The sequence below is a fragment of the Myotis nattereri genome, assembly GCF_964212035.1.
Source record: "Myotis nattereri genome assembly, chromosome: 4".
Classification (NCBI taxonomy): Eukaryota; Metazoa; Chordata; class Mammalia; order Chiroptera; family Vespertilionidae; genus Myotis; species Myotis nattereri.
In genome coordinates this window covers 99375308-99487872 of record NC_138079.1, presented here as the reverse complement: position 1 = coordinate 99487872, position 112565 = coordinate 99375308, and the positions used below count along the sequence as shown (strand labels likewise).

The 112565-nt window shown below is 53.0% G+C and overlaps 4 protein-coding genes across 6 annotated transcripts; 2 read left to right on the top strand and 2 right to left on the bottom strand.

Annotated features, from left to right (window-relative positions):
• Nucleotides 1-20385: 20385 nt before the first annotated feature.
• GLIS2 (GLIS family zinc finger 2) lies at nucleotides 20386-26372 on the top strand (the record flags this gene model as incomplete). Of its 3 annotated transcripts, none has more annotated exons than XM_081089864.1 (6): nucleotides 20386-20557; nucleotides 21430-21602; nucleotides 21964-22140; nucleotides 22222-22355; nucleotides 22440-22558; nucleotides 23541-26372. In XM_081089864.1, 6 exons carry the CDS (start codon nucleotides 20386-20388, stop codon nucleotides 24338-24340), a joined length of 1575 nt encoding a protein of 524 aa, XP_080945990.1. In that variant the 3' UTR covers nucleotides 24341-26372. The 3 variants fall into 3 exon arrangements, with proteins under 3 accessions (XP_080945990.1, XP_080945989.1, XP_080945988.1); XM_081089863.1 differs by having other exon boundaries at nucleotides 22437-22558; XM_081089862.1 differs by having other exon boundaries at nucleotides 21964-22355; nucleotides 22437-22558.
• Nucleotides 26373-27077: 705 nt separating this feature from the next.
• On the bottom strand, nucleotides 27078-35877 carry PAM16 (presequence translocase associated motor 16). Its single transcript, XM_081089861.1, has 5 exons — nucleotides 35787-35877; nucleotides 29105-29189; nucleotides 28140-28276; nucleotides 27660-27725; nucleotides 27078-27230 (listed from the first exon to the last, which is right to left on the bottom strand). The coding sequence occupies exons 1-5, from the start codon at nucleotides 35787-35789 to the stop codon at nucleotides 27144-27146; spliced, it is 378 nt and encodes a 125-aa protein (XP_080945987.1). The 5' UTR covers nucleotides 35790-35877; the 3' UTR covers nucleotides 27078-27143.
• A 5301-nt stretch (nucleotides 35878-41178) lies between these two features.
• Nucleotides 41179-98789, bottom strand: LOC308518239 (coronin-7). The gene is made up of 28 exons (XM_081089860.1): nucleotides 98621-98789; nucleotides 96232-96328; nucleotides 95060-95134; nucleotides 91207-91277; nucleotides 90535-90718; nucleotides 88727-88803; nucleotides 78505-78555; nucleotides 71864-71950; nucleotides 71321-71403; nucleotides 49845-49899; nucleotides 49273-49330; nucleotides 48958-49103; nucleotides 48787-48879; nucleotides 48495-48626; nucleotides 47963-48089; nucleotides 47444-47619; nucleotides 46825-46933; nucleotides 46629-46715; nucleotides 46400-46542; nucleotides 46223-46327; nucleotides 46061-46146; nucleotides 45160-45301; nucleotides 44967-45056; nucleotides 43088-43204; nucleotides 42720-42855; nucleotides 42205-42296; nucleotides 41918-42004; nucleotides 41179-41801 (listed from the first exon to the last, which is right to left on the bottom strand). Exons 1-28 carry the CDS (start codon nucleotides 98678-98680, stop codon nucleotides 41796-41798), a joined length of 2772 nt encoding a protein of 923 aa, XP_080945986.1. The 5' UTR covers nucleotides 98681-98789; the 3' UTR covers nucleotides 41179-41795.
• Nucleotides 63179-66149, top strand: VASN (vasorin; the record flags this gene model as incomplete). Its single annotated transcript, XM_081090617.1, has 1 exon — nucleotides 63179-66149. One exon carries the CDS (start codon nucleotides 63179-63181, stop codon nucleotides 65201-65203), a length of 2025 nt encoding a protein of 674 aa, XP_080946743.1. The 3' UTR covers nucleotides 65204-66149.
• Nucleotides 98790-112565: the final 13776 nt, after the last annotated feature.

Genomic DNA, 112565 nt, shown 5'->3' with positions numbered 1-112565 from the left:
ACTAAGGTTCAGAGAGATCCGATGGTTGGGCTAAGTTCAAGGGCCAGAGGTCATGGTCTGCTGCCATTCATCTATCTTAGTTCCTGTCATTTCTCCTATGTCTGCAATGTAGGGTTTTTGTTTTGTTTAAATCAGTGGTTCTCAACCTTCCTAATGCCGCGACCCTTTAATACAGTTCCTCATGTTGTGGTGAACCCCAACCATAAAATTATTTTCGTTGCTACTTCATAACTGTAATTTTGCTACTCTTATGAATCGTAATGTAAATATCTGATATGCAGGATGTATTTAGGCGACCCCTGTGAAAGGGTCGTTCGACTGCCAAAGGGGTCGCGACCCACAGGTTGAGAACCGCTGGTTTAAATTGATTTCAGAGAGAAGGAGAGGGAGAGAGAGATAGAAACGTCAATGATGAGAGAGAATCATTGTTCAGCTGTCTCCTGCATACTCCTTACTGGGGATTGAGCCTGCAACCCTGGCATGTACCCTTAACCTGAATCGAACCCGGGACCCTTCAATCCGCAGGCCGACACTCTATCTGCTGAGCCAAATGGGCTAGGGCCTGCAATGTAGTTTTTAAGGCTCACTTCTTTATGCTCACTCTCAGCTCCTTGGATAAAGGTTCTGGAAAAAGAGAAACTGCGTATACTGAGTTCCCTGATGGAACTATCATTGTGCATTAAAGAATAATGTATGTGAATAAATTAAATTAGCCACTTCCCCTCTGGGTGCTGACAGGGGGTACCGACTAGATTGAGATATCTCCTTGAAGAGATGGATGGGGTTGTCTAACCCTGGGCACACAGTAGACCCTCAATAAATGTTGTTGAATGAACACATAATAATAGCTTAATAAGCATCTGTTGAATGAATGGGAACCTAGCAGATGTTCAATAAATGTTTATTGATGAAAGATTAGGGGCCAAGATTCAGTCCCCAAAATATATCTATCTGTACTTATCTTAGTCAACTCAGGCTGCTATAACAGAATACCATAGACTGGGGAACTTAACCAACACACATTTACTTCTCACGGTCCTGGAGGTTAGGAAATCCAAGGTAAAAGTGCTGACAGATTCACTTCCTGGTGAGGGCTCCCTACTTTGCTTGCAGATGGCCACCTTGTTGTGTCCTTACATGGCAGAGAGAGAGAGAGGAAAGAGCAAGAGAGACGGAGAAAGAGAGATCTTATCTCTCTCTTTTAAAATATATATATTTTTAAAATATATTTTATTGACTTTTTACAGAGAGGAAGGGAGAGAGATAGAGAGCCAGAAACATCGATGAGAGAGAAACATCGATCAGCTGGCTCCTGCACATCTCCCACCGGGGATATGCCCGCAACCCAGGCACATGCCCTTGACCGGAACCAAACCCGGAACCCCTCAGTCCGCAGGCCGACGCTCCATCCACCGAGCCAAACCGGCTTCGGCTTTTAAAATATTTTTATTATTTTTTTAATTTTTCTTTTTTTTTTGAGGCACAACGTAGGGTTCAAGTGCGGCCAAGGGCACCCGCCGGCCGTCTCGCGGGCCCCCACAGGAGACTCGCGGACAGCCGGTGTTGTACTGGCAACCGTGGTCTCCTGCTTCCGCTCGGGCAGGAGCCCCCAGTCCAGTCCCGTTGCTGTCGCTCCCGGAGGGCGGGTCAGGACCACGTGGATGGGACCAGCCCTGGGAGCCGGGCGGGAGCCGTTAAAATATTTTTTATTGATTTCACAGAGAAAGGGAGAGAGAGAAACATCAATGATGAGAGAGAATCATCCCTACATTGGGGATTAAGCCCACAACCTGAGCATGTGCCCTTGACCAGAATCGAACCTGGGACCCTTCAGTCCACAGACTGATGCTCTATCCACTGAGCAAACTGGCTAGGGCTTATCTCTCTTTTTATCAGGGTGCTGATCCCATCATGGGGACCCCACCTCTATGACCTCATTTAAACCTAGTTACTTTCTAAAGGCTCCATGTGCAAATATAGTTACATTGGGGGTTAGGGCTTCAACCTGTGAATTTAGGGAGGGCACAAACATTCGGTTCATAACAACAATACATTTTAAAAAAACATATTTTATTGATTTTTTACAGAGAGAAAGGGAGAGGATTAGAGAGTTAGAAACATGGATGAGAAACGTCGATCAGCTGCCTTCTGCACGCCCCCTACTGGGGATGTGCCCGCAACCAACAACCAAGGCACATGCCCTTGACTGGAATCGAACCTGGGACCCTTCAGTCCCCAGGCTGACACTCTATCCACTGAGTCAAACCAGTCAGGGCCATAAGAGCAATATTTATGAAGCATTACTATATTCCAGATCCTGGGAGGAACTCTGCAGAGGGAGTGACAAAGCAAATAATGCCCGTGTATCCTACTCCTTGGGGAGCTTAGGATATAACAGGGGAGATAGTCCATTACACATGGGAGGGAACAGGTAGCAAAGAATGAGTGCTCAGAGTAAGGACTCTGGAGAGAGAAAACCCAGCATGATGTGGGGAAAGAGGACACCTCTCTCTCCTTACCTACTTTTTACTAAGAAGGAGGAAGCCAGGCCTGGACAGACTGCTATAGTAGGTGTTGCCTCCTGGAAAAGGCAACCCCGCTGAAGCCTGCTCAGAGCCTGGCCCTCTTGGATGTCACAAAACCCCATCCTGCCATCCGATGCCCCAGGGACACAGTGAATTATAACACAAGCTTTGGAATCAGACTGACTGAGATTGCAATGCCTCCTACCAGCTTCTAAGAACTGGACGAAGTTACTTAACCTCCCTGTGCCCTCAGTTTCCTCCTCTGTAAAACAGCAATAATAATAGTACCCGCCCTCAGGGTTGTTGTGGATATAGTGAAAATCAGGCAGCATTTGGTGCAAAGAACTGGGTACCGACTGACAACTCCACCAAAATTATAGCGTCCTTCACTCTTGTTGGATTTGCAGGAGCCAATTTAAGGGCTTATTTGCAGCCAAGGGGACACTAGCTGGGTCCTGGAATTGACAGGCCTTGGATCAGGCTTGACATTTGGTAGCGATCGCTAATACCGTATGTATTGAGAATGCACTTGTCTTCGAAACAACCTCAGAAAGAAGATGCTATTACTCACCATCCCAAGGTGGGAACGCCAAATCACATTTCTCATTGCAAGCAACCTGCTTGTCCATGAAAACAAGTGTATGTAGAGAAGTATAAGAAAGGCCCTAAAGCAGTGGTTCTCAACCGTCCTAATGCCGCGACCCTTTAATACAGTTCCTCATGTTGTGGTGACCCCCAACCATAAAATTATTTTTGTTGCTACGTCATAACTGTAATTTTGCTACTGTTATGAATCGTAATGTAAATATCTGATATGCAGGATGTATTTTCATTGTTATAAATTGAACATAATTAAAGCATAGAGATTAATCACAAAACAATACGTAATTATATATGTGTTTTCCGATGGTCTTAGGCGACCCCTGTGAAAGGATCGTTCAACCCCCAAAGGGGTCGCGACCCACAGGTTGAGAACCGCTGCCCTAAAGGGTGAAGGTTCCTTATAGTCAAGTCCCCTTTATGGTTCGCAGATCATTGGATTTCCCTGGTCACCGGATTCAGTTCCTGTTGGACTATAAGCTCCAGGAGAGCAAGGGCAACTGAGGTTGTCCCTCTTTACCGCACTACTGCACAGTGCCTGGCATCCTGCAAACACTCAGTAAGCATTTTCCACTGATATAAAATTAGCCCCTTGTGTACCTTTTTCATACACGTGGATTCCCCGGGGGCCTGGAGCCTAGCCTGGTAGAGATCAAACTTTATGACACCAACGGATGCAGGGCCGAGTTGCGGGCTGAATCCCCACGATCCCGGACGCCGGGAGGGGGCGCTCTGCGTCCCTCAGCCTCCGCCCTCCCCCTGCCCCCCTCCCCAACGCACCCGCTGGACCCGGTGAGTCGGCCCTTAACAGCCCTCTCCTGAAAGGCTCTAGGTAGCGAAGCTGGACTTCCCACCGGGCCCATCTGCTCGGTAATGTTTAACCCGACTTCACTCCACATTATCCGCACGAGGGAAACCCGGGTGGGGGTGGGGTCACTTCCAAGTCACTACCTTCCGGGCCTACTGGTCTTTCATCGATCACTGAACAGCTCTTGAGCACCTACTCTGTGTCTATTCACGCAGCAGTCATGAGAGCTATTACGTGTCCATTCATGCCCTACTATGTGTTTATTCTCCTAAAATGGAATGAACACATATTCTGTGTCCATTGACGAAACAGTCATGAGCACCTACTATGTGCCCAGCGCTGTGCCAGGCCCTGGGATGCTGTGTGCTTCGGCCAGACGCTCCGCAAATACGAGGATGCAGGTAGAATTAGGCCCCGAGGCAGCCGCCTCACCTATAGAAGATGCTTTTTGTCCGCTAGACGCCTCAAGGCCAGCTGCATGGTGGCAGGGCTGGCCAACAGCAGCAGGGCCCCTTTTAAACCAAGGTTTGCAGAGCAGCAAGAAGATAAGTGGGTGGGGGCTCAAGCAAAACACACCCGAGAACGCCAGTCTGGTTTCAACATCAGGAGGTAGACACAATTTAGCGGGTGCAGGTTGGGGGCTTTCTCACTCGTTCCTATCCGCTCATTCCACTTTCCAACCCGCACGGCGCTGGGCGCTGCGGGGTCACGCTCGATCAAGGACCCCTTGGCGCTCCAGCTGGAGGACACAGGTTGCCCCCAACTGCTGTGACCAAGACTGGGGCCAAGAGGACGCCCGGACCGCGCCGGGTCAGACCTGGTCCTCCTTCCATTGTGAGGGGACTGAGGCCGAGGGAAAGGCGGGGGTGGGGGAACCAGGGCGGCGTTGGACGGGCGGGAGGCGCTGAGCCCAGCCTCGAACCCCGGCGTGCGCTGCCCCGCATGCGGAGCAGGGGCCTCTGCCTGCCGGGTGCTGCCCGCGCGTTCCTGGAACTGGGCTGGGCGGAGAAATCTGGGCCGGCGGAGAGGCATTCTAGCTGCCCTCCCCGTCGCCGGGGGCTGCGGGGGGCCTGGCCAAGGTGACCCCGCGGGAGGGAGGTGATGGGCCCCGCCCCCTCCTTCATCTTCCCGGTTTTCGGGGCTTTTCCTCTGGACCCGCACGCCCCCCCTTACCCCCCACCCCCTCGGTCCACTGCGAGCCCGCCCCCTCCCCGGGCTTCCCCGAGGGCGGGACCTCCCTCCCCCCGCCACCCCCGGGCCACCTCCAGGCCGTGTCCTAGCGCTGCCCTCGGTCTGGGGGCGGGGCCGCGGGGGGGCGAGCCCGAGGATGGGGACGGAGAGGACGTTCCCGGCCCCGCGCCCCCTCCCTCCCTCCGGGTGCCGACTCCCCGCCGCCTGGCTGCCCTCGGCCCTCCCCTCCCCCGGCCCAGCGCCCGCGCGCGGCCGCCCCCTCCCCCCGACGCGCACTCCCCGCCTGGCAGCTGGCGCCCCGGGCCTGGGGCCGCGGCGGCGAGAGGGGTTTGCTGGGAGGGCTGGAGGGAAGCAGCGGGGGAGGGCGGAGGGAGGGCGGCTGCCCCCCGCGCCCCTCCTCCTCCCCTCCTCCGCAGCCCGCCGGGCCCTCCTCCCGCCGCCTCCCTCCGCCCTCCTCCCTCCCTCCGCAAGACATCCCGGCCCGGCCCGGCCGCCGCGGCCACCTTCCCCGCCGGAGCTGCAGATGTGGCGGAGCGGCCGGGTGCCGGGCGGCCGTGCCAGGGGAGCCCGCGCCGGGTGAGCCTCGCGTCCCGGCCCCCGCCCGCTCCGGCCCCTCCCCCGCTCACTCCCCGCCGCCCCCCGACCGCCGGAGCCCGCCGCCGGGAGCCTCCCGCCCCGCCGCCGAGGTAGGAAGCCCCCTGGCGTCGCATCGCGGGGACGGGGACCGGGCGGGGGTCCGGCTTGTCGTGCGGGGGCTGCAGGGCGAGAGGGTCGCCTCCCCCTGCCGCGTCCGCGCCTCGCCCCGGGCCATTGTGAGCCCTCGCCGGGGCCCCTGCGCTCGCTCCCTCGCTCGCTGGCTTGCGCGCTCCCTCTCTCGCCGGCTCCCCGACTCCGTCCTTTGGTCTCTCTTTCTCCTCCCTCTGCCCTCCGTCCGTCCGTCAGTCCTGCGGCCGGGCCGAGCCGGGGCCGGGGCCGGACCCGGGGCAGGAGCAAACTTCGGCGGGGAAGTTGGGCGGCCGCAGGGGGGGCGCGCTGCGGGGTGGGAGCCCCCCTCCCCTCAGGCCTGGGCAAGAAGTTGTCTGGGGCTGCTGGGCAGCCTCCCCTTTTCACGGCTGCGTCGGGGCTGTTTCTGAAACTGGGTTTGGAAGGTGTCTCTTCCCTGTCCCCGAAAGTCTCTGACCCTGGTTAGACCCGACCCTTCCTTGGGCAGGGGAGGGAGGCGTCCCTGAGGCTCAGGACAGGGTGCTGCCGCGTTTGGACCAGGAGCTAGAGTCCCGTCCAGCACTTGTGCCAACCCCTGCTGTCTCGGTGCAAGCAGAGGGCCTGGCAGAGTGGGGAGGGCAGGGGTCCCTAACCCTCCTGAGGGAAGGTCTGGAGGGGGCGAGGCAGGTGCATCTGGAGAGAGGGAAATGCCCGTGCCCTGCTTCCCCCTGTCCCCCTGGGATGGGGCTGGAATCCAGGCTGGCACCTGGAGGCCTTGGCACACTGCCCTGCCCAGCCGGGTACTCAGGCCACAGCAGGGCAGCATGCCGCCTGTCGCTTGTCCAGGAGGGCCTGCCTGGCCTGTCTCCTCCCCTCCTCCCCCCAGGTCCACTATGGTTGCAGCCCTGCCCAGGGGCCTGGGAAGTGGGAAGGGATCCTGGGAGGAGCCCTGGGCCCCCAGCCATCTCAGCCCAGGATCTTGGCTCTGAAGGGAATGTTTGACACTGAAGGGGCAGCCAGGCCAGCCCTGGATCTGGACCTGGACCTGGCCACGGCTTGGGCTGCTGTGATTCTTGGTCTGGACCAGGGACAGGACCGTAGCTGTGGTCGTGGGAGACAGCCATCCCAAGGGTCCTACTTGCCTGGGGAGAAGGTGGGGCTTAACAGACAGCTAGGGAAGACGCTCTGCTCCCCAGTGTTCCCTCCAGGGCTTTCTCAGCCCCCCGACTCAGGGAAGAGGAAACGGGCTCCCTCAGTCTGCCCACCCACCCATCCCTCCCCCAACCCACCAGTGCCACAGTGCCACAGCTGTTCCGGCCCAGCCCATACATCCCTCCCCATGACCTCCGCGCCTTCCCCCTCTCTGCTCCTCCTTCTCCCCTCTGGGCCACAGCTGGGCCTCCCAGCTGGTCTTGGCCTGTATTGGGGGAGGGGCTGCACCTGGGGGCCCCTTCCAGGACACCCCTTTCTGAGCTTCAGCCCAGCTCATTTCACAGCCCACTCCCCGCTCAGCTTGGCACTGTTTGTAGCCCACCAAGCAGGAGGCAGTGGCCAGGGATTTGGGCCACCATTTATGGGGGTTGAGGACCTCTTGGAAGCAGCCTGTTTTCCTCAGCCCCTTGTCCTCCCCCTCCTTTCCGGAGCTGCCATTAGTGCTGACCCTCTGACCCCCCCATGCCTGCCCACCATTCCGTCTGTGACCTTTAACCTTTGGTGTTAAATCCCTCCAGCTGGGGCTCTTCGCCCTCTGAGTGACCCTGGCACAGGCCCCCTGGGGGGCCTCTCCCTGCTCCTGGCTCTCTACACAGGGACACCTGCCAGTTCCTCCCTCACTGCTGGGGAGGGGGAACACCAGGAAGCCAGACAGTGAGTCACCCCACTTCTAGGCACCACTGCTTTTGGGGTTAGTGACTTTGGGGGATACGCCGGAGCTGGGCCACAGCCTGGAGGGTGAGTGGGAAAAGCCCCCACCTAGAAGTCTGACATCCTGGAATTTAGTCCTGGCTGGGCCACCAACTCCCAGGGGTGTTTGAGCCATGCTCCTCCCCTTTCTGGGTCTCAGTTTCCTCATCTGTCAAACCAAGGGTCAGACAAGGTGAGCTTCCTGAGCTCCAGAGTCCATGAGAAGACGTGGGGGGCGGAGGCATGTTGAGAGAGGGGTAAGGCCAACAAAAGCCAACTCTCAATTGTCCGTGGGTGGAGCCAGTATGAATAACTGGATGCCACAGACATCCAAAAACCTCATTTTAAACAATCGTGTGAACCACGTTCCCCCCAAAGCTTTTGTTGTTTCTAAAAGCCCAGCTGCGAATGGGTAGCCACAGCCATGTCTCCTCCTGCCTGGGCTCCCCTGGCTGCCTCACTGGGAGTGCCCGTGGAGGGTGACAGGCTGAAATGATTCGAAGGAGACAGAGCTCTCCAGGGCCCCTCCTAGGGCTTGTTTGGGGGGGCCTAGACTCCTCTCAGCCCCACCTTGGGGCCCCCACTTTTCTCTGCCTTCCTTCCCTGGCCTGGCCTTGGCCCTGGGCAGTGGGAGTGTCTCCTGCCACCTAATCCTCCCAGGGTCTGAGCTGTGGTATAGAAGGAAGAATGTGTTTTCCTGATATTTTCCCATGTGGGTTTTCCATCCAATTTCCCACTTAGGCAAGGGGGCGGGTACGGGTGCTGGGCAGAGTTTGGGGCAATCCCAGGATGAGGGGGGTGGGGGAAAGCTGTGGCTTTATGACCAGATGTGGGGAGTGGGGCCTGCAGTTGAGCTCCTTGGAAGGTGTTTGGGGTGGGCCCCTGATGCTGGGCAGGGGGGAGGGGCTGGACAGGGCAGGAAAGACTCCTGCTCCTACCTCTTCCCTCCAGTGGGGTGTGCTTCCCAGGTTCCTGGGACCCAGGGGAGGCCAGCGGAAGAGGCTTCTTATCCAAGTGGAAAATTCGGGGTGTAGTGGAGAGGCCTGAGCCAGGTGGAATGGGAGGATGAAGAGTGAGGTTGCCTTTTCTGAAGCTGAGAGAATCCTTCCTCTATTCAGGGCTATTATTGTCATTGTACATTTCACACAGGTGACTAAGGTCAGAGGGGTGAGCCCTGGAAGGTATTGAGGGGTCCTCCCTTCACCCAGACAAGTGCCCTTCTCAGAGGTGGGGAACACCGCTAGCTGGTGAGGGGCTCTTTGGGGCCAGCCAGAAAGATGTGGATCCCCCACCCTCTCCAGGGTCTGTGAAAGGGCCCTAGAGAGAGGCTGAGGCCAGACAGGTGTCTGAAGGTTCACCTCTCTGAGAATGCCAGCACATCCAACCTTGCCCCAGCCCTGAGTGTGGGCGACCACAGCTCCTTCAAGGCCCTGGGGACACATCTGCCCAGGATTTCGCAGGTGGATGCCTCAGCTCACACCTGGAGAATTCTAAATCAGGTGTGGCTAGGCAGGGCTCCCATGGTCAACCAGGACCTCTAGTGCTTTGCTGATAGCCAGGGTTGGGGGAACTGCTTTGATGCTAGGACAAAGAAGGACTTGCTGGGGGAGTGGGGGTCTTTTTGAGGGGCACAGCTTGGAGTAGACCCCGGTTTCTCTCCTGGCTCCCACGTAACCCCGTAAACCTCTGCTGTCTCTGCAACTAACAAAAATGCCATCTTAGGTCCCCAGGGAGTGGGTGGGGGAGAAGTGGGTCAGGGATAAAGCAGCATGGGTGGATCGCCTGGTAACAACTCCCTGAAAAAAATCAGCAGTGCCTTCCAATGGCCCCATGCACTTTGCAGGCATTGGCATCTTCACCTTGTGAGAGCGTTCCATTGATCCCTATTAGAAAAATGAGGAAACTGAAGCTCAGGATGGAAAAGGGCCCGCGGGCATCAGGGGGGTCCAAGGTCCTGGGGGTCTGCTATGGCTGCAGTGGTGGTGTCTGATGGCCAGTTTCCCAGCCTGGAGTGAAAAGGGACCCTGCTCCTGAGGGGAGCCCGAATCAGCCCCAGCAGCTGTGCACACTGGGCCCCAAGCATCTATCCTTTCCCTGCGCTGATCCTCCTGGCCTCTACTCCAGACCTGTCCATAGAAGACGTGAGGCCTGGCCCAGATCTGCCAGGGTCCCTGGCCCTTTTTTCTCTTCTAGCTCGGGTACTCCTCCAGGGGAGCTCTGGGAGTTTCCACACAGCTGGTCCCCAGGGAGCCCCAGTTGTCTGACCATCCTGACTGGGATGTTTCTACAAGCTTCCTCATGCTGGGCATAGGACAGGCCCTGGCTCTGGGCATCTTGATGGGGGGAGCACTGGCCTTCCATGCCCCCTCCAAGATGGGATGGAGGGTTCTGGTTAACTGGTGGCCAGACTGGTAGGAGCCTGGGAGCACAGAGCTGGGAAGTATAATGGGGGGGGGGGGTTCCCTATCTGTTCCAGATGCCATCTCTCTGGTGGGAGATGGTAAGGGAATGGGAATCTTCCAGGCTGTAACTGGGGGTTGGCTCGGATCTCCTCAGCCCTTGGACTTCACTGCCTAAGAAGTCACCTGACATTTGAGTGGGTTATGTGTGCACATGTACTACTGCCTTGGCAGATGGCTGCCTGGGGAGGGCACTCAGATCCAGCCTCTGGCCCCCTCTCCCCTCTTCCAGTCATGGCCAAGGGCGGTGGGGAGCCTGCAGAAGCCCCAGGAGATTGCTGAGCTGCTTGAGTCAGCCCTGGGTGCCTCAGGGAAAACAGTTCTGCCTCTGACAGAGGGTGGCCACCATTTGCACAGTGTGCTCACAGGCCAGCGCCCCACTGGGACCCTGGGAGTAAGGAGGCTGCCCGTGGGCACTGGTGGGGGGAAATGGGCTCAGAGATTTGAGGGCTTTGCCTGGGGTCACTTAGGGAGGGACAGAGAGGGGGACTGGAGCTTAGAGCTCTCTAGCCCTGGCCTCTGAAATGTCAGTTCAGCCTGGGAATCCCCCCAGCTCCACTCCTGCCCTCCTATCCACTGCATAGGCTTGACATAGGGGACAGCTGTGTCTGGATCAAGCCTCCCTCCCTTATTCCCATATCCACCTGCGTCTTGCTGGGGAGTCCCAGCCTGCCTGAGCCATTTCTCTTCTGGTCCACTTCCTCCTGCATCCAGAACCCCCCCAACCCACCCACACCCTTCCAGGCTGACTAACCCCAGCTGTGATGTCCTCCCCCCCCCCACCCCGGCTATGGAGCCCTCCATTGTTCTGCCTGTTTTAAAGTACCCCCACCCCAGTACTGCTGGCTGGCTGCCTACCAGCCCCACCCTCTTCCAGGCCGAGCCCCCAGCACCACCTCAGAACACCGAGTGGTCACCTGCATGGTCTTATGGACCCTGGGCCCCAAGGGCCTGAAGTAGGCCAGGCCTGGCATGATGTTTCCTGTTGGGCTTGGAGGCTGCCCCCTGGTTCTGGACTTGCTTTGCTGCCTGGAGTGGACAAGCAGGGGAGGGTGGGGCAGCTGGTAAGAAGGGCATGGGGTGGAGCCAGGGTTTGTGCTAGAGCCCCCGCTGGGCCTGGTCTTGTCCAGCTGTTCTGGGGTAGGCCCCCAGCCACTGCTGGGTGGGAGTGGCGGGAGATGAAGCTGGGGAAACTGGGTCCTTCTGGTCATCCCAACTGACCAGGGTGATTCTGGCTGCCCCACCCTAGCCCTGCTCCAGGGGAGGAGGAAGAATCTGTGTCCAGGCCCTGCCTCTCACCTTGACCTTGGGCAAGCTACTTCCTTCTTTGGGCTGTAAGCCCTTCCATACCTGCCCACCTCAGCTGGCTGGTGGCACCACAGATTGAGTCATTCACTCAGCAAACATGTACTGAAGACCAAGTGTCAGGGAAGGTGAAGGACAATGTGCTGTTAGGAGCATGGTCAGGATGCTTGAGCTCCAGTCCTGTTCTAGGCCAGCTCCTCTTTTCTTGGATGGGGAAACCGAGGCCCAGAGCCTGGCCCACATCACACCGGGGCAGGCCTGGTTTCTGGCTCTGAGCCCCAGCACTTGGCATCAATGCCCAGTTCATGCTGGTGGATGGAGTGGGCTGTGGGGGGGCTGTGAAAGAGGGGGCAGTGGTCTGCTCCTTGAGGCCTACTTTTCACACCCCTAGAAGGCTCAGAGCTGCCTGGGGCCCCAGAGACATCCCTGCCTGCCCTAAGCCTCCCTTCTTGGAAAGAGGCTCTGAATCCCAGGTGCAGGGAGGTGAGTACTTGAGGCTGAAGGTTGGGGGCAATGAATATGACGCCATGTGCAGGGCTGGGCACTGAGGGCATGCTCCAGCGCTGGTGGCACTGTGGCATTAGTGATCTGTTAGTGAGGACCTGGACCCAGGGTGAGTGTCACATGCAGTACAGGGCCATGGCAGGGCCAGGGATGCTGCCCTGGAGTGTGGGACAGAGCCAGGGCCTCTGCTCCGCTCTCAGGCACCTGGAAGAACAGAACAGCTCATGTACAGCTGCCAGAGGCTGCATCAGGGAAGACTTGCTGAAGTAGGGGGTCGAAGGGGAGTGGCAGCTGGAGGAGATTATGGGGACAGGGAGGGTTGTAAAACAGGAGCTGCCACTTAAGAGATGGGCCCCAAGCTCATGGAGGCAGGGAATCTTGAGAAAGGAGGTCCTGCAGGGGGGAGTCTGGGGACAAGAGATTCTGGGCTGGAAAGGATGCTGGCACTTTCTGTAGAGGATACTCCACGGCCCCCCAGTGCCCCCAGGGCCTGGCCTAGCCTCCCCTTGGAGCCTCCTCCTCTGCTGAATGATAGACAGCTTCCTTGTGGGCGAGTTGAGGCCACACTCCTGGCCTCTGCAGCATTGGACCTAGAGTGTGGGCTTCGGACCTGGAGGTGAATCCCAACTGTGCTCCTCACAGCCCTGTGACCTTGGCAGGCGACTGAACTGCCCTGAGCCGCAGTGTGTCCTCACCTGGAAGATGGGGAGAGTGGCACCTAATTGGCAGGGTGGTGAGGGTGAATGGAGATGGTGAGGGGAGGCATGCCGGCCATTGTAGCCTGCAGAACTTGTTAGGACCCAAGGCTCCCTCTTATTTACCCCATGTCCACGTGGCCAACTTGGATCCCCCCCCCCACACACACACACACTTGGCAGGAGCAACTCACCCCTAATGCTGTTTTTCTGTTGCCAGCGGTTCCCCCACTGAAGTCTGGATGCCCTTCATTCTCCGGAACGGAGTGGAGGTCCTGGTATTGGAATGCATAACTGAGTGAGGGGGTAAATGAGCTGGAGGGAAAGGCCAAAGTCCGGAGCCTGTCCTGCCCACCTCCCCTCCTGCTGGGACTTGGCAGGTGCTATTCAGTGGGCCTGGTGCCCATCCTTTGGTGATGGGAGGGGTGGGCCACAGGCCTCATCCCTGCTCACTACCATAGCCTAAGACTCTGACACTGGTTACCTGCTATGTCCTGTGTGTCTCCTATATGTGCACAGGTGTAACACATGCACGTACCTGTATGTCGCGGGGTGTTGTGGGTGCCCGTCCATGTCCTGTGGGACACTGACCAACACCTTTGCTGGCCCCAGAGAGCTCTGGAGGAGTGCCCTGCTGCCCACTGAGAATGGCGATTCTGACTGGCAGGGCCAGTGTCTAGGCCTTGCTGGGTGTGTGTTCTGTCTGTCTCCCAGTGCTGGCCCCTCCCAGGGATTTGGGCAGCCTGGGCCCAGCCCTTCCCTCCCAGCCTGCTGACCAGTGGGTGTGTGGGCGGGCTGGTGTGGGGGCTGCTTGGCGGGCTCGCCTCTGGCTGAGGCCCAGGTGCAGGCAGTGCTCATAGCCCCACATACCACCTCCCCCCCAAGCTGGGCAGACAGGAAAATACCAGACATAGTTGTGCAAAGGTGGCTGCAGGCAGGCAGGCGGCAAGGGGCGGGGGCTGCACTAGGGCGCCTAGAGCCACCAGGTCTGAGGGAGACCTCTGTGCCGGGCTGGACCCTGCAGCTGGATGGGCACACACATCTGTGTGTGTGTTCATCTGCTGGTTAGGGCCCATGTGTGAGCTGTTGCCCCCAGCCGGTGTCACCCTGCTGATGTTGGAGAAGGAAGTACATCTGGGGAGCACAAGTGTTGGGGGCGCCAGCTGCATGCCTTCCAGCTCCAGTGCTGCCTGAACTATCTGGGTGACTTTGGCAGGCCAAGTTACTGCATGGGGCACTCCAGCCTGGGGCCAGGAACAAGAATCCTCAGGGCTACCAGTTGCTGGCACCTCCTGTGTGCCAGGCACCCAGCCAGGCAAGTCCTGCAGGGTGCCCCGACTGTGCCTGTGATTGTGGTACCTGTGACGGTGGAGGGAACCAAGGCTCGGAGGGGGCTACAGGGAGCCATCTGAGGCCCCACAGCCAGGGGTGGAGGCATAGAGGACTGGAACCGGTAGCCTGGCCCTGGGTAGCACTGTCTGAACATGCCTGCGCAGGTGCTGCCCAGCTGGGCCTTTTCCGAGGCCCCCATAGCGCAGAGCAGAGCGCTTAGCCTTGGCTGGTTCACCTGGGGGTGCTCGCAGAGGATGGGGAACGCCCAGGGTCCTGGCTGAGCACCCCTGTGGTGATGGGGGAGGGGCCTGTCTTGGGAGCAAGAGGTTCCCAGGGAAGTCAAACCCCATGCTCTTCCAGGAAATGCTGCCTGCCCTGGCCCCTCTCCTGGGACCTGCTGGGCAGAGGCCTCAGGATAAGCCCCTCCCCTTCATCCTGGGAGGAGGCCTGCTCCTTCCAGGGCCGCTCAGAACCTCTCCAGGGCCTCCCAGTGTTCTTTCTTTGAAGCAGTCAGTCTCTGGAAGTGACCACGGTCTGCTGTGGCCCTTCCGCAGGACAGCAGAGGCCTGAGGCTCTCTGAGGGGCACACACTTGATCAGTTACACCCTAAACCGAAGCCCACATGCTCCCAGATGAGTGTGAGACTACAGTCCTCTCCTCAGCTGCCCGCACAACTCTAGACTGGCCAGAGGCTGGAGAACGCAGCTATGGTGACAATTTATTCCATAAGTCTGATTAAGTACCTACTATGCACCCAGTACTGTTCGAGGTGCTGAATGTCGCTTACCAATGGGAAACACTAAGTAATCATTGACTGTGCACCATTGCATTGGTTTCTCCCCCAAACCCAATGGGAGTGGGTTATTACTATTATTACCATCCCACTTGCCCTAAGTCACGTGAGTAGGAAGTGGCAGAACCATGTGGGAGACCCAGGTGGTCTACCCCATGCTTAGAGCCCAGGTATGCTCTGCTGCCCAGTCAGGAAAGGGGACCAGGAGAGGAGGAGGCCTGCCCCTGTCCCTAGCCCCTGCTGCTTGGCTGCCATGGAGGGTGGAACTCTTAGCCAGAGCAGGGTGGAGCTGCTGTGGTTCTCAGGAATGCAGGGTTGTGGGCCCTTTGCTTTGGCAGCATATCTGCCTGCAGCTCTCCAAGCTTCCCTGTGGCCACCCCCCAGCCGGCCTCTCCAGCGCCCACCCACTGCCTTCTGCCCCTCCTAGGCTCTGCACCTAACTCAGGCAAACCCCTGGGCAGGGAGAGGGTGCCAAGCTGGAGCCTTTTTGCCTGCTTCTCCCCACATCCACTGGCACAGGAGGGAGAGGCTAATGGGGAACAGTTTCTGGACTCACCTGGGCTTAAAACCCAGCTCTGCCACAGACAAGCTGTGTGACCCTGGACAGATTATTTAGTCTCCCTGAGCCTCTGTTTTTGCATCTGTAAAATGGGGACGAAAGAGCACCTGCCTGAACAGATACTAGCACGTTCCCCAACTATCAACAACTGGCTGTTGATACTGTTATCCTGTAATATTCACCCATGGCTTCCGGTCCTGGGCTTGCCACCCACTGTGTGACCTGGGGCAGTGCTCGCTCTCTCTGGGCCTCAGTTTCTCCATTTGTACGACCAGCATGTCGGCAGTGATGGTCCTGGTCACCAGACACAGGGCACCCATGGGGCACAAGGGAGGCCAGGGACTTGCTTCCTCTCTCCAGTCCAAATCAAGAAGGCCACATGGGCTTCCGAGAGTTGCATCTTGGAATTGTCCGTAAGTCCTAAGCTGGATGAGCCGTGGCTGACCAAAGGGTCGTTTCAGGGCTGCTCTGAGAATAAGGGGTGTTCCTCATGTCGCCCTTGACAACACTGGTGGTCAGGGACCTGGCTCTCCGCTGCTGTGAGGAGAGCCCCCAACTTACCGAGGGCCCCACCCTCTCTCTGCTTCTGCCAAGGAGACCTTGAGTGCTTCTAGGTGGCTGTGCAGAGCCCCCTCCACCTACACAGGCACTCCTCCCGGCTCAGGGCAGCCCACCGTCCTCCCCCGAGCAGGCAAGGAGGGGCTTCATCCAGAGCAGATTCCAACCTGCGCCTATTAGCCTGGTGACCTTGAGCCTCAGTTTCCCCATCTGTATGAGGGGAAATGACTACACCTACTCACAGTAGGGGTTTGCGAGGGCTCAGAGAATTCGTGGACTAACCGTGCATGAAGGGCAGGTATTTAGTGGACGTTGATCCCCCGTCCTGCATGCCGTCCACCCTAGGCACAGGGCCTCAGTTTCCCCATGTAGTGCTCTGCCTGTGGGGGGGAGGGGTGTTGGGGGGACCTGCCAGGTAGGCCAGGGATATGGGGCAGGGGGGTGGGTCTTGGTGGGCCCAGCAGCTGAGGCCGGTTGCTGGGCCACAGGCAACACACAATAGCAGCCATTGTCTAGGCTCAGCCGCTGGGAGGGTGCGGTGGGGCAGGGGGAGGGGCGGGGCGGCCCGAGGGCCAGCGTGGCCCACCCCCGATGACCCCTGCCCGCCCCCACCACTTCGGTGGTCCCCCACCGCCCCGCGCTCCCTCAGCTCCCTTCGCTCTAATCAGTTCCTTTCGCAGCTGGAGTCGCTGTGCAGCACCCGGCAGGCAGCATGACCACCTCTGCGTTGCCTCCCCACCCAGCACCCCGCCCACACAGAGCCCCACAACCCCGCACCAGCACCCGCAGAGCGGAGTCACATCATCAAGCCAGGTTCCCAGGGGACTCCGCGCTGCACCCGCGGGGTGCCTGCCGAGTGCCCGCACGGGGTGGAGACTCGTGGCCCCCGCCTGTTGCGGGCCCCACCACTGGTTAAGAAACTTGTCTGCACCCTCAGAACAAGACAGCTGCCCCTTTGAGCGTCTCCATCCTCCCCACCTCCCTGGTTGCGGGCATTAAATCGGGTGATGGCTGGCCGGCCTCTGCGGGTTATCACAGCGCCAGCCCCAGGGTCTCCAGCCGGGTTGTCCCCTCAGCCTCCGGGCGGGCGGGCAAAGCTGGCTCTCACCCGCCCCCTTCACCCAGCCCAGGAACAAAGAGCAGAGCTGGAGCCCAGCACTGGCCGCTGGCTGGGGGGTGGGGGATGGGGGTGAAAGAGGACACTGAGGTTGGCCAAGGAGTGGGGTCACCAACATCTTCCCCTTGGAGTGGGGCCCCCATTGGGATGGAAATTGGGGTGAGGCCAGCCTGGGGATGAGGTTGCTGGGACTGGGCTTTGGGGGCGGCTCCTTCCTCCTTTTCCAGGAGTGGAGAGGCTGGGCTCTGGCTCCCATCAGAATGAAACCCTGGGCAAAACCCAAGGGCCATAGTGGGGGGCAGGGGTACCCCCTCCCACCTTGGGCCCCACCCTGGGGGACAGGTTCCTTTTGGGGCCCTCCCTGGTTCTGGATTGAGGCAGTATCTCCTTCAGGTCTTCAGAACAAGGTGACCCAGGGCTCAGGGCTCCTCCCTGGTCCCCTCTGGTCTGGGAGGAGGGCAGTGGGGCAAGTGCCAAAGGATGTTGCTTGGACAACGACGCCAATGAGAGACAGTGTCACTTTGAATTCTCATCTCCAAACGATTCTGCCTTCATGGTCCCCTTTTCTGCAAGGTGGGGTTGGGGGTTGGGGGTGGGAAGTGGAGGCTTTGGGGAGGCCTGTGGCCCCAGGCCAGCCAAGGGCCAGGCCACCAGCCCTTCCTGGCTCCTGAATTCTTAATCAGCATAAATATTTACTTCCTTCCTCTCTTTCCAGGCTCCTAACACAGAGGAGCTTCAGGGAGGTTGGAAGGGGCCTGTGTCTAAAAATAAACAGGTGGAGGGACAGGCAGACACACAGACAAACTGACATGACTAGGGGGTGGGTTAGGCAGAGGGCAGCTCCTCCCCCATCCAGAAGAGTGGAGGGGGCCCATGGCTATCCGTCACTGTCATTCACTCACCTGCCCGCCTGGATCTGGGGCTCCTGAAGGGCAGGGAGGCAGTCTGGTCCCAGCCCCCCTTGCATGGCCGGGAGCTCCTGGCCCATGCATGGCCTGGGGGGCAAATCCAAATGGATCTGCTGGCTCTTACCTGATGGAGTTTAACAGGAACAAGTCAAATCACAGACCTGGGTCCCATGGCCAAGTGCAGCCAACGGTGCTCTGATAATGCAATACCCCCCCCCACACACACACACACACAATAGGCTTAGAGACTAATATTAGCATGTGCTGGTGGGCCTTTGTATGTGTCCCCAGTAGCTGAGGGTCCTAAGTTCTCTGTGTGCTTGGAGGGTCTTAGCAAAAGTGGAGCTTGGCCTAGCCCTGGCCGGCGTTGCTAAATGCTTAGAGGGTCAGCCCGCTCACTGAAGGATCTTGGGTTCGATTCCCAGTCAAAGGCATCTAACTGGGTTGCAGGTCCGATTCCGAATGGGTGCGTGTGGGAGGCAACCAATCGATGTGTCTCTCTCACATTAATGTTTCTCTCACTTTCCACTTCCCTCCCTTCCTTCCACTCTCTAAAAATCAAAGGGAACCCCTGGCTGGTTTGGCTCAGTGGACAGAGTGACGGCCCATTGGACTGAAGGGTCTCGGGTTCAATTCCGGTCAAGGGCACATGCCCGGGGTTGTGGGCTCGATCCCCAATGGGGGGCATGCAGAAGGCAGCCGATTGGTGATTTTTTCTCATCATTGATGTTTCTGTCTTTCCCTGTCCCTTTCTCTCCGAAATCAATAAAAATATACATTTTTAAAAATCAATGGGGAAAAAATATCCTTGGGTGAGGATTAACAACAACAAAAAAGTGGAGCTTGTCCTAGGAAACAGATGAGCCAGGGCTTGGGACTAGGTGAGGACTGTTTAAATAGCTGAGGGGCTTGACCTGGAGAAAACGAGTGGGGATGTGGGGGCTGTCCTCCCCGTCCTGCTCCGTGGAGAGAGCACCACACAGCTCTGTAGGCAACACTGGCCCCCAGGAGACACACCAAACAAAACATGCACGGTCTCTTACCACATGGTGCTGATGGGATTATTCTGTTTTAAATTTTGAAAGCCTTGCCCTGACCGGTGTGGCTCAGTGGATAGAGCGTTGGCCTGCAGACTCAAGGGTCCCAGGTTCGATTCCAGTCAGGGGCATGTATGTTGGTTGTGGGCACATCCCCAGTGGGGGGTGTGCAGGAGGCAGCTGATCGATGTTTCTCTCTCATCTGTGTTTCTAACTCTCCCTCTCCCTTTCTCTCTGTAAAAAATCAATAAAATGTATTAAAAAAAATTAAAAATATAAATTGTGAAAACCTGGATTCAGTGGATGGCAGGGAGTATCTCAGTGTTGGCTTGTTTAGTAGATAGATTTTCAGGGAGTAATCATCTCAGTTAACAAACGCAAGGAAACGCTGTGGCTGCTTCCCCGCATGCGAAAAGACTGCCTCTGTAAGAAGTTCTAATTTGGAATGAGGAGCTGACCTTGCTTTTGGGTCATTTTTATGTGAAGAAAATTATATCACTGAGACATTCTAAGAAAATGGTAAAAACTCCAGCATGAGAACTCATAATAAAAGAATGTCATCACAAAAAAAAAAAAAAAAAGATATATGCATACCTTTTAGTAACCACCAGACAAAGCTGGTCCACTTCCTTCCAACCCTGCCCCTGGCTGGCCTGGCTGGGCCACAGCCCCCGGCTGCCCCCTAGTGGCGGCCCAGAGCCCTCTGGCTCCCTGTGCCTATGGACACCTCTTCTGATCTCACCTGTGAGGCAATGCCACCTGTCTGCACCCCCGTCCCTTGGGGCCAGGCTTTTCAGCCATCTCTCAGCTTTGTTCCCTTAGAGGTGACCACAGATCCCAGTCATCCCTCAGCAGTCAGTAGCTGAGGACCTCTCATGGCACCTTGGAGAACACCTATTGCTCCTCAGGCCTGGTTTTGGGTCTTTCGGCTCAAACCAGGCATGTGCTCCAGGTATGACTTGCCACTCAGTCAGAAATGACCTTTGGGACTTGGCTGGTTATTTCTTGGGAGATCTGACCTTGAATCTGGTAGCTCTACCACTTCCTAGCTCTGTGACCTGAGGCAGGGTCTCTAAAACTCGGTTTTATGGCAAAATGGACTCTTTGAGCTTTGCCTATCAGAGAAGACTTGTGGGAAGTGGACATGGAAGAGCTGAGTAGATGGTTGGCTCTCTTCATGATACCTGCTGGCCAGGCCACTCAGAAGGTTTCCCTGCCTGGGGAGACAGCCTTCACACACCTGCACACACACTGCCTCCCTCTCCTGTGGGCTTTAATGGATGTAGCCCAAGGAGGACTTGGGATCACAGTGTCACAGCACAGCTCCTGTCCTCCCCCAGGTTCTTGCCTGAATACCAGCTTGCCACCTCCAACCCCAGCCCCCACCACTATGCACTCCTTGGACGAGCCGCTTGACCTGAAGCTGAGCATCACCAAGCTCCGGGCGGCGAGAGAAAAGCGCGAGAGGACGCTGAGTGTGGTCCGGCACCGAGCTCTGCACAGGGAGCTTGGCCTGGTGGACGACAGCCCCACCCCATGCTCCCCGGGCTCCCCGCCCTCAGGTACTGCACCGGGTCAGGCCATGGTCTCTGGGCCCTGATGGAGCTGTGGCAATAGGAAGAATGTCCAAGGTGTGCCCACCAGGACGTAACTGCCGTCCCTCACAGCTTCTGGCTTAGAGTGCTCCCCACACTCTGGCCATTCATCCTCCCAGCAGTTTACCTTTGGAGGTCACATTGTCCCCAGGAGGAAGGACGTTACCTGCCCAGTTTATAAAGCTGGGACAGCAGAGTCAGGATTCAAGTTGAGGTCTCTGGGAGGAGGTGGAGGAGCTGAGAAGGGGAAGCAGAGGTTCTGTGTGGTAACAAAAGGCCCTGAGACCCAGCTCCTGGGCTTTGAGGCAGGGTGGGTGGCCAGCAGTCAGTAGAGTTGGGGACCTGGCCCAGCAAGTGTTTCTTAGGCTGCTTCGAGCCCAGGCCTCCTGCTCTGCCTCTGGTGCTCCTGAGAACCACATCTACCCCTTCTGAGCTTGAAGGCTCTAGAAGTGACCTAGCCAAACCTCGCGTTCTGGAGGGGAGCACTGAGGCAGACAGGGCCTGGGGCAAGTTAAAAAGGTCCCTACCTGCCAATGTGATGGGAAGCTCCTAGCTTCACGTTCCTGGTCAGCTGCTCACCCTGTGTACCAGATCATTCTATCTGTAAAATGGATACTTCCCACTTTTCATGGCAACTGATGGCCGAGCTCTCATGATGGCCACGATCACATTTGTCAGTTATATAGGCTGTTGCTCAGATACCTGGGGTCCCAGGTGGCCAGGGGGTGTGGCGTGCCTGGGGTTTGCTTCCAGGGTCGTGGCTTCAGATTCAGAGGTGGGAGGGCCTAGCCCACCAGGACTCCTGACTCCAGCTCCCCTGAATTGTGCTTCTCTTTTAGGCTTCCTACTGAACCCCAAGTTCCCCGAAAAGGTGGAGGGACGCTTTTCAGCGGCCCCACTGGTAGACCTCAGCTTGTCACCATCATCAGGACTGGACTCCCCCAATGGCAGCAGCTCGCTGTCCCCCGAGCGCCAAGGCAACGGTGACCTGCCCACAGTCCCTCCTGCCCCGGTAAGGAGAGGGGTGGGTTTTGAACTACACTCCAATCTCTGTCTGTTGTCACACGCCTCTTTCCCTCTACGTGTGTCTCTATCCAAATCTCCTTCTTTCTCTTATAAGACCGGTCACTGGATTAGGACCGCCCCCCCTCCCACCCTGTCTAGACCACACTTCTAACTTGATCACATCTACAAAGATCTTATTTCAAATGAGGTCACACAGGTACCGGGGGTTAGGACTAGGACATATTGTGGGGGTTAGGACTAGGACATATTGTGGGGACAACTCAACTTGCTATAGGAGACAGAAGGGGTCTGGGCCTGCTGGCCCCACGGGGCACTGACCGCCTCTGCCCCTCGCCCTCTCCTCCCAGGATTTCCAGCCTCTGCGCTACCTGGACAGTGTCCCCAGCTCCTTCCAGTTCTTCCTGCCTCTGGGCTCGGGGGGAGCCCTGCATCTGCCTGCTTCCTCCTTCCTCACCCCCCCGAAGGACAAGTGCCTCTCGCCGGAGCTACCCCTGCCCAAGCAGCTCGTTTGTCGTTGGGCCAAGGTGAGTGTGGGCCAGGAAGAGTGGGACAGGGCCTGGGGCAGGTGGCCTCACATGAGCTCAGAACCCTCCCTGGCCCCGCAGTGTAACCAGCTCTTCGAGCTCCTGCAAGATTTGGTGGATCATGTTAACGATTACCATGTCAAGCCAGAGAAGGATGCGGGGTACTGCTGCCACTGGGAAGGCTGCGCCCGTCACGGTCGAGGCTTCAATGCCAGGTGAGGAAGGGCGAGAGCTGGCAGGAGGGAGGGGGCACAGGTGTCCACTGAGCTGAGCTGTGCTCTATGCCCTCCCTGGAGCAGGTACAAGATGCTCATCCATATCCGCACACACACCAATGAGAAGCCGCACCGCTGCCCCACCTGTAGCAAGAGCTTCTCCCGCCTGGAGAACCTGAAAATCCACAACCGGTCACATACAGGTGAGAGGGGGTGCTGGAGGGTAGCAGCTGGGCAGGCGCCTGGCTATCCACGGGCACCCAAGAGACAGGGGTGCATCCCATTGTTGACGGTCCCTTTTCGAGCTCCACTTGCTGGGGGAAGCCTCCCCTGTGGGTGAGACCCTCAATAAACCGGAGCACAGGCAGGTCTTCCCGCCACACTCGGCATTGTTGTTTGTAAGATTGTCTGACTCGTGCCACCTGCGACTGCACTCACTATGTCTGCTTTGCTCCTCACCATACGTCAGCACACAGTAGGGCCAGCACTGGCCAACAGAGCCACACACCTGATTTTAAAATTCCTAATTGCTGCATTGAAGTACAGAGAAATAGGTGAAATGAACGGTAATCATATATTTTCTGGAACCCAATTATGTCCAAAGTATTATCATTTCAAAATTAAAAATATATCAATGAGACACTGAAAATCTTCATTTCATTTGAAGTCTGCAGAATCTGGTATGTATTTTACACTCACAGCACATCTCAATTTGGAGTGGCCACACTTCAAAGGCCCATAGCCTCACGTGGCTCCATCCTGGCCAGTGAGGGAGCAGACGTTTAGTAAATCTGGAGCCATTCTGCTGCGTAAAGGCTGCATACAGGGCAGTCAGCATTCATGCAGTGCTCACTGTGGGCTTGCCTCTAGTAGGGGCTTTATGGAAGTCTGTAATCAGGTTTATCAGTTCTCTTATTGACGTGGCTGTTGTCACCTGCAATGTGAAGCACAGCACTAACGCCAAGGGCACACAGTCAGTGCACAGGGGTTCTGAGGCTGGCTGTTCAGTGGCTGTGCCTTGCTGCCTCTACCTAGAGTCACATCTCATGCCAGGTGCTGAGGACACTGCCCCTCACATGGGAGTCTGTACTTTCAAGGACATCTTGGTCTGGGGTCTGCCACATAGGTAGTAGGTGCGGGCAGGACACTGGGCTGGGAGACCTCTCACACCAGCCCCACTCGCAGGTGAGAAACCCTACGTCTGCCCATATGAGGGCTGCAACAAGCGCTACTCCAACTCCAGTGACCGCTTCAAGCACACTCGAACCCACTACGTGGACAAGCCCTACTACTGCAAGATGCCTGGCTGCCACAAGCGCTACACGGACCCCAGCTCGCTGCGCAAGCACATCAAGGCCCATGGCCACTTCGTGTCCCATGAGCAGCAGGAGCTCCTACAGCTGCGCCCACCCCCCAAACCACCACTGCCTGCCCCCGATGGCAGCCCCTATGTCAGTGGGGCCCAGATCATTATCCCCAACCCGGCTGCCCTCTTCGGAGGCCCTGGCCTGCCCGGCCTGCCCCTGCCTCTGGCCCCCGGCCCCCTTGACCTCAGTGCCCTGGCCTGTGGCAATGGTGGGGGTGGGGGGAGTGGGGCGGGCATGGGCCATGAGCTGCCAGGCCCTGTCCTGCCCCTCAATCTGGCCAAGAACCCACTGATGCCCTCACCCTTTGGGGTTGGTGGACTGGGCCTGCCTGTGGTCTCCCTCCTGGCTGGCTCCACGGGTGGCAAGGCAGAGGGGGAGAAGGGGCGTGGGGCAGTGCCAGTCAGGGCCCTTGGCCTGGAGGGCCGCAAGACCCCCCTGGAGAGGACTGAGAGTGGCCGCTCGCGGCCCAGCCCGGAAGGACTCCCCCTGCTGCCAGGCACCGTGCTGGACCTGTCCACAGGCGTCAGTTCGGCGGCCAGCAGCCCAGAGGCCCTGGCCCCTGGCTGGGTGGTCATTCCGCCGGGCTCAGTGCTGCTCAAACCAGCTGTGGTGAACTGAACTCATCCCGGGACAACGGCCTGAAGCTCCCAGCCCTGCCCCGACGAACGGAAACTTTTCTGCGAAATAGCAATAATGTCCTGCCCCCAGGGCCTGGTTGGCTGTGTTCCCCTGGCAGCCCCAGCCCCAGCCCCAGACAAGCTGGGTGGCAAGGATGGTGCTAGGCCATTGCTGGTGTCCCCGGCTCCCGAAGGAGGAACTGCCTACTCGCCAGAGAGACCTGAGCCCGAGAGCTGAGGCCTTGCTCACCTCTGGCCCTGTCCTCCACCCTGGTGCCTCCCTCACCCAGTGGCCAATCTGGACAGGTCACCCTCCCTCCCTACCTTGTCACTTGCCAGCCACATCCCAGCAGTGGGGGCAGGTGGGGTGGCATCTGCCCCCTCTGCTGGCCCAGGGCTTCCGCACCCCTTCATGTGGTAAGCTGTGACGAGGGGCCCTGGGATTGAGGCCCCTACCCATCCTGCCCGGTTTCACCAGGCTCCCGCTCGGGGCCTCCTTGGACCCCTTTCCCTCTGGCCCACCCTCCAGAGGGAGAGCAAGACAGACGCAGGCCCCTGCAAAGCCACAGGAAGAGCCACCTTATCCTTATGACAAGGTGCCTCCTGCTCAGAGAGGGAGGCCTGCTCGGCCCACTGCCCCTCATCACCTACCTACCTATCCGAAGCAGCCCTTCTCTGGTTTGGACGGTGCTCTCCAAAATGAGGGAACAGCTGACCACTCAGCTGCCTCTTTACCACTGGCCTCTCCCCTCTACCTTGTAGGGAGCCTTGGAGTGTGGGGAAGGGAGGTGCCAGGACCTCGGGCAGGCCTGGCTCAGGGAACAGGTGGGGTGGGCTTGGCCTGGGGCAGTGTCCCTCTTGCACTTGGGGCTGCAGACACCTGCAGGCCGATAGGAGGCTGGAAGCTGGCTGGGGATGACCCCAGGTTGGGACAGTTCTCATGCTGGGGGTGCCAAGTCACAGCCAGCACACAGGTAAGGGAGGGCTACAGGCCAGTGCTGGGCACAGGAGCTTCCCAGAGGCCATGGACTGAGGCCTTGGGCTTGGGAGATGGTGAAGCAGTCAAGACTGGCTATGGGAGGCCCAGCCCTTCCACCTGGGAGGGGGAAGTCGGTGGAAGCCTGGACTTAAGACATGCTGTTTCCTCTGGCTTCTTCCATCTGAGCCCCTGTCCTAGACATTTTTTTTTTAATCCCAGGGGCCAGAATAAGCCAAGGATGCTGGTGTTCCAGGTGCCCACTACCTGACCCTAGGAATGGGCTCTCCCACCAGGCCCTGGGGACGCAGCAAGTGCTTTCCCCACCCTGAACCCGCACTGTGCCGAGGCACTGGTTTAGGCACAGGAGCTTTGGCTCCAGGCCTGCCCAGTCCTTGGCATCAGTGAGCAACCCTTCCCTTTCCCTGACAGAACAAGGGAGCTGCAGGACAGCAGTGGGGTCCGTAGTAGCCCTGCAGTTCCAGAGTCCCCCTACTGTTCCTCAGCAGCTCTGCTGACCCCTCCCCTTTTCTGGACTGCCCTTCTGTCCTAGAGGGGTCACCCTGACCCAGCCCGCCCTAACAGGGCCTGGCAGCGCTGGCTCTGCCTCTCGAAGGGGCTGTGAGCAGAACAGGAAGGAGCTGGCCTCCTTCAGGCTTCATCAGGACCCAGGCATCCCCACCCCAGGGAGGGCCCCAGGCCCTTTAAGTCCCCAGTTGGGGGATGAGGGGTTTGGGTTTGCAATGGAAGCCCAGGGAGCAGAGGAGCAGGGCACTGGAAGATGACATTAGCTCAGCATGTGACTCAGTGATAGACCAGGCTCAGAAGAGCTGGTATATGTGTTGTTGTTGGTTTGTTGTTGCACATTCCAGGATATCAGTATTTTAACAGGTTCTAAGTGCCTTTCTATCGTAGCTTATGTTTTTCCTCCTCTTGGCTCCACTGCTGTTAGCATAGAGTAAAAAGAAAAAAAAAAAAAGATAAGCTAATGACTATAACAATATATTCCTCCATGTGAGAGGAAGTTTATAAAGAAACAATAAAAGTGAGTTGCAAAGATGGTTTCTGTTGTGGATGTGCCAGAGGCTGAGCCACCCAACAAGAGATCACTTCCAACTGTCCTGTGTCTGGCTCTAAGGTCACCCACTCCAGCCTGCGGCACCCAGAGGCCGTTCTGGGGTTTCCTCCTAACCCTGTGGGTGCCATCACCTCAACATTCTGCTGGGAGCTGGAAGGGTAGGAGGGGTCAGGTGCTGAGGGAGCAGGAGTGCTAGGAGCTGAAAAGCAAGATTCCAGACAAAGCGCACAGGCTTGGCTGCTTGTCCTGCAGTACCTGCTGTGGCTTAGCCCTTAGGAAGACCCAGCTCCAGGGCCTCTGGGCAATGAGAGGCTTCTCTTCCCCAGCTGTACATGGAGCATTCTGCTCCAATCACTGAGATGCTAGAGTCAAACTCAGTGTGGAGAGGTGCTTTGTGACAGAGCTTGGGTGCCCAGGGCTCTGTCCCCAGGTGAGAAGGGCAGCGGCAGATCCAAGGATGGTCGTACTATAGGAGGGACCTGGCGCTGGCACTGACAGCAGGAGTGGCTGTGTCCAGTACATAACAGAACTCGGCTGGCTCTCCACGGGCAGGCCAGGCCAGGTGGGAAGGCTGCCTGGCTTCTTGCCAAACTTACCCACCCAGCCCCTTGCCCTTCTCCCACCAGCCCATGGCTGGCAGGAAGAGCAGTCTGTTTTCTGGAATCTAGACATGCAATTGAGAAATGCGGAAAAGACATTTATTAACGAGCTATAAATTAGAGGTGGAAGGGGGGGGGGGGGAGCCAGTGGTCACGTTTGTGGCCTCTTCTCTTTCTCTCTGTCCTCCTGAGCCTGGATTCGGAGCTCCTCCTCAAGGCGCTCCTTCGCTCGGACAACCTGGGGAAGGAGTTGCAAACAGCTAGGTAGGGTGGCCTGCACAAGATGGTCCAATTCCAGCTGTGAGTCCGGACAGCATGAGGCAGGTCTAGTGCCTGGGGTGGGAAAAGTGGCCTGGGGACTTCCCCCTATAAGGAGACAACCCAGGGCATGTGGACTGTCATATGGGATCTGAAGCTGCTTCTAGCAACCCACCAGCTGATGGTCCTCTTCCCTCAAAGTCATGGCTGTTGGGAGGGCCACTGTCCAGGCTGATGCAGGACTCAGCCTGACAGAACCCAACAGCCGAGGCAGCCAAAAGGAGTGACAGTTTAGGGGGTCTCCCTGAGGTTGGGGCACCAGGGAGAGGCCCACACACCTTTCTGCCTGCCAAGCCCTGAACTACCTGGAACATGGCTTGCCCTCCTCCCAGCAGCAAACACTACTCACCTTTGACTGCAGGTAGAAGGAGCCGCCCACAGATTTATCATTCACCTTGAATAGGTGTTCGTACTTCTGCAGAGGAGGGGAGACGGTGAGAGGTGTGCAGTCTCTGGGTTACAGAGGCGGGGGAAGCTAGGAGATGACAAAGAAGGAAAGCAAAAGGGCTCGATCCCTCCGCCCTGCATGCCTGAAACGCCACACAGGAAGCCACTACAACCACTAAGGGGCAGAAAGGTGAACAGGTACCCACGGAGGGAGGGGTTTGGCTGCTACCACCAACTGCTCAATGCCCCTGCTACTGCCTCCCTTGGGCCTAAAAACTAACAAGGGACATTGGCACCCACAAGTCGGAGTCCCAGCTGGCTGTACCCCAAGTCTACCCTACCCCTTCCTGCCAGGCCTCCTTTACTCTTACCCACGCTGCTGGCCTGTCCCCCCACCCCCCTTTCTGGTCTGCTTGTCTCAGAGCCAGCCCAGTGGCCTCACCTTCTGGATCTCCTCGGGGTTCAGTTTGGAGACATTGAGAATCTGCTGTGCCTCCTGGAGGCTGAGGCCGGAGAGGTTAGAGGCGGCTGCAGACTGGTGTCCGGCACGTCCCCGGGCATCAGCTGCTGCCCGGCTGGCTGTGTGAACATGGGGTTAGTGCTCAACCCTCAGCAGCCCAGAGCTTACCTGGCCTCCATGTAGGTGGCTCACCCCTGCCAAGTGACACATGGAGGCAGAAGTGGCCAGAGGGCATTTCTCCAGGAGTGGTTTCTTTTTTTGGGGAGTGGGGGGGGGGGGTAGTGTTGGAGGGGTATTGAAGTGAGGACAGATTTGCTCCACTAGGGGGCAGGGTCTAGTCACCAAACCTGGAGCCTAGTCCCCAGCCTAGACCACAAAGATTACCCTGCCCCTCTTCTCTCTACTGCGCCCTCATCTGGGCACTTAGAAAGTTGGGGATCTTTAGGCTAAGGGGAGCAGAGCGAAGCTGTGGCAAGGGGAGGCAGCAATAGCTCTGCCCACTGGTTACCTAGGACACCAAAGCAGGCTGCCTCCGGTGACACTTCCTTTTCACTGACCCTAGATACAGAAGCCCGTACACTTTTACTTAAGGGATCAGAGGGCTTTGCAGGCCAATTAGTCCGTGTTGGACTCTCTTAAAAGCAGCCAGAGGGTATAGCTGTGTTCCAATAAAACTTTATCTACAAAAGCAAATGGCTAGGTAGGCCAGTTTGCCAACTCCTGCCTGTATGCTCCTGTCAACCAGGTCTCTCTCTTATGGGAATGCTTCACAGTCCATCATTGCCCCCAACCACGGTAAGTGCCCCAGGCTACCCAAGCTGTCAGAACCCCAACCCACAGAAATCCTGCATTCACAACTGGCCCAGCATGCGGGGGCCCATTGCTATGGGGAAAATCTGACCTGGGCAGGAGCTCCCACCCCAGGGGGAGACACGGGTCAAGCTTACCTGCAAATTCCTGCCGCAGGGCCCGGGCAAAGGCTCTGCCCACCACCTGCGCCCCCATCACAATGATCTGGGCCAGGTACTTGGCCTGTTGGCAAAGCAGGCATTTGGTTAGCAGGCTGCGGCCCCCAGAGGTGGCAACCTGGAAATGGCTGCGGGGTGGCCCCCAGAAAGTTGAGGTAATAAAACACAAAACGGCAGCCACAGGCCTTTTCTAAAGAAAAGCTACTTTGGGTGGCTTCAGGCGTTCATGAGAGAGTAGGTGAGGGGGTAAACCTGACCAAGTCCCCAGAGGCACACCACTTGGCTTTTCCATGGCCTCTGGGAGAGCAGGTAGGAGCCAAGGCAAAGTGGCTGCAGGGCACAGAAGCCACTGGCTTCAGGAATAACACTGTGGCCAGGCGCCAGAACTAGGGCCAGTCCCAGACTCACCCACTCACTCACTTTGGCATCTAGGCCAACGAGGGCACTTTCTGTGTTTCTGGGACCGGCTGGTCCAACCTTCATTCTACTGGTGACATTCTAATTTTCCCAACACTATTCAAGTGTACTTCATTCAACACAACACAGCAAAAACTCTGTACCTTCCAGGAGGGAAAGGCCATGAGGCAGGCATTTATACAAACACATCAAGGACCAAGTAATGAGGGAGCGCAGGGCTGTTACGCATTCCTCCACCGGCTCACTCATTCACTCACTCACTGAGAGGCAACATTTAGACTACAAAGATACACGGGCCCAACCCTGGCCGAGTTGCTCAGTTGGTTAGAGTGTTGTTCCTCCAAGGTTGTGGGTTCAATCCCTGGTCAGGCCACAGACAGGGGTCAACCAATGAATACATAAATAAATGGAACAACAAATCAATTTCTCTCTCACCTCCACCTCCCCCCTCTCCCTCTACTAAACTCAATCAATCAATAAAATCAATAAAATAAAATCAGATGCAGGGGCCCCTGTCCTTGGAGCTCCCACACCTGCAGGCCTTGCAGGGAAATCCTCCAAGGCACCACATGGCAGTGTCCCACCCTGAGGCCACAGGGGTCCATGCACCCCAGAGGCAAGTGGGGAGTCTCATTAAGCATGTGACCAGAGGCATGGATGGAAACCAGGAATGAGATGGAGCTACTAGAAGACAACAGTATGTCTACTGGGATGGGTTTTGAAGGACAGGTAGAATTATGATGGGGATACTGGGGCTTCCTAGGCCGAGGGACCAAGGGGAGCCAAAACTGGGAGAAAGCATAAGAAATGTCCAGGTAGCAGCCAAAAGCCTAGGGGACCAGGAAGGCAGCTGAGATGGGCAAATGTGCAGCTCTTACAGTGAACAGAGATTACATATAGCCTGTCCATGAGAAAATGGCTGTGTGTGAGAGATGGCACAAACTTGGTAGAGGACACCGGGAGAATGCTCACTGCAGGTCAACACTGTTCATGGGGCACATCCAAGTGGTTTCCCTTGTTCTCTGTACTTTTCTGTCTTTAGATTTCCTATCAGTCAACAAGTATCTAAGCAAGAGTGACAGGCACCACGCCAAACACATTCTGTTTATTGTGCTATTTTTTATTTTTAACAAATATTTTTTATTGATTTAAGAGACAAAGGGAGAGGGAGAGAACGACAGCAACATCAATGATGAGAATCATTGATTAGTTGCCTCCTGCACGCCCCCTACTGGGGATTGAGCCCGCAACCCGGGAACATGCCCTTGACCGGAATCAAACCTGGGACCATTCAGTCCGCAGGCCACCGCTCTATCCACTGGGCCAAACCGGCTAGGGCTATTGTGTCATTAACCCTAACAACTCAAGACACTGAGACATAAAAAATAACAACACAAAAAGAACAAAACAAAAAAAGACACTAAAGCACAGAGGTATTTAGAGACCAGCCCAAAGACACACAGCTAGTACTCAGGGCAAGGTGGGCAAGGATCCCAAAGCCAGTGCTATCAGCCATGGCATCCCTAGGTTGCCCATCTCACACAGGGTTCTGGGATCTGCAGGAAGGGCAACAAAGCAACCTGACAAGGAGCAAGGACCCAACCCAGAGGCCAGAGGGTCTTGTCAGATTCCAGTGCAATCCAGACTCCAGTACTGGCCTCCCTTGAACCTGCCCTTCCCTAGTAATTCTGGGCCATTGTCAGGAACTAATAAATGGAAATGGGTTTGGATTTCACGAGTGGGTGGAAATTTCATAAGTCCTGTATTTCACACCAGAAACCAAAGCTCAGTGAAGACTCCTGTGGTCAGGGCTCCAGTCAGCTGCCTTGCAGGTGTGAAGACAAACAATGGACATGCTATTGACTGGGAAGCCTCACCTGACTCCCCAACCCCACCTAAAGCCGCTCTCAAGTGGGACAGGAGGCTCTGGGATGAATTGCTGGTCCTGTTTGAGTGACAGAGAGAGACTGATAGGCCACTAGGTGTCTCCAGAGGGTTTCCTTGGCCTGGCACCTTCAACCTTCAGAACATACCCTCCTTTGCTGCCACATGCCTGAGTGCACCACCACTGTACCACCTTGTACTCTGCCCAGGGTAGTAACTGTTGCTAAAAAAAAAATGAATGTTAAGAACAAGGCTGTCATGGGCAATTCCTCCTACCATCCCCTCTAGGCTTCAAACCAAAGTGGCATGGTGGCTCCATGGTTCCAGCTGCCAGAGCTCTGTGGCTGCAGGGAAGGCTGGGCTGTTCTGCAGTTTCCCAGTAGCTAAGGGAGCTGCCCGGTCAGCTGAATTAGACTACAAGGTTCCCGGGAGAGCCAACTCCCAGGGGAGGCCGTGTGGTCTTGTGGTTACACAGGCAAGCTTTGGGATTACCTGTGTGCAAATCCCAGCTGTGTGCCCTGGACAAGTTCTCAACCTCCCTGAGCCTCCAATTCCTCACCAACAATGGGACTGCCATAAGGATTAAATGAGGTAATGTGTGTAAAGTGCCTGATACAGAGCCTGATGACACAGTAGGTGATCAATAAATGTTGGTTTTCATTTATTACTATTAAAAAAACTTGACAATGGCCAGTCACTATGGAGTAACAAAGCTTCTCCCAATAAAGCAGTTCATTTAATAGATTCTCTAGTTACTCAGGGGAGAAGGCTGCAAAAAGCCAGGGACCTCAGAAGCAATGTGAAAGCAGAGTGAGAATGCTGCTTTGGAGCTGGGCTGACATAACCTGGAATCCCCAGCTTCGCTTCTTCTTTTTCTTTTTTTAAAAAATATATTTGTATCAATTTCAGAGAGGAAGGGAGAGGGAGAGAGAGAGAGAAACATCAATGATGAAAGAGAATAATCGACTAGCTGCCTCATGCACATCCCCAACTGAGGATTGAGCCTGCAACCCAGGCATGTGCCCTGACTGGGAATCAAATCTTGATCTTCTGGTTCATAGATCAACACCCAACCACTGAGCCACGCCAGCCAGGCCCCAGCTTTACTTCTTGTTAGTTGTGTGGCACTAGGCAAATTACTCAACCTCTCTGAATTTTTTTTCTGTTTACTTATTGATTTTAGAGAGAGATGAAGGGAGGGGTCAGGGAGAGAGATAAACATCACTTTGCTGTTCCACTTATTTACACATTCATTGGTTGATTCTTGTATGTGTCCTGACAGGGGATTTGAACCCACAACCTTGGCATATCAGAACAATGCTCTAACCCAGTGGTCGGCAAACCGCAGCTCACGAGCCACATGCGGCTCTTTGGCCCCTTGAGTGTGGCTCTTCCACAAAATACCACATGTGGGCGCGCATGTACAGTGCGATTGAAACTTCGTGGCCCATGCGCAGAAGTCGGTTTTCGGAAAGGAGATAGATGAAACAAGTATACAAGACGAGTGTGGATGGGAGAGTTGGAAGGGGTCTACCTCAGCGAACGTACCTCAATCAGATTGAGGACGTTTTTAGCAAAGGCCAGCTTAGGAGTACCCTAATTAAGTTAATAACAATGTACCTACCTATATAGTTTAAGTTTAAAAAATGTGGCTCTCAAAAGAAATTTCAATCGTTGTACTGTTGATATTTGGCTCTGTTGACTAATGAGTTTGCCGACCACTGCTCTAACCGAAGGAGCTATCCAACCAGGGCTGAGTTTGTTTTCTTATCTGCAAAATGGGGAGAATAATACCTTCCTCACAGGAGAGCTGTAAGACCCTCAGGAGGCAATGCACATAAGACCAAGAGGACAGACAGACAGTGGCAGGTCCAGAGCAACTCAACAGCTGCCTTTGCTTCTGGACCAGGTCCTACTTGGTGTTGAATAATCTAGAGATGAGAGGTATAGCCAAGTCTCTCATTCATCTATTCAAGACCCAGACACCTGCTAAGCACCAACTGTGGGTCAACTACGCTCAGAGCTGAAGATTGATGGGGGAGCAGTGTTCTGCAAACTATAGCTACCACAGGTGATGAAGACAGCCACTGGCTGAGGCCTCTCTCAGAAAGCCCATAGTCCACAGACTGACATTTGGGCCTGAAGACCCTGGGCCAGAGCAATTGGCTGACACAGCATCCAACTTCAGGCCAAGCTAACAGTTAAGGAGCAGAGGTCAGAGCCAGGATTCCGAGCCTGGGACTCACTGTGGACAGCACACATGCTTTCTCACCTGGGAAGCATCCTGGCCTAATGCAGGACCAAAGGCCCGCAGCTGGGGGTGGGAGAGCACTCAGGAATGTGGTTTATCCCAAATCAAGTGCATCAACAAGGGAGCCTGGCTTTCAGACAAACCCATGTGCAATGTTTCCTTCGAGGAACAGTTCCAGGCCCTCAGGCTGGTGGGCAGAGACAGCCAGAGATTCACCCCTTTCTTTCAAGGATGCACTGAGATAGGATGGGGCTCTGTTCATACAGGGCCCCTGCAAACAGTTGTTGGTATCACAACTAAGCAGGAGGGAGGTCAAGGCCACAACTGTCCAATTTACCATGGTTATGTGTGGGCCTGGCATGTGGCTGGCGCAGCAGGTGCCTGATACATATTTGAATGAATGTGACATTTAACCAAGACACCGTCGGCTCTGCTTTGGGCAAACTGAAGTCTCATAATCTCTAAGTCCCCAGACAGAATTTCCAAATGCCCCCCACACCCTCTGCTGAGGAGGGCTCTAGCCTCCCCTGACAACACACACAACTCTCCACCAACACCGCCTGCAAATTCAGTCCACTCTCCAGTTCGGTCCAGGCACAGATGACTTCTCTGGTTTCTTCTTCCCTCACTTCTCTCCACCATTCACTCCTACATCAGCCCCTCTACTTCTTTACCTGAAATCTCTGCCGCTCTGAATTCACACACCGCATACGTCATTCTTCTAAAGTGGGCAATTCAGTGCTTTCTAGTGTATTTAGAGTTGTGTGACCATCATCACTACTTCCAAAACATTTTCATCCCCCCCCCAAAAAAAAAAAACTCCATACCCATAACCTTGAATATCCTCCCTTCCACTCCAATACTGTCAAAATCCAACATCCTTCAAGACCTAGTCACGTGACCCCCACCCAAGTGAAACCTTCCCAGTCTCCTCCCATTTCTACCTTCCCATAGCACTTGTTCTTGTCCTATTAATATCTTATCAAGTTGTCTTAATTGACAGACTGGCCTACCTTCTCCCAGAGGATACAAACTCCTCCAGAGCCACATTTTACTCAGCCCTTGAGGGTGGCTCGGAGTTACATGTGGGAGCGAGGGCTCATCATAGGGCCCCAACAAATGGCAGTGACCATTACAAGGCAGAAATCATGTGATGGGAAACGTCAAGTCTTGGGACACAGAAGGAGTGGTGCCATCCCAGGCACACGTGGGATGAGTGACCCTGGAGGAGTCAAACATGCAGAGCTTCAGGTTCCTTCTCTTGTGAAATGGGGACAGGGAGAAGCACCGACTTCTTTAAGAATTACATAAAAATCAAAAAGAAAAAGAAAGAATTCCATGAAAATCTACTTAAAGCCTCAGCGCAGGGGCTGGCACTTGTAAGCTCTTCTGTTATTCTTACCACTTTCAGTTAAGAAGTGTTTCCTCAAACCCCTGCATCAATCACTTTGAGACGGGGCAGAGCTCAAGACCCTGTATTTTTTAAAAGTATACATTTTTAATTTACTGATTTTAGAGAGAGAGAGAGAGAGAGGAAGAGGGAGAGATTTGTTGTTCCACCCATTCGTGCATTCACTGGTATGGGGGCGACGCTGTAAACAACTGAGCAGAACCCTGCATTTTTAAGGGGGTCCCAAGTGCCCTGACGCAGCCAGCGTGGCCCAGGCGTGTGCACTGGCTCTAGGTGCCAATGGTGCCGCAGAAACACCGTTTTCAGGGTCGCAGGGCCTGGTTCAAGCCCCAGCCAGTTCTACCACTTTATTGTGAAAGTCTCGGAGCCGTTTCGCCAGCTTCCAAGTGGGGACACTAACAGGACCGCACCAACAACTAGCTCCAGGACAGAGCAGGCTCGCGTGCAGGGCTCAGCTCCGCCTCAGGCTGCTCGCACATGGGCACCATGGTGCACGGCCATCGCGTCCGCTGGAGCCCTGCCTTCCAGCCAGTCGGCTCTCCCCGGCTCCGAGGCCGCCAGCGCCCGCCTAGGTACCCCCAGGTGCGACGCCCTTGGCCCCGCTTCCCGCCGGGCACGTAAGGGGAACTCGCCGCCCTCGCCCCGAAACGGCCTCCTCCCCCGTCCCACCCCCGGGCAGCCCCCGACTCAGGCCTCACCATGGCAGCCGCTCTGCCTCGGGGGCGCGGGCTCCGTCTTCCACGCCTCGCGGCCCCGGCTCAAGGGCGGCCGGCAGGTCAAAGGTCGAAGAGAGCTACGGAGAGCGCGTGCGCGATGCCACGCTGGGCATGCGCGTAGCCTCGACCCAGCGGGGCGGAGTGTCGGTGGTTACGCAGGAGGCCTGGGCGAAGGTGGGGGCGGGTCCTGCCGCGCGCTGGGCTCCGGAGCTAATCCCGCGCGGGTGACGGGCGGTCCCAGGACCCTCTGCGACCTCGCGCTTATCCCGGTGCGCTAGGAGTCACCCAATACATGGGTCAGAAGTGGGCCAGTTTTTCCCCTTGATTTTGCCAAAAGATGTGGTACTAAAAGATAAGCAATAAATACACATCACCCGAACATAAGGAGTTTGATACCAACTTCTCACAAATATTTAAGAAAAGAGAAAACTTCAAAATAGGGCTCATTCCCTCCTTCAGTTCTTTGCTCAAATGTCACCTTCTCAATGAGGCCGTTTTTTAATAACTGATTTATTGAGATGTAATTCACATATACAATTCATCTTTTTTAAATATATATTTTTATTGATTTCAGAGAGGAAGGGAGAGAGATAGAAACAACAGTGATGAGAGAGAATCACTGATGGGCAGGACTCCCACGGGGGACCCAGCCCAGAACCGGGGCCTGCGCCCTTGACCAGAATCGAACCTGGGACCCTTCAGTCTGCAGGCCGACACTGTATCCATTGAGCCAAACCAGCCAGGACCAATTCATCTTTTATATTTTATTTTATTTTAAAATATATTTTATTGATTTTTACAGAGAAGAAGGGAGAGGGATGGAGAGTTAGAAACATCAATGAGAGAGAAACATCGATCAGCTGCCTCCTGCACATCCCTAATGGGAATGTGCCTGCACCAAGGTACATGCCCTTGACCGGAATCGAACCTGGGACCCTTCAGTCCACAGGCCGATGCTCTATCCACTGAGCCAAACCAGTTAGGGCAATTCATCTTTTTTCAATGTACAATTCAATGCTTTTTATTTTTTCTTAATCCTCACCGGAGGATATTTTCCCATTGATTTTTAGAGAGAGTGGAAGAGAGAGGGAAAGACAGAAACATCGATGTGAGAGAAACACATTGGCTGCCTCCTGCACTCGCACCAACCAGGGCCCTGAAGGAGCCTACAAGCGAGGCACATGCCCCTGACCGGAATGGAACCCGGGACCCTTCTCTCTGCAAGCCGAGGCTCTATCAGCTGAGCCAAACTGGCTAGGGCCAGTGCTTTTTAGTATATTCACAGTTACATTTTCATCATCCACCTTCCCTGCCCGCCCCCACCAAAAAACCTCACCATTAGCAGTCACTCCCCATTTCCCCCTACCCTTGGTGACCACGAATCTATTCTGTCTCGGTGGACTTGTGTTTTGGAAGTTTCATGTAAATGGTATCATATTATATGTGGCCTGTTGTGTCTGACTAAAACCTCCATTCTTTTTTGAAAAAATATTTTTATTGATTTCAGAGAGGAAGGGAGTGGGAAAGATAGAAACATCAATGATGAGAAAATCACTGATTCGCTGCCTTCTGCACATCCCCCACTGGGGGATTGAGTCCGAAACCTGGGCACATGCCCTGATGACAGGGAATAATAATTTTATTAAGTGAAAAGGCCAGGAAGCTCCCTTATATTTTTCAAAACCAACTGTAACTTCCACACAGGAAACCCAGGTACAATTGACAGTGGGGAACAAATTAATTGATTTCTTAGTCTGATATACTTTCATTTGTAATTCTGAGTGTTATCTTCAAATGTTGTTATAAAATAAACTGCATTGTAATCAGATCTATAACCATGGTATTTTAAGTATTTTTTGTCATTTAGAGATAGTCATTGTATTACTCTGATGCATTTGCAAAAACGTTACATCTTCTAACTTATTTCAATGTATGAATTTTGGACAAAAAAGTTCCAGATCATATTGTTAAAATAATAAAATTTATAGAACTCTTAAGGAATAACTGGATTTATAGAAATATTGGAAAATAATCAGGATAAACAAAAATTAATTATGGGACTGAATAAACAGAAGCTAATTATTATTCTTATGAAGACTATTGACAATATTGATTTTTAAAAACATTTGTTTTCTTAGAGCAAACTGGTAAATTGTACCTTGATAAGCAATATTAAAGCATTTATATTTTTCTCCCTATTTATTCTTCCAGAATTTAAAAACTCTTAATGAGTATTATTATTTTCATGGCAATATATTTATTTGTATGAACCCAATAGAAATCTGATTTTTTTAATAACAGGACACATAAAGCCAATTCCCAATTATTTTCTTTTTTTTTAATATATTTTATTGATTTTTTACAGACAGGAAGGGAGAGAGATAGTTAGAAACATTGATGAGAGAGAAACATCAATCAGCTGCTTCCTGCACATCTCCTACTGGAGATGTGCCCGCAACCAAGGTACATGCCCCCGACCGGAATCGAACCTGGGACCCTTCAGTCCACAGGCCGATGCTCTATCCACTGAGCCAAACCGGTTTCGGCCCAATTATTGTTTTCTTAATCAAGACTTTGACTGGAATGTTGAGTTTGAGAAAGACAAGCCTAGACTCTGGATATCAGCAAAAAGGCTTTAAGGAATGAAGATTGACTCTGAAGCCTATAAAAGCCCCTCGGAAAAATGGCCTGGTACCTTGCTTATATATATGGTTCATGGCAGTCTTTCCAGGTAAGGGACAGATTGCTTTCCTGGCAGATGGCAAGAAAAGAACCTCAAGACATTTTGGGGACTTCAAGAACTTGAGGAATTTACCCAAACCTATAGGTGTTGCAGGAAAAGCCTTATGGCAACTGTGTGACTTGGCTTCTTTGTCCTGAGGAAACTTTCTTGTGAGATTCCAGCAAAGCAGATTTAAAAAACCTATATGATCAATTGCTATTCCTATTGTGTTTATGCAAACCATCAGGCCAAATTGAAACTGGACTTAATATAGTAAATGAGTTAGTCTTAATTTGGCTCTTTGATAAAAATGAGGGTGATTTTAGGAGAAAAGATATATTTCAATAGAACCTATAATACACAGTTATGAATATTAGACTCTAGTTCAGTTAATTGTAAAATTTTCTTTTTCACTTATGAACTAGACTGGATCCTGAATTTTTCTAGTTTTCTGAAATATTTTGTCTACAACTTCCCTAACTTCCATGGAAATGGAAAAAAAATTGACAGTGGGGAACTGTAACAATGGAAAATTATAACCTACCCCACTATTCTTTTGACATTGTTTCTGTAAATGCTGACTTTAATGTGTAGCTTGTAGATAAACAGCATATTTGTATACGAATCCTAGGAACTAACTTCAGAAGATACAGACTCTGACCTTGAGTCATCCTAGGTCTGGGATTTTTTTAAAATTTAATTTTAACTTTTTAAAAAATTCTTTTTAAAAAAATATGTTTATTGATTTTCAGAGAGGAAGGGAGAGGGAGAGAAAGATAGAAATATCAATGTTGAGAGAGCATCATTGACTGGCTACCTCCTGCACACCCCGACTGGGGATCCAGCCTGCAACCTGGGCATGTGCCCTTGACTGGAATCGAAACTGGGACTCTTCAGTTTGCAGGCCGACGCTCTATCCACTGAGCCAAACCTGCTAGGGCCAGGTCTGGGTGTTCTGCTGATCTTCAAACATAGAACCAGAAGGACAAAAAACCAGGATGATGAAGACCAGAATGACACACACACACTAGACCAGCGGTTCTTAACCTGTGGGTCGCGACCCCTTTGGTGGTCGAACAACCCTTTCACAGGGGTCGCCTAAGACCATCCTGCATATCAGATATTTACATTATGATTCATAAGAGTAGCAACAGTACAGTTATGAAGTAGCAACGAAAATAATTTCATGGTTGGGTCACAACATGAGGAACTGTATTTAAAGGGCCAGAAGGTTGAGAACCACTGCACTAAACCCGTGGTTGGCAAACTTCGGCTCGCAAGCCACACACGGCTCTTTGGCCCCTTGAGTGTGGCTCTTCCACAAAATACATGTGGGTGAGCACGTACAGTGCGATTGAAACTTCATGGCCCATGCACAGAAGTTGGCATTTTGTGGAAGAGACACACTCAAGGGGCCAAAGAGCCGTATGTGGCTTGCAAGCTGCAGTTTGACGACCACTGCACTAGACCATCACTTGACCAGTTTTGAGGTCCTTATTGGAATGGACTGGACTGCAAGGAGAGAACTTTTCAACTCCCTTCCCTTGATTTCTTTGTTATGCTTTGCCTCTCCCTCCTTATAAAAGCCTCTGCCTGGCCCTGGCCAGTGTGGCTCAGTTGGTTGAGCATCATCCCATGCACCAAGAGGTTACCAGTGCACCTGGGTTGTGGGCTTGATCACCCCCAGTGGGGGGGGTGCAGGAGGCAGTCAATCAATATTTCTCTTTCTCTCTCCCTATTCCTTCCTCTTTCTCTAAAATCAATGAAAACATATTTAAAAACAAACAAACACCAAAACAAAAAACAATAACCCTGCCTACACTGAGATGTTGAGATGGGCTTTGTGACAACAGTCCTCCATCTCCTCACATGACCAGCACTTGAATGATACCTCTTTCCCTCTTCACTAGCACCTGTCTAGAGTTTGGTTTTTGCGGTGGCAAGCAGCCAAACTTGGGTTTGGTTACATTATCATCTTTTACCATATTATATTATTCACTTATTTTTATTTTTGTTTATAATCTTTCCTCCCACTAGAATGTAGATTCCTGGTGGACAACGTTTATCTCTTTACTCCACTCTGGAAGTTCAGCACCTGGAAGGCACCAAATGTTTGTTGAATGAATGAAAGACAGGCTGCTTTGTGCTACGTTATGGACCACCGCCCTTCTTTCCTTTCGTCCAGCTCTCCAAATTCTTTCTTCCCTCAGCACCCAGGCCATCCTTCCCTTTGTCTGAAACATTTTCATGGCTCTCTCTGTGGCTTCTCAGCTTTTGGGTCTTAGCTCTCTTCTTAAATGTCACCTTCCCAGACCCTAAAAACTCTTTCGCCTGCATCCCAGTCACTCTCTTCAACATCATTTATCTTCTTTATGGCTCTCTATTTGCTTACTTGCACACAATCTGGCTCCCCTACATAATAAGACTATGCTAAGTACATTGAGAAGCTCATGTCACCCCCATCTGTTTTACAGTATCTACCATCCAGAGCATTGTTGGATACCTCTGTGTTGGATGAATGAATGCACTTTTGAGCATGCTGGAAACGGCCTCAGGAGCACAATGGAGCCTGGGACCAGAGGGAACCCTCACCTATACTCCTGTCCCCTTCCCTTCCCAGCCATCCCAGAGACCACAGCAGCACAAGAGGTGGCAAGCTTAGAAAAGTTTAATTGCTGAAAATATCCCAGGCATGTGCAGGCCAGCCCCTGTGGGGCTCACACTCCCTTAACAGGCCATGAGCCTGTGATGCCTGCTTCTCCTGGCTTCAAGCCTGGGGAGCAGGGTGACTGTCCCAGACCCCTGAGGCTGGTGCTGCTCCAAATGGTCTGGCAGGGGGCCAGCCCCCAAAGGCCATTGACCAGAATTGGGCCAGCAGGCAAGATGAGGTGGCATATAACTGAAGGTGCTCTGCGAAAGCAGCCCATGTCCGAGTAGGGAAACCGGGATTCCAGGGCTTGCTCAGGGACATGCTACTGACCCCCATACTCATTCCACCCCCATGACTCTGGCTCCACATGCTAGCAGGCAGCTGAGAAGTTGGCAGTACCAGAGAAAGCAGAGGTGCAGACAATCCACGGGTGTTTTAGCAAGGCCTGGAGGGCATGGAAGTGCTCAAGGCCCAAAGAAAGCCAGGGTTCTGGGATGAGTTATGCCAGAGACAAAAGGTGCCTTCCAGTTTGAGGGTAAGATATGAGGTGTGCAGGGGCACTAGGTGGTTCTAGGAGGTGGCAACGGCAGGTGAGGCCAGTGGTGGCTTGGTAGGCAGACTAGTCCTGGAGAGATAAAGGAAAGAGTGGGTGGGAGTTGAGAAGGTGTGGAGAAGGGAGGTGGCACATGCTGCAGGGGTGAGTAGGGAGGGATGGGATGCCAGGCCCACTAATTCACTCACCCACTCGTCCTCGTCCACACCTTCGAAGGAGTCCTGGGGGAGCGGGTCCTCGCGATTCCCTAGCTTTGCCACCATGGCACTCAGCAGCTGGGACAGTGGACAGGAGAAGAGGTGGGAAGGGAATAGGACCTCTGACCCCAAGAATGTCGGACCCCACTTTGAACCCCATCAAGATTGTGAAAGAGGCATTTTGTTCTACTTTGCCCAATGTGGGTCAGGCTAGAGAACTGAAGGGCAACTAAGGGGACCCCATCCCCTCCCCACGGCCAGCCCTCTCCTGTGCCTACCTCTTCCTTCTTCTGCTGGTCTGACTTTTCTTCCAGGTAGAGTGCTGAGGATGGGGCCCTCCGGACAGGAGCTTCCCGGGGGGCCTGGCTCACTGGGGCGGGGCAAGGACAAGCATCAGGCATAAGAGTCCCTTCAGTGGGGGATCTTTGCCCAACCTTTGGAACCAGCCACCTAGGGGATTCTGTGGCAGAGACCCCCAGAGGTGGCATTAACAACTACTCAACCCTCTATTCATAAGGCCTGCCCTGAACACTAGGCTGTGTGCAAGCATGAGTATGTGAGTATGTGAGTATGTGAGTGTGCATGTATTGGGGGTGGGGACTTGTGATGGCAACATAGACTCTGGACCCTGCCCTCCAGTGGTTTAGTGACTGAGCCTGGAGACACAGCCATCCCATCCTTAGGAGCACCAGAGGTTTCTGCATGCCAGCAGGGACAGAGGATCTGTCTTCTGCCCCTTTCTCTAACCCCGACCCACTCCCTGCTTCCTACCCACCCCAGTCCCTCTTCTGACCTGGGGTCATGCCAGGGGGCTGCAGGCTGAGAAGCCGGGGCTGTCCGTTAGCACCTCCCAGCCAGTCTTTGGCACTGAGCACAGGCTCCCAGCTCATGGCTGTGTCTGGGAACACATCATCCTGGAAGAATTCTTTCTGCAGGGAGGGAGGAAGAGGCTGCCCAGAGGCACTGACCAGAGGCCCAGTGCACACTGCCATGCATGGGGAAGGGCTCCAGTTTGGAGTTTCTATGAGTTTCAGAATCTCAGCAGGGTAAGGGAACAGGTGCCCCAAAAAGTAGTGAGGGGGGCAGTTTTGGGAAGGGCCACTCAAGCCCCAAAGCCCCAGAAAGGGGCTGGGTGTTGGCATACTGGGCCCCCATCCTCACCCTGACTCTGGGCAACCGGAAGGCAACGGGCTCCAGGGAGGTCTGGCGAAGCCGCAGGCATCGGGCAAACTCTACTTCGCGCACATCACACTCTGTCTTGGGCAGGAGTACAAAGCCCTGAGGGGGTAGGGGAGTCAAGCTGGGTCTGGGGCCCAGAGCTCACAGCTGGGCACCGACCCCCAGGGTGCCAGTACTCCTCACTTAGGAGCACCAGGACCAAGGCCCATTTCTGGACAGATCAGTCAGGGCTGTTACATGTTTAACAACTGGCTCTCTGGAGGAAAACGCCCTGATTCATTGCCTATTCCCATGGTTTGAAAACTACTGCCATGGCTGATTTCATTGACTTGTTGCATACAGATGTGGGAAGGAATGTACAGTAGCATACCATCATATAGTACTTTCCATTGGACAGCTCTGACAAATGTAAATAACCTCAATGGCACAAAAGATAATAAAGTCAGGTAAAATAATTAGGAAATGATAAATTGAGTATTTATTGCCTTCATTTTTGTTTTGTTTTGTTAATCTTCACCCAAGGATATTTTCCCATTGATTTTTAGGGACAAGAAAGCGAAAGACAGAGAGGAACATTGATGTGAGAGAAACACATCGACTGGTTGCCTTCTGCATGGATCCTGACCAGGGCCTGGGCCAGGGAGGAGCCTGCAACCAAGGTACGTGCCCTTGACTGGAATCGAACCTGGGACCCTTTGGTCCACAGGCTGACGCTCTATACACTGAACCAAACTGGCTAGGGCTTTATTGCCTTCATATATGCCTTCATATATCTCATTGACCTCAGAGAGAAAGGAGAGGGAGAGAGAGAGAGAAAAATCAATGATGAGAGACTCATCAATTGACTGCCTCCTGCACCCTCCCCACTGGGGATCAAGCCCACAATCAATGGAGCATGTGCCCTGACCAGGAATCGAACCATGACCTCCAGGTTCATAGGTCGATGCTCAACCACTGAGCCCCAGGTGAGATAGAGAAAGGGGGGAGGGAGGGAGAAAGAGAGAGAGAGAGAGAGAGAGAGAGAGAGAGAGGGAGAGGGAGAGAGAGAGAGAGAGAGAGAGAGAGAGAGAGAGAGAGAGAAACATCTATTTGTTGCCTTCCATATGTGCCCCAACTGGGGATCGAACCCCCAACCTTTCGGTATACAGGACGATACTCCAACCAACTGAGCCACACCGGCCAGAGCTTGCTTGCTTTTATTTATTTATTTATATTTTTAATTTGAATTCTTTTTAAAAAAATATATTTTATTGACTGTTTACAGAGGAAGGGAGAGGGATAGTTAGAAACATCGATGAGAGAGTAACATCAATTCAGCTGCTTCCTGCACACTCCCCACTGGGGATATGCCCGCAACCAAGGTATATGCCCTTGACCGGAATCAAACCTGGGACCCCTTAGTCCGCAGGCTGATGCTCTATCCACTGAGCCAAACCAGTTAGGGCTAATTTTAATTCTTTATTGTTTAAAGTATTACATGGGTCTCCCTTTCCCCCACATTGACCTCTCCTCAGCTGCTCCCACCCCCCAGCACATGCCCTCACTCCCCTGCTGTCTGTGTCCATTGGTTATGCTCATATGCATGCATACAAGTCCTTTGCTTAATCTCTTACCCCCTCACCCCCCGACTTCCCTCATAGGTTGGACAGTATGTTCGATGGCTTGCCTTCATTTTTAGTAACTTATTTGAAGGCTCATATAACTTAACCTTATATAGTTTAACTTCCAATCATGGTTGAGTTTAACCACCAGCTGCTGGGAGCTGCTGAGAACACCTGACACGCCCCCTGCATTTCCCCAGATGGCCATGAGAGGGCGGGGGAGCCATATAGGACCGGGTAAATGGCATTTCAGGGCTCACCTTGTGGGGGTCAGGCGAAGTGAAGCTGTTACACTCCAGGAAGAAAGGGGCCTCAGGGAGCAGCTCGTACAAAAACACTCGGGTGTCACCCTGGAGGGGGTGATAGAGGGAAGAGTGAGGTGGTCAGCTAAAGCTGTCTTCACCCAATCTCCTCTCATCTGGCCCCTGCCCCGCACCTGTGCACCCTGCTTACCTTGCCCGTGAGTAGCACCAAGCTGGTGTCTGGGTCATAGTTGGGCAACAGGGTGGAAGGAGCCACGTCCAACCCCAGCACTGCCAAGGGGCCACCAGCCAGGGCCTTGGCTGAGTACAGGAGTAGCTGGCGCTCACTTCGGCTACAGCGGGTTGGGGGGTGGGGGGTGCAGAAACAGGTTCATATTGCTGGAGGGGCATGAGGCAGGGACTCCAACAAAGACCCTAATCTTGTCAAGCTGGGGGCTTCAGGGCCAGAGGAGTGGCCCCTGCCTATCCTCTTTTTTGATCCAGCCGTTAGAATTAGTGGTCTGGCCTAATGCAATAGTGTCCTAACTTGTCGCCTGCCTCAACCCCTCTTCCCTAACTACTCCCCCCAACCCTCACTGCCCTCCAACGCTCCTCAGCAGTCCGGGCCCTGATACCTGTCCCATGGCCACTGTGGCCCAATAAGTCTAGATTTTTCTCCCCAGGGTCTGTTTCCTGCCCTCTGCTCCAGCCAGGCTGGTCAGCTTCCTGGTCTTTCCACCCACACTTGATATCCTCTGGTTACTAGCTCCTTTGTGACCCAGTTCCCTGCTACACCTCCCTTAGGAGGCTCTCCCTGATCCCTCCTCCTAAGTGACAAATGCCCAATCCTTGGCCCTCCCAGTAGGCTTGCTTCTGTTTAGTGTGTTTCAACTAGTTCCCAGCTTTCATCCCTCTGGGCCCCCAGCTGACTCACTATTCCCTCCCTTCCCACATCCCTATCTCCCTCCCATCCATCCATCCATCCATCCATCCAGTAAGTGATGGGTGAAAACAGCTTCTGCATGCCTGACAGGTGTATGTGTGTCTGGGAGAGGGAGACACAAGTGGCTCCTGAAGTCTGGAAATAGGTATGATAGCTCCTCAGTCCTCACCTGTCAAAGCCAGACACCAGCAGACAGTGACCATCACACACCCAGACAATGCGGGCTCCACGGGCCCCCTCAGGCCCTGGGCCTTCCTGTTGGAATACAGCACATGAGGGTCAGCCAGGCCCCCAATGGGCCTGAGGACTGCCCCCATCCCATCTTGCTTACCTGCAGGGGCTCAGGGCTACTCCGGGGCTCATAGACCCGCAAGCATCCATCCTTGCAGACAGAGGCCAGCTGCTGCCCATTAGGACTCCACGCCAGGCCAAATATCTGGGGGCAGATAGGGAGGTGAGAGGTGGTCTCTTGCCCTGTGGCTGGCGCTTGCCCCCACAGCTATCCTACCTGGTCCCAGTGGCCCTGCAGCTTTAACCGTTCAACTCCAGCCTGAAGGTCCCAGATGCGAATGGTAAGGTCATAGGAAGAAGAGGCCAGTAGGTCGGCCGCCAGGGGGTGGAAGCGCAGAGAGTAGATCTTCTCTGTGTGACCTGAGGACAAGGCATGGGGTGATACTGAACTCCTTAGGAGCCACTGCTTGTCCCTCCGCCCCCTGCCCTACCAGGGCCCACCTGACCTGTCAGCACAGCCTCCGGCGTAGTAAGCACCTCCACTAGGCCCTCTGGGGGCACCCGCCACAGACGAATCCTGGCGTCCTCCCCAGCTGCAGAAAGCAAAGGCTCACCACTGCTGGGCCCAAGACACCCAGGCTCCCCCTGCTCCTCTTCAAGACCCTGGGACCGTCCCTCAAGCCCAGCACCCAGCCTCTTTACCCACGGCAAGGCGGTGGGGGTCAAAGGGGTCCCAGGCCAGATCGGTCACGGCTGTCCCATTCTGAAGGGTGGGCAGTGCTGTGTCAGGCAGGCGGCCAGGCTTCTGAAGCTGTGGGAGGTGCCCCCACCCCAAGTACCATTAGTAACAGGCAGGGCTGCAAGGCAAACAGCATGCCTGGGTCCCCACCCCCTGTAGCCGATGCCCCACTGCTGGGTGGCCCAAGCTCTTTGCCTTACCCACCTTGTGCTTTGAGTCTTAAGTGACAACTGTGAGGCCCCAGAAAGTGTGTGTGTGTGTGTGTGGGGGGGGGGGGGAGGTTGCGGGGAAGCGTGAGATGGTGGAAAGAGCTCCAACGTAGGGCTTAGGTGGCCTGGGTTCAAATCCCCACTTACACAGCTGTCCCGGCAGGTCCCTAAACCTCTCTGTGCCTCACCACTCTCATTTGTAAAATGGGGATAAGAGTGGCACCCCACATGGGGCAGCTGGGAGTATTAAAGGGGACGCTGGGTAGATGCCTAGCACATGGCTTGTGCTCAGGAATGTGGACTGGTGTGAATACGGATGCCTTTAGTGTCCCACAGGGACTTAGGGGCAGCTGTAGTAGGGTGGGGCTCTCACCTCGAGTACAGCCACCTGCCCACCACTGCTGAGCAGGGGCACGGCCACACGTAGCTGGTTGGCACAGAAGCCGTCGCTCTCACCGGGTGTGGTGAGGTTGAGCCCCTTGAGGTTGGTGATATGGCTGTCTCGGTGAAGGACGGTACCCTGAGCATGGCGGAACTTGGAACTGGGGCCTGGTGGGCAGTAGGGACACAGAGCCTTGTAAGGAGACCCTACCTGACCACCCTGGGCTGCCCTGCAGGAGGACCCCTCACTGCAGAACCATGCAGGGCATGTGCCCAGGCCCAGACCCCTGCTGTTCCAGCCGACACAACTGGCCCAAAATGGAAAGAAACTCGAGGTATCTCAGTGAAAGCGAAGGGCTCCAGGGAAGGTCCAGGCCACCCCCTTCCAGATGAGACTGACTTCATACCACAGGACATGGGACTCCACCAGGAGGGGAGACAAGCTGGGGTACAGAGGAGGATGACTGGGCTGGGGGTGGAAGGGTTAGCTGCCCCCTCACCACCCACTTACCCAGAAGGCTCTGCAGTGACCTCTGGCTGGGGCTGGTGCCAATGCCACTGGTGCTGGAGAGCGAGGGCTCCAAGCTGGATGGCGTGGAGGGTGAGATCAGAGAGCTGGGAGGGGAGGAGAAGCCCTCCTGGGGGCAAAGCACCTGGGATCAGTCACAGGCCCCTTGGTGTGTTGGCCAAAGAGAGGGGATGCTTGGATCATCACTCTGGGCGCCTCCTCCTGGACTGTGGCACACTGAGCTGGGCATGAAGCCTGGCTCTGGGATATGAGGAAGGGGCATAATGGCAGATGCTGACGGGGGGTGGGAATAACATGGGGGTTAAGGGAACTTCAGACCATGGGACAGCAGGTGGCAGCTGCTGGCTCCCAGCATTTGTGGGAAGGCGGGTGCAGGGTGGTTAAGATCTGCCAATATTTCAAGAGAAGCCAGAAGTCTAGATTTTATGTGACAGTCTCACTTTCTACTACATGTTTGTCATGCCTGACAGCTAGAAACGGTTAAAAAGACCAGGGGCCTCCCACTGGCACTCACACTGGGGTCCTTGTTGCCTGTAGGCAGCTTCGCGGGCTGGACTGCATCAGGGGAGGGCTCTGTAGGGGGTACCAGGTGGGAAGTGAAGCTGGGGCGAGGCTGGCAGGTCGGGTTGAGACTGACCTTCTGTACCTGTGAGGGAGGCAGCAGTTGAGGGGTGGGAAGGGATGGGGGACACAGGACAGCTGAGTTAGTGCACGGCTGGACTGTGAGGGCATGCATGGGGCTGCTGTCAGGAGGGCTTCCAGGGGCTGGTGGAGACCAGGAGCAGCCAGCCAGGCCTTGGTCCTACCTGCAGGTTGCTCCCAGCCCACCAGGAATGTGGTTCAGAGGCAGGCACGCAGCCTGCAGTGTCGGGGAACAGGTCCTCGTAGAACTCCACAGCCTGGTGGCAGACAGGTATGTGGTCAGTGAGGCACGAGGCCCCCAGGCCCTGCCAGGCCCTCACCCCGGCCCCCCTCACCTTGCGGGGCACGTGGAAGCTGATGGGCACGATGGCTGTGTCAGTCAGCTGAAGGACTCGGAGTACCTCACAGCCCATGACAGCCAGCGCCCTCCGCGGCACAAGGGCAGCCCCCCGAAGCACATTCTCCAGGAGGCACTGGGTCACTATTGGGGAAACCACAGGAAAAGAATCAGGGTGGTCAGGGGAGGGGAGAAGGGGAGGAGAGAAAGGCAAGGGAAAGAGGGCAGGGGAAGAAAGAGAAAGGGAGGAGAAAAACACACACTAAGAAAACAAAAAAACAGAGGGGAGGGGAGGGTGAAGGGCAGTGCTTACCTGGGCTCAGTGCCGGCTGTTGGGGGGCCACCTCGTAGCAGTACAGCTGGCTCTCACCCTGAAACGAGCCTAGCCTAAGGACCCTCATTGACCAAACTCCGGTGACCTGGGGCAGCCCCAGGCCCAGTACCAGCTCTCCCATTCCTCTCTAAGGACCCGAGCTACAGAAGCATGGCAGACACCATGCGCTGGGCAATGAGCTGAGCCCTCAGTGGACTTCACTTCACCTGTTCTTCATCAGCACTGGGAGTATACGTTCAGTATTTACAGACTGCCTACTCTCTACCACGCTGCCCTATTTTCACCCTGTTCTCATGACGCTGACATTCACGGATGGAGACTTGGAGGCCTAGATGCTGGCAGGAGGCTGCTCAGCCTGGCACTAGTGGAGCCTGGGGAACACTGTTCTGGTTCCTCCTTTCTGAGGGCGGTAGCATCCTGTACTCCCCACTCTCCCAGATGTCTGCTTAGGTCTAAGGTCAGCAGTAGGCTTGGCATGAGCCCCAGGGGCCAGACGTGGGTGGACATGGGTAGGGGTGCTAGTGGTGGGGTGGTTCCAGCTTTTCCCTTACCTTTCCTGCCAGGACCAGGAGCCCAGAGTCTGGGTCCAAGAGGGGCATCAGAGACCTGTGGGGAGAGAACTGGTTGATGGGTGGAGCCAGCCACCCGAGGTCCAAGGGCAGTAAGAGGTCTGTGAGCCTTGTGACCCAGATAAGGGCTCAGGCCAAGCATCACAGTGGCTGGGAGGGATGTGGTCCCTCCAGCTGCATCCAGCTAGTCCCCCAGAACCCTCTGTCTCATCTCCCTGTGCTACCAACACACCAAGCATGTCCAACATCCTAAACTTTCTTTTCCAGAGTCCTCCATCTGCTACCTGCTTCACTTGGAACCTGTGCTGGGCCCTGGGCACAGGGGATCCATCCCCTCTTTCTGTACCTCAGCCCCAATCTCACCCCAGGCAGACCCCACATTTTGTCCCTTGTCCCTGGTCCCACCTTAAGCAGCCTAGACATCATGCCAGCATTACCAGGGCAGGTGAGAAGGTGCTGGAACTCGGGGGTTCCCTCCATCCCCATCCAGTGCAGTTGGATGTTCCAGGTCTGCACTAGGGTTTGGGGGCCATCTCCTCAGTCACCCCAGGCTCCTGGGGCCCTGATGACATCTTAGAGACTCAAATTCCCCCTCCACACCAACCTTGATCCCCTGTGGCCAAGCCTGAGCCAGAGCAGGACTTCCTTTGCTGCCAAGCTTCCCTGCCTCCCCGTTCTTCATCCCCCTGTTCCCAAGGCATGTCTGGGGAGGGGCGGTGGCTGGGAACATGGAGGGAAGGCTGGAGGCCCCCAGCACCCCTGCTGCTCTGTACCCATCTGATTTTGGCCAAGGGCCTGTGGCTGGCCAGGGATTTACGATGCCCCTTTTCCAGGCCCTGAGGAGGCCCTTCGTAGCCCCCAGCCCTGTGAACATTGCCTTCCAGCCCATGGTCTCGGGGGCAGGGGGTCCAGAACTCTGGCAGGTGCCTTCATCCATTTGTTTCCTGGTCTTGGTTTCATGTCCCTGGGGACCCACAGGATTGGGTCCCCATTTTGACACTTGTCTCCACACAGAACCCTGTCCTCACTGTGGTCCCAGTGGTCAGCAGTCACCCAGCTGTGACAGCTGCCTCTATCCCCACCCAAGCAACAAAGGGCCCAGCCCTCTCCTCCCCTGCCTGTCCACCCCTCCCAGCCAACTTCCCAAAGCTTGCCTGCTGCCCACCTACACCCCACTCACATACCCTGCTGGGAGCTACAGTGAGCTGAGCAGCTGGGTGGGGCCCTGGGTGTCTCCACAGCTTCCTGGAAGACCCTGGGCTGGTCACCTGTGAGTAATACAGCCTCTAATTACTCTCCAGCCCAGCAGGGAGAGTTGGCTCAGAACTGCCCTTCTTTTCTTTTTTTAAAAAATATATTTTTATTGATTTCAGAGAGGAAGGGAGAGGGAGAGAGACAGACAGAAACATCAATGATGAGAGAAAATCATTGATTGGCTGCCTCCTGCATGCCCCCTGCTGGGGATCAAGCCCACAACCCAGGCATGCGCCCCTGACCAGAATCGAACCCAAGACCCCACAGTCCACAGGCTGACACTCTATCTACTGAGCCAAATCAGCCAGGGCCAGGACTGCCCTTCTTGACGTGGTCTGACCACTGCCTGCCTTGGGGGAGGGGCAGGCAGGAGGGACAAAGGAATGTGTGGCCTGGGGTGCCCCCCACACTGATGCTGGCTTCAGAGGGGTTGGACACGGGTCCATCCAGCAGCTCTAACAGGGCTTTCACTCAATTCATTCTCAATCATTCATTCCTTAGGCAAGTTGGTTTGTGCCCAGCCCTTGACTCCACCTATAGGCATGACTGGAGGTGGATACAAAAGACCCCACCTCTGACCTCTAGAAGTTCCCAACCTGGAGAGGCAGACACAGTCCACAGATAAATATGTGAAGGGAAAGTTCTCTGAGGACACACAGCAGAGAGCAGAGGGGATGTTCCCAAGTCCAGGGGAGAGAGTTCCAGGCAGAAAGAGCAGCATGAGCAAATGGCCTGTGGCAGGTGGGTGCAGGGGCTGTTTGAAGAATGAGGACAATGTAGTTGGTGGCCTGGGCAATTACGGTGAAGGTCTGAGGCTTGGGGAGGCTAGATGCAAGACAAGATGGGATCTAATACATCAGAAGGAGTGTTCTGCCTCCATCAGATAAGCAACGAAAAGCTGATGGCACATCTGAAGTATTAAAACAGGGATAGGAGCCGATGTGCAGAGGTCACCATGTGGGTAGGGGGAGTGGAAACAAGAGATGATGGGCTCAGGGCAGAGTCTGAGGACAAGTGGGCTGGGCACTCCTGCTGCCTGGGTGAGAACGGGCGGGACTGTAGTCTCCAGCACAGCACTGATGGCTCACCTGTGCTCTACCCCAACCTCCTAAGAGGTCTGACCTGGCCTCCCTGCACACCCCCATCAGTCCCAGCTGGCCAGCTTACTGACTCAGGTGCTGGGGTGCGGGGGCAGGAAGTCATAGAGGGCAGGGCTGGCTCCTCCAACAGGTCAAGCCAGTCTTCCTCACCTCAGGCAGAGCTCTCTGAGCAGCTCGGTAAGGCGGGAGCACCTGCCTGCCAAGGCACTGGCCAGGAAATAGGGTCATGGCACCAGCCCCAAGGGTTGGCCAACAGCTAGCATGGGCCTGACCCCAGGCCTTACCAAGAAAGCCACGCTAGGTCTGGGTCTAGAATGCAGAATGGAGCCCCTGCCTGGCAGAGGGCCAGAGGTGGTGAGAGCTGGCATAGTCACCTCTCCTGCTGCCATGGCACAGGGGGAGGACTAACATCTGGGCCTGCCACTGAAAAGGGCTCTGACCAGGGTCCAGTCTAGAGCTCAGATCTGCCTCCTAGCTCTGAGCCCAAGTTCCCGGAAGATGCAGGATGATGGTGGTATAGAGTGGGTCACACAGGGATCAATCTCTGATAATTATATCAACTCTCCCAATATTCTAACAACACAGGAAGTAGTGAGGTGTGCCTGCTTCATTAGGCCTTCTCTGGTTCTCCCCATCAGCCCACATCTTGGCAATGCCACTGCTCCAAAGCAGTCCAGGTCCCTTGGATCTGTCTCCGTCATCCAGGCTGGGCTGTGGGGATCTTGGACTAAGCTCAGCCTCACACTCCTCAAAGAAGCTCCAGGTAACCAGGTTCTAAAGGGAGGTGGTATCTTGAAGGCATATGAGGAAAAGATGGACAAACTTGGGAGTGGTCTCCTGGAAGCTGCCCTTGAACCTCTAGGTGGATAAGAGCATGGCCTGAGTCCAGGGTGCAAGATCATGACAGGAGATGGACCATTTAGGCAAATAGGGTCTCTCCATCATGGAGAACTGGCTGCAGAGGTAAGAGGCTTCAGGGCCTCTTCTTTGGGAAAAGTCAAGCTGGAGGTCCTCAGAACACCCACTCCCTCCTACAGTATCTGTGGACACTCCTGAGGGTGTTAGGGGACACAGGACACAAAGGCAGAGACATAAAGACAGTCTGACCAGAGCCACATGGTGCTTCAGGAAACTGAGTGAAGCAGCCTCATGTGAAACATCTGGGAGTGGTGGGGACTGCAGTGACCTGTGAGCCTGAGGTTTGGTCAGAGGGGGCAGTTGCCACTGGCTCCAGCTGAGAGTTCCTGTTCAGGCAGGCTGGGAAGTCCCACTTTAATGTGAAACCACCGAATTTTTAATGTTTGCAATGGCATCAAAGTTTTAAAAAGCCCCATATAGGCCAAATGAAACACACCCAAGGGCCAGCTCTGGTGCAGGAACAGTGGTGCAAAAGTTACGCTACACATACACAAATATCAAGATAATCAAGGAGGGCAGGTGTGGCATCCAGACCCCTGCCTATCCTGGAAAGGGGCCCTGTGGGGGAGAAGCCCTGAGGAAGCTGGGAGCTGAGAGGGGAAGTCTGGGAGGTAAGTGTTGCAGCTGGACCCTACTTAGCTAATTAGCAACTGGACATGGAGGCTGTCCGTCTTCTGGAGGTGATCAAGTCCCGCAAAGACCACCTATGCTGCCCCCCCCACCCCATGGTGTGGCCCAGCCTCATGGGACAAGCCCTCGGGCCTGAGACTCACGCTGCCCCAGGCAAAGGCCTTGGCTGCAGGCCAGGCTAGAAGAGGCGGGTGTCCAGGGGCCCTCTGGAACTTAGGAGCTGAGCTGGGTCCCAAAGCTGAGGCATGCCTCTGACCACAAACATGTATGGGAGGAGGGCAGAGCCTTTTCCTGGAATCCTCCAAGGCAGGGGATTTTTCTGGACTAGTCCAGCCCCTGGCACACGTCCCTCTTGCCCCATCAAGGGCCACTGTCAGCTGCACTCAGGCCCCACCCACTGACGATGAGGCCCAACCTCCCTCCCCATCCCAGGCCCCCCACCCCCACAAACACATTCTGGCTTTGGAGCTGCCTGTAACTGTGGTGCCTTGGACAGAAGGTCACTTCCCTTCTGTGTCTCAGTCCCTTCATCTAAAACACGGGAAAGGTGACCCAGGGATGCTCACAGCCTGAAAGTCGTCATGTCTAAAAGGACCCCAGAACTCAGATTTGGTGTTAAGAGTTTGTTATCTAGGAGGCTCTCAGAAGAGCCTGCCCAGGAGTTGTTGAAATTGGGATTAACTACCAACAATAGCACATTCAGAGATTTCACCTAAAAAATATAATAAAAATCCAGATTTCCAGTTTCTCTTGAAAAACCCAAAGTTCTGGCAGGCTGAAGCAGGTCGTGGGGGCTGAGTTCCTACACCTGCCCCCACTCCCCTCCTCCCCTGCCTGTCCAGGTCTGCACAGGCTCTGGGGTCTGTTCTTCGGATTTATATCACCTGTCTGCTATGTCACAAGCACCGGAGTTTGGGACTCTGTCTCACTGAAATTCGCTTGCTTTCTATACGGAAAAACAGGGACCTGTCCCGGGTCATAAGCCAAACACGGCTCGCCGGCCTGGAGCTTTGGACTCCTGACTCCGCACCGGGAAAGACACGATCTCTCCCGCCCCCGAGTTAGGGAGGTTGCGGGGTGAGGACCAGGACGCCCAGCCAAATGACCCGTTCAGTGGGTAGGGGAGGCGGGTCTCCCTTGGCCCCTTTCCGCCCCGGCCAATGGGGAGCAACCCCGCCCCCCCGCCAGCGGCAGCCCCTCCCCCCTGCCTTAAAGGCGCGACCCGCCTCCCGCGAGCTGCCTTCGCAGCCTGAGCTCACGGCGGGGGTACGTGGACGCGGTTGCCTCGGGACCCAGGAACCCTCCGGTCTGGCCGGCGGGGAAGGACTGAGGCCGTGGCCCGCCCCGCCCGGCTCCCGCCACTGCTGTCCGGTGAGTGTCTGCTGGGCTGCGGACGGGAATGGGGGGCGCCACGGAGGCGGGTTATGCACATGCGCCGACCACCCGTGCAGATCCCCCTCCGCACGCACACGCACTCAGGGCGGGCATGCGCCCTCAGCCCCGCACCATCACCTGGGCCGACCCGGCCGCGGACAGTCTTGGCCGGGTGCGCGCGCGGATGTGTGTGTACAAGGGCTAGCCGACCGGCCGGCGGGGCTGCGAGTAGACAAAATAAACACCCCCTCCCTCGCTTCCTCCTCCCACGGCTGGGCCCTCCGGCATGACCAGTTTTATGAATCAAATCCCTTTGAGGGGATGGCCACGCCATAGTCTTGGGTTACTTTTACCTCGTAAAGTGGGACGGTCTAGTTCTGTACCTGGAGCCCCGGTGCCCCTGTGCAGATTGGCCCGCTAGGGTCCTGAGGGCCCTTGTCACTCAGGACAGAGCTGAAGTGGAGGGGCCACAAGTATGCAACCCAGGGAGGTGTAAGCGGGTGGCTGGCAGGTACTAATGCACCATTCCACACCGCCACCCGCCCTCCCACCCCCTCCACTCCAAGACACTGCAGACCTTGAGTGCCTGGGCCCCAGGTATTATCATCTCTGCCTCTTTCAGAGAAGGGGCTTTGCTTGGGCTTTGAACCCAATGGCCTGGAGCCAGCCTAGTTCTTTGTGTCCCAGGGCTGGCAGCACTGGGGCCTGAGGGCTGCCAAGGTCCCCCTGTGGTCACTGGCAGATCAGCTGATTGGTGCCAACCATTCCTTAACCATTCCCACACCAGGGTTGCTGACCACTTCTCCACCCTGGGGAATAGGGATGGAATCTGCAAGGTGGGAAGGAGGAAGAGAAGAGGCCCTGAGAGTCCCAGTGTCCCCTGCTTGCCTTTTGCACCAAGGGTAGGTGAGGCTCTGGAGAGAGGCACCAGGTCCCAGTGTCCCCCTCCCCAGGCCAAGAGCTTCTGGGGCTAGAGGAACTGGACTGGACATCAAAGGACCCTTCTCACTACGCTGGACTTTTGGATGTTAAGGGTACAAAGGGGTGGCTGGGCTGGTACCCTCCAAGTAGGGCCCATTCAAGCTGGTCCAGCAGACAGTGAATCCAGTTAGGGCCCAGTTGTTGGCAGGGCCCAACAGCACTAAGGCAGGCGGGTAGGGGGATGGGAGAGCAGTCCCCTGAGTTTGCTGTCTTCTCCCAGGGGAATCAGGCCCCAGAGCTTCTGTAAACAGAGTGTCAGAGGCAGGAAGAGGGCTCTGGTAATGAGCAGCCCAGCTGGATTCCCTCCAGACCATTATTTGGTCTCTCCTGGGCCCAGGGAGGGACAACCAGCATACTCATGCCAGGCTGGGGGCCTAGGCATGGCCTGACCCCACCTCCCTGGCTTTGTGCTGCTGTAAACTGAAACAGCCACCCTGGGACCTGTGGGTCCAGAGAGTCAAATGGGACCATTGGGGGCCAGTGTTCCAGGGCATTTGCTGGGATGGCACCACTCTCGACTCTGGAAATGGGGAAGGCAGTTCAATCAACACGAGAAGACCCTTAGACATGCTCTTCTTTCCCCAAGAAGGCCCTCCTGTCAGGCAGCCCCAGGGCCAGGGAGATGCCCTGAGCAGAAGATGAGTCCTGACACCCCCCACTACAGCCCTGAGGGAGTTGGGACAAGTCCCAGGTAAAGAGAGTTGAGTCCTCGTGGGGGCTTCTAAGTTGACCCTATCCCCGGGCTAGGCAGCTCATGGAAACAAGAAAGCGGGGTCCCAGCTGGGCCCAGGAGGCAGCTTCCACCTCAGCAGGCCAGCCGGCCAGTACCCCCTGGTGACCAGAGAGAAGCATCCCTGACCACTGGCAAGCCCTCAACTCATGGGAAGGGCAGCAATGCCACCTAAATGGGTTAGTGACCCCTTCCGGAGCCCCCCTCAGCTCTCCTTAGAGTCTCCTCCCTGGGTTGGGGAGCCCAAGGCTCTGTCTGCACTGCCAAGAAAACCAGCTCCCCTCACTCCTGTGGAATTTGTGAGAGTTCTTGGAGAATGGGGAGGGAGGGTGTGTGTGTGTGTGTGTGTGTGTGTGTGTGTAAGAACACAGCCCACTGGGCGTGTTTTGGGCGTGGGTGTATGTGTGCGCGTGACTGGAGCAGGGCTATGTTTGGGGGCGGGCAGGGGTGCTGCGGGAGTCTGCATACACCACAGGCGGGCGGGCGCAGGCTCAGCCTTCTTCCTTTTATCGGTTTCCACATTCCAGAGTCAGCCGGATTGCTTTCCCTTAGCTGGCTGGGCCGCCTGGCCGGCCAGGCCTGCAGGCCTCCCCCGCTTTTCCTCATTCCAGCTTCCCTGGGTATGAGGAGGCTGGGGCAGGCTCCCTTAGACCACCTCGGTTTTAGGGGGTGGGGGCAGGCGAGGAGCCAGTTCTTCTCCAAGGTTGGGGAAGGCCCCCCCACCAGTCTCCTCCAGAGAAATGCAATAAGGCTCTGACATTCCTCTGAGGCTGCCTGAGAGATTTAATTAAGGAGGGAGGAGAGAGCTGGCTTGCCTTGAGAAGGGGCTGGCGCTGGGGCTGGGGCTGGGGCGGTCACTGGATAGACAGCAGTGAGAAGTGAGGGGAGGTGGGGGCAGGGGGTAGCTCCCCTTATCAATCCCACCTGCCCACTGATCAGTGCACAGATCCCAGGAAGGGCCAGCCACTTCTGCCACAGGGTGACTTAGATCTCTAGGCATGGTGAGCATGAGAAGGGCAAGACCTCCTCTGGGGTCACTTCCTTCTCAGACCCCGTCTAGGTCCCAGACAGCCTGGGCCCAGCTGGCGTGGGGCTGGTGGCCTCCCTTGGTGACTAAGGCCTTCCTCTGGCAAAGTCAGGGTTAATTGCAGGGTTAGGACCTTTCTTGATGGGTGCTTGGCCCTGGGTGGGGACAGGGCAGTGAGGGGCCCAGTGTCTGAGCCCAGCCCTGGTGGCATCACACCTGCGCGTGCCAGGAGAGGCATCTGGACTGGCCCATTTCTAGTTGGGCCCCAGCCACCACATAGCTCCCGGGGCAGCAGGTGTCCTCTCCCAACAGAGTGGCACCTCTCCTGACTGAGATGGCACGTCCCGCTGCCCTGAGGGCTCACTTCAGCTGTGGCTTGGCCTTAGTCACTGATCTTCCTGCCCTGGGCTGACAGGTCTGGTAGCTACCAAGTCACCCACAGTGTCACAGAAGGTCCCCACCCGAGGCCTGCTCTTCCCCCACACCTGCTCAGGGATCTTGCCCTGACTGGGAGAAACAAGCTGATGTCCAGATTGTCCCCTTTGCAGCCTCCTGTCCCAGGGGCTGCGCCCTGGCTGGAGGGGAGACTCAACCAAGGAGCTTTTCCAAAACACAGCTTGCCAGACCTCACCCCAGACATTCTTATTTCGTGAGCCTGGGGGTGGGGCCCAGGCATCAGGAACTTTCCAGAGCTGTCAGGGTGATTCTGATGTGCAGCTGGCACTGAGAAGCCCTTGGGGTTCCAGGTGGGAGATGGAAGCCCAGCAAGGGAAGGGAACTGGATGAGGTCACTAATTGAGTGTCAGGGTCTTATCTGTAAATGAGCAGAGCCAGTTGGAGTGGTGGATGGGGTAAGGCAGAGACACCGAGACTGGTGGGGACCTCCAGCTTAATCATAGGGCAGGGCTCTGGCCCCCCCTGGAGAGAGGGCCATCTCTGAGGAACCTGAGGCTCTGCCCTCTTGGCCCCTTCTCTGAGGACCCAGGAGAGAGACTCCCAACCGCTCTGTACTGCTGGGCCAGGGGCTGCTTTGTCCTGGGGATGGGGAGACGGGTGGGCCCGACCTGGGCCCTGAACCTCCTCAGACACGTCAGCGAAACTGGAGCCAGCTGTCCTGGCCGCCGGCACAGTCCCGCCTGCCTGGAGGGTTGGCAGACTCCTGGGCTGGGCTGCTGCCAGGCCTGGCCGGCAGTGCTTAGCCCGGGCGGGCCAACACTGGGAGCCAGAGGCCCAGGGCCCCAGGGTCAGGCCTATAGTACCCGACCCCTGCACTTACTCTGTAGCGTTGGGCACAGGAAGGGGGTATGCTGGCCTGTCCTTCCCCAGGAGCAGTGAGATGCTTCAGTCTTAGATCTGATGCAGTCACCCAAATGCCCAGGTTCCACCCATTTTCTAGTCCCTGCCTGACCCAGGGCAGATGCCTCTGTGTGTCCCATACTTGGGAGTGGGTGGGGGCACTCTGGGTCCTCTGAGAGCTGCGATGATGGATGTCCTTACTCATAGAGCCCTCACTCTGCTCTCCCCTCACCCTGAAGTCATATGCTGAAGGGGACTGGCCAGAGACAGCTCACCCCTTACCTCCTCCAAAATTAAAGGTTCCTCTCCATCAGGCTGCTCTCCTACGCCCATACCCAAGGGTGGAGGTGGGGGAGGGGGGTGGGCAGCCTCTACATGGAGGCTTTACCCTCAGCCCAGGAGGCTTCCTGTCTGTGCTGAAAGTAGCATGAAGCCTCTCACACTATGGCATCCTTCCCAGAGTGGACTCAGGTATTATGGGTAACACCCTCAGTAGCGAATGTTGACTGACCACTCAGAATGTACTCCAAGTACAAACTAAACAACCCTGAAAACCAGGTGCTATTACCAGCCCCCCAACTTAACAGATGGGAACTGAGGTGAAGGCCCATGGCCAGGCTGCAAACACAGGTAGTCGGACCCTAAAGTACCATCCCCAAAAACTGTTCCTTGGGGTTTGGCAAGGCCAGCAGCAGCAGAGCCCAGGACTCTGCCTGCTGCCTCTTTCCACCAAACCATGGCAGGGCCAGGCCAAGGTAGGGCTTTGTTGAATCTAGATGGAGGACCGAAGCCCTGGACCCTGTTGCCCTCTCCCTCTAGTCTCCCGCCCCGCTCCCCCCCCCCCCCCGCCCCCTCCAAATGCCAGGGTTGCCTCCAGAACTCTCCCCACACCCTTTTCAGAGAGAAAGGTCCCACCTCCCTGCCTCAGGTCAGCGGATCAGATATCAAAGCCCAGGCCCCTGGTCCTTCAGAGCTGCTGAAATTGTAACTGGCTGGACAAGGGCAGCCATGACCCAACCCCCCTCATGAGGCACCCCCACCCCCAATGCACTCACACACCAGCATGGGCCCAGACAAGCAGAATCGCTTCCAGAACTTGTTAGAAGAACTTGCGCATTTGAAAACAAACAGAATACTGGGTGCTCAGAACAACTCTGAAGGGTGAAGCAAGGCAGCTGAGAAACCCAGGAAACAATTTAGGGGCAGAACTTGGGCCCAAATTCAAGCCTCTGTCTCCTATTATCCTACTACCTGATGCTTGCTCCTCCACGGTCAGTCTTGGCCCTCTGTGCCCCTTCTTTTGGGAGGGGGAGTTGTCTGATGTCTGCTCTGCTCTTGGTGCCAGGCCCTTGTGGGAGAGCCCGTGGAGCTACCAGCCCTCATTTGCTGTTTTCCAAAGCCCCTGTGCCAATCCTTGCTGAGTGATGGATCTGGGCTCAGGCCAAGGCGCTCACTCCTGCCTCCTAGGGAGTGGGAAGCAGGTTAGCTGCTGCCTGTTGAAGTCTCCCCAGCCCAGGATGCCAGTCGCTCTTCCTCATGCAGCCTTTGCTCCCAGCTACTCAGCCAGATTGCCACTCAGGTCCAGACAGAGTCATAGCAGTCACTGCCTCCCTCCCCCATGAGGACTTTGCTGATTCAAGGGAGCGAAGCCTAGAGCCCATGCTGGCCCCCTCCTTAATGCAGAATGGGGAGTGCCCCTAGCAGTGCCCCAGTCTTGGGAGGTGTCTCCTCTGAAACGTCTGGGGGACAGATGAAGAAGCCTAGGCACTGGGAGAAACCACTGTCTACACCTTACAGCTCTGACACCCATGGCCCAGGGTTGCCTGACGAGAGCATGCGTTCTTAACCATGACCTTATACAAGTCCTATGGGAAGCCAACGTCACGGGTGACCAAGCTGGCCACATGGAGGGGTCCCCTCCCACCCTGAGTCTGGCTGCTCTCTTCCTGACCCCGGCCTGTTCCTCCAGGAGAGCTGATTCAGGGGGAGGTGGCTCACCCCCCACGTCCACGTGGGGGTGGGGGATGCTCATAGCCCACATCTGGAGGCCAGGCTGAACTCTGAGTCAGTGAGGGTGGAGTAGGTCCTCACAGGGGAGTAGGCTGGGTGGGGTGCACAGATCCCCCTTGAGATGGCACTGGCAGGGCCAGGGATGCATGTGACAGCCAGGAATCTAGAGAGCAGGGGAAGGGGCACTGGCTAGGGGTCAGGGAAGGCCTCCCTGGCTCACTTGTGAAGGGCAGTCATCAGTGTGAACTAGTGAAGGGCAAGACCAATGGCCCCACTTCCCAGGCAAGGATGACCCTGCAGGTGGGCAGGGTACCAAAACTGGCGGCAGGCCTTTACCTAGAACTGGCCTAAGACCACAGTAGCCTCCCCAGTGACTTGTTGAATCCATCCTCGGACCACCTGCCCATCTTCCACCTCATATTCCAGCACACTTCCCTATTTGAGGGAGGGACAACCCAAATAGATGGCAGTGGGGCAGAAGGCACCCTGGGTGGGGGGGGGGCCATGTTACCTGCCTTTGCCTGACAGCCGGCCAGTATGGGGGAAGGGGAGGCTGCGCCCAGCACAAAAGGCCCTTGTGTAAGCAGAGGTGCCTGGAAGGGAGGGGTGCTGGCCTCTCTCGGGCTATACAGGCTCAGATCGTGGGGACTACTGCTGGGGGTGGCACCTAGATTTTCCCCAAGAGCCTGAATGAAGGTGGGCCCCAGCTGTGGCCCCATCCTTTCTTGGGCAGGTCAAGCTACAAGCTAGAGCCTGGAATGACTGGGGGAGCCACTCCCACTTGCCCCGGCCAGACTGGGCCCCGCATCAGGCAGCAGGCACAGCCACACCTGGACCTGCTTAAGGACCGGGGCTCTGGCTCAGATTTCTCAGTAGTGCAACGGCAGCAAGTCACTGCACCTCTAGGAGCCCCCCTTTCCTGTCATCTGGGAGTGATGAAAATAGTTTCCACCTGGAATGGCTGCTGGGGAAACCACAAGAGGTGGCTAAATGCTCAGTGACACCGGCACATGGGAAGGGCTGCGGCTCTGCTTCAGTGCCCAGCCCACAGTGGAACCCAAGAAATGGTAGATGAAGGAATTTGGGGAGTATTTCCAGGTCTGGCACTGCTTCTGGGGCCACCATGCAACCAATGTCCACCCAACTTGAGCCCTGGGTCAACCCAGGGAGGCTTGGGTCCCCTCACCTCTACTTCTATCATTGTGCCCGTAAGGGGATATGAACACAGGGTTCCTTCCCTATACCCTCCCCCTGCCAATTGCTCAGCACCTCTGCTCCCTTCCCTAGGAACTTTCCTACTGGCCACATCCTGGCCATCCCACAGCTCCCGTCCTGGGCAGGTCTGACTTCACAAGTGGAAAAACACCAATCCCATAGTTTCCATGTGAAGTCTTCCCACTGCGGTCTCTCCTTACTTGGAGGATGTAGAGCGTGGCGGCAGGGGCCGGTGGCCTGGGGCAGCCAGCTTCTCTACTTACGCACTGGGCTGACTGCCCACCAATCTCGAAGAAGCGTCGGGGAGGGAGCCGCCATTCCCCCTGCTTCCCTGTCCACCTCAGCAGAGATTTTGGGGTGCGAGCCTGGGGGAAGGGCCACAGCCTGATGCTTTTTGATCATGTTCTCTCTAAGCCGCAGAGGTGGGAGAACTGGGTGAAGGTATAGAGGTCCTTTGTGGTCGTTGAGTATTTGGGGGCTGGGCCCTGTTCTGCATGCATCAACCCACTGAACCATGGTGACAGTGCAGGAAGTATCAACTGATAGCATAATGAGGTCATGTGACTGTTCAAAGCCACATAGCAAGAGAGTGATGCGACTGGGACAGGAACTGGGCCCAGGCATTGCAGACCTGACTCATAACTACAGTGTGCTGTAGGATTTGGGAGCAGGGAGTGAAGGGGGCTTGGAATTCCCTTCTCAGTACTTCTTGGCATGGCTGTCTCCTGGGCCCCTGACTCATGGTCTCCTGTCTTTCCTCTCTGCTCCCAGGGACCAAAAGATGCGCTCCAGTGTGCCCCTGCCCCTGCCCCTGCCACTGCTGCTGCTGCTGCTAGCCCCAGGGCCTGGGGTGCAGGGCTGCCCATCTGGCTGCCAGTGCAACCAGCCGCAGACAGTCTTCTGCGCTGCCCGCCAGGGGACCACAGTGCCCCGAGATGTGCCGTCCAACACAGCAGGCCTGTACGTCTTTGACAACGGCATTACTACACTCGAACCAGGTACCTTTGCCAGCCTACCAGGCTTGCAGCTCCTGGACCTATCACAGAATCAGATCACCAGCCTGCCCAGTGGGGTCTTCCGGCCACTTGCCAACCTTAGCAACCTGGACCTCACTGCCAACAGGCTGCGTGAGATCACCAATGAGACCTTCCGCGGCCTGCGGTGCCTGGAGCGCCTCTACCTGGGCAAGAACCGAATCCACCACATCCAGCCTGGTGCCTTTGATGCACTTGACCGCCTCCTGGAACTCAAGCTGCAAGACAACGAGCTTCGGGCACTGCCCCCGCTGCGCCTGCCAAGCCTGCTGCTGCTGGATCTCAGTCACAACAGCCTCCTGGCCCTTGAGCCAGGTGCCCTGGACACTGCCAATGTAGAGGCGCTGCGGCTGGCTGGCCTGGGGCTACGGCAACTGGATGAGGGGCTCTTTGGCCGCCTGCGCAATCTACACGACCTGGATGTGTCAGACAACCAGCTGGAGTGTGTGCCACCTGCCATCCGGGGTCTACAGGGACTGACACGCCTGCGGTTGGCTGGCAACACCCGCATTGCCCAGCTGCGGCCTGAGGACCTGGCTGGCCTGGCAGCCCTGCAGGAGCTGGATCTGAGCAACCTGAGCCTGCAGGCCTTACCACATGAGCTTTCAGGCCTCTTCCCCCGCCTGCGGCTCCTGGCAGCTGCGCGAAACCCTTTCAATTGTGTGTGCCCCCTGAGCTGGTTCAGCCCTTGGGTGCGGGAGAACCGAGTGGCACTGGCCAGCCCGGAGGAGACACGCTGCCACTTCCCACCCAAGAACGCTGGCCAGATGCTCCTGGACCTCGACTATGCCGACTTTGGTTGCCCAGCCACCACCACCACGGCCACAGTACCCACCACAAGGTCCTTGGCGTGGGAACCCACACCCTCGTCTTCCAGCCCAGCCCCCACCTGGCAAAACCCCACGGAGCCTGCTGCCAAAGCCCCGAGCCTGCTACCTGCCACACCACCCACTGTGGGAGCTGACCCTCAGCCCCAGGACTGCCCAGCATCTATCTGCCTCAATGGGGGTACTTGCCACCGGGGGGCTAGGGGCCACCTAGCCTGCCAGTGCCCTGAAGGCTTCACTGGTCTGTACTGTGAGAGCCTGATGAGGCAGGGACTATGGCCCTCGCCCACCCCAGCCACACTGAGGCCTCCAGGGCCTCTGCCCCTCGGGATCGAGCCAATAAGCCCCACCTCCCTGAGGGTAGGGCTGCAGCGCTACCTGCAAGGCAGTACTGTGCAGCTCAGGGGCCTCCGCCTCACCTACCGAAACCTGTCAGGCCCTGACAAGCGGCCGGTGACACTGAGGCTGCCCGCCTCACTTGCTGAGTACACGGTCACACAACTTCGGCCCAATGCCACCTACTCCATCTGTGTCAGGCCCCTGGGGGCTGGGCGGATGCCTGAGGGCGAGGAGGCCTGTGGAGAGGCCCACACCCCCGCAGCTGTCCGCTCCAACCATGCCCCAGTCACACAGGCCCGAGAGGGCAACCTGCCGCTTCTTATTGCGCCTGCCCTGGCTGCCATACTCCTGGCTGTCCTAGCTGCTGTAGGGGCGGTCTATTTCGTGCGGCGGGGGCGGGCCGCGGCAGCTGCAGCTCAAGGCAAAGGGCAGGTGGGGCCTGGGCCCCTAGAGCTAGAGGGGGTGAAGGCCCCCTTAGAACCAGGCCCCATGGCAAGTGAGGGCGGTGGGGAGGCCCCACCTGGTGGGCCTGAGTGTGAGGTGCCACTCATGGGCTACCCAGGACCTGGGCTCCATGGGCCCCTTCCCACTAAGCCCTACATCTAAGCTGGGAGTGATGGACTATTGGGCTGGGCTCTCAGCCCTGCTGGGACTGAATAGCGCCCTCCTGCTATAAGATCAAGAAGTTCTCAGATCCATAAGATGAGGTCACATCAGGGCATGGGCTGTGGTGATTACAGCAAGTCCCTGCCCCTCTCTGGACCTTGGTCTCCTCATCTAAGATGCTAGGACCCAGGTGAAGACCTCTAAGGACCCCTCCAGAGCCCAAGTGCCTCTGAGGATGGCGTCTGCCCTGTCCTCTGCCATGTGCAACCTCTGGGGTAGAGCAGGGCAGGCAGGTTCTGCTGTGTGCTGGTAACACAGGCCTAGGGCTGCCAGGCCCTCAACCCAAGGAGACTCTGGGGGCCAGTGAAGGAAGCCCCCAGAAAGAGAGAAAAGGGAGAGTGGGGGTAAGGATGGGTATGTAGCCCAGCCTTGGCCCCAGGGAGTGAAGTAACAAATGAAACTGGAAAGAAAGACGCTTTAGGAACAAGTTTTGCTTTTGTTTTTTTAAAATATATTTATAAGAGATCCTTTCCCATTTATTCTGGGAAAATAGTTTTCAAACTCAGAGACAAGGACTTTGGTTTTTGTAAGACAAACGATGATATGAAGGCCTTTTATAAGAAAAATAAAAAATAAAATAAAATGAGTGTTTTTCTGGCATAACCCCAGGTTCCTGGACTGCGTGGAGGGAGGGTAGGGGTGCAGGGTAGGTGTAAAGGCACAGCACTCTGGGGAACTGGGGGCCAGGACCCCACTCCCCAGTGGACACCAGGCCCTGGCCAGCATTCTTTGGGCTTGGGAGGGCCATGGTGGGTAGGGTGGCATTCCCACAAGTCCTATCCTGGGCTGTGTCCACCCAGTTTCCACTGAGGTACCCAGTCCAACCTCCCAGTGGGGCAACAGAAGCTGGGCAGTTTCCAACCTCCGTGAAAAATAACAGGGCGGCCTTCACCTACCCAGCTGCAGCGCTCCTGTAAGAGGCTCATGGCAGGTACATCCAAGAGGATCTCCAAGGGCCCTTTCTCAGGGACGGATTGGACAGCTAGTCCATGCCTGCCTTCCTCTGTGGAGGGGATGCCTTGAACTATGTCCTGCCAGGCCCTCATGGATGGTGCAGGCAGCACACACAGCTTACCCTCCCTACAGTCCTGTTGCCCCTCTGTATGGGCTCTTGCTCCAGCTGCAGAGAAGGAGACTTAGTCAAGGGCAGCACAGATCCTGAATGGCAGGAGCCCTCTGGTGGGTGAGGAGGCTGTAAGAGACTATTAGGAGCTGGTGGCCAAGGATCAGGATCAGAGATCTGAGTCTGGCCTGTGGAGACCTGGTGGCCCTTCAATGCCCCTTTACTTTCTGCAGTTGGAATGTGCCTGGCTTTCCAAAACCCCGGAAGTGGGAGTGTTTTCCGGGAAGACCACAGGCAGGGGCAGGACCAGGGATGATGGGAGCTGGGAGCTTGGGGACAGTGATGGATGTAGAGCACCTTTTCCTAGTAACTTCAGATGGTGGTCCCTGGGGCCACAGAGAGGTCCTGCAGATGCTGGAGCAAGGCTCCCCAAAGCCCCATGCCTGTGCCCCTCTGTGGGTCACAGCCCCTGGCTCCTAACCTCACCCTGGCAAAAAGGAGGAAGCTCAGTCAAGCCTGGGGAATAGGCCCTGCGGCTTGGGGCGTTGATGTCAGTGCTGAGTTAGGCCTGGCCACGCGAGGCTCTGGATTCAATTAGTGGCTGCTGAGGGTTCTGGCATGAGAAGGAAGGAGGTGAGCAATGGGTCGCGGGGGCAGAGGATGGTGGCAGCGGGCCTGGGTGGGGCCCCATCTTCCTGAGCCAGCAGCGGCAGCCCAGGTGGATTTCCTGTGGGCCTGGGTCTCATTACTGGAACGGCTATGCTGAGGCCTACCCCCCCCACCTCAGCAGCCCAGTCAAAGGGGCCATTGTGGGCCTGTGGGCTGCTGCTGAACACGGTGGCTGCTGAATAAATGTTTTCCCTGCAAAGCCAACCCTGGCCTCATGGGCCAGCAGGGGGTGGGTGGGACCTAAAGAAAGGGGGCTGGTGTGAGCCCTCCCAGAAAAAGCACTGGGGGATGAAGGGAGGATCGGCCTAAGTGTGTGTGTGTGTGTGGGGGGGGGGGGATGGCAAGCCAAGATGTAGCCCCTAGTCAAGGCAATCCCAGTGGCTCCAGGCCAGGCCCAGGGATGGATGTGGACAAATGCCAGCCCCTACATTTTTGAGTCCTTGCTGCCATAGGGCCTGTGCCACATGGGCTTATACACATTCCCATTTCATGCCCATACCTACAGGGCAGGGGTGGGCAAACTTTTTGACTCGAGGGCCACAATGGGTTCTTAAACTGGACCGGAGGGTCCGGGCTGGAACAAAAGCATGGATGGAGTGTTTGTGTGAACTAATATAAATTCAAAGTAAACATCATTACATAAAAGGGTATGGTCTTTTTTTTCAATAGTTTTATTCATTTCAAACGGGCCGGATCCGCGGGCCGTAGTTTGCCCACGGCTGCTATAGGGAGACAGGCTGGGAGAGGAGAGACAGCAGCTTGCTTACAGCAGGCGAGGACAGCTCCCAACACCCAAGATCCACTCCCTGGCCAGGAGAGCACTGTGAGCCATGGGGAGGGCTTGGATTGCCAGAAGAGGGGTGGGGCCACTGTGAGCAAAAACTACTCAGGCGGGGAGGGGGCACCCAATCTCTAAGAACATGCTGGGTGTGGGACCTATGGGCAAAAAGGGGCCATATACTAAACCTGACAAACTCAGGGGGAGGCCTGCATGGTGGGCCTTACACACTTAGAAACCGAAAGTAACCACATAGGATGGTCTGAACATAAAAATTTCTAGCTCAAATTGGGTAGTCTTTTTGCATCTAAGATAGCATTACTTTTGAAATGTCAGAGTGAAGTCCTTTTCCAGATCCCTCAGGGCATACCCATGGCACCTGAGCAGAGACCACAGAGTCTTTCATTGCTATTGTTCCCTGAATACCATCCCTAGGTGTTGTAAATGGTAACGGGTAACTACCCCATACCTACCAATGTAAAAGAAGCATGTGTCTATTATATTCTTTATCCAATCCCAGAGATTTACCCGCTTTGCTTTCTCCCGCCTTCCTAATCTACTACCAATTCATTTCATTTAACCCCTTACTTCTCCTTTGATTGTAATGCATAAAATAAGCTGTAAAATTGGCATTCTCCAGAGCATTTTCTCAGTCTGTTGAGGTTTTGCTTCCCAGCAATTATCATCAGTTTGGCTCAAATAAACTCAAACATTCTCTATAGGTTTGGAGGTTTCTTAGCTGACAGATCTCATGCCTCTGGCTGATGAATGGGCTTGGGTTAGGGCTCTGGCCAGAGGTGGACACTTTGGTGTGAAGAAGCAAACCCAATCCCAGCCTCCAACCTGCACAAGTTTGTTGCTGGGATGATCTCAACAGAGGACCCACTTCTCTGGCTTCAGCCGCCTCTTCAGTAACATGGAGGGGAAAAAATCCCTACCTGCCTACAGCATAGGCACCTGACCATGCACCCAGTCCGGAAGCACCAAACCTGGGACAGGTGGTGTCTGTGTGTCTCCTGGATGGAGCACAAGCTGCTTCATCACCAGATCCTTCTAGCCCCCCACCTCCACCTCCACCAGCCCCCCCCCTCCACCTCCACCAGCCCCCCACCTCCACCTCCACCTCCACCAGCCCCTCACCTCCACTTACATCAGGCCCCCCCCACATCCACCCTACACTAGCCCAAGCATAGGCCAGACACACAGGAAGTGCAGGGCAGCCATCTATGGACCTGCTGCCTGAATCTGGCTTTGCAGATAGGACGCTGGTGTCCTGCTCTTCTCACCGTGACACATCTCCTTTTAGTGAGGTGCTCTCCACAAGTGACAGGGATGACAAAGAGAAAGGCATAGGGAGCTGAGACAGAGGTCTCTGGGAGGGTGGGGCCCTGGGTTCTCCATGAAGAGGCTGGGGAGGGCTGTGTGCCTGATCCCTGGCCCCCTCTAGCTCTTATAAGAACATATACCATTCTGCCTAAATTGAGATGGAAAACATGTAAACAGAGAAGAAATTGAGGGCATCCAGTGGAGGCCCATGGCCATGCCCACCCATACACTTTTCATCTCTAGTCCAGTTCATTGAGCAGCTCTCACCCCAGGAGGGCAGTATAGGGCTCTAGCTTCCAGGGACCTTGGGGGGCAGGGGACCTGCCACCTTTCAGGCCAGCCTGGAGGTTGGCATACATCCCTGTCGTCCACCAGCTTTGTAAAGAACTGGAGAGTCCAAATTCCTCTGCCAAGGGTGTGGGCCCGGTGTGGAGGCAGGGGCCAGGACCTGGGGATGGAGGGGGCGGGACACTGGCCTGGCTGGCCCATCTGGGAGTAATTTGAGAAATTCTAGGCCTCACTGGCCCTACAAGGCTATTCTTAACTGCTGTAATTACAGGGTCAGCCTTGGCCATTGGTACTGTGGGGTTTGGGCATCAGTTAACTCCTCCAGAGGCTATGCTGGGGCTGGGTGGGGTGGGGCTGTTCTTCAGGGGAGGGCGACCCCTCACAGGCCAATGGTGGAGCCTGAAAGGCAGGAAGTGGTGGATGGGGAGCATTTAATGGCTAGTGCTGGGTCCCTTTTCCAGGTTGATCTCCCTCCCCCTGCTGGGGGCCCTGTAGGGAAGCAAAGAAGACAAGATGCCAGTACAGAATCTGCACCAGAGGAGGGGATGCTGGAAATAGAGCAAAGAGCCCAGGGAGCTCCATTTCCTCCAGTGCATGTGGGTCCTAGTGACTCCCCTGAAACCTCAGGGCCCAGAGCAGGCAAAAGCCTCACACCCAATTGTAATTCCAAGGAAGGCACTGGAGCTCGCGCAGCCTCACCTGCCTTATTTGCAAAATGGACTTCATCAGCTTTTTAGCCTCTCCAGGGCTGTGAGAGGATGGGAGTGGAGGGTCAATGCCACCCTGGCCTTTACCCCTTCGCTGAAAACTCAACCGGGGAGCACCCTGCCAGTTCTTATGGCACTCAGACCCCAGACACAGCCCTTGCTGCTCCTGGGACTTGGAGACGTCATAGCACTCCCTGCGACTCAGTTTTCCCAGTTGTGAAACAAAGAGGAAGTGGCTGACAGGATATCCAAGGACCAAGGCCTCTCCCTGCTCTGACCTTTGCAGGCCCCTGCCTGGTGGTGGTGCTGAGGGTCCCAGCAAGTCCCTCTGAGAGTCATAGCTGAGCAAGGCTAAGGCTTTGGAACAGGGGCCAGGTCCCTGCCTCCTCCCGTCCCAGCTTAGCTGGTCCCCTACACTCTGAAGCCTCTTTCCTCAGCTGGACATGGGGTCCATGTAGACTGAAGGGATGGGTCACTCCTCAGCACTTAGTGAGCCACAGTGACCCTGAGCCATCTCTGCACAGAGTGGACTCAGCCCAGAGCCCCATGGGCACCACCACAAATCCTCCTGCATACTTCTTGGGAGGATGGAAGGATGAGGTGCATTTGCATACCCCTCACCAAGGACAAGAAGGGATGGGCATGTAGCCAGGGCTGAGGAAGCCCCATAAAGCCCACAGTTTCAAGGCCTGCCTCCCTCTGCTCTTTGTGCTTCCAAACCTGCCAGCCCATCTGTCCCCACATCCATCCCAAGTCCACCTTGCTATTGTAGCCTCAGCCCCCCTAAAACCCCCATAGCAAAATCAAGTGCATTCTCATGTTGACCACCCACGCATCCGCCATGTCACAGTCTCCTCCCCAAATGCCAAAATACACCAACCTGAGTCCCTAGGCCAAAAGTCTGCCCCATGACTAAGTGCCACATGAGATGGGTCAGTTGGGTTAATTCACCTACTCTGGGCTGCCTCACCACTCCCTGATGGTGAAGCTCCAGGGGGCTCCTCAGACACCCCCTGACTGCTCCGGTGATGAGTCATGTCTCTGACAGGATCTGAGCCAGGTAAAGCCCTTATAGCTGCACTGGGCCCTGTACTCTGCAGATGGCCCTGCCATGGCACATTGAGCCCTTAGCATTGGTGCCCATTCACAGGTTTGGAATCAGGACATCGTCTGGGCCCTTGCCCCACCCCACCCCCAGTCCATCCCAACATGCTGGCTGCTCCTACCCAGGTGAGGTGTCCAGGGTGAGGGAGGTGAGGGCGCTGGAGAAGTGCCGGGTGTCCCACAGCTTCACTTCACGTTCACGCATCTGTGGGGGAGAAGACAGAGAGAGGCTCAGAGGTCCGTCTGTCAGCCCCCAGGGCTCCCCAGGAACCTCGTGCATAGGTACACAGCCTGGCACAGAGGCACTTGCCCCAGAAAGAGCTTAGAAGGCAGTGGTGGTAGGGGGAAACATGCCAGGATGGTAGATTTTTGGGTTTTTAGGTCCTGCCCCTTTAAGAGCCCTTAGGTGACAAGGGACAAGGGGCGTTTCCTTGCATGGACTCTGGTCCCTGGGGGAGCTGCCACAGTTCCCAGGGTCAGGCTTAGCTATTACAAATGGAATCTACCAGTTTTCAGCAGTAGTTGGTCCCCTGGGGCTCTGAGACCCGGCTGCACTCAGGGCCATATATGGACAGGCCTGGAGCTAGCCTGCAGCCCCTGCCTCCCAGTGGGCCTCATCCCTGCTCTCTTGGCATGAGTCCCTGCTCACCTTCAAGGAGCCCTACCTGGTTGAATCCAGTGGACACAAGGTGCTCCTGGGTGCCTGTCCACACCAGCCGGCCATCCTTGCTGTTCTCATGGGCCTGTGTGCTCTGCAGGAGGCAGGAGAGAAAACTGAACCATCCCAGGGCCACTAGCCTGACAGCCCAACAGAGCAAAGGAGGGGCCAGGTCGGGGCCCCTTGGGAGCTGGTTAGAGACTGAGGAAGCCTCATATCACTACAGGATGGACCTCAGCTGAAGGCAGTGCTATACCTGGAGAGAAGACCCAGCACCCAGATTGGGCTCAGTCTCCCTCCTCGTAAGGGAACTGTCAGGCTGTCCTCACTATTGGACCACCTTGCTACAGCGACTCAGAAGGGTAGCATGTCATTGCCCCTACAGGTGTCCTGGAGGTATCACTCAGCTTCTTGTCACCATCCCCAGGTTCTGGGGACCTGTGTGCCCTCTCAGAATTTCATTTTTCTCACTTATGCATGGGCTCATATTGCCCAGGCTGCCTACTACCCAGGACTGTGGAGAGGATCAGCTGAGACTATATGAGGATCAACTGAGAGAAACAGGCCTGTTGCAAAGCGCTGTGCAAATCAAGGGATTACTAGAATTACTGCTGCCTCCTGATGCTGCCAGGGGGCCGGGGAGAGGGCCTGGTGCCAAGCTCTGTGGAATGTCCTTGGAGAGGCATAGCGGTGCCCCTCTTCGCCCTCCCATGGTGCTAGAGCTGCCAGCTGGAAGGCTCACTGGGACCCAGGAAGGAGAGGCTTGAGTTCATACCATATGCAACCCTGTCCCCTGGGCCCAGACGGGGGGGAGTCCAAGAGGCCAGAGGAAATGCAAACAGCTCCCTCCCAGTCACCCTGGCCTCTAGAGCCTGAGACAAAAGACCCTGTTACCAAAAATAGCTCACCCCAAACTGTGGCCAGCTTCCTCCAAGCTTCCCACGATCTCCTTGGGAATGAATGAGGGAGGGAGGCAGCCTGTAAGGAGCTGGCCCAGAGCCCCCTCCCCAGCCCGCAGAGGCAGACCCCAGCGTGGGAGACCATCGGAAACAGCTCAGCGTCATTCAAGGGGCTTTTCTCACTGCTTATTTCCCACCCAGCCACAGCCGGCACAGAGAAGTCAAAGCTAGAGCCTGAGAACCAGTAACCCACACTCCTCTCTCTCCACACAAAAGGAGCTGTGGGGTCAGGGTGAAGGTCAGCCCCATCCCCAACACCCTAGAGTAGGTCAGAAGTGTCACATGGGCTCTCGTCCTCTCAACAGCATGCAAATACCCCATGTGTAAGCCCCATGTGTAAGCAGCAAACCAGATGGCTCACAATGCATCTGAACACTGTTCATTCAATAGACATGGGAAGCCTCTCAAAGGACACGCACTATGCTAAGAGCTGGTGGTGGACCAAAGAGATCTCAGATGAACAGTCATGTACTTGGGTGAAGCAGGACTGCTAATCTTTTCCTCAATACAAGCATTTGAGCTGCACACTATAGTAGGTACTGGGTCAGTGAACAGAAAAGATCTCCAAACTCATAGAATATACAAGTCAGGAGACAGATGTGAACCAAATAAAGGATCACCACTAGAGGCCCAATGCACAAATTCGTGCATGGGTGGTGTCCCTTGGCCTGGCTGGTGATTGGGGCCAATCGGGGCCCATCTCGCCCAGTCCCAATTGGGGCTGATCAGGGCTGGCCGCTGGGGAGAGGGACATGGGAGGTTGGCCAGCCATAGGAGGTTGGCTGTGGTAACACACTGACCACCAGAGGGCAGCTCCTGCGTTGAGCGTCTGCCCCCTGGTGGTCAGGGCATGTCATAGCAACCAGTCGACTGATCATTCAGTCAACCAGTCCTAATGGTTGCTTAGGTTTTTATATATATAGATATGCTATTACAAATGCCATGAAAAGGTAAGGTGGCAGTTAAGGTTGCAAACTTTGGAGTCAAACTGCCTGGGTGAAAACCCTGCCTGGCCACTGAGAGCCTCATCCCAGTATGAGATACTCAGCGTCTCTGTGCCTCAGTTTCCTTATCTGTAAAATGAGCACCATAGTGGGACCTACTCTGGAGGGTAGTTTCAAGGAGTGTTAATAGTGGTGAAGTGTGCTCAAGGTCTAATGTGCATTATTTTAAAGCATGACAACAGAGTACAATAAGAGGATAATTGAGCCCGGCCGGTGTGGCCCAGTGGTTGATTATCCACCTATGAACCAAGAGGTCATGATTGGATTCCCGGTCAGGTCACATGCCCAGGTTTCAGGCTCAATCCCCAGTGAGGGGTGTGCAGGAGGCAGCCAGCTGATCATTCGCTCTCATTATTGATATTTCTATCTCTCTCTCCCTCTCCATTCTTCTCTGAAAAAACAAACAAAAAACAACACACAAATAAATATGTGTGTGTGTATGTGTGTGTATATGTATCTTTTTAAAGAGTATAATTGAGAGAAATAGGTTTAAGGTAACATTTGAGTTAAGACATGAAGGATCAGCAGATGTGAGCCATGCCAGAAGTGCAGGGGGCCTAGGAAAGCAAAGGGCCCAGTGCAGAGGGTGGATGGGTGGGAGCAAGGGAGAGGAGGTGACACCCAGCCAGCAGGTCCTCAGGCAGTGATGGAGTAGTTTTTCATTCAGAGGCACAGGCTGGGGTTGGAACATACCTTAGCCTGTATCTCCTCCCTTCCTATGTACACATGCACAAACCAAAAGCCCAGAGAGCAGGAGCTATCTGCCCCAAGTCACCTGTTGGCTATTTGAGCCTCCTACCCCCGTGGGCTAAGTCCATGGTTATTGCTCTCTATCTATGCAAGAGGAACCTGAGGTGAAGACAGGTGAGGAGACAGAGCCACAGCTAGAAGGCAGCAGAGCCTGGGCCACAAAAACCCCAGGGTCCTGGCTGCGTCTGGGCCACCTTGGATATCCAACAAATGTCCTTGAACAAACGCCCACTGGAGGAAACAGGCCCAGACAGTTGGGGTGGGCAGTGTGGGCTGCTGAGTCCCGCTTGCCCTGCAGCTTTCCACTTGCACCTTCTAGTCTCCAAACCAAGAAGTGAAGACAAGGTAAGAGCTTAAGCTGAGCCCAGAGTGCACACGGTGGGCACACCCAGTTCAGTCTTCCCAGGGGCCATGGGTGGGGAAGGGAAGGCCACTGACCCCCTCCCCTCTCCTCTATCTCCTGATAATGGGTGTGATTTTCATTTTCAAAAATAGCAAGTTCACCCGGCCATCGTGACTCAGTGGGGTTGAGCGTCAACCTATGAACCAGGAGGTCATGGTTCAATTCCTGGTCAGGGCACAAGCCTGGGTTGCAGGCTCAGTCCCCAGTGTGGGGCATGCAAGGGGCAGCCAATCGATGATTCTCTCTCATCACTGACGTTTCTGTCTCTTTCTCCCTCTCCCTTCTTCTCTGAGGTCAATAAAAAAAAAAAAATAGCAAGTTCTTTCAGCACCTCAGTGGGACTCAGGGAAGGGAGCCTTTTCTTCCAGATCCCCAGATTCTCATTCTCCTGGGGCAGCAGGGAGGCTGCAGCTAGGACCCAGGCATCCTGCTAACCCAAGCTCCAGCCCTATAAAAGGAGACCCAGGGGAAGCCACTGGTGGTAATTCCAAACCTGCAGGCCAGGCCTTGGGGGTTTTCCTCTCACAGTGAACAGCCAGCAGGGTACCCTGCTTGTGGAGAAGTCCCCCTTCCCCCATGTCTCACTCACCCATGGCTCCATAAGAGAAAAGGAAGGGCTGAGATCAGGCAATAGTACTTGCCCAGCAGAGGGGCACCAGGAGCATAGCATTCTGGCTGCAATGCAGCCAAATCCCTCCTCTGCTGCCATAGCAACACTTCCTATATGGGGCAGGGCAGCTGGAGTTGACCTGCGCTCCCTCCTCAAGTGAGAGGACCTTCTCCAATGGTAAGACACCCACCCCATTCACCCATGCTCCTTTCTCAGCTAGACTCAGTATTGGGCTCCAGGTGCCCTTCCCCCCAGGCCTGTCCAACACACAAGGGTGCTCAGAAGGTACAGGTCCACCTGCCCACACCAGAGGTTAGAAGGCTTGTCCCAGCCTCACTCCTGCCCCTGACAGGGTACTAAAGCCTCACTACTCCCTGGACACCCCCTCAGCTATGGGCTGATACTTTCCATGGCACACCCATGGTTTCAGGGACTCAGACACCCCCACCTGGGCTCTGGTATAGGGAAGGGACAGCAGAGGGGTCCAGGGGCTCCCAGACCACACCTGCCTCTGCTACTCAGCTGTGTGATCTTGGGGCAGAAATGATCAAAGGGCAGACTTCATAGGCCAGTCATAATGGTGGAAGGCGGTGGTGGGTGGAAGGAGGTGGCTCATGCCAAGGGCCTGGGACATAAGTGTAATCTAAAAACAAAGCAGGGCATGCTAATAGGAGGGAGCTGCCCAAGCATCCCCTACTCCATGTCAGATACAGGGTAAAAAAGGCAGCGGAGGAAGGACTCCCAGGCCTCCCCAACCAGCCTCCAGGCTGTGGGGACGGACAGCCACTGGAGCAGGGAGGACAGAAGTTGGACCAAGGGCAACATTTCTTTCCTTGACCCCTCCTCCAGCAAACGCTCCCCTCTAGTGGGGAAAGAGGATCTCAGGAGATGGTGTTCCCAGAAGGCCTATCCCTGGAGCTGGCCCCTCGGCTCACACCAACCCTGGCCGCCAGCAGCGGTTTTCCTAATAGAAGCCAGGTGTGGGCCAGATGCCCTGGGCGGAAGTAGGGGGGCAGGGCCATGCACAGGCAGCATTCCAGGCTCACTGCCCCCACACCAGCACAGGCACTGTCCCAGCAGCAGGGAGTGGGTGGGAGCCACCCACGCTCTTCCCAGGTCTCCTCACTGAGAAGCCCCTTTAGGGGGGCTCCCTCCAAAACCAGATCTTCTCCCTCCCTCTTCTAGGCACTCGGACCCCTTGGACAACAGCCACTGAATCTCTTCCTCAGCACCATTACCATCCCCTCCTTGCTGGAGAAGGATGAGAAGGAGAGGAGGAGGAGGAAAAAGAGGAGGAAAACGAAGAAAAGGAAGAAAACATTCAGGCCAGGGAAGCTGGCAATGCCCAGTCAGGGCAGGAATGGAGGTGCCACACACTGTTCCCCAAAGCCTTGGGTAGCAGAGGGCAACCTGAGAAAGCTGGGGGAACAGGGCTTCAGATTCCCTCTTTCAAGCTGAGCCTGGGACCCCCTTTCCAGGCAAAAGCTTGGAGACTAGCCACAGAAAGCTACAGTGAAGCTCACTGCTCACACCCTCACTGCCCTAACATTCAGATTCAGCCATCGCCACCAGCCACAGAGGTACGGCCTGGGGGAGGGGAGTGCTAAAACCACTCCTGCCCAGCTTGGTTCACCTGTCAGGGCAGAGCCTCCTTTTGGTCTTCAGCCAGCCAGAAGTGGAACTGACTGGACAGTCTTGGGCAAAAAGTTGCAAATGGCTAATGAGGGGGATTGTGTAGGCACACCTATGTGTGTGTGTGCAGGGGGGTGGGAGGGGGTTGCCAGGGCCCCTAACTACTGCTGGTTGGGTTTAAGCTGGTGGATTATCCCTTCCTCTACCTAGGTGGGGAAATAAGCTCTAGAAATGGAGACCAGGACATCTGTGATGACACCGGGGCTTCGCTGGGAGTTTCTCCCGAGCTAGCAACAGGGCCTTAAACTTCACCTTTCCCAGGGAAGAAGTCTCCTCAGGTTCTAGAAAAATCCTTTAAAAAGTGCAAACCCCCTCATCTCTTTTTTAAAAATCTTTTACAAAATGTAAATCTGCTCATTGATGCTTAAAACGCTCTAGTGGCTTCCTACAGCAAAGGTGAGAGGCCCTTCACCATGGGCCCTGGCTCTCCTCTGTGGCACTCACTCCTGGAGCAAGCTCATCCCACCTCTGGCTGTCTCCTTTGCAACACTCAGGCCTCAGCTCCGAGCCATCTCCTCAGGGAAGCACTAAACTGCCTCAGCAAGAAAAACCCCTTGGAAAGTACCCCATGTGTCTGTCTTGTTCACCACAGAACATTCCAAGCTTGGCACCAAGCTGCTATAGAATGAAGGAATGACTCTTAAGTGGCTCAATGCCTATAGCATGAACCCAGGGGTCAGCCTTCTCACTCAGAACTCATAGGGCCATACACACCTCACTCACAATAAACAAAACCAAACAAGCTCATTACTGTGTCCCTCAGATCAGGCAGGACCCCCAGCACAGCCCACAGACCCTGGACAAAGACTTAGAGTCTGCCTACTATGAGACTGGAGGGTTGCAGAAGGCAGCACTGTGTCTTTTGGTTCCTCTGTGGCTAGCCCCTGCTGGCCATGCCAGGAAGGGTGGGTGGGAATGAGGGTCTTAAAGGAGGGGAAGCTGGAATCTCAAATTAGTTTCCTGAAGCCACAGGACACCTCCAGTGAAGGGCTGTGGGCAAGCCCGGCTGTGCCCCACCCTGAGATCAAAGCCAGACCCTCCCAGGACCCAGAATATGCTTCTTGGAAAGAGCTGGAGCCCACTTCTTAGGTGACCCACACCCACCCAATAGGCCTTGGCCAGGGGCACGGGGTGTGGCAGAATCTGTCAACCAGGAGGCTGAACCTGCCCCTGCCTGTTCATATTGGAGCCACTGGGCCTCAACCAAGCCCTGCTGCCCACACAACTCACCTGGGAGGCCTCAGGCTTTGCTCTGGGGTCAAAGATCCTCAGCTGCTTGTCCTGTAAAAGCAAAGAGGAGGCAACAAGAGTGCAATTAGGGTGGGCTGGGTCCCTGGGGGCCAGCCTGTCTCCTGGATCCCAGGCTCTGATGGTCCCACTCCTCAGTATACAGGGCTGGTGTTCAGCACCAGGAGACCCCTCCCCAGGCTGGTTCCTCCTTCTCACCACAGGGGACAGGCTCCTTTTCCTGCCTTAGTCACTCACAATAGAGAACTCACTGACAAGAGTTCACATTTCCTAAGTATCAGGCATGTTACATGCAGGATCTCGCCCCATCTTTCCAACCACCTCGTGAGGCAGTGTTATCACCATGACCCCTTCACTGATGGAGAAACTGAAACCCAAAACAAAACTCTAGGCTACCAGCTAATACACGTGTGTCCAGCCCTGTGCTGGCCCAGAGGGGCTCACGGGACAATGTCATTTCTACACTTAAAAAATTTGATGTCTAACCAAGATGATGAGCTTACACATCTTAGCCATCACTTAGCACACAGTTCCAGATTACCCCAAGATGGCAATAGGAACAGACAAAAAGGAAAAAAAGAAAATGCCTATATCTATATAAGGACTTTATATCTGTGTGTGTGCATACATAAACATATGTGCATAAAGAACTGGGAGAGAGGGGGCAGAATCTGAATCCATTATTTGCAGGCTTGGCCATGACAAGTTCTTTATTTTTTAATTGATTTGAGAGAGAGAGAGGAAGGGAGGGAAGAAGAGAAGTACTGATATGAGAGAGAAACATCGATCAGCTGCCTCCCGTATGCGCCCTTGGCCAGGATCGAACCTGCAACTCAGGTATGTGCTCTGTCAGGGCATCCAATCTACAACTTTTTTGGTGAACAGGACAATTCTCCAATCACTGAGCTATCTGGCTGGGGTATTCATGATAAATTCTTAAGTGCTAAAAGGAAGATGAAGAATAACATGGCATGGTGCAATCCTACTTGGTAAAAAGAAACAAAATCCGCTATTTGTCTAATCATGTATTTATAGGTTTTGCAAGTTTGCTGAGCAAGGAGAAAGATGTCGACTAGTACAAGCCATGTGTTAAAGATGGGTACCAGGGCTGGGGGATGTGGGGATTGATTAGCTTTTCCTTTTCCTTTTTATTTTTTAAAATATATTTTATTGATTTTTTTACAGAGGAAGGGAGGAGAGGGATAGAGAGTTAGAAACATCGACGAGAGAGAAACATCGATTCAGCTGCTTCCTGCACACTCCCTACTGGGGATGTGCCCGCAACCAAGGTACATGCCCTTGACCAGAATCGAACCTGAGACCATTCAGTCCGCAGGCCGACGCTCTATCCACTGAGGCAAACCGGTCAGGGCAGCTTTTCCTTTTTAAATTTTGGGATGGTTCCACTTTGTTTCAATCACTATGGATTCACACTTTGATATTTTGAACAACAATGAACCTGCAATGAACAACTGGAATTTGAAATTAAAAGCACAATACCATTTACAATAGCACTCAAAATAGTGAAATACTTAGCTATCAACCTAACAAAATATGTACAGGATCTCTATGAGGAATACCATAGAACGCTCATGAAAAAATCAAATAACTAAATAAATGGAGAGAGAGATAGTCCATGTTCATGAACAGGAAGACTCAATGTTATCAAGATGTTAGTTCTTCCCAACTTAAACTACAGATTCAATGCATTCCCAGTGAAAATTCCAAGTTATATTGTGGGTATTAACAAACTGATTCTAAAGTTTATATGGACAGACAAAAGACTCACAATAGTCAACTTAATATTAAAGAAGAAGAACAAAGTTAGAGAATTGATGCTACCTGAATTTGCTCTAAAGCAAAAGCAATCAAGACAATGTGGCATTGGCCTAAAAATAGACTAAACAAATTAAATGAGTAGAAAAGAAAGCCCAGAAATAGATCCCATATAGTCAACTGATCTTTGACAAAGGAGCAAAGACAATAGTTTTTTCAACAAATGTTACTAGAACAATTAGACATCACATGCAAAAAAATACATCTAGACTTAGACTACACCTTTAATAAAAATTAACTCAACCTAGCCGGTTTGGCTCAGTGGATAGAGCGTTGGTCTGTGGACTAAAGGGTCCCGGGTTCGATTCTGGCCAAGGGCACATGCCTGGGTTGCGGGCTTGATCCCCCCACCCCGAGTAGGGGGCGTGCAGGAGGCAGCCATTCAATGAGTCTCTCATCATTGATGTTTCTCTCTCTCCCTCTCCCTTCTTTTCTGAAATCAGTAAAAATATATTTTTAAAAATGCTTAACATCACATCTCATTAGAGAACTGTAAATTTAAACAACAGCCGAAACCGGTTTGGCTCAGTGGATAGAGCGTCGGCCTGCGGACTGAAGGGTCCCAGGTTCGATTCCGGTCAAGGGCATGTACCCTGGTTGCGGGCACATCCCCAGTGGGAGATGTGCAGGAGGCAGCTGATCGATGTTTCTCTCTCATCGATCTTTCTAACTCTCTATCTCTCTCCCTTCCTCTCTGTAAAAAATCAATAAAATATAAATAAATAAATAAATAAATAAACAACAATGTGTTACAATTACACACCTATTAGAATAGCTAAAAATAAAAACAAAAATGAAGATACCAAATGCTAACAAGGGTGTGGAGCAACAGGAACTCTCATTTGCTGCTGATAGAAATGCAAAATCATGCAGACACTTTGGAAGCCAGTTTGGCAGTTTCTTACAAAGCAAAGAAAATTCTTACCATATGATACAGCAATTGTCTCTTAAAGTATTTACCCAGATGAGTTAAAACTCAAGTCCATATAAATGTTTATAGCAACTTTAATCATAACTGCAAAAAAACTGAAAGCAACCAAGATATCCCCAGTAGGTGAATAAATACATTGTGGTGCATTCACATAATGGAATATCATTCAGTGATAACAAGAAACAGCTAATAGCCCAAACCATAAAACTCCTAGAAGAAAACATAGGGGAAAAGCTCCATGATGTTGGACTTGATAATGACTTTTTAGATATAATACCAAAGCATAGGGAACAAAAGTAAAAATAGGCAAGTGGTACTACATCAAGCTTAACTTTTGTTATAATCAAAGAACACAACAGAGTAAAAGAACCTATGGAATGGAAGAAAACATCTGCAAATCATATATCTGATAAGGGGTTAATATCCAGAAAATATAAAGAGCTCATACGACTCCACAACAAAAACATCAAATAACCCAATTAAAACATAAGCGAAGGATTTAAATAGACCTATCTTCAAAGTTATACAAATGGTCAAAAAACATGAAAAGATATTCAACATTACTAATCTTCAGATAAATGCTTATCAACACCACAATGAGATATTATCTCACACCCATTAGGATGATAACTATCAAAAATCCAGAAAATAACAAGTGTTGGTGGGAATGAGGCAAAATCAGAACACTTGGGTACTGTTGGTGGGAATGTAAAATAGTAAAGCCACTAGGAAAATAGTGTGGTAGTTCCTCAAAAAAGTAAAAATAGAATTATCATATGATCCAGCAATTTCACTTTAGAGTACATACCAAAAAGAATTGGAGCCCTAACTGATTTGGCTCAGTGGATGGAGCGTCAGCCTGCAGACTGAAGGGTCCGGGTTCGATTCCAGTCAAGGGCACATGCCAGGGTTGCGGGCTTGATCCCCAGTAGGGGGTGTGTAGGAGGCAGCCAATCAATGATTCTCTTTCATCATTGATGTTTCCATCTCCCTCTCCCTTCCTCTCTGAAATCAATAAAAATATCTATACTAATAAGAGGAATATGCAAATTGTCCAGGACACCATCACAGTAACGACTGAAAGCAGGCTGCGTGGGGCGACCAGGCCAGCAGGGGGGGTTAGTGAGGGGCAACCAAATGACTCAACAGCAGGCTGCGTGGGGCAACCAGGCCAGCAGGGGGGGCAGTAGGGGGCAACCAGGCCGGCAGGGGGGCAGTTGGGAGTGACCAGGCTGGCAGGGGGAGTAGTTAGGGGTAACCAGGCCAGCAGAGGGGGCAGTTGAGGGCGACCAGGCCCACAGGGCTGGGGGGCAGTTGGGGGTGACCAGGCCAGCATTGGGGGGGGGCAGTTGGGGGCGACCAGGCTGGCAAGGGGGGAAGTTAGGGGCAATCAGGCAGCAGGCAGGTGAGCAGTTAGGAGCCAGCATCCTGGATTGTGCGAAGGATGTCCAACTGCCAGTTTAGGCCCGATCCAAACTGGCAGTCGGACATCCCCTGGGGGGTCCCGGACTGGAGAGGGTGCAGGCTGGGCTGAGGGGACCCCCCCCCCCCGTGCATGAATTTCATGCACCAGGCCTCTAGTATTTTTTTTAAAAAAAAGAAAGAATTGGAAACAAGGTCACAAAGAGATATTTGCATACCCACATTCAAAGCAGCATTATTCACAGTAGCTAAACTAAACATGGAAGCAACCCAAGTGTCCATTATGGATGGATGAAGAAACAAAATGTGGTATATACATACAATGGAATATTATTCAGTCTCAAAAGGGAAGAAAATCCTGTCACATGCTACATGGATGAATCTTGAGGACATTACACTAAATGAAATAAGCTAATCACAAAAAGACAAATACTGTATGATTCCACTCATATGCAGTATCTAAAGTAGTCAAATTCATAGACATAAAGAAATTAGAATGGTGGTTGCCAGGGGCTGGGGGAGGGGCAAAGAAAAGTTGCTTCATGGGTGTAGAATTTCAGTTCTACAGATGAAAAAGTTCTGAAAACCTGTTTCACAACAATGTAAAAATGCTTAACATTACTGAACTGTATACTTAAAAATGGTTAAGATGCTAAGTTTTATATGTGTTTTTACCATAATTTTAAAAAATAGCTATCAGTGCACAAAAAGACATGGAGAAACCAAAAATATATATTACTAAGTGAAAGACGCCAATGTGGAAAGGCTACACATTGTATGACTCCAATTTTATGGCATTTGGGAAAAGGCAAATCTGAAAAAGATAGCAAAAAGATCAGTGGTTGCCAGTGGTTTGGGGACAACGAGGGAGGGATGAATAGGTGAAGCGCAGGGCCTTTTAGGTTGGTAAAAGTATTCTGTATGATACTATAATGGTGAATACATGGCATTATGCATTTGTCAAAACCCATTCTCATCATTAATGTTTCTAACTCTCCCTCTCCCTTCCTCTCTGAAATCAGTAATTTTTTTTTTTTTTAAGGAAAAAGCCCTAACTGGTTTGGCTCAGTGGATAGAGCGTCAGCCTGCAGACTGAAAGGTCCCAGGTTCGATTCCGGTCAAGGGCATGTACCTTGGTTGCGGGCACATCCCCAGTAGGAAGTGTGCAGGAGGCAGCTGATTGATGTTTCTCTCTCATAGATGTTTCTAACTCTATATCCCTCTCTCTTCCTCTCTGTAAAAAAAATCAATGAAATATATTTAAAAAAATAAAAATAAATAAAAAGGGAAGAAAAAGAAACACCAATAATGAGAGAGAATCATTGATCAGCTGCCTCCTGCACGCCCCCTACTGGGGATCAAGACCGAAACCTGGGCATGTGCCTTTGACCAGAATCGAACCTGAGACCCTTCAGTCTGCAGGCCAATGCTCTAACCACTGAGCAAAACCAGCTAGGGCTCATCATTGGTGTTCTTATCTCTTTCCCTCACTCTCCCTTTCTGAAATCAATAAAAATATATTTAAGGGGGGAAAAAGCATGAAAAAAGATGTGGAGACATGAGCTTGCTGGCATGTGATGTGGAGGGGAAGAGATTGCCATGTGAAGAAAGTGAGTGGCAGGAATAAAGGGGCAGCTGAACAAGGGAGGGGCCAGCTCAGAGATGGCCTGGAAAGCCACACCTCCCTTGGCGGACCGTCCCAGGCTTTCCTGACACACCTCAGCAGGTTCCCAGGGTTCTTTGGGTCACTCCTGGCAAAGCTTTCCCTGCTAGTTTAGTGAGCACTTGCTATGTGTCAGGCGGACACCACACACAGTCCAAGATTAGCTCTAAAGCACCACTCCACTCCAAAGCCTCATGTTCAGGATGTCATTTAGAGACAGAGATCAGACAGCCAAGGACATTGAGGGACAGAGACAGGCAGAAAGAACAGTGAGAGAGAGAAGTGAGAAGACAGAGAGAGGCAGAGAGACAAGAGACAAAGAGAGACAGAAAGGGAACAGAGAGACACAGGAGACAGAGAGAGACAGGGAGAGACAGAACAATAGAAAGAGGACAACTATAGACAGAGAAAAGATAACAAGGGATAGAGACAGGGAAGCAAGAGACAGAGGATAGGGAGAGACAAAGAAATGCCAAGCAAGAGAGATCCCCTCCTGGCAGCAGGAGCAACTCACACCTGAGTGGCAGAGCCACTGTGGAGAGCCAGCAACCTGGATTCAAACACCAACTCCACCACTCAGGTGCTCTGTGATCTGGGCAAACCCAGAGCCCTTGGTAGGATGAGGACAATGGCAGTGCCTCTCACAAGTCAGTAACAGTCTTGGTACGTGAGCAGTCCCTAAAGGTAGTTGGGCCATCTAACCAGGGCTCAGGCTGGACACTGGAGGCTGGTCTTGTGCTGATGGAGGTCTACGGGACGGATGGACAGAGGGGGTGGCTTAGGCTGTGGGGGACAGCATGTCCTCTGGGCTCACAGTAGCAGAGTTGGGGAACTATCCATGAGGCAGGTGCACCCCCTAGTGGCTGCCTGGAGAAGCTGGGAGGGGGACAGGAAAGGACTTTGGTGGAGTTGGGCCCAGGCCTAGCAGGGGAATCACAGGCCCTGAGAAGAAGAGCCGCTCCATGGTAGGATGGGAGTCAGGCCAGGCATCAGGGAGGTTTCCTCACCAGCAGGGAGATGGTGCTGAGAGGGGGGAGGCTTTGATGGGAAACATCTTCCAGCTTCCTCCATCCCTCCCTCCCTCTCCCTTTCTCTCATTCTGTGCTTGTCTCTCACACGTCAAGGAAACACAGGACAGAGAGGGTTTCTCATTGGAGGCGGAGTTCACAGCCTAAACGTAGGACTCTGACAGGCCGGTTCCCCTGCCTTAGATGCCTGTCCCTTCCTCAGTGAGGGCTCCTACCAGAGGACCAGCCCTGACCTCACTGTCCCTTTGAAAGTCATGCTCACCAGCCTTTAGCCTGAGCAACGGTTGCCACATGACCACCTTGTCCTCGAGCAGCAGCTTCTTAGGGGCCAATAGCCCAGTCTTATTTACCTCCTGACACCCAAAGCTCAGGCCAATGTCTGGAACCTATTGTTTAATGAACCAAATGAGGGGAAAAGTTAATAAAGACTAGGAAATAGGTAAGTAAAATAAGCCAGACAGAGAAAGACAAGTATCATATGATATATGTGGAATCTAATGAACAAAATAAACAAACAAACAAAATAGAAACAGACTCATAAATACAGATAACTGACAGGTGTCAGAGGAGAGGGGTTTAGGTGAAAAGGGTGAAGGGATTAAGCAATCAACAAAACAAAAAAACAAAAAGAAACAACCTCATAGACACAGACAACAGCATGGTAATTACCAGAGGGAAAGGGGAGTGGTGGGAGGTTGACAAGGGTAAAGTGGGGATAAAAGGTGATGGAAGGAGACGTGACTTGGGATGGTGAATACACAATACATGAATAATGTATCACAGAATTGTAACACCTGAAACCTAAGTAATTTATTAACCAACTAGAGGCCCAGTGCACGGATTCGTGTACTGGTGGGGTCCCTTGGCCTGGCCTATAGGGATCAGGCCAAAACCAGCTCTCCGGCATCCCCTGAGGCATCCCAGATTGTGAGAGGGCAGTTCTCCTGGCTCCCTCCTCTATGGTTCCAGGTGTGTCACCCGAGAACCACAGCTGCCAAGTCACTGTAGCTTGGCAGCTCCTGCGTTGAGCATCTGCCCCCTGGTGGTCAGTGTGCATCATAGCTACTGGTCAGATGGTCACTTAGGCTTTTATATATATAGACCAGAAGCCTGGTGCACAAAATTCATGCACTGGAGGGGGGGAAAGGGACTCAGCTGAGCCTTCACCCTCTCCAATCTGGGACCCCCCAGGGATCAGGCCTAAACCGGCAGTCAGACATCCCTCTCACAATCCAAGACTGCTGGCTCCCAACTGCTGGCCTGCCTGCCCCTAACCGCTTCTGCCTGCCAGCCTGATCACCCCCTAACCACTCCCCTGCCATCCTGATCGCCCCCAACTGCCCTCCCCTGCTGGCCTGGTTGCCCCCAACTGCCCTCCCCTGCCAGCCTGGTCACCCCCAACTGTCCTCCCCTGCATGCCTGGTCACCCCTAACTGCCCTCCCCTGCCAGCCCGGTCGCCTCCAAGTGCCCTCCCCTGCCGGCCTGGTCACCCCCAACTGCCCTCCCCTGCCGGTCTGGTCACCCCTATCTGCTCTCCCCTGTTGGCCCGATCGCCCCCAACTGCCCGCCCCTGCTAGCCTGGTCACCCACAACTGCCCTCCCCTGCCAGCCATCTTGTGGCAGCCATCTTGTGTGAGGGTGTGATGATCAATTTGCATTATTATATAGGATGCCACACAAATAAATTCAGTTTTAAAAAATGTTTTAAAAAACCAGGAAATGGGGCCTCCAAGAAGGTGGAAGAAAATAGTAGAAACGGAAATAGATTCCACCAAGTATGCAGACACATTTTCTCCTTCAGAGGTGTCCTTACCTGCATACTCCCTCCCGACTAGCTCCTGTCCCCCATTCCCTATCCCTGCCACACTTCCCACAACTGCCCTTGCAGGCTTTTCCTTGCCTTCCTCCCATTCTTCACATGTGGCTTTAGGCCACAATATACTCCAAAAGGTCCTGAAGGTCACCCATGTCCCCAAATCCAACAAGTGAGTGTCCTTCACCTCTTTACAGACTCTACCACATAAACAGATAGTGCCCACCCTTCTATCTTCAGCTCAGCTTGCTGCCCAGAGCCCTAATCCATGAACTCAAAAGATATCTCTGCTTGAATGTCCCAGGCAACACAAACCCAACAGGCCTATAGCCAATACCCAGAAGCCAGCATCATAACCGTCCACTCCTCACATCCAGCCCCTCACCAACCCACAGCTGTCATCCCCAAGTCTGCCCCTCTGTACCACCCCTGGCTGAGGACACTCCTACCCTCCCCCAGAAGCTGTAGCACCTTTACTTTTGGATATAGGCCCTGCAATGCTCTGTCCACAAGGCAGCTGGGGAGTTTTCAAAATGCAAATCTGTTCACTTCACACTATAGGCTGCCCCTCTTCTGGCTTTAATCACTCCAGTGTTTTCTGGTTGTTTCTACAATAACAAGCACAACCCTTGTGCACTCGACTCTGCTCTCTGTACACAGCCCTGCCCTGGCCCCTGCACCCAAACCTGCAGTTCCCAGAACCTCTCTATGTCTCATGTCATTAACCCTTTCTTCAGAGCCTGTACCCAAGTCCACTGTCTATGGCCAAGCCTTCCCGGCTCCTCTGACCAGCTTAAAGCACTTCATGTCTCTCACTCAGATCCCATTTCACAGGTCAGTTATTGTTTAACTAGAGGCCTGATGCATGAAATTCATGCAAGGGACTCTGCCCCACCCCCACCCCCCTCACCCCGCCATGGAGGCCTTTGCAGCCCCTGCTTCATCCGAAGGTTGTCCAGAAAGATGTCTGGTCTAATTTGCATGTTATGCTTTTATTATTACAGATCTTTCTGACTCCCTAATCCACAATGGCTGCCCCTACCCCCACAGGACTGGGCAAGCATGGGGCCTGGTGTCAGCGAGGACTACGAGAACTGCATACTGGGTATAAGGGTTGACACAGCATCCTGAGTCTGAATTCTCCTAAAAGTTCGGACAAAGCAGATAGGCAGGCAGGTGAGGCTGCCTGAAGTTGGTGATGGGAGCCAAATGGCACAAACCAGAGCCCAGCAGGGCCAGAGTGGGGCTTTACTTGGGCCCTCATCTAATAGGGACCCCAGGCCCTGGTACCAAGGTGGGATAGGTGTTTGCAGATGTAGGTGTGAGCCTGAGGTGGGAGGCCAGCTGAAGTGAGGGAGGGGCTCATGTGCCTTCTACCCCATAAATACCACCCAGCCTGACAAATACAGCCTACAATGTATACTCCATGACACCATGGCCCTGAGAGGAAGAGGGCATGCCTCAGGCCCACCACAGGCACTGACTTGAGCCTCACCTCCCACCTGCTTACCTTGCATGTTGTGCTCACCAGGGCTCCATCTCGGCTCCAGACAGCACCCTGCACCAGGTCCCTGTGGGCTGCCAGCTCTGCAGAGAAGCAGCCAAGGTCAAGAGGGGCAGCAGGGTCCCCACACCCTGCCCTGGGCAATGAGAACACAGGGAAGTAGATGGGCCTAGTTGGAGTTAACTCTCTGGGGTGAAGGCCGCAACTGCCAGAGTCCCTTCTCAGGTGGGAGGAACAAGGGCAGCAGCTCCTTCCAGATATTCTGTACTATATCCAGGGGCTCCTTCCTCAGCCCTACCATGGTCAGGCCATGCTCCTACTCTGAAACCTTCCAAGGTTTCCTGCACCCCACCCTCATGGAACTGCTGTGTTGTGCTAAGGAATAATTAAACTCTCAGCACAGTGCTGGGCACGTGATAAGGGCTTGAGATGATAGTTACAGGTGGGGTGATTCCCTAATGACATCTGCCTAGTGACCTTCACCTCTGCTTCAAGGGTCAGGCTGGTCTCTTCAACTGTGCCAGGAACTCTTTGGGGGCAAGCCTGCACCTTGTACTTTCCATTCCTTGTGGCACAAGATGCCTCCATGGTGGGCACTGACTAATGCTGTCAGGAGAGGAATCCTGAGACTCCTAGTTATGCTACTAATGACCCTTGGCCTCAGCCCCACTGTGAGCTTGGTGTATCCTGGACACTGCACAGCTCTGGGGTGCCAGTTTGTACATCAACTCTCTGAGCCTTGTGTATGTGTTTGTATGTGTTTGATTTATTGATTCTAGAGAGGAAGGGAGAAAGAGAAATATCAATTTGTTGTTCCACTTATTTATACCTTCATTGACTGAGGCTTTTATGTGCCCTGAACAGATTAAACCCGCAACCTTGGTGTATGTGGATGACATTCTAACTAACTGATCGAGCTGGCCAGAGCTGAGCCTTGTGTCTTTCCCCTAAAAAGGAAGGACTCTGCAAAACGGACTCAGTGACACTACCACAAAAAAACACTTGGGCTCAGCTGAGGTTCATACTGCAAGGTCATAACAAGTCAAATACTGAGGTGTCTGGCTCAAAGTTGTTATCATGCTCTGGATGTCTGTGTCCCCTCCACATTTCACATGTTGAAACCTAACCCTCATTGTGATGAAATTTGGAGGTGGGAGCCTTTGGGAGGTGATTAGATCATGAGGGGGGAGGCATCCATGAATGGCATTAATACGTTTATAAAAGAGAGCTCCCTCCCCTCTTCCACCATGTGAAGACACAAGGAATAAGATGGCTGACGATGAATCAGGAAGTAGATTCTCATCAGACACCAAATCGGCTGGCACCTTGATTTTGGACTCCCAGCCTCTAGAACTGTGAGAAGTGAATTTCTACTGTTTATAAACCACCCAGTCCATGGGATTTTGTTATAGAAGCCCATACAGACAAGGTCAATCTATATTGGGAAGATGAGAGGAAGAAAAAACATGGCAAGGCAGGGATGGGTTGGGACTATAAGAGAGCAAATTCTCATCTCATGGGTAGAAGTCAATAGATTGTTTTCAAAACTGAAATGACATACAACTCAAGAAAGAACAGTATAAGAAAGTTATTTAGACATGTGGAGGATAAAGTAGAAACAACAGCTGTAATTAAAACAGGTGCCACAGGAAATGGAGATGGTGGGGTGTTCATAAGACTTGGTTTTATACTATGTACAAGTGAGTTTTTGATACTTACTTTACAACTCAAGATATCAAACACATAAACAAAGAAACAGAACATTTTCCAGAAGGGGGCTGCCCAGAAAGTGACGTGGCTAGTGTGGCTCATACCTGTTAGGGGTTGCTGCTTAGCCACATCCCAGACCTTCACGGCTGTGCCTGCCGTGCTCACCAGGATGCCATCCACAGTGGGGTGGAACTGCAGCACCTCTACCCGAGTGTCCTCGGGGCCCAGCACCAGCCCAGGTCCCGGGGGCAGCGCCTGGCCAGAGGCTGGCAGTCTCCATAGTTTCATCTGCGGGAAAGAATAAGTTTGTGAGCCCAGGAAAGGGAGGGTCCTCACTGCCCCCAACTCCAGGGGTCATGCTTGGGCATGAGGCTGTGTGTCTGTGTTGGGAAAAGGAGGAAGACCTGGCTCAGGATCATGAGTGTCGTTAAAGGCTGGGGGGAAATGGGAGCAGGGAAATCAGGGGTTCTGATCCATCTCTTCTGAGCCTCCCACACTACCCCAGCCCTGATGTCTTTAGTAGGAGTCAAGCCATAGGACAGTACATCATAGGCAGGGCTCCGTCCGGCAAGTGCACAGGAGTATGTGGGAGTTGGTGTGAGTTAAGGAACTAAGAAAGTCTGGGCTGGCCTAGCCCTGCAAATCCGAGGAGGAGCTGAAGGGGTAGTGGGAGGGGTTGGACTAGGAAGGAGCAGGGCCTGAGGCTCAGGGGGTTCAGAAGGCCCCAAATAGGAGTAGGTGAGGCATTGAGTAGCTCTTCTAATGGTTCCACTCACCGTCCTATCTGCTGAGCCTGTGGCCAGGAGAAAGTCATCAAAGGGAGAGAAGTCCAAGTCCGTGATCAGGTCTGCGGGAGAGGAATGGTTGACTCAGGCCCAACAAGAACCCGCCAGAACATCCTGTTTCCAGCCCAACATGCTCTTTTCCCAAGGCCTGGAATCAGAGCCCAGGGCTTCAGAGGTGACATCTCTGCACACATGGAAGCAGGCTCAAAGTCCCAGAAGGAGGGCATCTCTGCAAACTATGGGCAACTGCCATAGGCCTGCCTGCAACACATTTCCCCAAGAGCCCTGTGGACCCAGGGTGGCCAAAGACCTGGCATGGAGAGGTCAGCAGGGCAATGGGAAAACAGCTCCTCGCTGATGTGGCTTAGTTGGTTGAGTGTCATCCCATGCACCAAAAGGTCACCAGTTCGATTCCCAGTCAGGTCTCATACTCAGGTTTAGGGTTCAATCCCCAATCAGGGTGCCTACGGGAGGCAACAGGTGGATGTTTCTCTCTCACATTGATGTTTCTCTTTTTCTTCCCCTCTCCCTTTCTCTCTAAAATCAATAAAAACATATTTAAAAAAATAAAATAAAAGGTATTTCTATAAAAAAAACAACAACAAAAAAAATCCTTGGATTACCAGGAACCTGAAGTCACCTAAAGCCCAGAGCCTAGCATAAGGCTTGGCAAGAATATGTGAATGAACACAGTTCTGGCCCCACTGTAGTCGGACTGAGTGGGATTCACAAACCACTCAGTCTGACTGTCCCTCAGCACTTCCTCAGGGAAACATATACATCTGTGCAGATGCAACAAGGAGCAAGTTCTGCCCACAGGGGTGACCCATAGATCAGGGGTAGGGAAGCCTTCAATGAGATGCATGGTGAATCCTGGAGGAGGCAGTAGGGGGAGGAGGAGGAAGGTGGTTGTCACATGCCTGACCTAGGCATTCTCTACCCCATTACTCCCCCCAAAGCTAGGGCTGACCAGTCCCAATGTGGGAATGCACCTGATCTGTGTGCCCCAGCAGCCAGCTCTCTCTTAGGAGAATTAAACCTGGAATGGGAAGGCCTAGCAACAGGGTGCTTTAGGGACTGGCCTAGGTAGAGGGTCACCAGCTCAGAGGGAGCTGACAGCTTCCATGCCAGGTCCCTCCTAAGATCTGCACATCTAGCTGCTCCTTTGATTCTGGAAGCTTCCCAGGAATCTCCCAATAAATTTATTTTTGTCTTAAGCAAGCTGGAATTGGTCTGTTCTTTGCGACCAAAGAACCTGAACTTCCCAGCTCTGGCGGGTGGGGGTTGGGGTGCACAGAGTAAACCAGAGCCCAGAGGGAAAATGAGACTGGGGGAAGGGGGGGTGGCAGAGACAAGGCCAGGGCTTGAGTGTTGAGGGGAATGTAAGCAGGACAGCCAGGCCTGTATCACCACAGCAAAGAGCAGAGTGGCCACCCTACTGCCTGCCTCTCCACAGGCCAAGCATTACATTTTCCTCCCGGCCAGAGATAAGGAAGAGAAAGGGGAGTATGAGGACAGGTACACCTTGGGACAGCCTCAGCCTGGACTCCTGGCCACAAACCCCTGCTGCCCCACCCTGCAGGCTCCGAACTGGACAGGGCAGGGCACAGGCCCGGAGCAACAGCCAATGTAGGCAGTCTGGCACGCTGAGGGAGTAAGAGGTAGTAATGTGACTGATGTGAGAAGCCTGAGTCTTCATGTGCATTTATCTCACCAAAACCGCAGTGACCCACCAGGATGGCACTGTGGCATCATCACCCAAGTGGAGGACAAGGACACAAGGACAGAGATGTGAAGTAACTTGTCTAGAGCTACCCAGCGAAGAAAGGGCAAAGCTGAGGGTCAGGCCAGGTTGTCCAGCTTCAGAACCTACAGACTCAGCACATCATCACACCGCCTTTGCCAAACTGGGGCACATCCCCGGCTCACCCCACAGCCTAGACATGCAGAAAGGCCCTCTAGATGCCTCCCTGCCCAAAGAGCCACTTGGCCCTGAGGCAAGACATAGAAGGCGCCCCAAAGTCTGGGCATCCTGAAGACAGGGCAGTAGCCAGAGCCCAGCAACACAGTCTCTCCACCACCATTGGGACTGGTGCCTTGAAGGCAGGTTCTGAGAGAGCTGGAGCTCAGCTATTCTCACTGCAGCTTCCCAGCAAGGTTGCTCCCGCAAAAAGAGGCTCTGAATAGTTGGAGCTACAGTGAGGCTACCACCTGCCAACAGAAACCTGGTCCAGCTTCTATTTGGAACCCCCAAGCCACAGGGCACTCACCACCTCACAAACTCCACCAATTTGGAGCAACTCTCCCGTGAATAAAAAATATCTAGAAGCAAGCAGAAGGGTGCCTAAGAGCACAAGGTCAGATAGACCTGGCTCTGCCGGCAGCAATATCAACATTGGCAAGGTCCTAACCCGAGCCCCAGTTTTCCTAGCTGAAAAGTGGGTTGCTTTTAAATATACTTGAAAAAGGCGTGAGAGCAGATGAGAAAGCAGACTTCGTACATATGCTGCAACACAGGTGGACCTCAAAGTATTATGCTAAGTGAGAGAGGACAGATTCAAAAGACCATGCACGGTATTTTCCATTTATGTGAAATGTTCAGAAAAAGCCAGTCTATAGAGCAGAGGCTGGCAAACATTTTCTGGAAAGGGTGAGGTAGTAAATATTTCAGGCTTTTAGGGCCATATGGTCTCTGCTCAACGCTGCAGTTGTTGAGAGAAAGTGACTACAGACTGGCCATCGATGAAAAGGCCTGGCAGTTTTCCAAAACAACAGTTTACAAAGACAGGCAGCAAGCCAGATTTGGCCACACCAGTAGCTTGCAGACCCCAGCTGCAGAGGCAGAAAGTATATCAACAGTTGCCTGAGGCTGCAGTGCCTGAGATGGAAATGGTTTAAGCGCAAAGGAGCATGAGGAATCTTCTGGGGAAATGTCTAAAACTGAATGGTGGCATATACAAGCCTGTAACTTTAATAAAAGTCATCAAATTCTTCATTGAAAACAGGTAACATTAATGATATGTAAATATTATCTTGATAAAAGTTGTAAAAAGCTTTAAAAAAGGATTAGATGAGAAAATGGGGGAGGGGGGGAAGGACATAGAGAGGGCTCCATCAATCTTCATTACTGTTATTTTAAGAACTGCCATCATCATGATTCCTACATTGAGCTGCACACCCACATCAGGGACCAAAGGTTAGCCCCCTTCTCTCACCTAAGGCCATCCAACAGACAGCCAGGAATGCAGGCCAGGACTGGCCCACAGCTCCCAAAGCTGGACAGGGAGCAAGGAGACAGCCGGGGGCCGTCCTAAGAGAGCAAACTGTTTCCTGAAAGTGGGCAGATTGCCAGGCAGGTTGTTGGGAGCCCCTAGAAGTAGCTGTGGCAGACAAAAGCTCTCTTTGTGACAATTTATCTCTGAACCTGCAGCCCAGCCCACACTTTCCTTGGAGAGCTCTGAGGAGTCTGGCTGGGGAGGAGGCCTGGTGGTAAGGGGTGGTCTCCTAAGCTCCAGGAAAGGACACGGGGCTAAGAACCACATAGAGTTGAGTCCTCTGCAGTAATAGGAAGCCAGCATCAGGGAGTCTGGTGCAGGCTGGTGGTGCAAATCCCCCTTCCCCCCAGCTTAACACATGGAGCACCCAGCCTTCTTCCTCTCTGCCAGGCCCGAATTCTCTACCAGGATCTAGCCTTCTAATCAGGACCCCACCTGTCAGAAGGAACAGTGATGACAACAGGAGGGACCTGGAAAGTCACGGGCCTGTGAGACCAGGTGAGTATGAATCCCTGGCCCCAGAGGAGGCGGAGCAAGTTCCAGACTTCCTGGATCCAGCCCCCACTCACCAGAATGGCAGCCCAGGTGGGTCACGTGTCTCTTGTTCTCTCCCTGGCCTTCCAGAGGCACAATGCCCAGCACACCTGCCAAATAAACACAGTTGCTCTGATTTCCAGTCTAATGGGGACCATCTACCTCCCAGCCTAGGACTCCCAGGGTACACAAGATATACTAGTAAAAGCTCAGCCTTGGACCTTCCTAGAGCCTCCACCAATTGTGAGATCCCATCCCTCTAGATATAATAACTGGCCCAGGATTAGGTGCTTGCCCCACACAAGAACCTTCCGTGACACTGGATATAGAAGGTAGTGGGGAAAGAGACTCTTTCTGGCACTGGGGATCATAAGAGGTAAGGTGCCAGCAGCTGCCATTTTCTCCAGCTTTACCTAAGAAAGAAGTCATTACCCAAGGGCAACAAAGCTGAGGGCAAGAGAGAAGCCAGGATTTATAGCACACATGAGCCTCTGGATACAGCTCTGCCTGAAGTCCCTGGGCTTCTTAGATATACAAGTCAAAAGGATATCATTCTTGCTTAAGAATTTAGTTTGTGCCCTAGCTGGTTTGGCTCAGTGGATAGAGCACTGGCCTGTGAACTGAAGAGTGCCAGGTTCGATTCCGGCTAAGGGCACATGCCTGGGTTACGGGCTCGATCCCCAGTGGGGGACATGCTGGAGGCAGCCAATCAATGATTCTCTCTCATCATTGATGTTTTTCTCTCTCTCCCTCTCCCTTCCTCTCTGAAATCAATAAAGAAACATATATTTTTTAAAAAGGATTCATTTTGAGGTTTGAGTTATCACTGGCAACCAAAAGAGTCCCAACTAACGCAAGGAGTTTTATAAATCTTGGTTCCTATTGATCCTAACCACACTAGGCTCCCAGAAAAGGAGTGGGTAGCATATGGAGACAACTGGAAAACAAAGGCAACAGCTTTCTTCCCACCCTTTGGGCCATGCTCTTGAAGACCAGAGCCAACATGGTTTATACAAATAATACACACACATTCTCACCAAAACCGATCTGATTACTGCATGTCGACCAGTTTGTAGGGATCTAAGGCCCTGCATAGTGCTAACTTCTGAGCTACCTTCAAGCCTCCAGCCTGCAATGAGTCTGCCCCTCTGCCCCATCCTATTTGGGTGACAATGTCTGAATCTCCACACCCATGTCCCCTCCCTACCTGTACGGTCGGAGTTGAAGGCAATCAAGCTGCAGCTGGATTTGATATGGTTCCCACAAGAGGAGGTAGTTCCTGCTCGAATGTCAGTGATCCAGGCCTGGAAATAAACAATAAGAACCCTGAAGGCCAGGGCTCTGCAACTGCCTAAAACAAGGGTTAAGGCATGATTCAGGGGACCTTAAAGCTGCACCATTAGAAATGCATTTCTTTGGATCAAACTCTGTCCCCATTCACACAGTCCCTTAAAAAATGCAAAAGTTCTTGAAATGATAAGCTAAGTCAAAAAGGGACCAGATTCGCTTATTCAATCAGTTCTCTGATAAGGGAGAGGAGGCTGTCAAAAGGAAACTCAGGTTGAACGAAGTCAAGGGTCTAACTGGGCAGTGTTCACTCACATTTGTGTGTTGTTTCTGTTAAAAGGAATAAAGAGAAACAGAGGACAGAGAAGTGAGCACCTAGACAGAATACAGACTCAACTTCCTCAACTGTATTGCTGAAGACCTCCACCGGAGTCCAGGGGTCTTCTCCAAACACTAGGAGAAAACCCCCAAGCCCAGAGAAGGGTAAAAGCAAGGCCTTCCCAGGAAATCCCATAGTGAATGACACACTGCCAAGAAAAGGCAATAGTGTTAACACCCCCACACCCGAAGGAGCAGAGGAGCACTTTTTCTGAGACTAAGATAGGCGAGGTCCACATGTTTTCTCTGTTGGTATCAAAACATCATTCAACACTCCTTCCTGCCACCTAACAATCGAGCACTCACATATCCCCAATTACCCACCCACAGTGTCCCGGAAACCACCTCCACCACGCGTTTCATTTTCAATGTTCACCTGCCTCTGATAAAAGAACATTATCATTTTGCATTCTTTCTCCTTCCTGATTCATGTTTACAGTACAAATACAGTGACAGGAAATACTTTTGAAAACAAGAACAGATCACCTGTTCTCCCCATTTCCCTAATATAAACTGTTTTAAATTCCCTCCATAATCTGTTTCCATGCCTGTCTGTTTACCTTGCTGGAATGAGGACCACCTGGGAACAAGCCCCAGGAACCCTCAGGGAAACCCCAGGCCCCGCCAAGCAGTACTTACTGCACTCAGAGGGATGATCTCAATGCAAATCTGAGCATCTCTCCCCAAACCCCACCCCATTTCCTTTCCTAACTCCCCACTGCACTCAGAAGAAAAGCCAACTTCTTCCTGTGGCCTTCGGATTCTGCAAGATCGCTCTGGACTCATTGGGCAACATGCTTCCCCATCACTGCCTTCCATCAACCATGGCCCATTTCCGTTCCTCCACCAGGCACTTTCCCACCCCACTCTCCCTCTAGCTGGCTGCATCCCACCCTTCCAGCCTCAGCTTAAATGTCACTTCCTCCCAGCAGCCCGCCCTGATCACCCTGGTGAGATTAACCCCCACCTCACTGTCTATCTCCATCTCTGCAACCTGCCCTGATGATGCAGGGCATTTGTTAAAACTTGCAATGCCCCTGTATGCCTGGTCTGCTTGCTGGCGGCCTCCCTCGTGAGGCCGTATGCAACACAGGAAGGAAGTGCTGTCCTATTCACTGCTGTGGCTCCAGCAGCTGGGCACAGTGCATGGGAGATGCAGGGGAAATACTGTCAGGAGGTGAAAACCAGGCTTCTGCCCCGAGCTGTGCTGATGTGCGCTGGCCCCTGAAAGGGTCACTACATAGGGTCAGTTCCTAGGCCCACTTATTGAACCACACTGCCAGGCCCTCCAAATAACATGAGGAGCAGCAGACCAGGGGTGGCATCCGCCCTGAAGCACACTCCTCGGGAGGCCCGCTGCCTTCCAGGGGCCTGAGAAGTCCCCCAGTACCTCTGGGCTCCACCTCCTCGAGCTTCTCCAGGCCCCACCCAGCCCCTGGCGGCATCACCCCGAGGAAGGGACGAGCCAGCGGGGAGAGGAAGCGCCGGCGGAAACCCAAAGGAGCGGTGCGGCTCCCCGCGTCCATCTGACACAGCGGGACTCGTCCAGGCCAGGGCAGAAAGGGGCATCTCCCACACCCTAGCCCCAGGCAGGAGTGACTGGGAGTCAGGGAGGAGGAGCTGGCGCCGAAGCGGCCGAGCCGCGGCTCCCCGGCGAGGACGACCGGAAGCCGAGAAGGCAGGCAGCCTTGCGGGCTTCAGGCCTCGGACTGGCCGGGTGGGCTATGCCACCTCGGGGGCCCGGGGCCGGGCAGGCGGGCCGCCCGCCCGCGGGGCTCACCGAGCGGCCTGAGAGCGTCCCGGGAGCTGCGGACACTGCCTGCCGGGTGACGACGGGGCGGCCCGGACGCCGGTGCCGGGCCTGAAGGGGGCGCCTCGGGACAGACGGGCTCAGGGGGGAAGGGGGTGCGGGGTCTGCGGGCCGGGCTCACCTCACGGCGGGGCGGCCGGGCCTCTGTATGCCGGAACTTGGACACCTTGAAGCGGCTCATGGCGACAGGGACGGTGACAAGCCCAGGTTCGAGGACGCGGGCGTCCGCTCTCAGGTGCACTGCGAGCAGCCGCGAATCCCGCGGCCTCCGGCTCCACCCGCGGCCCGCCGCCCTCGGCCACGCCCCTCCACACCTCGGCCAATCGTAGTCCGCTCCGGCCCGCTGGGCCCCGCCCCCTGCTCCGCTCCCACCGCGCGCGCGCCGCCGGCCCCACCCCCCGACCAATCGCTGCTCGATCGCCCGCTGCCGAGGCCGGGACCGGATGGCAAAGGGGTCGACGGCGCGAGTGGGGAGGTCACGTACGTGCGCTGACCGCCCCGGCCCAGCGGCGCGTGCGTGGGGACTAGGGGCTGCAGCCGCGATTTTGTGTGCAGGGATTTGCCCGCCGAGGCTTTCCAGGAGGCGGGGCGCCGCGCCCTCCCGGGGGAGAAGTGAGGGCCGGAATGAACTCGCTGCATTTCAGGGACGGAACTCGGTCCAAGTCGCACAGATGGTGAATGGCAGCGGGGGAACAGGAGCCCAGGTCGGACTCAAATCCTTGCCCGTGGGGTCTACCCTACAGCCTCTGCATCCCACCCACCCTGCTTAGGCCAGGTGGTCTCTGCGGAAGGGATGGGGCCTTCAGCATCCCCTTATTAGGGCATGCCTTGGCTTCAGGCCTTGGGCGCTGTGAGGCGGGACTCCTCTAAGAAATCAATGTATCATTTACAGATAAGCGGAAGGGGCAAAAGATAAGGGCAATGGCGAATCCTTTAAATAGTAAATGTGCCCAACCGGCGCTGCTTGCTTATTTAGTCCAGGACAACTCAGGAGAAAAGAGAGCGGGTTCATTTCACCTGAGGCCATTCATTCATTGCACAAGCATTTCTCTTACTTTAAAAATTGACTCTACTCTAGCTGGTTTGGTTCAGTGGATAGAGTTTCGGCCTGCGGACTAAAGGGTCCCAGGTTCAGTTCCCGGTCAGGGCACATGCCGGGGTTGCGGACTCGGTCCCCAGTGTGAGACGTGCAGGAGGCAGCCGATCCATGATTCTTTTCTTTTTTAAAAAAAAATATATTTTTTTTTATTGATCTTTTACAGAGAGGAAGGGAGAGGGATAGAGAGCTAGAAACATCAATCAGCTGCCTCCTGCACACACCCCACCGGGAATGTGCCAGCAACCAAGGTACACGCCCCTGACCGGAATCGGACCTGGGACCTCTAGGTCTGCAGGAGTCCAACCTGGGACCTCTCATTCTGCAGGCCGACACTCTCTAGCCACTGAGTCAAACCGGTTAGGGCCCATGATTCTTTCTCATCATTGATGTTTGTCTCTCTGTCTGAAATCAATAAAAATATTTTTAAAAATAAATAAATAAAAACTGACTCCATGATTCCAGAATATGCTTTCTGAATAAGGACAGACACCTGCTTAGGTGTGTGTGAAAAACGGACTTTGATCTGAGGAATGGGAATAATTGGTTGGAAATGCCAACTGCTGTGAAAATTTCCTTTGCATAGCCTGCCGCAGACAGAGCTTCACTGGGGTAGGCTGTACACAGGATGATAATGAAAGCTTGGCCTGGCAATGGGCACTGATGGATACCAAAATGCAAGTTCTCTTTTCAGTTCAGTGAGGACACAGAGGCAACATACCAGTATCCCACTGAGTGAGTTAAGAGTAACTTTGTTCTCCATAAACTAAAATAGGAGGTCAGCCCAGCTGGCATGTATGGACCTATGAACCAGGAAGTCACCGTTCTGATCAGGGTACGTGCCCAGGTTGTGGGCTCGGCCCTCAGTGTGGGGCGTGCAGGAGGCAGCGGATTAATGATTCTCATCATTGATGTTTCTGTTTCTCCCTCTCCCTTCCTCTCTGAAATCAATAAAACTATATTTAAAAAAAAATAAAAATAGGAGTTCAGTATTGTTGACTAAAGCCTAGGATTTGGAATTCTATGCAGTCTGGCAGCTTTCTCATAGCACATGAGACTTAAATTCCAGCAGCTTTGGAAGAGGCACCATCAGTGCAGTCTTGAGTTGGTTGTGATGTATAGCTATTGCTTCTTTTTCTTTTTTTAAAATTGTGGTAAAAACATGTAACAAAATTTACCATTTTTTTTTTAATTTTTATTTATTTTTTAAAAATATATTTTTATCGCCAAAATCGGTTTGGCTCAGTGGATAGAGCATCGGCCTGCGGACTGAAGGGTCCCAGGTTCGATTCCGGTCAAGGGCATGTACCTTGGTTGCGGGCACATCCCCAGTAGGAGATGTGCAGGAGGCGGCTGATCGATGTTTCTAACTCTCTATCTCTCTCCCTTCCTCTCTGTAAAAAATCAATAAAATATATTTTAAAAATATATATATTTTTATTGATTTCATAGAGGAAGGGAGAGGGAGAGATAGAAACATCAGTGATGAAAGAGAATCATTGATCAGCTGTCTCTTGCCCGCCCCACAATGGGCAAGTGCCCTGACTGGGAATGGAACCTTGACCTCCTGATTCATAGGTTGACGCCCAACTACTGAGACATGCTGGCTGGGCTTAAATTTGATTTATTGATTTGAGAGAGAAACACTGATTTGTTGTTCCACTTATTTATGCATTCATTGAATTTTGTACGTGCTCTGAGGTCATCAAATTGGAAACCTTGGTATCTCAGGATGATGCTATAACCACCTGACCTACCTGGCCAGGGCTAAAGTTTACCATTTTAAAGTGTGCAGTTTAGTAGTCTTAAGGACATTTACAGGGTTGTACAACAGATGTTCTTTTTTTTTTTTTTTCTCCTCTCCTGTCCTTTTTTTTTTATTGCTTAAAGTATTACAAAGGGTATTACATATGTGTCCTTTTTTTTCCCCCTGCCCTTGACAATCCCCTGGCCTCCCCTACCCCCCAGTGTCTTATGTCCATTGGTTATGCTTATATGCATGCATACAAGTCCTTCGGTTGATCTCTTACCCCCCTCCCTCCTGCCCCCCAACCCTGCCCGGCCTTCCCGCTGCAGTTTGACAATCTGTTTGAGGCTGCTCTGCCTCTGTATCTATTATTGTTCAAAAGTTTATAATGGTCTCTATTATCCATGAATGAGTGAGATCATGTGGTATTTTTCCTTCATTGACTGGCTTATTTCACTTAGCATAATGCTCTCCAGGTCCATCGATGCCGTTGCAAATGGTAAGAGTTCCTTCTTTTTTACAGCAGCATAGTATTCCATCGTGTAGATGTACCACAGTTTTCTAATCCATTCATCTACTGATGGGCACTTAGGCTGTTTCCAGATCTTAGCTATGGTGAATTGTGCTGCTATGAACATAGCGGTGCATATATCCTTTCTGATTGGTGTTTCTGGTTTCTTGGGATATATTCCTAAAAGTGGGATCACAGGGTCAAATGGGAGTTCCATTTTTAGTTTTTTGAGGAAACGCCATACTGTCTTCCATAGTGGCTGCACCAGTCTGCATTCCCACCAGCCATGCACAAGTGTTCCTTTTTCTCCACATCCTCTCCAGCACTTGTCATTTGTTGATTTGTTGATGATAGCCAGTCTGACAGGTGTGAGATGGTACCTCATTGTTGTTTTGATTTGCATCTCTCGGATGATTAGTGACTTTGAGCATGTTTTCATATGTCTCTTGGCTTTCTGAATGTCCCCTTTTGAAAGGTGTCTATTTAGGTCCTTTGCCCATTTTTTGATTGGATTGTTTATCTTCCTTTTGTTAAGTTGTATGAGTTCCCTATCAGATGTTCTTTTTTTTTAAATTAAATCTTTATTGTTCAGATTATTACATTTGTTCCTCTTTTTTCCCACCATAACTCCCCTCCTCCCAGTTCCCATCCCACCCTCCGCCCTCACTCCCCACCCACTGTCCTCAGGTCCATAGGTGCACGATTTTTGTCCAGTCTCTTTCCGCATCTCCCACACCCCTCTCCCCCCGAAGAATAGTCAGTCCATTTCCTTTCTATGTCCCTGATTCTATTATAATCACCAGTTCATTCTGTTCATCAGATTATTTATTCACTTGATTCTTAGATTCACTTGTTGATAGATGTGTATTTGTTGTTCATAATTTGTATCTTTACCTTTTTCTTCTTCCTCTTCTTAAAGGATACCTTTCAGCTTTTCATATAATACTGGTTTGGTGGTGATGAACTCCTTTAGCTTTTCCTTATCTGTGAAGCTCTTTATCTGACCTTCAGTTCTGAATGATAGCTTTGCTGGATAAAGTAATCTTGGTTATAGGTTCTTGGTATTCATCACTTTGAATATTTCTTGCCATTCCCTTCTGGCCTGCAAAGTTTCTGTTGAGAAATCAGCTGACAGTCGTATGGGTATTCCCTTGTAGGTAACTGAGTTTCTTTCTCTTTCTGCTTTTAAGATTCTCTCTTTGTCTTTTGCTCTTAGCATTTTAATTATGATGTGTCTTGGTGTGGTCCTCTTTGGATTCCTTTTGTTTGGGGTTCTCTGCGCTTCCTGGACCTGTAAGTCTATTTGTTTCACCAGGTGGGGGAAGTTTTCTGTCATTATTTCTTCAAATAGGTTTTCAATATCTTGCTCTCTCTCATCTTCTGGCACCCCTATAATTCTGATGTTGGTACGCTTGAAGCTGTCCCAGAGGCTCCTTACCCTATCTTCGTATTTTCGGATTCTTTTTTCATTTTGCTTTTCTGGTTGGGTGTTTTTTGCTTCTTCGCATTTCAAATCTTTGCCTTGATTCTTGCGCTCCTCTGGTCTGCTGTTGGGAGTCTGTATAGTATTCGTTATTTCAGTCCATGTATGCTTAATTTCTAGTTGGTTCTTTATCATAACATCGAGGGTCTCATTAGATTTCTTGAGGATCTCACTACATTTATCGATGGCTTCTAGACAGTTCTTAAGAGACCTTAAAAGTGTGGTTCTGAATTCAATATCCTCCATTGACAGTTTTGTCCTGTTTCTTTGTCTCCACATTTTTTATGCTTTCTTGGTGCACCCCCTAGTGGTCTTTGTGCGCAGTCTTGTTGTAGTTAAGCCTTGATTGTTGTCGGCAATACCGGGGGTGATTTGACCTCCAGGATAACTGGCTATGAGAGTCAGCTGTGTCTGCAGTGGGAGAGCTTCTGTGCTGGATCTCTAGGGCGGTGCTAATCTAGCGTTTGCCTGAGGCTATCTGGCAAATGGCTCTGTGCAGGGCTTGGGCGGGGCGGGTCCCCGGGGATCTACAGGGCGGGCTGGAGCAAGCAGTTATGGCTGCTCTCAGTTCCGTCCCTAGGGGCTCTGCCTCACAGAGTCCCAGCAACCGCTGCAAACCTCGGAGAGAAAGCTGCGTTCGAGTTCCGACCGAAGCCAGGTAGTCCCGCTTCTCCCGTTTGAGTCTGGGTTCCTAGAGACTCACCTGTATCTGGAGCTCAGAGTCTGAAACTCCCTCCTGATTGAAAACAACAACCGCGCCCTCCACCGCCAGCCCGCTCTGCGCGCACTCCGCACCTGAGTATTTCACTTCAGCACTGCGCCTCCTCTGAGTCTGGGTATGATATTCTCTTTCCTCCTAGTTGTAGAATTTCTACTCAGCCAGCCTTCCTGTGGTTCTGGATGATGTCCGTTCCGTCATTTAGTTGTTTTTTGAAGTGGTTGTTCGAGGCAGCAATCTCCGGTGTTAACCTATGCCGCCATCTTGGTTTCTCCCAGATGTTCTTAAGAAGGTAAATTTTATGTGCCTTTTCTCACAAAATTTTTAAAATATAAATCAACTATACAACTATTGCAAAGTTTATGTAAACCTCCCATATTTGCTTTATGTCACTTCCTTGTTATCCCTAAATTCGCTTTTGTTTTTTGCCTAAACAGGCACAGTCATCAAGTGAGAAAGTCTTTCATCCACAGAGGTAACCTAGGCTAAATCTGGTCCACTTTCGTTGGTTCACTTAGTGTTTTAAAAATTGGGACACTTCCTAAAAGTTTGGATTTCTGCCTCTCTTGAAAAACAAAACCCCTGATCTTCACTCGCAGGAGAGAGAGAAGCCATGACCTGGCCGTGCTAGATCATGTGACTGTATTTCCACAATCTGGGGGCTGGAAGAAGCAGCGTTGGAGAGTGTCCTCTTCCCCATTCCCACAGGGACCAACCTGAGCTCCACAGCAGGGGAGAAGGAAAGGCCAAAATGACATGAAGACCCAGAGAGTGACCATCTTACATGTGCCTAGATCCATTCTGGCTGTAGAAAGTGATTCTTTCTAGTAGAAAGTTCAGAGCTCTAAGGCTGCTGCCAACTTGAGCACAATAAATTACTTCATGAATTGCAAAGTTGAACTGACATCTCTAAGATTCCTTCCAGTCCCATGAGCCTATGAATGACCAGCTTTGTTCCTTTATGCTCCGAGTAATTCCATTTCACTGTCTTTAAGAACCCTGGACGACACCTCTCAACTCCAAAAGGCGGTCTGTCAAATGTGGGTCAAGTGCCAGCAATATGAGAATGTCTGGTTAGCTTGGTAAATGGCAGGATGATTTCAATTTCACAGGGCCTGTTTCCAAGAATGATTAATAACAATAATTTTGGAGGCCACTGTACTGAAGTCCTCATTTTTTAAAAATATATTTTATTGATTTCTTACAGAGAGGAAGGGAGAGGAATAGAGAGTTAGAAACATCAGTGAGAGAGAAACATCGATCAGCTACCTCATGCACACTCCCTACTGGGTATGTGCCTGCAACCAAGGTACATGCCCTTGACCGGAATCGAACCTGGGACCCTTGAGTGCGCAGGCCGATGCTCTGTCCATTGAGCCAAACCGGTTAGGGCTGAAGTCCTCATTTTAGAAAATTCAAAGCACTTCATGTAACTGAAGAAAGAAACATTAGCAGAAAGAAAAATGACCATCAAGGAAAAAGAAGGCAAAAACCTGCACAAAAGCATCAAAAAGCCTTAAGATGCATTCTTTTTTTTATTGCTTAAAGTATTACAAAGAGTATTACATATGTCTCCCCCCCTCCTTGACAATCTCCCAACCTCCCCGACCCCCCAGTGTCTTATGTCCATTGGTTATGCTTATATGCATGCATACAAGTCCTTCGGTTGATCTCTTACCCCCTCCTCCCGCCCCCCAACCCACCCCAGCAGGAAGTATTCTTATTTTAAACTATGACACTATCCTGGCCAGGTTGCTCAGTTGGTTCGAGCATTGTCCTGTACACCAAAAGGTTTTGGGTTTAATTCCTGGTCAGGGCACATGCCTAGGATGTGGGGACATTTGCAGAAGGTAACCAATGGGTGTTTCTCTCTCACATTGATGTTTCTCTCTCTCTCTCTCTCTCTCTCTCTCTCTCTCTCAAAATCAATGAGAAAAAAAAAAACCCACACATCTCCCTGGGTGAGGATAAAAAAAACAAACCTATGACACCAATGAAGACATTTTCTGTAGGATGTTCCCTTAATTTTTTCTAAAGTCAGTGGTTTCCATAGATCAGAGTTTTTGCAAGAGAGGGTTAGATGAAGCAGCTTCAGTGCCTTAGATTTAGTTCCTTAGATTTAATTATCTGGCCCTGAAATGGTTTATTAAGATGCACATTGGAACTGGATGGACTTCGGGAGGGACCGATTAACTTAGGGGCCTGCAGTCAGGACGACTGGATCAGCGCCGTGAGGCCTGTCATAGAGAAGAGGATACAGAAGTACAGTGAAGGTGAAATTCGATTTAATTTAATGGCCATCATGTCTGACAGAAAAATGATATATGAACAGAAGATAGCAGAGTTACAGAGATGACTTGCTGAGGAGGAACCCATGGATACAGATCAGGGTAGTATGCTAAGCGCTATTCAGTCAGAACTCACCAAAAATCAGATGCTCATTGAAGAAGTACAGAAATTAAAAAGATATAAGATTGAAAATATCAGAACGAAACATAATTACCTGCCATTCATTATGGAATTGTTAAAGATGTTAGCAGAACACCAGCAGGTAATACCACTAGTAGAAAAGGTAAAAGAAAAACAGAATGCAAAGAAAGCACGGGAGAACAAATGAAGAGGATGCTGTGGCGTGTGCGCACATTTCTGCTTCTGCCTTTATTTCCATGGAAACCACTGAGCATGAGGAATGTAAAGCAGCACCCTGACTGGCTCAGTGCACATTGGGCAGCAGTCCAGTCTGTCTTGTCTTTACTGCATGGATTCATAAACACCCCCTACCTGCATCGTGTGCATGTAGTGCCTGTTAAATAAAGGTGATGTCAAGAGCATTTGGTCCAATCCCATTAATTTGACACTGGATCTGAGAACTTCTGTGATGACCTGAATACATAGCTACCATAATGAATCTAGAAAATGCACAGATGATCTTCTCTATCTGTAATTGATATTAATCCTTTGATCTCTTAGCTCACTTAAATGCTTAAAATTTATAAATGTCAGATCTTGATTAAACTGGATCTCTTGTTCTCATTATTGATGGAATAAAAAAAATCAGTATTTCTGTCTTTGATATCTAAATATTTTTAGGATTTTTAAACTGAATTTTATCTTCTATATCAATTATTTGGAAAAGTATGACTTTAATGCAGATTATTTGAAAGGACAAAAGTACCATTTCCAGTGATTTTCATGCTGCTGGTAGAAAAAGTAATAAACATCCCAACTTAAAAAAAAAAACAAAAAAAGATGCACATTGGCCTGGTGGCTCAGTGGTTGAACGTCGACCTCTGGACCAGGAGGTCACGCTTCGATTCTGCTCAGGGCATATGCCCTGGTTTCAGGCTCAATCCCCAGTGTGGGGTGCACAGGATGCAGCCAATCAATGATTCTCTCTCATTATTGATGTTTCTATCTCTCTCTCCCTCTCTGTTCCTCTCTGAAATCAATAAAAAAATGTATATGTATATATTTTTAAAGATGCACATTGAAAACATTTTTATAGGTAAGCCCTGCCTTGTTCATTTCAAGAGCGGGAGCAGAAAGGCATGTGCGGTTATCTTAGCATAGGAAACAAACAATATGCAACAAAATACATTTCAAAAATTGGGAAAAACACTCATAATTCTCCCTTACAGCATGACTTTGTTGTTTCTCAAATGGAGGTATACCCATGTGTTCTTGGAGCTCTGACGTTTTACTACTACACCTAATGATTTGTTTTTATTTTTGTTTTTAATTCTCACCCATGGATTTTTTTACTGGGGATGTGCCCGCAACCAAGGTACATGTCCTTGACCGGAATCGAACCTGGGACCCTTGAGTCCGCAGGCCGAGGCTCTATCCACTGAGCCAAACCGGTCAGGGCTTGGATTTTTTTAAAAATTGATTTTAGAGAGAGAGGAAGGGAGAGAGAAACATCAATGTGAGGAACACAGATTAGTTGCCTCCCATATGCACCCGGACTGAGGATCGAACCTACAACTTTTTAGTGTAAGGGACTACGCTCCAACCAACTAAGCCACCCAGCCAGAGCTGGGCTTTTTTGTTTTGTTTTGTTCTGTTTTTCAATCCTCACCCAAGGATATTTTTCCATTGATTTTTCGAGAGAATGGAAGAGAGAAGGAAAGACAGAGAGAAACACATCGATTGGTTGCCTCTGCACGAGGCTTGACCAGGGCCCGGGCCGGGGAGAAGCCTGCAACCACGGTATATGCCCTTGACCAGAATTGAACCTGGTCCACACACTAAGTAAAACCAGCTTAAGCCCACTGAGAGCTGTTTTGATTTTTTTTTTTTTTTGCAGTAACTTGCAAAATATTTTAACAGAAACACAAAATGATAATTCACAACTAAAGAGTAGTTTCATAGAAAAGACCATCCTTGCCCTAGCTGGTTTGGCTCAGTGGACAGAGCATCAGCCTTCGGACTGAAGGGTCCTGGCTTCGAATACGGTCAAGGGCACATGCCCACTTGTGGGCTCGAGTCCCAGTAGGGGGCATGCAGGAGGCAGCCAGTCAATGATTCTCTCTCATCATTGATGTTTCTATCTCTCTCTCCCTCACCCTTCCTCTTTGAAACCAATAAAACTATATTAAAAGAAAAAATCATTCTTTTCTAAGGTGATGCTTTTCACATTAGAGTCTACTGATTGCCAGAGGATCCAGAACTTTATTCTCAGTGTCTGTGATCTTTCTTTTTTCCTTGGAGAAAGTTCCTTTCATTTTTCAGGTTTGCAAAACATTCGTTTAAGCCTAGTTTGGGCAGAAGAATATTTAGCTTCGAGCTGGAGCCACCTGTTGTTTAAAGGGCCTTTGAGGAAATCATTAGCACAGAAAACCCAGGCAGCTGAGAGGAGGACGCAGTTCACCTCCTTCTTCTGCAGGGAACTGCAGACACTGCGGATGTCATGCCCGGGAACATCTGGGTTATGCATTTCACACCCCCTTGGAGTCATCCCCTACTCTCATGGGGAGGAGAGGAAATGCTACAACTGGAGAAATTGTGAGCTAGCTGTTATTGCTTCTGAAGAGACTGACTGAGGACCTTCTGCCCTCCCTGAAAGGGTTCCTCACATGAGGAGGTAAGCAGTCCTCCCATGGATTAGCCATGGACTTTACCAGTCCCATTGTACCTTGGACAGTCAGTATCTGCAGGATATTACAGAGTAGAGCATACTTAAAGCTTCCTGCCAGCTCTCACAGATCTCACTACCTCAGGGGAGCAGCAAGGGTCCAGTGGAACACTAAAATGAAAAGGGCAGAGGGGGAGATGCTTGAGAAACCTCTGTGCCTCTTGCAAATAACATTTGTTTCTCTTTAAAGCTAAAGTTTTCGGCTTTAGACTGGAGAAGGGAGTGGGGGGAGGGGGAAGACACACAACTTATCCTGCCCGGGAGTGTGTGTTCGTGTGGCCTGTGTGCTCATTCCAGTTTTTGCTAACAAGCTTAGGATGAGTCCATTAGTAGCCACCATCACCCACTCCATTACCTTGGGGTTCTCTCCTTCCTAAAAGCAAAGAATAACCAGCCTTCTTGCTATCCCCTAAAACAAGAACACACCCATCCTTTCAATGTGAAGGATTTTTCCTGTTAATAACTATGGGGACTACGCAACTGAAACTAATATAAAATAATTTTGAATGTCAACTGTAATTGTAAAACATTTGTAAAAATTAAAAATCACCATGGGGAACTAGACGGGGGAGGGGGAAACTAAAATACCCCAAAATGAGGAAGTTACAAGACAGACAAAGTTTTCATATTAGTGAGCTCTGCTCTAGTTCCTAACTCACCCTGAGGTGGTAAATGCAAGTTCCTTTGCCTCTTGTTCTCAGTTGTTTTTTTGTTTTGTTTTGTTTTTAATATATTTCATTGATTTTTTACAGACAGGAAGGGAGAGGGATAGAGAGTTAGAAACATTGATGAGAGAGAAACATCAATCAGCTGCCTCCTGCACACCCCCTACCGGGGATGTTGCCCACAACCAAGGTACATGCCCTTGACAGGAATCGAACCTGGGACCTTTCAGTCCGCAGGCCCACGCTCCATCCACTGAGCCAAACCGGTTGGGGCCTCAGTTGTTTTTTAAAAATATATATTTTTTATTGATTTCAGAGAGGAAGGGAGAGGGAGAGAGAGATAGAATATCAATGATGAGAGAGAATCATTGATTGGCTGCCTCCTGCAAGCCCCCTACTGGGGATCGAGCCGAAACCCCAGGCATGTGCCCTTGACCTGAATCGAATCTGGGACCCTTTGGTCCACAGGCCGATGCTCTATCCACCAAGCAACACTAGCCAGGGCTTGTTTTCAGTTTTTATTCCTGAAAGTTTTTCTTCCCAACCAACACCCTCCCCCCATTCTTTCCCCGTAGGTTTTGGGCTCCCTGTGGGAAATAACTGTGTCTGAGTTCTGCTTGGCATATATAATGGTAAGGAATATTTTAATACTTTTTTTTATTGATTTCAGAGAGAGGAAGGGAGAGAGATAGACACATCAATGATGAGAGAGAATCATCGATTGGCTGCCTCATTCATACTCCCTACTAGGGATTGAGCCCCAACCCCCGGGCATGTGCCCTGATCAGGAATCCAACAGTGACCTCCTAGTTCAGTGATGGCGAACCTATGACACGTGTGTACTCATTTTTTTGGTTGAGTTTTCTTCGTTAAATGGCATTTAAATATATAAATAAATATCAAAAATATAAGTCTTTGCCCTAACTGGTTTGGCTCAGTGGATAGAGCGTCAGCCTGCGGACTCAAGGGTCCAAGGTTCGATTCCGGTCAAGGGCATGTACCTTGGTTGCGGGCACATCCTCAGTAGGAGGTGTGCAGCAGGCAGCTGATTGATGTTTCTCTCATCGATGTTTCTAACTCTCTATCCTTCTCCCTTCTTCTCTGTAAAAAAATCAATAAAATATATTTTAAAAAATATAAGTCTTTTACTATGGTTGCAAATATAAAAAAATTTCTATATGTGACACGGCACCAGAGTTCAGTTAGGGTTTTTCAAAATGCTGACACGCTGAGTTCAAAAGGTTCGCCATCACTGTCCTAGTTCATGGATCCATGCTCAACCTCTGAGCCATACTGCCCTGGCAGGACTAATATACTAGGTATACTGAACACTTATTATGTGCCAAGTACTATATGAAGCTTTTACATGGTTATCTCATTCTCCAGATGATCCTTAGTGGTACTTACTGTTATGTCCCCGTTTTAGAGAAAGGAAACTGAGGCACAGAGGTAAAAATAAGTTGCCTACAGATACATGGCTGGTAATGGGGCAGAGTTGGGATTCAATCCCAGGCAATGTGACTCCAGAGCCCATACTCTTAACCCCTATGCTGGAAACATTTTAATATTGGTTGAATATATCAAAAGAGCTCTTTTACTCATTATCATCCCCATGACACCCCTTTCCTTTTTCTCTAAAATGTCCCTTGCTCACCTCAGTGCTCTATGTTCCCTAGACCAAATTCTCAACTATTCCTTGCATTTTACAATAGCTTTGTAACTGTCCTTCACTGGGCCAGTGTGTGGTTGTGGTTGTTTTTTATTTATTAATTTTTGATGGATTGATTGATTTTAGAGAGAAGAAGGGAGAAAAACATCAATATGTTGTTCCACTTATTTATGCATCCATTGCTTGATTCTTATATGAGCCCTGACTGGGGACTGAACCTGAAACCCTGGTGTATCTGGAGGATGCTTCAACCAACTGAGCTACTTGGCCAGGGTCTGGGCAGTGGTTTTTTAAACTTCTTTGAATCTCAGAGCCTGTGGAGAATTTTACTCATGAGAGCTATGGATTAATATACACATACACAAAAATTCAGTGTACAATGGGGAGAGAGACAAAGAGCACAGATCATCTTAAATCCATTCATGAATCTTCAGGTTCCCTTTCTATTATTTGCGGCGGTGGTGGGAGTGTGCAGATTTAATAGGCAAGGTTTTACCTTTCTGGCCTCATCCCCATCACACACCTAAGTTTAGGGTTTAAGCAAACAGGGTACGGACTTTCCATCTCTAGACATCTGCTTTTGAACCTCTTGCTCCTTGGAATACTCTTCACCTCAACGCCTACCTGACTCACTTTTTTTTTTTTTTTAACCGGAAGATACTTCTCAGATGCCTTCCCTAACACCTCAACCCCCCAACCGCTGAGAAACCCTTTCATCTGTGTGCCTGCAATCTCTTAAATACCTACCAGCATAGCAGTGAGTTACTGAGGAGCCTGCCTCTCTCGACTCATCGTTGTGCTCCTCCAGAGCAGGGATGTTATGTCATTCATTCTACACGTAGTAGATAGAGCCTCACAACGTTTATTAAGTTTGTTTGGGGCAACTGGGATCTTACTCCGCGACCTGCAAGTTCACTACTGGTTTGGAGACTAACATGCTTGGGAGAGACCTGAGCGACCAAAGGCAGCCGCGCGGGAAATTAGCCAGAGAAAGTGAGCTCGAGGAAAGGCTTTGGGAGTAGGAACTCAGAGCTCTTGTGCAA

What these genes read in the sequence shown, in the direction of transcription:
- PAM16 (XM_081089861.1), bottom strand. An exon ending in CCTGCGGCAGGAATTTGCAG is followed by an intron (nt 28,277 to 29,104) that starts GTAAGCTTGACC and finishes ATGTTCACACAG; the next exon opens with CCAGCCGGGCAGCAGCTGAT. An exon ending in CCTTCTACCTGCAGTCAAAG is followed by an intron (nt 27,231 to 27,659) that starts GTGAGTAGTGTT and finishes CTCCTTCCCCAG; the next exon opens with GTTGTCCGAGCGAAGGAGCG.
- LOC308518239 (XM_081089860.1), bottom strand. Translation starts at nt 98,680, where the DNA reads ATGAGCCGCTTCAAGGTGTCCAAGTTCCGGCATACAGAGGCCCGGCCG. An exon ending in GCTTCCACGTGCCCCGCAAG is followed by an intron (nt 48,880 to 48,957) that starts GTGAGGGGGGCC and finishes GTCTGCCACCAG; the next exon opens with GCTGTGGAGTTCTACGAGGA. An exon ending in GGCAGGTGGCTGTACTCGAG is followed by an intron (nt 46,934 to 47,443) that starts GTGAGAGCCCCA and finishes CACCTCCCACAG; the next exon opens with CTTCAGAAGCCTGGCCGCCT.